Source organism: Anguilla anguilla, chromosome 17 (assembly GCF_013347855.1).
Source record: "Anguilla anguilla isolate fAngAng1 chromosome 17, fAngAng1.pri, whole genome shotgun sequence".
Classification (NCBI taxonomy): Eukaryota; Metazoa; Chordata; class Actinopteri; order Anguilliformes; family Anguillidae; genus Anguilla; species Anguilla anguilla.
This window is the reverse complement of record NC_049217.1, coordinates 11,112,226-11,219,547: the sequence shown is the minus strand read 5'-3', so window position 1 is coordinate 11,219,547 and position 107,322 is coordinate 11,112,226. Positions and strand designations below refer to the sequence as shown.

At 44.9% G+C, this 107,322-nt stretch overlaps 4 protein-coding genes and 1 long non-coding RNA gene across 7 annotated transcripts in view; 1 reads left to right on the top strand and 4 right to left on the bottom strand.

Annotated features, from left to right (window-relative positions):
- Positions 1 to 2,670: 2,670 nt before the first annotated feature.
- LOC118216123 lies at positions 2,671 to 13,440 on the bottom strand. Its single transcript, XR_004762967.1, has 3 exons — positions 12,927 to 13,440; positions 12,391 to 12,516; positions 2,671 to 2,893 (listed from the first exon to the last, which is right to left on the bottom strand). It is a non-coding gene; the product is annotated as an uncharacterized LOC118216123 (long non-coding RNA).
- On the top strand, positions 8,674 to 11,127 carry socs1a (suppressor of cytokine signaling 1a). The gene is made up of 2 exons (XM_035397148.1): positions 8,674 to 9,131; positions 10,096 to 11,127. Exon 2 carries the CDS (start codon positions 10,170 to 10,172, stop codon positions 10,800 to 10,802), a length of 633 nt encoding a protein of 210 aa, XP_035253039.1. The 5' UTR covers positions 8,674 to 9,131; positions 10,096 to 10,169; the 3' UTR covers positions 10,803 to 11,127.
- A 4,618-nt stretch (positions 13,441 to 18,058) lies between the features above and the next one.
- Positions 18,059 to 75,797, bottom strand: clec16a (C-type lectin domain containing 16A). Its single transcript, XM_035397281.1, is given in 25 exon segments — positions 18,059 to 20,735; positions 20,737 to 20,755; positions 27,289 to 27,438; positions 33,346 to 33,513; positions 35,095 to 35,299; positions 35,560 to 35,711; positions 40,351 to 40,471; positions 43,230 to 43,358; positions 44,508 to 44,558; positions 45,929 to 45,973; positions 47,276 to 47,385; positions 47,858 to 47,980; positions 49,899 to 49,999; positions 53,427 to 53,553; positions 57,436 to 57,664; positions 65,287 to 65,400; positions 65,685 to 65,735; positions 66,083 to 66,257; positions 66,817 to 66,940; positions 68,728 to 68,733; positions 69,917 to 70,022; positions 72,535 to 72,683; positions 72,981 to 73,114; positions 74,370 to 74,498; positions 75,550 to 75,797. Coding segments are annotated over 25 exon segments (3,138 nt in total). The 5' UTR covers positions 75,624 to 75,797; the 3' UTR covers positions 18,059 to 20,389.
- Positions 75,798 to 77,676: 1,879 nt separating this feature from the next.
- Positions 77,677 to 103,126, bottom strand: ciita (class II, major histocompatibility complex, transactivator). 3 transcript variants are annotated; one of them, XM_035399227.1, is made up of 21 exons: positions 100,814 to 103,126; positions 96,901 to 96,975; positions 94,457 to 94,534; positions 93,541 to 93,591; positions 92,690 to 92,779; positions 92,522 to 92,578; positions 92,344 to 92,409; positions 91,541 to 91,654; positions 90,977 to 91,084; positions 89,114 to 89,164; positions 87,890 to 88,003; positions 87,367 to 87,432; positions 85,429 to 87,175; positions 84,771 to 84,950; positions 83,958 to 84,041; positions 83,443 to 83,523; positions 82,004 to 82,087; positions 81,649 to 81,732; positions 81,389 to 81,472; positions 80,976 to 81,059; positions 77,677 to 80,325 (listed from the first exon to the last, which is right to left on the bottom strand). In XM_035399227.1, the coding sequence occupies exons 1-21, from the start codon at positions 101,073 to 101,075 to the stop codon at positions 80,250 to 80,252; spliced, it is 3,636 nt and encodes a 1,211-aa protein (XP_035255118.1). In that variant the 5' UTR covers positions 101,076 to 103,126; the 3' UTR covers positions 77,677 to 80,249. The 3 variants fall into 3 exon arrangements, with proteins under 3 accessions (XP_035255118.1, XP_035255119.1, XP_035255121.1); XM_035399228.1 differs by having other exon boundaries at positions 92,344 to 92,406; XM_035399230.1 differs by lacking the exon at positions 100,814 to 103,126 and adding an exon at positions 98,310 to 98,777.
- Positions 103,127 to 106,069: 2,943 nt separating this feature from the next.
- nubp1 (nucleotide binding protein 1 (MinD homolog, E. coli)) overlaps positions 106,070 to 107,322 on the bottom strand; it is a 30,412-nt gene continuing 29,159 nt past the window's right edge. The window contains exon 11 of the mRNA XM_035399231.1: positions 106,070 to 107,029. Within this exon, the coding sequence (XP_035255122.1) occupies positions 106,977 to 107,029 (53 nt within the window). The 3' untranslated portion in view covers positions 106,070 to 106,976. The remainder of the gene's footprint in view (positions 107,030 to 107,322) is intronic.

Here is a 107,322-nt window from a genome sequence, read left to right as displayed (position 1 = left end):
AGGTTGGCCATATCTATGTGCGACATACTACTGCAATAAATACCTAAATAAATAAACACTAATTTTAATAGCTTGATGTTCAAAGTATAGGTTAAATAGATTCTGGGCAGAGAACAAGTGGACCATCATGCCCTTTGCTGTAACGGTGTCTTTACAAAATGACCTTACTGTTCGTCGCATGTATCGAACCATTCAAATAGTATAAAATACTGCCCCCTTCTGGCTACAGCAGAATATTTAATGTCAGGAAATTTAAATAACTAAAAAATTCCTCATAGGAACATTATGGTAAAAAAGTACTTACCCAGACACTTCACGGGGACTGGCCCAAAATGAGGAACACTCGGTGTGTTGTTAAATCACCTTGGATTTCTACATTAAATTAAATGGGCAGCAAGCAGAGGCTGTTTCCCGTTACTTCCCAGGTGTCACCGCCTGGCCCCTCCTAAACGCTCCAGGTCCTATGTACACTCATAGGTGACATAGGTGTGTTCTCCAGGAATAACCCATCTGAGCATGCTCACCGTGCTCTCCAGGCATAACCCATCTGAGCATGCTCAGTGTGTTCTCAATGGTAAGGATTTTGAGTTAAGAAAAGCACCAATGACGACATAAAAAACAAACACCTTATAAAATTCTGTATAAGTTCATAGGTCACTGTGTTCCATAATGCCTCGGTCATTTTAGTGTTGTCCAAGTGTTATGCAATATTAGATATTTTGTATGCTATTGAAAAGCTTGTGCTTTAAAAAAGTTTATGCCATATTCAAATTTTAGTGATTTTATGACACCACAACACAAAAATCAAGCCATTGCTAACTTGAATATTGCTGAATGTTGCAGCCTGATAATACATTCACTCTCAGATGAATACATTATGATGAATTTATTAATCATTCTCTGTGCATTCCCTGAATAACATCATCTTGATACAGTATTTGTTTTTAATGATATCTTTGGGATCATTCCTTCAAAATTATTTGTGGTTTTGGGGACATTGTGTTTTCTCTGCATATATCATCTTTATTTTAGCCTGCATAATTCACACTAGAAAGTAAATGGACACTATAAACTGATAATAATTATAAAAACAACAATGGGAATAAAATATAATTTTATATATATATATATATATATATATAATGAAACACTACTGACAGCAGTAATCACCAGCATCATCCTCATTCTCCTCCTCCACCTAATCTTATCAAACAGCTTTGATTGCTTTCGTAATTTCCAGCTGTACAGCAGGCATAGTCCTGCTCAAACAAAAGGAGCTTATTTAAAGGCAGAATGAGCTGTAGAAGCAGAGCTTTGAGATCTCCATTCAGTGGAATCCCCAGAATTCCTGCAGATAGCAGAGGAGGTCTGCTCAAAAAGGGAAGTGGGTGGTGGTTGTGTGTCCAAGAGAGAGAGGAGGTGATGGCTTGTTTGACCTTAAAAGACTGCATGAATATTCTCTCTCTCTCTTTCTTTCTCCCTCTCTCTTTCTCTCTCTCTTTACCCCTCCCTCTTTCTCTCAATTTCCCCCTCCCTCCCTAAAAAAAACAGGCACCGAGAAAATGCTTCCCTGTTGTTGCTATGGAGACAGCCTTATGAAAAAGTAAGAGCAAAATTCATCCATAATTTTCTCATCCGTCCTGTTCCGAGTACAGTAGCGGGCAATGGAGTGCATGTGTGCATACACACGTGACATAAGCCCTCACATATATACACATTTATAAATACATAAATACACATATGCACATGTTAACAAGGAAAAATATTTGCATACCCCACTGCACAAAGCAAATGGATTCTTTACCTCCAGATGCACGTTATTCGCTGTAAAATCTAATCGGTACCAACAGGTTCAAATACATTTTTTTTTGACAGTTATAGAATGAGACACTTTAAGACCAGTCAGGGTGTGTGAAGAGTATCACGGATGTAGCTGTATGAACACCAATGAAAATGACAAAACAGCATAAATAACAGATAAGACTCTGCAGTACGGTACTGTTACTGCACAAGAGTGCAAATCCCTCAAAAGAAGAGTGCGCTATGTGCGTAAAGTGACCGCCATTGACCTCCTGACTGTAGAGGAGGTATATAGTTCAAGAGTATTTTCTCAAGCTCTTGTCATTATGATGGATCCTCTAGGTCATGGATACTCAAGTCTGGATCTCAAATCCAAATGCGGCCCTGGTTTTCTTTTCCTCCAGGTAATTAACTGAACAATTAGTGCTACTGATTGGCCAGACTGTATTCACACCTGAGTCCCAGGTAAAGGGAGGGTGGAAAACCAGCAGTTCTTGGACCTCAAGGGCCATGATTTGAGTAACCGGGCTCCAGGTCATCCTGCCTCCAAACATTTCACCCTGCTGTCATCAGACAGATGCTATTGTTCCATCAAATGCTCTACTCTCCACTTTCAAAGAAGATATTTTACATCTGATACAGTGCAGATTTTCTCAATTTTTAGTAAAGGGTATTTGAATAAATTTTAGTTTCACCATGTAGAAATTACAGGACTTTTTACACATAGCTTTAACCAGACATTAATCGTTTGATCACAAATACACAATTGTGGACAACAGAGCCAAATGAAAAATGTCTTCATTCCAAATGTTATGGAGCTCACTCTATGCACACATACATATGTATTTATTGAATGTATGTAGGCCTATATGATGTGTAAATATGTAGTTTGTTAACTGGTCAGTGGTTATCTAGCCTATTCTTTGAGCTGTTCTGAAGTAAAGAAGGTATGACAATCAATATATCTTCATAATAAATGTCCCCTAACTGCCTGTTTCTCAGTCGTATACTACAGCAGGTAGACAATGTCACTCACCTTCTCATACATACCAACATCTTTCTGCCGTTCACTTCGCTGTAATTCCGAGATCTACTTTAAAAAAATGAAATGTAAATTCAGTCAAAACAATGGGAATACTCAGTACAGAAACTTCATCAGAAACATTCCTTACCCACATGTAGCCACTAGGGGGAACTAAAGCTACAGTCATTTTAACAGCAGGGGTAATAGAAAACAGTTCAATGCTGCTCCACAATCTGAGTTCTCGAGATATGATTAATGGCCTTTCTTGTGTTGTGGGAGTAATACTACAGCTTCTATTATGGATTAATCAGATGTTCCACTCCTACGTTCCCTCATCCTCCCTTTCTCATAAGAACAGGATTCTAGCAACAGGAGTATCACAAGGACAAAACAAAAGGAATTCTGACAATGTTTGACATATCAGTGCAATAGCCAACCTTTTTCCAAGGTTTGAATTGAGTTTGAATACTGGATTTTTCTCTATTTAAGTTTGCAGAGCTGGGTTGTAACACTTATGTGAAACACTTCTGTAGACCCCTGAGAATTGACAAACAAAATATGTTACTAGCCAAAACATACAATTAAATCAAATAATAGATAATAATTTGGCCCTGGTGTGATATGTTGTGACTGAGAAGTTTTTAAAAAAATGCTGGTCCTTCAACCGTTTTTCTCTGTCTCCTACTGCATTTCCACTGTCATCATTACACAACGCTTGTTGCATGAAAGCAATGCAATATTGCCAAACCAAATTCACTAGTGGTCAACCAGGTCATTAAATTCAATAGCACTGACTCATAATCACAGATCAGATATCAAAGATCTATTAAATTCACTTCCAGCAAAACACTGTTATTTGAACTGCTGCACACAGTAATGCTTTCATGGTCAGATTGCTATATACACCAGCATCTTCATTCTAGGGTGTAAAACATTCACTGACTCTCCTGTAGTACAGTGTGTGGCTAACTTTTTCCAAGGCTAGCTTTCGTTTAAGGTAAATGGTAAAAGATGTGCGTGTTCTGAATGTTTACAAAACAAAAGAGAAGTAGTTGTAGAGACAATGTCATTGCGCGACGTCTTTGACGGTTATGTGGAATGAACACATGATGTGAAAATCAATAGAATTGAAAGTGAAAGCACTCCGTCTTGATTATGCGGTTCCTAGGATACTCACACATGCACAAAACAAGCACTCGCCATTTCTGACATTATTAGGGGTCCTAGCAGCGAAGCTGCTGATATCCTATTGTTTTGTTCTGTTTTTTATTGTTATTTTTGAATTATTATTTTTGGTCCCTAAAACAGAATGGGGAGCAAAAACCCTAAACCATAGAGCTACAAAACATGGCAGTTTTGTAGCTCTATGATTTCCATATAGAATGGTAAATGGACTGCATTTATATAGTGCTTTTATCCAAAGCACTTTACAATTGATGCCTCTCATTCACCAGGGCAGTTAGGGGTTAGGTGTCTTGCTCAGGGACATTTCGACACGCCCAGGGCAGGGATCGAACTGGCAACCCTCCAACTGCCAGACAACCACTCTTACCTCCGGAGCTATGTCGCAGCTATGCAGAAATCATAGAGCTATGAAGTGCCACTTGTGAAGTGCCATAATATTGGCTGTGTTTGCTTGCACTCTGTGTATCGCTGGTTGCAGCTATGTTCATTGTTATTATTATTATTATTATTATTTATTCGTTTTTTTAATAATTTGCTAAATTATTTATACAACATTATGCTTCATACTTAAAATTATATTTTGGTTTAGATTGCTTTGGGTGAAATCAAATGTTTCATAAAACAAAAAAGGTTGTGTCATAGAACAAAAACCTGTGATGATGAAAACAGGCATTCAGCCTATCTGGTTCCCTTATCTTTATGTATGGCATAGGGTAGTAGTAAGGAAGGGGGCAAAAATAAAGACTCGATAAAGTTACTGCACGAAAGACCCACCCCTGGTCTACAGAGTATCTGTACACTGTGTCCAGCCTGGGCTGAAACAGTCTCTGCCTCCAAGAGCTTGCCAGGCTGTATTGTGGTTTAAACAGTACTGACACATGAACATAAACACAACAAAGAAAGGAACAATAACAAAGCTAACATAACTTCACAAGAATAAGTTTAAAACATTGCTTGTGTGTAAATACTAGCATGTGTGCATGTGTGTGTGTGTTATATGTGCCTTGTTTAATGTGATCACCACAAAGCATTCTCCATTTTAAACCCGCCCCGAAGGGAACAGCTATATAATATCAGTTTTACTTTCACTTTCCCATAAATGCAGGCCTCTACTAGAACTGATAAGGATACTGTCACACTGTGGCACAACTCCCTTAAGTTCCTTTCTAGCTCAGATTTTATCTTTATGAATCTTCTATCTTTATGAATCTAAAAAACAAAAAACAAAACAAAAAAACTTTTGTTCAATTATGGATCTGATCCATTAGCTACATTAACACTAGCCAAATCCTCACACTTTTCAAAGCCATGGAAAAAAACTCAGTTGAACCCACAGAGAAAGAATTTGCTTCACCTTATCTGATGATAGTAGACTATGGTAGATCTCACTAATAAGTTGCTAGAATCAGCAGAACCCCTCATCAAGCCAACAAATCTGCTCTCCACTTTCCTGGAAAACTGACATAAATAAGAAAGCAACATGCCGTGCACTGTTTATTCTAACTCGTGCTAAGACAGGAAAGCCAACTAAAAAATTTTCAGTTTCAGAATGACAAGAATATCCACTTGACCATGTTACAGAAAACCATAGGATGCTATTGGCCTCTTGTACATTCATAAATGCTTTGACAAACTATTACATTCCAGAAAACACAACTAAATAAAATGAAACCTTATGAAAACTGGAGTGTCAACAAACAAAAATGCACCATCATGAAATGATACAAAACATACAAATGAAAACATACAGATGACAAAAAAAAGGTTGGGTATATCGCAATCCCACTGGCCTTAAAGTGCACTGTGGTTGCTGGGGTTTATTGAGATCGTCAGCTGGCTTGGCACCTGGGTGGCAGTCACCATTTACGCAGAAATGAAACCTGGGAGCCGGAGCCGCACAGAAACACGACTTCTGCGCCATGCCATTTCATCTTTACCCCGAGCTGGACCCACTCACCTACAGACACCCGCATCCTGGGCGTGCAGCCCTGCAGAACTAACTATTTAATACAGTCTATATAGTATAATATAGTAGAATACTATACAGTTTATATAGTATAAAAATATAGTATAGAGAGACCACACCATTCAGATAAGGTGACCTCACTAGGAGTAACACTGCAGTCTAACACTGACTTTACCACAAGAGCTGGAATTTTGGCCTTCTGTTAATATCACTGTGCTGCAGAATGGCAAACCAGGGTTCAAGACACATGTACAGCCTGGGGGTGGGGGGGGAGACTACCGGAACAGATCACGGACCGGGGGGTGGGGGTGGGATGCAAATTCATTACAAATGAAAGGAAAATGTTTTTTGTTTTGTTTTTTTAACCAATTACTCAGACCACACATTATATTGTCCAGTCAAAACCACACACCGGAGTTGTAGAAATTATTTGAACGCTGGACATTTCAGGGCATCTATCAACCCTTGGGCTGCACTGGAAATATACTGTAAATATATTGTAAACACTGTAAAACACTGTCCAGTGTGACTAACAACTCACATGAGATTGCATGGAACGTGATAACAATTTATGCAACAGCTCATGATAGAGTACCTTCCACAGGTTAAATACATCTTATTAATACCTCAACGACAGCATATTAAATTATCCAGTGCAAAGTGATTGCTGTCAAAACTATATGGATAACAGCATCTGCTAAATGCCCAAATGTGTGGAACAGTTATGCATGTCATTCAAGTCCAGATTTGACACATTGCTGGCTAGGTACCATCTAGACTGCACTGTAAATGATTAGCTTAGATGGGCTGAATTGCCTGTCCTTGTCATTGTTATGTTGTATACAATATATTTAATAGATAATTATCTTTAGTAAACAGGCAGCTGCACTGACCGGAGTGTAATAAAACTGTGGAAAACAGTGTCAGGTACAAGGCAAACCAGCAGTATAAAGTCATTGCCCCTCGCACTGCACGTTGGATACCTGATCTGTCTCAGTTCTGTAGAAATGAAACTCAAGGGACTAATTTGAGCCTGTAGAATGTATGGCAGGGAGGTCAGACTCAGTTCTGCAGGGTCACTCTATCTGGTGGTTTTTGTGTTTCAGTACTTAACATTGTTCATTCAAATGACTTATTGGGTAGAACACACCTTGTTTGTGATAGGTAATTTGGTAGCAAATTTAAAGGCACCGCCTAAAAGCAAAAGTAATGTGCCGCCTCAGCTTCCTGAATTTAAACACACCGTGTCCGTAAGGACACAACAGGAACAACCTGAGAAACAGGGAAAAAAGACCACTGGGGAGCAGGTCCTTAAACCACAAGCGTGTTGGTTAGAATCGGGCGGGGCATCGTTGAGAATTTCTGCAGGAAGATTCCTGAATATGACATTTTTACTGGAGAATGTAGATTGCACAACGTAAATTGTGCAATGTAACTTGAGCCCTGGACAAACAGAGGAACAAATGAATAACGTTAATCTAGCGGTGCTATAACCTGGCCGCACCTGACCAGTTCCGTGAAACAAAACCAGTCGACAGAATTTGGTACGGTGACGTACTGGGGTAGGCTGCACAATCTGACTGCAAGTCTCGAGTTTTCGTATCTCAGATTCGTCCGTTCTCGTTTACAGATTAGCCTAATTTTTTCCTGGCTGCAGGGTGCAGGGGACGATTTGCGAACTGCAGCTAACATGAAAATATACCAGTCAGGTTATTGGATAGGCCCGTGCTCAAGTAGTCTATAGCATACACTGGTTTCACTAAATTTCATTCGGCCGCTTGTAAAAGATTTTTTTTTCTTTTCTTTACCGCATCGCAGTTAAAACGCAGATTGCCCATTGTCTTTCTACGTAGTCTGCGCCGTTGTCGTATGGTATACGACAACCCGATTGCAACTCGATGTTGCAAAAAATGAATGAATTAATAAATAAAACAAACTCGTTGTGTCCCAGGGGGTAAAATGAAGACATTAGTGTGAATACTCGCAAGTAGCCTAAACTGGCCGCCAGTTAACATATCTCTTGTGCTCAAATCTCATAGTAACGATAGGCCCTATTCCAATACCAAAAGTTGTCTTAAAAGCTTTTTAGTGATGTTATTTTACATGCACATACCACAGGAGAGCAGCACATGCGCCCAGAAAATAAGCTAGTGTGTTATTTTCGCACATCGATGTCTAATTAGGCTATACGGTTCCTTCTGTAGGCTATACTTTCATCTGCTGAGGGACAGGCATCATATTTTGTTCATAGTTTACAGTTTGGAGTATGCTGTAATTATTCTTCACCTCAAGTAGTAACACGGTAAATCATCATTAAGACACATAGTGTATATTGCTCTTCTTGTTGTAGGCTACTGTGGCTGGAACAGGCGATCCAACTTCTTTGAGGATCTCGTCGAATGTGTTTTTTCCAGATGCATTCACAGAAATTTCTGGCATAATTCATTCGAGTGGTTCATGTTAATTTCTACGCAAAAATAAAGATAAGATTATTTTTAAAAAATCGATAAATAGGCTAGCCTATGTATCACGTAGGGCTGCGTGATTAAGAATTCGACCAAAAGGGTGCACTTCATAGAAATAGTAAGGTTACAGTACCCCAAGAATTACCCCTGTAGTCATTCCCAAATAAAAAAACTGGTCACTACATAGGAAATGTTCGCCTATGTGTCATAGCTTTCAAGTCGCTAGGTACGTAGAATATTGTGTAGGCCCTACGTAGAATGGCTAATATTTTAGATTCCTTAGAAGTGAAACTTGGGGAACACCAGGATGAAAGAATTCGAAATTTAGCACGCCCCTGGTTTAGCAACCTATTCAGTTCTGTGAATTCAGTTTGTAAAACCGAAAGAGACATGTTTCCTGTAAACCACCTTGTCGTAGGAGGAGCCACTGAATACATTTAAGCCTGCGCGGAAAACGACACCAAATTCTTGCGAACCACCACAGAGGCAAGAAACCCCTGTCTTCATTCAACCTGAAACGAACAGCTGTGGATTTACAGTGTAGATGAAAACAATATCGACCACGGGTTTGTGGAAGTACCGCTCGAAGCGAATCAGGACCGCGCGCTCAAGGTCCACCTTCGGATTCGGCTCCAATCTGGAAAACAGAGTCATTTGCCAAGGCATTTCTAAACATTTCGGACGTTTAAAGGTGATTGTTATACATACATATTTATTTATTATTATTTTTTAAGTGTAATTGTTTTGGTGAATTTCTGCTTGCAGCTGTGCGTCGGTTTAATCGTTCAGTTTTAACATGGAGCGCAGGCTGATGCATTCTTATTTCCAAGGTTGTGTATGGCGGACGGGGGAACAGTTGGATTTTGTTGGCTTTTTTATCGCGTTATGACGCATGATCCGTCCTTAATTTCTTAGACTTTAGATAAATATGTGGGAAATGGCGGACAGATGGTGCGCGGTGCAGTAGATGCTGTACAATAGTCATACATTCAATACAAAATATTCGCGGACGAAATTAAAAGCAAGCCTCCGGGGTGATTGCACATGAGGAATTGAACTGGGGAAAGGGTTGTGCAACAGGCAAAATCGCATTGTTGTCAGTAATTGTTTATTATTAATTAAAACATATTTATGTTATTTTATTTGTATTTTTTATTTGTTTTGGGGGGGGAGGGGGGGATCAATCGGTGGAGGAAAGCTACTGAGTGGATGAGACGGATTCGTCCCCCGTTATGAGGATCAAACAGAAATACAAAGGATCTCTCAGCGTAGTCTGTGTATGATTCTTGTTACGTTAGGTTTGCTTGTTGAATATCTTGGAATTTACAAAGATTTCAGCCAATCACAATCTAGTCGTTTTTCTGGACTTTCCCAGCCGTGCTATCTGTCCTTACATTTTTTTGGGTTTTTCTGAAAAATGCTGGATTCGTTTACTTCTGAACACCTGAGCTGGAATGAATATTTCCTAGTTTGTCCGGTCTTTCCTTTGTGTTTAAGGAATGCTCTCCCTTACGACTGGCATTGTACAGGAGGAATCTTTCATGTCTAGGAAGGACCAATAACCCAATATGTGAAGAGAACAGTTGCAATGCCATTGCCCCAAGCTGTCACCCTAATCGGCTCTGCTAACTTTGCCTTTTTCTTCCTGCTCTCAGGTCAGACATTGTAACCTGGCCGGGCTGGATGAGGGACGCTATGGGAGGCCGCATGGGCTGGCCCTCATTGTAGGATGGTAGCGCAGGGTGATGTGGAAGGCAATGCATCAGCTGCTCACACAGCACGACGCGACCGTCAGCCGGCTGACCCCTTGCCCAGCCGACAGGTCCGCCCCCACCCCCGGGCCCTGCCCCCGCCCTTGCCGCGCCCCCAGAACCCCGAGTGTCCCACGCACTTCCGCCCCTTCCGCAACGAGAAGGACTTCCGCCTCATCACCGCCACCAGCACCATGCTGGAGACCAGCGGATTCTACTGGGGGCCCATGGCGGTGGAGGAGGCCCATGCCCGTCTCAAGGGGGAGCCGCTGGGCACCTTTCTGGTGCGGGACAGCCGGCAAAAGGACGTCTTCTTTACCCTGAGCTACCGGAGCTCCTCGGGGCCCGTCAGCATCCGGATTATCTTCCAGGGCTCCCGTTTCAGCCTGACTGGCAGCAAGGAAACCTTTGACTCTTTGTTCAAACTTCTGGAGCACTATTCCTCTCCGCGGAAGAGCCTGACCAGGCCGTACCGGAAGGTGAGGCTACGGTCTCTGCAGGAGCTCTGCCGCCAAAGAATAGTGGAGACGTGGGGCGGGGAGAGGATCCACAGCATCCCGGTCAACCCCATCCTCAAAGACTTCCTACTCTCATTTCCATTCCGTTTGTGAACAGTGCCGTCGGGTTTACAAAACAAAAGCATTAAACCTCGACCGGCACACACCACACAGGAGATACTTGACAGTTTTTGATGTTATATGCGGTTTTCTGCAATGTTATTTATTGTAAACCGCAACATTTCTTTGTAGCAGACTATGCATTTTCTGAGGAAAATACAGACCTTCTTATTGAGAGTTTACATGACGGTGAATGTATACACTATGCAGGAAATTACCATATCTTGCCCATCATGTGTCTGCTATGCAGGCGGAAATATTTTTCAGATACTGAAAAATAATTAAAACAGAAAATAAATACTGTTCCTTTTATAAACTTGTTAGCCTTTGTCTTTGCTTACACTAGTTCATTGGGTCCAGCACGAGGTGCTACCAAGAGGACTCTCACTACACAGCCTTTGCAAGAAAATTATTTTTTACATTTAAGAGGTTAATGGAGGAAGACCTCTTGCACCCAGTTTCTAAGGGGTGTCAGAACAAACTATCTAAGAATCAAGCATTTATCAAGTGTTTTCATTAGAAATACCTTGATTCTACTGTACATGGCTAAGCCACAACAAAGAACAAGTTTGGTTTTGAAATTCTTAACGATTGGCTTTTTGCCTGTGCTTTTATTCTCCATCTAGGTCACATCAGATATATTTGCAACAGCACAGTTGGTTTATATTTGAGGTTTTCTCAGCTTTGGATCAGAAACCTTAAGAGGCGGCTGGTGACGTTTGTGAGCGCTGTGAGTGTTTCACAAGCAGGCCGTGACTGTGGCGATCGGTAGATGGAGAGGAATTGACATGCATCTGAAAGTGGAGCTCATGTCAGCCAGTAATCGCTTATGGTTTCTGGAGCCATTTACGATAAATGCAGCCAAAAGCAAACAGGATCTCATGTGAGGGAGGGGTAGGGGGTGGGGCTTGCTTCAGTGTCAGAAAGTGGAGATACCGTAAGTGTGTAGAGTTGATAGTTGCGATAGCAGAGGCAATAAGCACACCATATAACTTATACTTAAAGATTGATATCGATTGATATGAACCACAGTCCTCTGTGGCCCTCAGATTCAGTTAACAGTCATTTTTCTTTAACATGAGCAGTTGTGTTACTAGTATGATGATGACTGTGGGTTGTCAAAATTGAACTTGTTTGAGGAACTGCAACCATGCACAAATGTATTAATTGATGACTGAGTACAAGCTAAAATTACATTACTTTTCTGGGAAGTGGGAAATGCGTTAAACAAAAATCTAATTCACATGAATATCAATACTAGACAATACATATAAAATAATCAATCAAGAGTAAAAAATATTCTGTAGAAAGCAAAATGAAAGACAATATTATCACTGTAGATATAGCTAGTTAAAAATATTTTCTTTTGAGTACCAATCACCTCAGTCATATGTTTTAGATAAAGCACATGGGTTTTATTAGAAGCTATTCCAAATGTGAAGTGTTGAACAAGGTGATGACCAAATCAATCCCCCCGTTATTTTAATATAAACACCTAAATCTTCACAGCTCAATTACTGAAACCTCTTGCGTTAGTTTTTACTTAAGCCTCGTGGGCACAAGAAAGCACTGTATGACTAACCTCTTCACTCAGGGAAATTCTGAAGGGTTTTCAAAGGAAACTCGTCTGAGTGCGGTAAGTGTGAGACTCCACCAACACTTCCCATTTCCCTCCCGCATGCTCACTTGCAGGAATTGTGCTCCTTGGCTACAAAAAAAAGAGAATTGGATATAAAAATGAAACATTCCTGGTCATGCCCACTCTAATATAAATAGAATTTACATTTAAGATTTTATTCAGTTAATTCTGTGCTTTTTTCATATAGCGAATAGCCTGCTGGATTATGATCAGTTATACCTAGTGCTATACATTTCACTCTCATACATGTTCTCATATCCATGCGCACAGGCACATATATATACACTCTCTCTCTCTTTCTGAACACACACACACACACACACACACAAATGCAAAAATCCTGTCAATCGGCACCATTGGCAATTATCACCACCTTTATAGATTTGGGCCTGTGATAATGCTTGAGAAAAATTCCCTGTATTGCCTGTTCCAAGAAAAGGCAACTGTACTTTGGGGGGGGGGGGGGGGGGGGGACTTACAGCTCTCAGATTCTGGTTCTTGATTTCGCCAGCTGGAGAGGGGAATCTGCAAACTCTGCCAACAGGAGTGATCGGGATCAGACTGGGCAAGCAAAGCATTTGGATCAATGCCTTTTCAAACAGATCAGATAGAGACACACACACACACACACACAAAATAAAAATACAAGACACATAATGACCAGAGGAGACCTGTATGACTCAAAAATATATTATCCAAAAGCTAACAGTCTAAGAAATGAGTTGTAAGCAAGCAGGATGTATCTGGAAAACTAAACGTATAGTTGTGTATGTCCTTTGTTTCTTTGCTTTAAACTGGAGGGTGTATGGAATCCACATGGTCAAATATGTCCAGGCATTTTTTTCCTTCTTTTTATCACTGAGCGTTTCTGTCAAGCAGATATTGCGCCGCGGGTCCTGTCTGAACTGAAGCAAACCCACACTGGCCTCGGTCGTTCGCTCGCTCTGCGCCTCCGTAGGAGAGAATCGGATCCATGGGGCAGACTTCATAAGAACCGCAAGCCCTGAACTTTTTTATCTAAAGGACGCACGTGGGAGGCATTGAAAGTTTCTGATAGTCTGTATGGAGCTACCAGCATCTTTACTGTGGCCCATTTTAAAAACACTTGAAAGGATGATGTGCGCTCAAGAGATGCCAAGGACGCGAGGCGATAAAAACACAACGCCAAAACCGAAGCCCCACGTGGTTTCCTGTCTCTACATCGCATCACACGGTAAAACGGATCAGGCTGGGACGCAAGAGTTTATTTTGCTACCATTACCAAATATACATAAAAAACTTTAGTTCACTCAAAAGCATTTCTAACGATTCTACCACCACGCACACAGTGCTAGATCGGTGAATTAGTCAGCCACCCGCATTTGGTTTGGTTAACGGTGTCTGCTTGTGACCAAGAAAATGAAATAGAAGCAGTGTGACCGCGTCATCAGGAAATAGGGTATCAAAAAAAAGTTAGTTTGAAAGGAAATGACACTGAAGTTTGAAGGTGAGCAACATGCTGGTAAAATAGCTGTGTATAAGGGCCATACGGCATGACTCAGACAGAGATACGTCACCAGCATCACAAGGCAGATTAAGGGAAATTGTAGCTACAGATGCACGATAATTTATGAAAATCACTAAGAGGACTATTTAAACAATTTCAGTTCATCTTATCAAGTTTTATAGAAAAAAATATATAAAATGGGTAAGAAGCCTTGCCTATTGGAATACTGTAAGATAGTCTTAAAACATAAAAGTACAGCAATTCTATGAAAACCACACTCAGAAGTTTTTTTTGGTAGACATAATTAACGTTTATTTAGCATGTAGGTTAGGTCCACTTACCCGGTGCATGTTTGGTATGTTTAACTAAATTATTGTTAACAAGTATAAAAAGTCAATTTTTATTTTGCACTGAACATTTCACTCATACAAAAGTACACTTAATCCCTCTTGTACTCATTAGATCTGCTCATCATTAACTAAGAGAAAAATGTACCACATCAATACCAGTGGAGCCACAGGCCCCAGGGTAGAGGAGCTACCTGGCGGACTGAAGAATAATGAGCTGTGGAACTCCGTGTTCTTTTGGGTGCCATGAGCAAAACAAACCTGCTGTTACCAGCGCTGTAGCAATAAACCGTAAGCTCCAATTACTCTTGTGTTAACTTGAGCCTCCTTTCGACACACTGCAATGCAGAGAATAGAACAATGAGAATATTTTTTCCCGGAATTTCGCAGAAAGTGGACACATAAACAGCAACGCTCCACAGTAATTGTGACAGTTCCTTCTTATGTTAAGTGGGAGCACGCACACGCACGCACACACAATGCTGCATTTCAGAAGGCAGAGGAACATTTCATAAAATGCAGCCGGATATTCTCTGAGGAAAAACTGCAAGCACTTGGAAATTAACCGTTTAGGGTGAATCTCTGATTACTTAAAAACCTTCCCAGTGTCAATAGCTCGATGTTTATAGAGTAACATTTCCTTTCTCACTTTCCCAATGAAAATGTATTTCTCCTGGGAAACCCCTAAAAGCCACACGATAAATTACACTATTAGAGTAAATATTTATACAGTATGAACTTAACTGCCAGAATGAATGAAGGGCAGGAATTTAAAGTGGCCTAACTTCTGGGACATTTATGGATTTGGGAATGGTGAATGGATGGGGGGGGAGGGGGGGGGGGGGGGGCTGTTGGAAGTTGAGGGGACGATTTGGGACAGGCAGCTGCTGTGTGGCCCGTACCTTATACGTCTTCATAGCGGTGGATTGTGCAGCCACCTCTTACCCTAGAGACCTGGATTTCATTCTTGGTCGTTACGTAGGTTTTACAGTGCAGTTTTCTTTTTCACAGTTTGCAACTACAGCGCTATACTGTGTTTGTATTTACAGTAAAGTAATGGATATCCTGTCTCACATTACAGTAAATAAATCTACAGTAAGTTGCTATAATTTTTTTACTGGAAAGTTTTAACAGTGTCTGAATAGATCTATGTCTTCTTTTTATTATAAGACCGCATTACAGGCTAGTGTTGTCAGAAAGACAAAAAAAAAAAAAAAAAAAACTGAAGCTATTTGTTTGTTCATTACAAAGTTAAGCATTAATAAGCAGCATTTATAAAAATATGTTTCGTCTCCATCCCGGAAGCAGTACACCCATCCTTCTCTCCTGTGCAGATTGCTCAGTCTGTGAATCCGTGCTTGTATAAATTTGTTTTTTTGCCATTATGGCTTTACTGCACAATGCAAAATTCTTCAATGCACAAGGCAAAATGATTGTTGGGATGTCTAAAATCTCTCTGATATACACTACCTTTCCAAAAGTATGTGGACACCCCTTCTAGTTAGTGGTTTCACCTATTTCAGGCACACCCATTGCTAACAGGTGCATAAAATAAAGCATGCAGTCACGCAATCTCCATTGACAAACACTGGCAGTATAATGGGTCGTACTGAAGAGCTGTGACATTCTATGTGGCACTGTCATAGGATGCCACCTTTCCAACAAGTCAGTTTGTCAATTTCTGCCCTGGCTATAGCTTATTTTTATATTTTTTAAATGTAATCAGGTTGACTTTGGAGTGTTCCCAACTTTTGAAGTAGTGACATACTATTTACAAAATCCAAACCCTCTTCTCAGTGCCCTTGTTATCGCCGCCAAAATTGAACAAAGTTTTAATGTCAAAATTCTCTGATTTCGTAATCGCTTGCCGTTATGAAGTATGATAAAATACTTGGGGATTTCAATATCCAAATTGATAATCCTTCCAATCCCCTTGCTGCTGAATTTTTAAATCTTATAGAAAATTAAAACTTTATCCAACATGTCTCTGGGCCTACTCACAAGCTTGGGCACACATTAGGCTTGGTTTTGACCAACAGCCAGGCACTGAACTCACAAGTGATAAAAGATCTGCCGATCTCAGACCATCTAAGCATCACCTTTGATTTTGGCACCGAGGTGCCTGCACCTAATAACGATAAATTCACCTTTTGTTCTCCTCTACAAAAAAAAAGCGCATATTTGACGACCGTGATGCCTGTGCATTAGTGCAATGTATAAGGAAAAACAGAAGAGCAACTCTTCTTCAGGCAACTGAGAGTCACTGCAGGACGTGACTAGACTGTGTCAGCAAGAACAGTCCGTCGAAAACTACATAGAGATAGTATAGTACGGTTACAGTGCATAAACCCCTCATTACAAATATGAATGCACATTTGAGAGTTCAGTGGTGCAAAAACTAGGCACTGGTCTACAGAGATGTGGAAAAAAGTGATACGGTCAGATGAGTCATCCTTCACCATAATCTCGACAGGTGGGCGAGTGCATTTGTGGTGTACATTAAGAGAACATTGCAGGCCTGAATGCTCGACCCCAACAGTGAGGGGGTAATTTTCCAGGTTTGGTTTGGGTCTACTTAGAGGGAAGGGTCACTACAAGTGAATACAAATTTATTCTGAGTGATCACCTTCATCCTGTGATGAAACAATTTTATCCCAATGAAAGTGGTCTCTTTCATTTGATTAATCACACTCTGAAATGCATCTGGGATTCCTCTTTAGAGAACTGTGAGAATTTTTTGTCCTTTGTCTGAAAGATTGAAAATATTGGAGCCAACATCATTCAGTCTTCTTTTTCTGTCTTTGGCGTCCCCCACCAAAATGGTGACGTGCTGCACTCTTTTTAGCCCATTACAATTGATGATCTCAAGAGCACTGCAACTCAAATGAACCCTTCATCTAGTTTCCTAAACGTCATCGCTGCAAAACTCTTAAAAGATGTGTCGACAACAACTGGTCCCAACTTAGTCTCCATGATAAACAGTTCTCTCATGATGGTGTAAGTCCCAACTTATTTTAAATGTACAATCGTCCAGCCACTACAAAAGAAAGCAAGTCTAGACACTTCAGTACTTAATTAATATAGACCCATTTCAAAATTACCATTTGACTCCAAAATCTTGGAAAAATGACATCAATCTTATCATTTGAGGTTACTGACAGTCATATACGCTTTTTATCACCATGTTCGGATTGCTGTAATTCCTTTTATACCTGTTTAAGCCATAAAGCTATAGCCAGGCTCCAAATGGTACAAAATTCTGTAGCAAGGCTGTTAACGAGGACAAACCAAAGGTCACATATTACCACAATTTTAGCTTCCTTGCACTGGTTACCGATTGCATTCAGGATTGATTTAAAAATCTCACTACTTCTAAAGCTTTGCATGGTTTGGCACCTCTCGACACATCTGAGCTTTTACCTCCATTATGAAACCAAACACGCTGTGAGGTCATCCGACAAATCACGACCAAATGAACCCTTCATCCAGACTCCAGGCTGAAGACAATGAACAATTGTGCTTTCTGTCACGGCCCCTAGGCTCTGGAACTCCCTCCGGATATCAGAACAGCTGAGTCAGTGTGGTCTGATTCAGCGTGATCAGACTGAAGAGACATCTTTACAGGTTAGCTTTCAACGTCTTTTAATTTAATTTATTCCCTGTAGACACGTTACAGATTAGCTTTAATTTGTCTTCTAATTTATTCCCTTTTTCTGTAGATATTTTTTCCACTATCTGCCATTTTAAGGGTGCGACGAAGCTACGCAGATCAATAGAGTGAGAGTACAATAATTTATTGCAGTTTTGTAACAATGTTCATTTATCATTTATGAATAACTGATTAAAACCAGATGCAATTTACAGAACATAAAAACACACAGAACCACAAACTACCATTTCATTATTAGTATTATTATCACCACATTTTTTTTTAAGAAGGACATTATTTACAGAGTGGAAAATACTGCCACACCCAGAGTAGAGGTGGCTGAGTGTTGAGTATTGCTATCGTTTTTGCTCGTTAAACGCCAGTGTATGCAGAACTGTGCGACTGAGGGCTGTTCATGGGCTGAGCATTCCCTTCTCCTCAACAACACTCGGGGGCTTGTTAGATGCACATCCTTCAGCAAAAACCGATCCTAAGGAGCAACCCTTCACCATCAGTCTGGCAGCTGGTAGGTGCGGCTAGAACAGGGGTTGTTGTAATGGGTGGAGCAAAAACTCTTTTGAATCCTTTGAACCAATTAAAAGCGCGTTGTTCTCCACAGCAAAACTCATGATTGGCATAAATTAGCCATATAATGCAGCCCTGCCCATGAGTGGTTTCATGAATCCTCATACTCCCATAAATATTATTTAACCTTTGAGCGCTGCAGGGTTCCTGACTTTTGCTTTCATCTTAAATTCAGTGAAAGTCAGACCCAGTAATCCAGGTGAGGCGAGTGAGTGGTGTAATCAGCTGCATTAATGCATCAGATAAGTACTCAGTAACAACACAAACCAGCAGGCCCTGTGGCTCTCAAAGGGAAACAGTGAGTGAGTACGTTCAACATCAGCAAATCTGGACACACAGTGACTACCTTCAAACGGAGAGCTGTGTTTTGTTTTTGCACCGTGAGTAGAATGCGAAAAGTCAGTGTCCAAGTGTTTGCCAATGTGTGCTTTCAGTAGGCTGTAGCTTTTCTTGGGAAAATAAAATGCAGTCACATTGAAAGCATTATCATCTAAACAAACACGAAAGGCCTTTTGGTCAACGGTGAGCAGATTCAAATTAAAAAAACATTCCACTGACGGAGGCAGATGAAACTGAAACCAGAACCTGGGAGCACGCAAGTCTAGAGATAAGCGGGTTTTGGAGGAAAAACCACAGAGTGTTTATGGAAGTATGGGGAAAAATGCCTTTGATCTTCAGTCACGTCAGGGAGGCGAAAAAGCTTGTCGCTCTCTGAGGTGCACAGCGGAGAGCGACAGCTAAAAAGAGAGAGAGAAAAAAAAGATCTCCGCTTCCTGTTCTTCATTCCCCAGACTCAAGAGTTCCACATAACTCATATTTCTGTGGAAAGAGTCCCGCAGCAGACTCATTAGCTATCGGGGGAAAGGCGGATATCCGCTCCTGACAAAAAAAAACAAAAACAAAAAAAAAAACACATGGGTTTACTGCATACACATTTCTCGTTAGTTCAGATGAACGACTCACAAATCTCCAGTCAAGATACGGGTCACTATTCACAAAGGCCCCCTGGGATAGTTCTCTGAAAAAAGTTATCAAAACCAACCCAGGGCCTGGATTTCATTGGAAGTGTCCCAAAAAAAAAAAGTCAGTTTATAGCCAGAAATGTATACTGTGAAAGCGTCACTTCGGATGATCTGAACCACAAATACACATAGTGAAAAAGCCATGTTACCTGTGAATCCAAATGAACACCATCCCTGGGTTTTCCCCTCTTAAGAGAGCAACCCCTTGGGGCTGTTGTGACCTTTGACTTGCGCTAAAGTCGTACAAATCGCTTTAAGACCTGCATAAAGAGACTTCGGTACATTCATAGAGTGCGACTGGTAAAACCCAGCACAGCCCAGCCTCCATCGGCCATGTTTATTGTACAGAAACGCTCACGCTCACAGCTGTAGAAAAAAAGCACCGTGCTGGAAAGAAGAGACAGTGGCGCGAACCAATGCTGTGCTTTCACCTCTCGTTCACAGAAGATCAGAAAGGTTCATCTGATGCACATCCCAGAAAGAAAAACAACAAAAAAGGGAGGGGAACATGGGTGGTGACTCATGTCTAAAAGTTTAACACATCAAGTGACCCTTTCCCCCAGTTTATGTAAAAAAAAAAAAAAAAAAAGCATAAATTCAGTCCGGTAAATGAATAGACAGAAAATAAAGAAGGAAACAAGAGAAAGAAAGGACAAACTGAATTAAGCACAGACAGTGTGTGAGCCCAGCTTCAGTCACTCCTGTTTTTAGTATTTACACAACAGAAGTCTTTAGCCATGAGAGCTAAGGAAAGTGAGTGTGATGGGGGGGAACTCAGGGCCACACCCATAACTCACAGCATTGGGGGGGGGGGGGGAGGGGGGACTGAGTCCTCTTACGATGGACCTCCATTTTATTCCTCCGACTGCTGCTCCTGGCTGTCTGCTTCTGTAGGGGGAGGGGTGTGTGTGGCTGTGGGGGGCGTGTCCTCAGCGGGCCCCGCCCGGGGAAGCTCCTCCTCCCGGGAGGACTGTGTGCTGAAGCTGCGGAGGCGGGTGGGGTCGGCGGGGGGCAGCAGGGTCAGCGACTCCACGCTGAGGGTGTCGGCATTATCGTCCGAAAGGAGGGAGATGGTGGGCTGGGGGGTGGGGGTGAGGCTGGGGGCCAGGGCCAGGGGCGGGGTCACGGGAAGGGCAGTCTCAGCAGCGGGGGCGGAGTCCGCGGTGTCCCCCCCCTTGTTCCGCCTCGTTGGGGGTCCGGTCCAGGAATGCTGCATCGTCTGTTCCCATGGAAACAGCAGAGCGAAGGGGGAGAGGGAGGGAACAAACAACACAACAGGGGACGTCAAGTCACTTACTGACAAGGTGGACCACAAAACAATCTGCTTCTGCTAACTGAGCTACAGCTGGGCCAAGAATGTGGTTGGAGGCCCATTCCTGTCCCTGTGTCTCTAAACTACACAATGCCCTGAACAATGCATGCTTGTTCTGAGGATGCAGAACAGGTGCCTGAGGTATGTAATCTGATATCGTTTTGGAGAAGTACTTTAAGCACTGCGGTGCCTGAGTGGCACTCCTGAACAAAGCCGTGACTGTGACAGCCTCCCCGCCAGAGGAACCGAACAAGGAAGCCACTTTGTGAATTCTGGGGGAAAATGGGTCACGGAGGCAGCGGGAAAAGACAATATGGCTGACGAAACAATTCACTTTACAGGCGGTAACAGACCCAGGAGTAAGGCGGGGGGGTGTGAACACACATGAGAGCGATGGGAGCCAAAAACCTCTGGGGGGGGGGAGAAAAAAATACCAAAATTAAAAATAAGAAAATCATCAGCAGCAGCAAAAGCATCCACCGTATTATTAAATTAATTTTATGAAACAACATAAATGAACAAACAAATCACAATAGGATGAAAAGAAAATTAGGTCACAAAAAGAAAGAACATCCGAGGAACAAGGGATAAAAGTAATGGCAAGCAGATGAGGACGAAAGAAGAAAAAAAAAGATAAAATGGGAAAGACGGAGCGCAGGAGAGGAGACTTGGAAGGCAGGAAAACTATGTTTATTATTCTTTGGAAGGGAAAAATCACTGCAGAACGTTCTGGAAGGGATTTGGCCCCAAGTGGCAGATCTGTTTGCAATATCTTTGTTTAACTTTGACCAGCCTGATCATAGCACTAAATGAGCCAGTAAAATCTCTTTTCACAAAACCTGTTTAACAAAATCTCCATAAGAGGGAAAAAGAAACTTGGTATTTCTGATTGCTGTATCTTAGCAGTACCTTCATACAAGCTCAGCTGCGACTGATACAGGATACAGTGGCACTATTATGTGCATACTTAAATTACATTCATTTATACATTTTTTAATTAAAACATTTTTATTTGTAAATTTAAGTATGGCATATCTGTATCCATATATTAAATATTCAAATAAATAGAATGGCGATAATATTAAAATAAAAATAATTTGTACATTTTATTATATTTTGCAAAAGTCTATACTACGCAAGAATAGCCCCGCCTTCCATTCTGTTCGCTGGCTTCTTCAGGACGGGGGGGGGGGAGTTTGCAATGAGAGGGCGGTGCTGGGGTGGGAGGTGGAGTCAGGTTTGGGAGACAGCAGGAGTCAGAGCGGAGTGGTATGGTCGAGTTTGGGGGTGTGGGGCCTGGGTCAGCGATGAAGCGGGCGTGTTTTCGGAGGGGCTGGGGTTGGATTTGGGAGGGGGCGGGGCCCTGGTGCGGTGGGGACAGAGTGGACCTGCCTGGTCGGCCTGGGTCGCGGCTGCTCGGCGGTCTAAACCCAGCGTCCGCCGCGACTGTCGGCCTCGGACAGACTAAACCCCCTCCGTCTTCCTTTCCTGCCAGACCTGACTAGAGGAGAACAGAGGGACAGACCACAGGGCAAGGCTGAACAATGGAACACAGAGAGGAGGTGGGGGCACAGAGGGTGAAGAACAGCGCTCCATATTCATAGACCATCTCAGGGCAGGTTTCCCCTATTTCTGAGATGCTTTACAAATACAGGCCTGGGGTTACTGAGACAAGAAGGAAACGGACCGTGGCTGTATGCTCACCTTTCAGAGCCAAGCTGAAGCTAAGCAACCATTCACACAGCTGGATAAGAAAGCAAGAGATTCTTCAGACCTGGGGGAGTCATTTCACCAAGCAAGATAAAAGGATATCTGGGATAGGGTGAAACTTTAGTCAGCCAACCCTGTTCCTGGAGAGCCAGAGAGCTTTTCAGTTTTACAATTATTCCAATTGCGTAAGGGTTTTTCCTTTGTCCAAAACATCGAAACATTTGGCACTCCACAGACCAGGGTTATGCTCAGGGGGAGGGGGGGTCAATTCAAGAAATTAATAAAATTGAACTGATTAATTGAAAAATATTCAATGAGGGTTTTTGAATACATGAATTTCAATCATTTTTGTGAATCGACTAAATTAAAATGGAACTGACCCATACTGTGGAACTTTCCCCAGCTCTGGTTGAGACCGCAAGGTGAACTTTTTCAAACATACATTTCTATGCCCTCATGTTCCAATTCAAGTTTTGCTGCAATTTGTGGTCCAAGTGGACCTTGCTTTAATAACCCTGCAGGCGGTGTTTTATCCGGAATCGAACTTGGAGTGGGCTCTGCTGGGAAATATTTTAATTGAATTATTATTATTATTATTATTATTATTTTTAATAAGGCATCCGATTGCTCAAATGTGTTCTCAACACCACACCCGAAATCCAGTGCTAAGTCATGGGCGGCCTTGTCTGAGTCATGCAACATCAGTCTTTCCATACTGTCCAAACGAGCAGAGGAGGAGCTGGTGCCTGATGAGCTTCAGAGCGCAGTCAGCATTGGCCTGGCCAGTATTCCTTAACACACCATGGGGGGGGGGGGGGGGACCAACCCTGGAACAGTGACTTAACAGGATGAGCCACCCAGTATCCCCCTCACAAACTCAAATCTTTAAGCCCCACACAACCACACCTTCCAGAAAAGCCCTCGATGGAACAAACATAGAAAAGTTTTTTTTTTTTTTTCTTTCTAAGTTTTTTTCTTTCTTTCCATTCAAAGTGAAAAAAAGGGGGAAGAACAGACAGATGAGGTTAATCAGGATTCGCACAGTCATGTACAGAACCATCTGAACCCCCGCAACACTTCTTCATGTGAGGGGGGGGGGGAAGCACCAGAGAGCAGCGGTTCAGGAGCTTCCGTGTGTGTGCGTTCCTTTAAATCACACCTGACTGAATCCACTCCAAACCAAAAGGGCCCTTAACCTCCTTGGAGATCTGTCCCAGTCTGAGAAGGTATTTATATCCACCATATTAAGGGCAATTTCTCATTGGTTCCTTTTTTAAATCCGTCCAGACGCCGGATATGTGGAATAACCAGTAGCGACAGGAGCCGGTCGAGGCCAGAACGTTATCCGTTTGTTCAATAGGCTTTTGAAAAGCCCCCAGGGGGCAGGCTTGGTGAACTGGCCTTTCGCTACAAATACCACACACAGTGCTCCATCACCACATGAAACAAATAACCAAACACCGAAAATGTCCATATCTATCTCTATATCTCCTGGCATAAATCCTCTCTATATCGGCCTCTATCATTTATGCTAATTTGGCTAGGTCTCATGCAAAACAGATTCTATATCGCAATGGGACTGTCTGGTTAAATAAAGTGTAAAATAAATGAGTGTCTCAGGTGTGGGTAGGGAGCGACAGACTCATCTACCCATAATGCCATCCCAACGAATAATGGTATGCTACAGACTTTTTAAAAGTCTCAACCAACGCAGTGCGGGGAAGATCGAGCGTTCGTTTGCTTGCCAGATCTCAAACCGCCCATTTCTATTATTTCTGCATTTACCTACCATTTGAATAAATTGACGGACAGGTACAGAGCACTTTAGCAATTGCAGAGATGAATTCTGCACTGACAGAGATCAGAGAGTGCAGTCATGAGTACGTTGAGGGAATTTAAATTTATTTATTTATTTATTTATTTATTTATTTAAACTGCACTACCAGAAGAACAGAATTTACACCGATAAGCAGCAACATTCAGCCACATTCCCAGGGATCTGCAGGAGCGATTTTAGATTTTAATGACGTGAAATATTTTAAATATTTAGCTGACCCAGGTCATATATATATATATATATCAATCACAGAATGTGACAGAAATGGCAGATCTGTCAGCAGTAGCTTGGCTTTTGTAGCAGGGGCTGGTATATGGGCCTAAAGGGGGTTCTTGGTGTTTCCCCAAAGCAAGGCTAGCCATGCTCTGATTCTCAGTAGAGCAGGGGACGGATGTGGGAGTGTGTGACCTCACCCGAGGGGGTGGGGACCGGGGGGGCCGGGTCAGGTGTTGACTGTAATTACTCATCACGCCCAGCTGTTACTATACACAGAATCCGGAGGGCGCTTCGCGAGAAAGTGATCACTCAGAGTAACATGGAAGTCACAATGCACCGCTCACGCAGACAGGGCCTGCTGCAACAGACATTTACAGACTCCCTGAACACTTCACCACATTCACCCTTTTACTGCCCCTGCATCCAAGAGACATGCCAGAGCACACCGCACACTTCGGCAATCAAGCTTTTATATTATACAAGGAAAAATGACTTTAAATTATCCCCATTTATATTGTTCCATTTTGCTAATCTCAGGCACATGTTTATCCTAATATTATCATTGGCATTTGTTATTTGTCTTAAAGGTCTATCTTGTGTTCCAAATTAGTACTGCAAACACTGAAACAGTGCACCAGGCACTTGTCTAAACATGTCACTGTAAATTGTACATATAATGTTAACAACATAAACTGTAATGTCCCCATAAAACAAATGCACAAAAGAAAACTGGATGCAGCAGGAACCTGAATCTTTACGGAATTACTTTCCCACGCTAAACGCTGCAGTAGAACTGGAAGAGCAGTTGGCTTCTTGGACACAAATGCATCGCATTCTTTCATAAAACGCACAAGACTACACACATGACAGCAGGACCGGCGGTAGTCGTGAGGCGTGGCAGGTACTGCATACCGCAGCAACGTGGCCTGAAGTGCAGGGCAACTGACATACACTACGCACCGAACACACGGACGCACAAACATACACACAGGTGCACATACACACACACAACACACGCACAAACATACACACAGGTGCACATACACACACACAAAGCACATGCATGCACAAACATACACACAGGTGCACATACACACACACAACACACGCACAAACATACACACAGGTGCACATACACACACACGCACCAAACACACGCACGCACAAACATACACACAGGTGCACATACACACACACGCACCAAACACATGCACGCACGCACACACACACGCACGCACAAACATACACACAGGTGCACATACACACACACAACACAAAGCACACGCACGCACAAACATACACACAGGTGCACATACACACACACACACACACACACACACACACACACACACACAAAGCACATGCATGCACAAACATACACACAAGTGCACATACACACACACACACACAAAGCACACACGCGCACAAACATACACACAAGTGCACATACACACACACACACACAAAGCACACACACGCACAAACATACACACAGGTGCACATACACACACACACCAAACACACGCACGCACAAACATACACACAGGTGCACATACACACACACACCAAACACACGCACGCACAAACATACACACAAGTGCACATACACACAAACATACACACAGGTGCACATACACACACACACACACAAAGCACACACACGCACAAACATACACACAGGTGCACATACACACACACACACACACAAAGCACACACACGCACAAACATACACACAGGTGCACATACACACACACACCAAACACACGCACGCACAAACATACACACAGGTGCACATACGCACACACGCACCAAACACACGCACACACAAACATACACACAACTGCACATACACACAGACACGCGTGTGAACACACACGTCCCCACAAACATACACAGACAAACATAAACAGGCAGACATGCACAGACACAAACATGGCATGCACATACACATGCACTCATCACGTGCACAGGAACACAAACACACGTGCACACACATATACCAAACGCCCAGACACTTGCTCGCAAAGACACAATAGGGATAGTCATCATACAAGGAACACAGCAGTAAGCATGAAAGGCTGAGGATTGAGTCTTCTGACAGAAAACTGTTTCAGTCCAAAACAATTAAAAAATAATAAAATAAAAATATAGCTGTGGTGTGGGGCGGTGTGTTTGAGATGGTAGCTGAGGGGCAGAGTGTTTGGGATGGTAGCTGAGGGGCGGGGTGTTTGGGATGGTAGCTGAGGGGCGGGGTGTTTGGGATGGTAGCTGAGGGGCAGGGTGTTTGGGATGGTAGCTGAGGGGTGCTGGGCGGGGTGTTTGGGATGGTAGCTGAGGGGCAGGGTGTTTGGGATGGTAGCTGAGAGGCACGGTGTTTGGGATGGTAGCTGAGGGGCGAGGTGTTTGGGATGGTAGCTGAGAGGCACGGTGTTTGGGATGGTGTACCTGAGGGGTGCTGGGCGGGGTGTTTGGGATGGTAGCTGAGGGGCGGGGTGTTTGGGATGGTAGCTGAGGGGCAGGGTGCTTGGGATGGTAGCTGAGAGGCACGGTGTTTGGGATGGTAGCTGAGGGGCAGGGTGCTTGGGATGGTAGCTGAGAGGCACGGTGTTTGGGATGGTAGCTGAGGGGCGGGGTGTTTGGGATGGTAGCTGAGGGGCGGGGTGTTTTGGATGGTACCTGAGGGGCTCTGGGCGGAGGCGGTGCTGGGAGTGACCGAGTCGCAGCGGCCCGTGCTCCCGCTCCCACTGGCGCTGCCGCTGGAGGGCGGGGATGGCGAGGACAGGGGGGAGGGGCTGTGCTGGCTCACACACTGCGCCACCGCGAACCCTGGAAAGCACAGGCAGAACCACACCGCGTGTTCACAACCTCCCAGCAACCGTCCAGCAACCGCCCAGATACCATCCAACCACTCAGACACCTCCCTGCAATCACTCAGTACCCATCCTGCAACTACCCAGCAACCCCCCAGCAACCACACAGCAACCACCCAGATACCTCCCTGCAATCACTCAGTACCCATCCTGCAACTACCCAGCAACCCCCCAGCAACCACACAGCAACCACCCAGACACCTCCCTGCAATCACTCAGTACCCATCCTGCAACTACCCAGCAACCCCCCAGCAACCACACAGCAACCACCCAGACACCTCCCTGCAATCACTCAATACCCATCCTGCAACTACCCAGCAACCCCCCAGCAACCACACAGCAACCACCCAGATACCTCCCAGCAACCACACAGCAACCATGCAGCAGTTGAGTTGGAGAGTTGAGTATTTCTAAGCCATGTAAACTGGGTGATGATTATATGGTCAGGGAAAGAATGGCTATGCATATCAAAGGCCAAGCATGCCTCAACACTGAGGCTGCCATTGTACCAGCAGCAGCCAAAACACACCCCGTGCACGCCCCCCTGTTTCAGTCACAGTGAAACATGACGACAAGAACCACGAGTTTCCCCTTAATGGTTTGGCAGGTGTCCAAGGCATTTCTTAGAACCAGAATGGCGTCGTCTGAAAACTTGCTGCTGTAGAAAATTCCAGAAAAACAACCTGAAAGTTTCCAATTAGTCAGCTAGTTCCCCTTTCAGAAATACTCTCTGATATAGCAAAACCAGGTCCAAAAACCGCAGGTCACCACCAAAATGGGCGTAGAACCTGACCGCTCTGACAGAACAGCTGGTGCCACAGGTACTGAAAAGACGAGCACAACCACTAGCTGGTTTGCCCAGGCGATCCTCTTGGGCTGCCATAGCTCCCAAACTGGACCCACAGACTGTATGTTCATTAGGGATTTGTTGAGGGATTAGTGTTAGTTGGGTGCGGCACCTCTGGGTTTGCCTCTTAGGGCAGTTGGAAATGACAGATAGAAGCAGCTGTTTATTTCCAATGCTCAGTAACATACTTAAACCTAAGGGGGGGTGGGGGGTTAAGTCGTTATAAGGCCATCTGTTTCTGATCAGCCATGTACCTTCTTTTTTCTCTTAATTTTCCCAGGCCAAGAAGCAAAGTTTAGATGTTTCTGGGACATGTTATTCAAGCACTACTCCTGGAATCAAGGTTCCTAGACCCTGGAGAGCTGCAGGGAGTGCTGGTTTTTGTTGTCACACCACACGTAATAAATCAAACCAGTCAATTCCTTATCCCACATTATCCCAATGACAACCTTCTCCACAGCCCAACAGAACTGCAGCATTAAAAAAAACAAACAATCAATCATCAAATGACCTAGAGCAGGGGTGGCCAACCCCGGTCCTGGGGAGCCGCAGGGTCTGCTGGTTTTTGTTTTCACCATAAATACAACAACCACTTAGACAAAGGAAACAGGTGTGGTGAGTTAACTGTGTAATCAACTGCTTTAACTGATCAATTAAGTGCTGAGTAAAAACAAAAACCAGCAGACCCTGCAGCTCTCCAGGACCTGGGTTGGCCACCCCTGACCTAGAGTATTTTGGGACCAATTTGCAAAAAACCTCAACAGACATTTTTATTTTTCTTTATTTCTATTTTGCTCACAAGGTTGAGATATTTCTATCTTAAATCTGCACGTTGCCATTTAAGACCACTTCTCGTGTCTGAAGAAATTAGCTTGTCCTGTCCTGACCTGCCCCCTCATTCCCCCTCTGAGGCATATTCCAGAGAACCAATTGTTAACACATCCTACCAGTGTGTACACAGCTAAAGTCAAACAAAGGCCTACACCCTCCATTAAATTAAACATCTATTAAGAGAAAATATGTGCAGTTTCTTCTGGCGAAAAACGATCTTGTGTTTGACTGATGCGGTTAATGGCTTTAAAAAAGAAAAGAAAAAAAGGATTGTAACAATTGCTGCCTCTGCAAGGTTCTCAAACTGGGTTTCAACTTGAGGCTGAGGTTAGTGCCTAGAAGCACGCCCCCCCACCATTTCTGTCCCAATGCCAGAAGTCCATAACCCTGATCTCGGAGAGCTGCAGCATGTGCTTGTTTTTGTTATTGGTACACTTACTTTGTGCAATCAACTGTTTTAGTGGATCAGTAACAGACACTCAGCTCTGAACTGGCTGCTACTTTTAAGCTGAAGAGAAAAACCAGCAGACTGTGGCTCTCCAGGACCAGGACTACAGATCCCTGCTCTTAGGATTAAACTGTAAATAAGCAAACTGAATATAGAATAACTTCATTTTTTTTTTTCTCAGGGGGAACTTCAAGAATGTCAATGTAGATGAGCGATAACAATTAATGACAGCAGAATATTCATTGTTCAGTTGTAATTTCATAACTTCAGTTTTATGAAACTTGAAAAAGAAGCAGGATGAAAGAAGATAATCTGATCAAAACAAATTTTGCTAGCTAGAGTGACATCTGGTCTAGATCATTGCCCATTGTAATCTTGAAAAAAAAAAATTGACCACAGAATAACGTTTATGGAACACAGTACATTTTTCCTCAACCTTTGTTTCCCTTTTAGTGTACATGAACATAATTTTGGTACACTGAAAGCAATTTATTTTACAAAAAATTACGTATCTCAATGGACGTCAGACACGTTGAATGTAGGTTTAATTTGGTGAGTCACAGAAAATTATTCACTCATTGATCACTCAAAGGTTAATTTGTCAAATGCTACGTACTAATGACAGTCAAGGAAGGCAATTTGCTTAAATGTCGTTAAGCTTCATCTTACAAAAAAAAGTTTCAGAATTCTTTTTTGATTTTCTGCCATGAGCCAAGTACTCATTAACAGCATACCAGAAGACAGTTTCTGATTACTTGTGGCGATACTATAGACTGAGATGTAAAAAACTGGTATCAGCCAGCTATCACACCGTATGTAAAATCATGAAATGTTTTAGCCTCCTCTTAGCGAATCATGTTGAGTGCAGATCTTTTATCAATGAAGTGACTAGCAACCCAAAATGAGAGAACTGCCAGTGTCCTTCTGGAACCACATCAGATCTGAAAAGTAACTTTCCACAGGTGACAAGCATTGTCTCGATTGTTTAAAAATGCTTACATAGGTTTAATGACACAAAGATGAGAAAAGCAGAGATCTTCCGAACAGAAATAGCTTTTGAATATCAATACATTGTATATTTAAATATTTTGTGCCCCTTTCATTTAATTCACAGTTTTCTTCATAACAATGAATACGGGTCATCTTTAGGATTACCTAACCAATTCTGCACACTATGATCCCTCAGACCCTAGTGGCCCCTAACAACCACCTATCGACACCTTAGCAACTAACAAAAACTCGAGCAACCACTTGTAATCACCTAGTAACCCTAGCAACAACAGAGTAATCACTAAAGTGACCACCAAGTAAAATTCTAGCAACTGCCTGTAATTACGTAGCCACATTGTTATATTCACCTACTGGCACCCTAACAGCCATCTTGTGATACCTAAGCAACAAACTCATATACCCTAGCAAACAATTAGCGACACCCTAGGAACCAGTTAGTAATGCCCTAGTAACCACCTGGTGACACCCTAGCAAGCACTTGTAATCACTATAGTAACGACCTGGTAACATCCTAGCAATCACACCCATCTGTAATTACCTAGCAGCACCCTAGCAATCTTCTAGCGACACCCTAGCAACCATCTAGTGTAGATTAAGCAGCCACCCAGTAGTCGCCATTAATCACATATTAACCACCTGGTAACATCCTAGATACCGGAAATCCTCAACTAAAATCTTTCCTCCATGGTTTCCAGGCATTAACCTTGCTTGCATGTTATCCATTCTGGAAGTGGAATGAATGAGATGGGTGCAATGTAAGATAGAACCTGATCGGTGTGATGACAGCATATGGTAACAGTGTGTGCACTTCTAAGCAGAGCGCAAAGGGATAAAATACCCAAATACAGACAAAACAAGGCACTTCAGAGCTCACAGTTTGTAAATACTATCGGTTCATCTGGAGGTTGTATGATTTGGAAGCCGTGAAAGGGACACCAAGTGTGAATGTGTTTCTGAATTTAGGTTATGAGTGAATTCATATTGTTGTATATTCCCCAAATATGGTAAGAGAGAAAGACTGTGTGTGTGTTTGTGTACATGTGCAGGGATTGTATTCGTTTTTATTGTAATTGTTATTATTCTAAGGATCTCCACTGAAATGCATTGAAATCTCACACACTTAACAGATTGTGTGAGTGTGTGTGTGTGCGCACACATTAGGGTCGTCACAGTAAGAAAAAGTAATAATATAAACACACACACACACACACACAATAAGACAGAAATATTGGTGGGGGAAATTGCATTAAAGGAACAATGAGCTAAAGGAATAATGAGTGCACATTAGCAGTGATTAGTAATTGTAGATTATGAGCGTGTTTGTGCACGTGCGATTGCGGGCATGCGTGCAAGCCTAGGTATTGTGTGTGTTCTTGGGGGGGGCGGGGTGGGGGGGGGGGCGTGGTGTGGTTGTGTTTTACAAGGACTTGGCCATTGAGAGTTCTTTTTAAAAATTTTGCTTTTGTTTGCAAGAACCACAGGCAGCTTCGTCAACAGTTCCAAAAGTGCTTCAAAGAGAACTCCCAGCTGTCATTTGGATATATGGTCAGGCAGTGAGGAGGGTGGCAACGTGCCACATTGGCATACATCCAAAGTCAAGGCCTTCAGGTACTGTATTAGTGGCATCAAGAAATATGCAGCTGTACAAATCTATAGATGTGTTTCTTGTGCGCGTGTCTGTGTGTATGCGTCTGTGTGCAATTACTTTCATTGTACTATATTTCATATATGATGACTGACAAGGACGACACTGCTACAACAAACTTCTGAGCAGACGCAATAAGAGTGCATTTCTCAGAACATCAGAACAGGAGAATGAAGATGACCATCCTACCAAGGTTGCCAACTGATGTGTTTATTTTAAAGCTAGTATAAAGAAGTCAAACGGATCCCGCTTTTCACAATTGCAGGGATACTGAATAAAATACAAATAAGCTATACAAGAGTAAAGAGAAGCCATTATGGCCATATATATATGTATGTGTCTGCCAGAAAAAGTGAAAATGAATCTATGTTTCTTGGAATCTCTCTCAATGAAAGCCCCAAACACTGGAGCCAGCAGGCAATCTGAAGCACAATCTGCAGACGCGCGTCAGGCAGACGCACAAGCGAAAGAAAGGTGGCGTGTGTGACACGCCTCACCGCCTGAGTAAAATGCGCGCGCCTCGCATTCCCCCTCCCGTACGCCCGTACGCCGTCCCGCCCGTCTGCCCCGGCATTCCCCCGACCTCCCCCCCCGAAGCGGCAGCCGGACGTCCCGCTCCGACGGCTCTGGGATTTCCCTCTCGCCCTGCACTGCTGGCCTCGTCCTGGCCCACGCCTCTGCGGCTCACGCCTTGGGCACTATCCGATAATTTGGCCTTCCTGATTTAAAGGTACGCTGGCAGTGCCCGACAGGGAACGGACACAGTTGTGAACCTGCCGACACCTCCGCGGCCCAGCGGCGGCAGGCGTCACCTGCCCACGGGATTCACCTGGCACTCCGCCCCTGCGGTGCTACCAGAGCCTCTCTGCCCCGGTTCACCTGTGTGATGCTGTTACCAAAGTAAGGATGTTACCTGTGATGCTGTTACCCGTGCGAACGCGTTACCTGTGCAAAGGCGTTATCTGCACAAAGACGTTACCTGTGCAAAGGCATCACCTCTGTGAGGCCAGTACTTGTGCGAAGGCATTACCTGTGCGAAGGCATTACCTGTGCGAAGGCATTACCTGTGCGAAGGCATTACCTGGCACTTTGTCGACGGAGGCGAAGACGGAGCGCTGGACGCTGGGGTCGGTGAGCCCGCGGCGGGCCTGGTCGTAGAAGCGGAAGGGCAGCTGCTGGGAGCAGGAGGCTGCACCCCCCCCGAAACCCAGAACGTCCGAGGAGGGCTGGACGGGCAGGTCCAGGAGCGCTGGGGAGGGGGGGGGAAAGGGAGGGAGAGAGAGGAGAGGGAGTAAAAATCATTTTCCCTGCCGTGCTCACATCTGAGTCGCACCCGCAATCCAGGCTCCAGCGGCGTCCGCTTCTCTTCTGCTCTGGCAGAGAACTCTATTCCTGAAAGGCCACGTCGGTTTCTGAATTTCATAGCACCTTTGGATCTTAATTATACCCATAAATCAATTAAGCAACATTATTTTCACTGCATTTACTGATGAGCTCATTGATGATTGCCGATAACTGGAAAAATGGTTTAATGTGGTCTACTCTGCGAGCTGAATCAGCGCTGGCAAACACAGCCAATTCCGTAATCAGGCCAGGGTGATTGGCAGAACCAGAACGCACACCTGTCTTCCCACGCCCTGCCGAAAAGACACATTGGGATTGTCGGAGACTGCCAAATTTGCATGTCACAAATGGAACAAATTTACCCAGGGGTCTAAAAATAGTTAAACTGTTCTACGCAGAACAAATACAGGAGCTCTTAAGTCCACAAGCACACGGACGCACACGCACACATGCATACACAAGCACACACACGCATACACAAGCACACAGAGGCACACATGCATACACAAGCACACACACACACACATACACAAGCACATGGAGGCACATGCACACATGCATACACAAGCACACACACGCATACACAAGCACACACACCCACATACGCAAGCACACGGATGCACGCGCACACACACATACACAAGCACACAGGCATACACATGCACATGGACGCACGCGCGCACACATACACAAGCGCGCGCGCACACACACACACACACACACACACTAAGGCCATCGCCCTTTCACAGCTATACTACATTTCCCTGCCAGAGCCATGGAGGTTTTGCGCATGTTTTGGGGGTTAAAATGTGTCAAAGGTCATAACAGCGCATCCAGATTTAGCCATTATCATTTTTAAATGACCATAAATATGTTACACTGTATGCAGCAAAGGGAAAGCTTCACAAAAAAGGGGCATGGCAGGTCTTTGACATGCAAAACAAGCTCATTTTGGCTTGGCCACAAACTTATAATAACCAGAGAAGTGGCCATAAACACCCAGAATGCCAAAAGCATTCCCAAAATGCAGCCAAGGCATTGCAGGAAATAACGGTCAGGGCATTAACTCCCAGTTTTTGGAGGGAGTCCCTTTTCTGTGTTGCATTTCGGTGCCAGTCAGGCAGTACATTCTGGAGTGTGTCAACGCCGATTTGTTTATTTATTTTTTGAAAATTGCAATGCCGTGGGGATTTGCCCAAAAAAAATGAAAAAAAATCATGATCGTAAAACATGAATCAGTCGACAGGGGTGAGTCACACATTTAAAAAAAACATCCCCCTCAAAATCCTGCTCTTTGCAATAGTAGCTTCAGGATTCTCTGTAACTGGCCGGACGGCAAGCAGCAAGTCACATGAGTAACACAGAAGCATCGTGCTGAGATGAAGATGAACTCTGGCTCAGAGGGGAAAGCAGCCAGGGAACGTTCTACTGCATCTCCGTGGCTACAGCATGCGGTGACAGGGCAGAAGGGGGCGGGGCTTCTCACCTGCGATCCTCTGCATCTTCATGCGGCGCGCCTGGATGCGGCCCTTGGCCAGCCGCTGCTTGGCGATGATGCAGCGGATGTGGTCGGCGAAGATGAAGGTGGCCTGCAGGATGGGGAAGGGCTTGGCGTGCGGGTTGGAGGTGGGCTTGTGGATTATGATGCTCAGAGCCCTGCTGTCGTCCTCCACACCGGACACCTGCATGTCCTGGGAAAAACACACACACGCACAAGCGTACACACACACACACGCACACGCACACAGACAGACACAGACACAGAGAGAAACACACACAGAGGCGCAGACACTTTTTACTTTGTAGTACGTCAGTGTATTTCAGAACACTGTTGTCTGAGATGCTCTCTTTGCTTTTAACCCTTGAACTGCATTCATCACACACTGCCGCCTGTCACTGGGACACAGGCGAAGACCACAGCTGGAGCCCTCCGCAAAATCGCCACGGTTACCTGCAGGAGGCCAGCGAACTTGACCACGCCCCAGCCCAGGCGCTTGGTCTCCGGCTCCACCAAGCTCATCTGGTAGATGTCCACCGCCAGGAAGCGCTGGGCCTGGCTGCCATCTTTCGACACCACCATACAGGCGATCAGGTCGCTGTTATCTGCCAATCACAAGTGCGCAAGGTTAACCGCCAATTAATTAGCACACACTGTCCGCCAATCAAAAGCACGCCCCCGAACACCATTAGCTGCCAATCAGACGTGCGCCCGGGAAATACACACTGTTACTCGCCAAAGAGAAATATACCTCAGAAATGCAGACTTTATTAAAAGTGCATAAAAAGCTGCACACAGATGTTCACAGTATCCCAGAACCTCAAACCATTTCAGGGAAGATGCACAGAGGGATCCATCAGACTGGGAAGGCTGCCGACCCTGTGGTTTGTTTTTTCACCTTCTTTAACTTCCTGCACGCACATCAAGACCAGCTGATATCTATCACACCTGGGTTCTGCCTTATGAACAGTCACCCTCCCTCCCTCCCAACCCCACAGATCAATCCGTGGTTTCACAAAAATCAGACAGACAACTGAACAAAAACGTTTAAACGAAGTGAACAAAAAGCAAAGTGTTGGCTCTGTAACGGAGATGCTGGGATGCTACCAGTTTGATTCCCTGTGACCCTGAGCTGGCTACAGAGTTGATCTGCGCAAAAAAAAAAAAACATACAAAAGAAAATCATCAGCCCCAATTTTCCCACATTCCAAAGTTTTCCCACATTTAACCTCGGCGACCCGTGAGACGTTCAGTGGAACGCTGAGCACCAATCCCGCCAAAAATGGCATTTTTATTTGCGTGCAGGGGCACGTCAGGTCCATCCGGGCTGCCTGCAGGCCCACACAGATACTGGCGCAGTATTTCTTTTATTATTTTATTTAAATTTTTATTTTTATAGAAAGGATCAGAAAGGCGCACCCCCCCCCCCCCCCCCCCCCCCCCCCCCCCGGCGCCGACGGATTTTACTTGCTGCGAAATTCCCTGGAAACGCCATCTCCGCTTCCTCTCTGGGGAAGCGGCTCTCTTTAGAAAGCCTCACCACATTAAAGGGAAACCACGCCCGGATTCCACGTTACTGCGTCTGACTGAGCCGCCACAATGGGAAGCAGCTGACAGCGCACCTTTGCTGAGGTCGGGTATGATGCAATAAGCTCTTTAAATGTTCTATATTATCATGCAACAAATTTGCTTACCATCCTTTTTTTTTACAGCAAGGAACCGCCATCTAAGCAAGGATCTCCTGAACCAGCTTAACGCAGCGGGTGTGAGGCTGAACACGCCCGTCCAGACGTTCCCCAGGCCAACCACTCTGCACCAGCCAGGCCAACGAGAAGCAGATCTGGGGTTTTTACCCAGATGCCAGTGGCCCGATTGGAAAGGGAGGGACAGGACCGCAGTTATGCCGTCCTCACGGAGGAGAGAGGAGCACAACCACGGCTGACCGTGAGGAATTTGTGGACAGGCCTTCCGCATAAAACAAGAAATCAACCAACGTCCTGCTCCTGGAAATTTCATCCTGGGGACATTTCTCCAGGCCTGCTCGGCCTGACATCAAACTGAACCCAAACTGGGCTCCGACCGAACTGAACGTCTAGGCGAACAAGACTGGCTATGCCCTGAAAACAGAGCAGCTGCTCAGAGAGCAGCGCCCCCTGGGCTAAATCTGAGGCACTGCAGAGTGGAAGTGGTCAGGGACAGAATCGACCAGACGACGCGAGTGACTCAGCGTTCGTGTTTGGACCACACGCACGGAGCCCCATAATAAACTGTAACTTTTTATTTCCCGTTAACTTCACTTCCTATTGAAACACACTTGACCATGGTCTGCAATGTCTCAGACAGTGGTACCAGTGGTTCTCTCTTTTTGTACGTTTCTGTCACGTCTGCTTAGCTTATACTCTGTGTGTGTGTATGCGTGTGTGTTTGTGTGCCTGTGTGTGTGTTCGTGTGCATGTGCTTCAGAGAACTGTGGTGACTCAGAACTGGGGTAAACTTTTTGTAAATTCATTTTGTGGCAAAATGATATTGTTTCTTGGCATAGTTTGAAGGGCATTTACCAGCACCAGATGTTAAAAATGTTCAAGATAAGCCTTGGTGTCAGTGGGTGTCATTTCCTATTTCCTGAAGGAGTGAAAGAACTGTGTGGTGGAGTGTGTGTGTGGGGTGAGTGACTGTATAGGGCTCCTGGCTCTAGCCTCCGTTGCTGCACGCCACAACAGACGACCCCACACTGCACCACAACAGGTTCTTGGTGAAGGGGGGGGGGGGGGGGGGGTGGTCCCCAAACTCGAACGTGGGGGTCCCCTGTGTGTGCAGTAACTGAAACACTTTACACTTTAAACACAAGTTACTTTTGTAATATTACATTTGTCATTTGCATTAAGGGCCGTTTAGCAGATGCTATCATCCAGACTGACTTACAGATTGCATACGAAAAGGTTCAGGCAAAGAGCTGAGTCTGCGTCACAATCGCCCGACGCCACCTGCAGTAGCAGGTGCACTGTGGGTATAGCGCTTTAACTGTCAAATACAGCGCTATACGCAGCGCGGGCAGGGCTAGTACACCCATAACAAACGGGGTCGGGCGTTAGCCGAGCCAAGGCGCAGTGCAAGCAGGCGGGTCTGCAGTCGCCGGCGGAAGGGGAGCAGGGACTGGGCTGACCCGACTGCGGCGCGGCGCGCGTGCCAACACGACAGCGGGCGAGAGAGGTGAACGCCGTGAACGCCGCGTCCGCCGACCGACGGCAGAGCAGGGCGTCCGTCTCCCAGGCCGAGCGGCGCTTTCTCCAACGCGCCGCACGGCGCGCACGCCGCCGAGAGCGCGGCCGGGATTCGGGTCACGTTCGCCGCGCGGTGCGGCTACAGTTCACACGATCGGCTACGGCTAATGACCTGGGGGCGTGGGGGTGGGGGGTGGGGGGTGGGGGGGGGTGGGCGGGGGGCGGTATGGGGGGGCCGGGGGAATAAACTCTTTATCATTGGGAGATACAGAAAGAAGAAGTTAGCTTTTCGTTGCCTGGTCAACGTCATGGATTTCAGCAGCCGCTCTTTTTTGAAGGCCGGGTGTCTCTGAACGTGCAGCCGCCGGGTGGAAACACGTAGATAAGAGGGCGCGAGCGCACCTCTCAGTTAAAAAAAAATTCCCATCATTGACGGACTCACTATCTTGTGCCTATCTTGAGTCCGTGCAGGGCAAACATCGGATGCAGTCGACACGGTCATTTATCACAGTGTTTCAAATGCCCTTGTCTTTCCTTATCTTATCTTATCAGCCTCCCAGGCCTGCTGTGGCTCCAGACCAAAAAAAATTATACACAAGAATAATTTAATCAGGAAAGTTTTGGCCAGGGGCCAGAAATGCACTGGAGCAGGGAGGCAGTTAAGAAGGAAAGACAATGGCGACTCATAAATTACCACACCGATCATAACCGTGTCAGAACAGGCCAGAGAGGAGCCGTGGAGGCCTGGTACGAGAACAAGGGAAATTAGGCAGGAAGTGAGGTAGAGCCGATCCCGCCCCCGACCCTCCCGTCCGCCTACCCACCTAGAGAGGGCCGGCCCACCGTTTGCTCTGAACCCGTGGGTCGTGCCAGGAACAGCATCACCGCCCACGGCAACAGCGGGAACCAATCCCGCGAGGAGGAGAATATGACTCACCCCCGAGACAATACAACAAACTCGCCACAGCTCAAAGAGCACGGCCACGGCCACTGACACAAAGCCAGAATACTACGCAGGTTTCTTCAGTCGAGTCACACAAAACCCGATTCCTCGTAACCACACCGATTCTGTCACATTTTCATTATTACTTCACATAAAAATACAGGCCACATGCTCTGTACAGTACACTTCACGTACAGGTAGCGTCAGAAAACAGAAAGCCTGGGAAACTGAAAGACAACTAGCGTATGCAAAGCAGAGGCTAAGCAAATGACACGGACACGAGCGTTGCAAAACGGCTGTTTGGAACTAAGCCGAGCATTTGTGCAAGACTCATTGACTGTGAAAGAGGCGTTAATGACCGGGGGGGGGGGGGGGGTGGGGGGGTGTTGGGCAGGAGCTTCAGTGTCAAAGACAAGTCAACCTGTTTATGTTTCCTAAGCGACTGTAGCCAAGGCGATGACATGGTAAAAGCGAGAGTTGAGCAGAAAAGGTCGGCGGTGGGCGGGCAGGCGCGCGCGCTCCGGGGCGGTGATGCCTGTGCAAACGTGTGGATGAGGTCAAAGCACGGGGAGAAGCGGGGGAGCAGCCTGGGGCTGCCGCGGCCAGAGTCATCAACAATGGCGGTGACCCGAATGACTTTGACGCTCCAATTCTCCCCCCCCCCCGCCACCAACCTGTGATCTATACTGTAGAACTTCTTTTACAGCTGTAACAATTCCCTCACACCTAACTGTGCCTGATATCAAAAAGGCAGAGATTCTCTGCAGTGGTTTCAGTTCATGATAACGAAGGCGGTCATTATTATTGTCATTATTATTCTTGTGTGTGTATATCGTCATGTCGGTCAGTCAGTGCGAGAACATCCAGTCCAGGCCCATCAGTCAGGCTCGAGGAGGGTGTTGGGGGGGGGGGGGGGGGGGGGGCAGGGGCATTTCAAGAGGGGGTGAGGTGTTTCTGGGAGGGAGTAAGAAGGGTGTGGTGTATAGGTGGTGTGACAGAGGGCGTGCAGGGGGTTGATGGGGTGCAGTGAGTGTTATTTAGCGGTGTGGTCAGAGGGGGCGCTGCTGCTCCAGGACTCACTCAGGTCCAGCACGTCGTCGGTCTTGATCAGGTCCTCGGGGCGGGTGAGGGGCAGCTGGGTCTCCGGCTCCTCCTGCAGGTGCAGCGACAGCGAGCGCAGCATGAAGAACACCCGGATCGCCTGCAGGGAGACAGCCATTTCAGTTATACACCAACTTTACAGACATTTCAGGTATTCACCAACTTTACAGCCATTTCAGTTATACACCAACTTTACAGCCATTTCAGTTATACACCAACTTTACAGCCATTTCAGTTATTCACCAACTTTACAGCCATTTCAGTTATACACCAACTTTACAGACATTTCAGGTATTCACCAACTTTACAGCCATTTCAGTTATACACCAACTTTACAGCCATTTCAGTTATACACCAATATTACAGTCATTTCAGTTATACACCAACTTTACAGCCATTTCAGTTATACACCAACTTTACAGCCATTTCAGTTATTCACCTGCTACACCAACTTTACAGCCATTTCAGTTATTTACCTACTACACCAACTTTACACCCATTTCAGTTATACACCAACGTTACAACCAGTTCAGTTATTCACCTGCTAGACCAACTTTACAGCCATTTCAGTTATACAACAGTGAAATTTTTATTTAATCACTGTTGGTTAATGTGGTGTGGGGATGGCTGGTTTAAGCAGCCACACCTGCCCTGGGTCAAGCTAATTGGACCTGGCCAATTGGATAATTGGTTGAGAATTAGATAATTGGCCAGGTCTAATTGGACCCGGGAACAGGAGTGGCTGCACCTGTGCGTAGTGAGGTAATCACTGCGCACAGGTTAAATCTGCCATCCCCACCCACACCAGGGAGCTTCGGTCATGACTGCGTTAACATCTGCTCACTTTGGCTATACCATCTTGCCAAACCCTCGTGGAATAAATGTGGACTGTTTGAACATCTTCTCCCTGTGTCTCTGTGCTGGAGGGCCCCAAAGAAAGCCACTTCGGTGGCCGGTGGCAGGCGTGTTTGCCACAGTGGCGCCCAACGTGGGGCTCCTCCGGCACAGCAAAGAGGCACAGGAGGGCCAGCCAGGAAGCACACTGGACGAGGGGCGGCTGAGGTGTTCCCGACAGGGCTTCGGGCGGATCCTCCGGGCCAAGAATGGGGAGCGGAAGATGACCAGGGAGGGGAAGGAGGCAATCCTCAGCTGGGACGCTGAGGAGCTGCACCTGGCCGAGGAGGCAGGTCAGCGACGGGCGGTGCACGAGAGGTGGTCGCGCCGTGAGCTGGACTTGGTCGGGAAGGCGGGTCAGCCACGGGCGGCGCACGAGCGGTGGCCGCGCCGTTTTGCTTCCTTTCTCGTCCGTTTGGTTGTTTTTCGTTCTTTGTTTTGGCCTGGTTGGTTTGCCCGGAGCCCATGAGGGGATAAGCCTGCAGCCGCCCGCCAGCAGAGCCGACTGGCGGCCACCACAGCCACGAGGGTTCCTGGTCCCCAGCACCACAAGGCCAGTCCACCAGCCCACCAGCCCAGCCACCCCACCACAGCCCCTGGAACAGCCCAAGCCGGTGACGCCCCCACCAGCCAGCAGAGCAGCCCAGGACTTCCCATGCTCCAGGAGGGAGGAGGAAGAAGGGCTGCCTTGTCGTCCGAAGGAGGGTCACCGCATGTACTGGACTGTTCCGGGGCCACCCACCCTGACTTTAAATTTTTTTTGCGTGTTTGGAGTGTTTTTGTTTGTTGTCGTCGGCTTTGTTGGGAGTGTGGGAGGGTGTGGGGGGGGGGGGGGGGGGGGGGGGGGTAGGCTTCGGCCAGTGAGTTTCCCTGGCCTCAGTTTGGCGTTGGGGGTATGTGGTGTGGGGATGGCTGGTTTAAGCAGCCACACCTGCCCTGGGTCAAGCTAATTGGACCTGGCCAATTGGATAATTGGTTGAGAATTAGATAATTGGCCAGGTCTAATTGGACCCGGGAACAGGAGTGGCTGCACCTGTGCGTAGTGAGGTAATCACTGCGCACAGGTTAAATCTGCCATCCCCACCCACACCAGGGAGCTTCGGTCATGACTGCATTAACATCTGCTCACTTTGGCTATACCATCTTGCCAAACCCTCGTGGAATAAATGTGGACTGTTTGAACATCTTCTCCCTGTGTCTCTGTGCTGGAGGGCCCCAAAGAAAGCCACTTCGGTGGCCTGTGGCAGGCGTGTTTGCCACAGTTAACATTACACATAATGATTATTAATGTGTCTTCTGTGCCTTCCTGGAGATATTGCATTTCCTGAGAACAGCACAGACGTTCTCCACTTCTGTGAGTCTGCTAGGTCAGTGTAATGCACTCAGTCCATATGCAGCCCAAACAGAACCTCTACAAAATCCTTAACAAAAAGGCTTGTGTGTATTAACCCCAATATAGCAATGTTATTTCCGACAGGCACCCAAATATATTACACACATTATTACGAACATATCATCAATTACAAAAAACGCACACCAAACGTAGTGCGTGGCCAGGGATATATGCATCATAATCGCTTCTCTCGGCTGGGGAGATGCAGAATCCCTACAGTCTGATAAAACACTCAAATTTGATGAAAAGGGTTAACCATGCGGTCTTGCAAAATAGGTTCCTCATAGAAATTCAGTAGAAATTCATGGTTAAATAGATGGTAAATAAAGTCTCAATGCTCTGGGAAGCTCCCATCAGACTGAAGCCACAAATAGCCTGAGCCCGTCTGTAGCCGGAAAAACAAAACACTGCTGTCAGGACAGCGGCACTTGAAACTGTCCATGCTGAATCCTGGGGACTGTGAGGCATGATGGACTTGTTCTCATCCAGAACCTTCCTCCCTGCAAGCTGTAACCCTGCAACAGAGGTGCGTATGTGTGTGTGTGTGTGTGTCTGTGTGTGTGCGCCTCACCCTGCGTGTTCTCTCCACGTCTCCACAGGGCAGCCTCTTGACGAAGTCGATGCCGGTCAGCGGGGTGCCAGTAGGGGGCAGTAGGATGGAGGCATCCATCATCAGGTACTCCACGTTTAGAGGCTTACTCTGAGCACACAAGGACATGCACACCCATACAGACACAGACACACAGCCAAGCAAAGTGTGGTCACCATGGTGATCTCACAATCTTGCACCGATATTCCAATTTGACTCCTAAAACTTGTAATTTATCAGCATACACCAGCCCTCTTAGCCTCTCCCATACCAGCAATCATTTACAATGGTTAAAGGGTTCCCTTAAGAGTTCTGTTGAGCACACAGCTTGGGAAAGGTTGAGTTCACATGCACACAGGTGCACAGGCACACACACGTGCACACACTGGCGTACACACACGTGCACACACACAGGCGCACACACGCGTGCACACACTGGCGTACACACACGCACACACAGGCGCTCACACAGAAGGCGCGCACAGTGTGCTTTATACTTAAGTGCTCTTGTATATGAAATGCAGGAAATGAGGCTTTTGCTTGTTTAAATTTGACAAGTCCTTCACTCAACAAGTATGACCTCAAGCCAACATTACATAAACTAGAAAGTATGTACAAGTATGACTTCCGCCAACCAGTAGCCAGTGCTCTGTTGACCTTTGACCGTTTGGATACAAAATGTCATCATTTTATTATTTTATCCTATTAGACATTAGTGTGAAACTTTGTCATAATTAGCGTATGAATTCTTGAGTTATGGACAAAAGCGTGTTTTGTGAGGTCACAGTGACCTTAATCAGTTCATCCTGAGTACAAGTGGACGTTTGGGACAAATTTGAAGAAATTCCCTCAAGGCGTTACTGAGATATCGCGTTCACGACAGAATGGGATGGACGTGAGGTCACAGTGACCTTGACCTTTGACCACCAATATCTAATCAGTTCATCCTTGAGTCCATCTAGGCGTTCCTGAGATATTGCATTCATGAGAGTCGGGACGGAAAGACGGACGGATTGGACGGACGGACAACCCGAAAACATAATGCCTCTGGAGGCATAAGAAACAAAACCAATAGGGAAAACAGTTTAGTCTCGTGAGCGAATTCCTGTGTGTGTCTAGATGTATGTGACTACTCCTGTGCGCATGTTAGCCAGCGTGCATGCGCCTGCGTGTGCGCATGTTAGCCAGTGTGCATGCGCCTGCGTGTACGCATGCCTGCGCGAGCATGCGCCTGCATGCGCCTGCGTGGCTCAAATTTACCGTCATGCTCCTGTACTCGTCTTCAAACATGTCAAGGAAAATCTCTTCTCCCTGCGTGAAGATAGAGACTCATGATCAGAAAGAGAGGAGAAGAGAGGGGGAGAAATAGAGGGGGAAAGAAAGAAAAAAGAGGGGAGAAGGAGAGAGAGCAGAAGGCCTAGAGCAAAGCTGCCCAATCCTGTTCCTAGAAATCTACCGTCCTGTAGGTTTTCACTCCAACCCAAACACAGCACACCTCATTCAACAACTAGAGATCTTGTTGAGCTACAAATTAGTAGAATCAGATGACCCATATTATGGTTGAAGTGAAAACCTACAGGACAGTAGATTTCCAGGAACATGGTTGGGCAGCCCTGGCCTAGAGGCTTCACTTTGCATGTGTGCCAACCCCTCGCTGACTCCAGGAACATGGAAACAGGCCAAATTCGGCTCTGCCAGCACAAACTATTAAGCCTACACAGCTGGGCATCTCTCAGGGAAGAGAAGAGGGGGGAGTCTCTGTGTGCTTTAGCTGAATAAGACTGAAAACACAGGTGCAAGCGTTGCTCATGGACCATTAGCTGCTGAGAATTTTAAGCAACACATACGCTAACTTATACAGTTAAAAGCATGTCTGAAGAGCGCTTACACTTAAATTATCCTTAAGTTTCAAACTTAAAATTTTTTAAAACTCAATCTTAAAAACCGGGATTTGCTACACTTGAGGACTTTCAAGGTTTCTCAGGGAGCGTGGGAACCTGGACAAGGAGCAGCCAAACTGTGAACAAACCAGCCAAACCGAGTCCAAATGCACCAAAACCAAACCACAGCCTGGGACAGCCTGTGCTCTCTCTCACTCTCTTTCAACAAATAACTGCAGAAGAGCAAAGGACTGATCCAACTCCTTCAGTTCAGGAAAGTACTATCTAAACATTTGTTTGGGGAGAGAAAAAAATCCAAATTAAAAATAACAAAGACTAAACTGTTCAATTCAAATTTCAATTCAATTTTATTTGTATAGCGCTTTTTATAGAGAACTGTCACAAAGACACTTTACTGAGTAGCAAGGCAAGGGCAAAAAGAGCAAACGCCAGGCCTGAACCCCCAAAACTGTGGCTTTTCAGAATCAGGATTAGGTGCCACAGGTGGGTCTCATGCAGACTCAGTTTAAAAGTAGATAACAGGCACTTCAGCTGAGGAATAAAGACTGAAAAAATGTGTCATGGCCTTACCAGAAGAGCCACGGCAGCTTTTGGCATTCAAACAGAAACACCACCAAAAAACCCCCCACAACCCAATCATGCCATGACCTGCCAAAACGCGAGCTGGAATTACCAAGCGTTGGCGCGACCGCAATCGTGTTCTGGAGATGCCAGGCGGGCCAGACTCCGCCAAAGGGAGGCGCAGGCAAACTAGAACTACGGTTGAGCGGGTTCACTTGCCTTGTAAAAGCGGCGCAGGAGGTGCAGGCTCTCTTCTCTGGCACCCTAACGCGGAGGAGAAACGGGTGCAGGTAACGCCACCGGGAGAAAAATTGAAAAATTAAAAAAAAGAACTGGTTTTTTTTTCCCCCCTGCTAGCTTTGAGGTTATCCACACCACCCTTACAGCGATGCGAATGAAAAAGTATGCCTGCTTTTCGAATGTTGGCTTTTTTTTTCGTTGAATAGATAATGACCGGTAAACTCTGTTGTGTTATCGGTCACATGAGGTCATATTCATTTACTATTGGCACTTGGAGTGGACTAGATGAAGGTCAGTTATGTCCAAATATATGAAACCACAGAATTGAAAGAGGGTGTGCTTCATTTTTACATCAACGTATTTGTGCGTAAATTTACAGCTGGTTAATTACCATTTAAGTGGACACTGTTCGTAATTCTAATTCAAACCGCTAAATAAAGCCTCCCCCATTGAAAGTTAATTTCATTAGTCAGATATCAGTCCCTTGGTTCCTTCACATAGCCTTTGGTTAATTCTTGTTTCTAAGTTTTGAACCAAAAAAAAATGTCAGGAGAATTTCCTTTCTAAAAAAGGCAACTTGTTCTCTTCCTCAAACGTTCCAGTTCTCCAAAGAAGTGCTGTTCCTCGGAAGTCACAAGAATGATTGCTAATTTGACCCTAGACAATAATGTTAAAAAAGTGATGATAAAAGGAAATCAAATTAAAGATGAATTTCAAATATATATATACACAGAACTAAAGACTGGGCCATTTTTGAAAAGAAACCAAGCATTTCAAAATGATGCCTTTAAAAGGTTATAAAATATAAAACATGAAACAGAGGAATGTTTCCATAATAGTTTCCATAATAAATATTGGGCTGGCTACATTTGCCTTGTATCCAGCCTGGTCTATGGCTGTGTGCCTAACAGAGATAAATGTGCAGACTGAAAGACAGGACAGCCTGTCCCACTTTAACCAATACGTCACAGACGTATTACATTCCAAACCATAGGCTTTAACAAGAAATATCTATCAGATATATATTTCAGCCCTCATTAAATCACCCATCATAGTCTACTTGATGGTTATTCCAGTTAAAAGTCATTCAAAGTAACTTTAAAACTGTTATTTACAGTTACACTAAAATTATCTTGACGTTGGCAAAAAGTCATTTATTTTACAGTTTTTTAATGTCTTTTAAAATGGTTTAAAACTATCGTGGTTATAGGCACCAAAACTTCATTTGGTCATTTAAAATTATTTGAAATGGTTAAATGTTATTTAAAAAGTTATTACTAGTTTTAACCTAAAATGTGAAGGCATTATTTAAAGAGGAAAGGCTACCTCCAGGCAGGCCAGGTGGACATCTTTGATGATGCAGCCGCTGGGGGAGAGGACCGACTGCTTCAGGAGGAGGCAGCTGAGCTCTAAAGTAGCCAAGCGCACCTTCCCATCTGTACAAAACAAACAAAGAGAGAACTACTGATCCCAGAACAGCGCTCAGCAAGCAGACCACACTGTAAAATAAAACTACGAATCCCAGAACAGTGCTGAGCACAGAGACCACACTGTGAAATAGAACTACTGATCCCAGAACAGTGCTGAGCAGAGAGCACAGCGCAATATAAAACTACTGATCCTAGAACAGTGCTGAGCAGAGAGACCACAGCGCAATATAAAACTACTGATCCCAGAACAGTGCTGAGCAGAGAGACCACAGTGTAAAATACACACGTGCATGCTTAAAGCATCCTTTTCAAAAAGAAAATGAGGAGGGTGCTACGGCAGTGTTGGGGGATTGGGGGGTGGAGGTGTTGGGGGTTAGGGTAATGAGGAATGAGGAAAGGGTGGGTGTTGGGTGTTGGGTGAACACATAAGCACAGGGTTAATGGTGTAGAGAGTTATGGGAATCTCTCTGGGGCATACCGGGCTGAGCAGCCTGGCTCATCACACGGATCAGCCTCTCCACCAGCACCTGGCTGTAGCTGCTCCTCTGCTGATCCCCTTGCACTGGCAACTGCAGCTTCTCCAGGAGCAGAGGGTTTATTCCTGTACACAACCAAAAAAACAACTGTTACGCAAGTATTAGACATCAAACACATAGAACACACACACCCACACCTCAACCAGTAAACAATCATTACAAAGGGATTAGACAACAAATGCATTATGCACACGCACACACACACACACACACACCACAATCAATAATACCCTTAAACAAACAGTAGACGCCTAATAAAGACCATCACACGCCCATGAAACACACCCTTCTCACATACACACAGACAAGCTGTGACAACCCATCTGGCAGACCTTTCACTTGCTTATCAGCGTTGTGAGATTGAGGTACACAAGGCTGCTTGCTTTCACTTTCAGGATGAGGCTGAGGTAAAAGAGGCCCAGGCAGTAAGACGGGGCTGGCCACAGACACAGCGAGGCGCCACTCCGAAGGAACGGGTTGAGACACCTCAGGTCACACCCCCTCTGAACGCACCGCGCTGAGGGAGGTGCGCGTATACTGACAACAACACCACAGCAAAGCAGCTTTCCATCCGCTCATTTTCAATAAAGTTTGGCTCTTTCGCCTAATGAGCGATAAGGGAGAGAAAGATGATTTGCCTAACATGCATGACACACGACCCTTGCGCTTCAATTACCAAGATAGAAACTCATAAAACAGAAAGCAAAGCGCAGTTCTCCGAACTAATGCAGATCCCTGACTCACTCCCAAATGACATCTGCGATAAATTACTTGCGGAATGACATCTAGGGCTGCCTGCAAGTGATCTCTATCAGTCTACAGATGTTAGCTGGACAGCTGGGCCGAAAGATATCTCGTTTTTAACAAGGAAAAGTTTCTCTCTCAGTTCGCCCAGTCCCTGGCAGGACGAAGCCGAGAAGACGGCGGCGTGGCTCCGGTCCACGGCCCGAGCTGGCGACTAAGCGGGGTGGGGGGGGAGGGGGTGAGCCTCGCCCTGCACCAGGGCTGAGCAGGGTTAGGGTGGCCCTGCGGGTACTGCGGCCCTCCAGGAACAGGGCTGAACAGCCCCTGCCAGAGCACCATATGACCTGGGCATGTCATCCCTAGGCCAGGCCTGCTCCCACGCTTCGCTGCTCCCATCCCCATGGATCACGGCCACAGCACAGCTGGGAGTTGCGTAATCCGGTAAATCTCGCTGCGGTTGGGAAATCTGGTAAAAAACACTGCTGTTGTGTACTTTGAGAAAGATCACAGTAGTAATGCTTCAATAATCTGATAAAGATAACTATGATCGTAGCTGTGTAAAGAGCACAGCTTTGGTAAAGATCACTATGATCATAGCTGTGTAAAGAGCACAGCCTTGGTATAGGTCGCTATGATTGTAGCTGTGTAAAGAGCACAGCCTTGGTATAGGTCGCTATGATTGTAGCTGTGTAAAGAGCACAGCTTTGGTATAGGTCGCTATGATTGTAGCTGTGTAAAGAGCACAGCTTTGGTATAGGTCGCTATGATTGTAGCTGTGTAAAGAGCACAGCTTTGGTATAGGTCGCTATGATTGTAGCTGTGTAAAGAGCACAGCTTTGGTATAGGTCGCTATGATTGTAGCTGTGTAAAGAGCACAGCTTTGGTATAGGTCGCTATGATTGTAGCTGTGTAAAGAACGCAGCTTTGGTATAGGTCGCTATGATTGTAGCTGTGTAAAGAGCACAGCCTTGGTATAGGTCGCTATGATTGTAGCTGTGTAAAGAGCACAGCTTTGGTATAGATCGCTATGATCGTAGCTGTGTAAAGAGAACAGCTTTGGTATAGGTCGCTATGATTGTAGCTGTGTAAAGAACGCAGCTTTGGTATAGGTCGCTATGATTGTAGCTGTGTAAAGAGCACAGCCTTGGTATAGGTCGCTATGATTGTAGCTGTGTAAAGAACGCAGCTTTGGTAAAGAACGCAACGGTCGCGGTCGTCTAACCTGGTCGAGCAGCTCACCTTCGCTGTGAGACATGGCGTACAGGAGGCAGAGGACGAAGAGGGCGTAGTAGTCATCGTTCGTGCAGTCCAGGGCGTTGTAAACCATGTCCAGGAAAGGCCTGAGAATTCACACACACACAGGCAAAATCAATCTTACCATCCTAAAGTAAGGGGAAAAAATCATAACTGTGTTATGAGACAAATCAGACAGTCAGATCAAAGAAATATTTAAAGCGCGTAACAACGCACGTGTTACAGGAAAACCTGTGCAAGAGAAGGCATTCCAATTACCCAGCTGTTTCTTCTGGCCCAACGCACCATGCACAGCTTTCACTTTACGCTGTGAAGACCTGGTCACTTCGGGTCACCCTCATTTTGTACTGTGAATACCCCTGGGCATTTTTGGTCACAACACCACACTGTTGGGATTCCGGGTGTTGTTTTAAGGCACACCAATGTTGTACCCTGGTCTTCATGTTTTTTTTTTTTTTTTAATGGTGACACCACAGGTATTGATGCAAGCAAGGTGAAAAATATTTATTGTTTCACACGCAAATGCAATTTACCATCATCATTCCGCAACTGAAAACCGCTTGGGAGCCAATAGCGCGAGCGTTCGACAACAGAAAGGAAAAGTGGATTCACGCTCGAGACAGTGCCCGACTGTTTGGCGATGGTGAGAAAATGGACACGTTTCAGCACGCTGGAATGGGGGAGAAGTTCGAAGAAGGCAGACGTGTTCCACCCTGTCGGGAAACTCCCGGAGAATTAAACCTCAGACCTCACGAACAAGGGGCGAATAAAAGCACTGCAGAGCACCGTATCCTATGACTATGACCGTCAAAATAAACGGCTTTTGTTTGCGACAGGATGGCTCCTGCAGTCCAAGGCACTGCAGTTCATACGCCAAAGGTTTCCAAGAACCTACATACCCTTCAATTTATAGCTATTGGCTCCTCCACCGTAACCTCCTGTATTATTCATTATTATTATTGCTAGACAGTTTTCTGCACTGAAGAGCCAAACCTCAGGAAGGCCATCTAAAAATCCCTAGATATCCAGTGCTTCCTTGGTTTACTTTATATGAAATTTGGTTTGCGGAGGCCGGGATAGGGGAATATGAGCCAGTACAAACAGAGCGCTTGGACTGCTTTTCTGTTTTTCTTTCATTAAAAAAACAGTTCAGTGCAGACAAAGAACATTCTTGGCGGGTGTTCTGCATCACACTCAGCTCTTCCAGATCAGAACGAACCGGGTCGCACTGATTGCGGTGATATGCTTGGCTTCAGCATTGGCTTTAGCCTCAGGGTCAGCTGTTGGGATGTAACCTCGCGCAGATTGGGGCTTATGCCAGACAAAGGGCAAAGCAACGCATCGGTGGTGCCAACGGACGTGCACCCGCAGACTCGCACCGCTCTCTCGCTCTCTCCACTCTCTCACTCTTCCCGCTCTCTCACCCTTGCCGCACTCCCTCATTCTCTCTGCAAGAATCTCGCTTTCTTTGTGCCTTCTCCGCCTGTCCTCCCTTACCCTGTCAGAAAGAAAACGGCCCCCCTCTCCCATGCCTCCTCAGGGGAGGCGAACCTGTCCCGGTGAGGTCATACCAAGCGGCCAAAACCAGACTTCGTTTTTGAAGCTCATTTCCTGGTCTTGTTGTTCCTGGTTGCTCACTAGCGCCACTACGGTTGGCTCCAGTATAGGTGTTTTCATATCCGGTTTCCATGTAAGTCTACAGTACAAATGCGGTCAAAATACAAAGTCAATAATTTTCTCATGAGTACAAATAGTCACAATATGTGTATTTTATTCGTCTTATGACTGTCCATGGGTCGATTTCATGATTTATTGTGTCATTTGGGCACTGTTATAATATTCGTTGTGGACCAATGAGGTACAGTTTGCGTCATGATTACTGCGGAGGACTAAACTATAGTAGGGGCTACAGTCTATGGTCACTGGGTGGGAGGTGGCGCCTCTTGGCCTTGACATTGCGGCTCCGACCACGGTCCACCTGTGCGAAGTCAGAAAATGCAGGCATCCCATTTGGTAGTGATTTCATTATGGCGTGTGCTATTTACAGCTGCAGTAGACGACCATAAAATAATCATCCTCTGACGTTTTTCAGTAGGCGAGTCATTTTTACTATTTCCTTTAGCCTACTTAACCAAATAATTAGTTGGCAGAAAGCGTAATCAGCTTGCTATATTTGGTAGTCCAGCCTTGGTAGCCTATGCTAAAACTTCGGCTACCAAGCTATTTGACTAGCTAGCTAACCCTAACCGGCAAATATTCAATCTGTCAAACGTGTTTGACGGCTTGTCAGTTGTGTACATTCCGTAATTGTCTACCTGGGCCATGCTTCACGCATGTGACAAAGCTACTATAATCCCGATTTTGGGATAAACATTGCAAAATTTTCAGTTTCACAAAGCGAATTAAGAGTCTTAAGGTTTATTTGCTGAATAACATACAACACACGATGAAATCACACACACAAAATTTAACGAAATTAACCATCTTTGTAAGACTGGTATTTAGAAAGGAACATGTTTTTAACATTTAAGAGACTGACAAGAGCATTTAAGACAGTGGTTCTCAGAATCGGTCCTGGGGGCTCCTTGCGTATATTGGCTTTTCTCCATTGGTTTTGATGATTTACAAGAAAAAAAAATAGCCTAATAATAATAGAAATTCAATTATTTTTGTCTTCATGCACCAGGTGGAAAACTTGCTGTACAAAGTGCGTTGTCATATTTACACGCCTGCAGATCAGTTATTAAAATACTTGGTAGATTTGTTAATCACCGCTGACAGTGTTAATTTTTATTCGGTAGAAAGTGATTTGCGAATGATCGGTCAGCTAGCGTCACCCAGCAAGTGAACACCACAAACGGCGATGGAGTAGCTAGTAGTAGCAGGCTCATTAACTGACTGGCGAAAACCTACGACGATAACTTGCTCGGTTAACAGCAGATCTACCAGACAGTTATACGAAAATTAGCCTAGTCAAATCACCAGTAGCCTACACATCCCCGATTGATTGACCATCAGTGTAGTCAATGTTCTTCCCCTGTGGTTCATATTGCTAATGCGTGAGCTAACCACGGATAGCCTACCTAGCTCACTGGCAAGCTGATATGCTAGCTAAGCATATTCGTTTTGCTGAAACATAATTGGAGGTAACTGAACATAATTGTATTATTAATGTCATACATATAACGTGATTACATGACACAGTACAGTCACGGATGGAAATTAAACTCCGTAAACATTTGATCATATATTTTAAAACATAACGGCAGACAGTCAGCTAGCCTCAAGTTCGTTCTGCAATCGTTCGTTCAGGTTGATGGGCTTTTCCGCACCGGACTGTCAATCACATTGTAAAAATCACAAGACCGCTTAACCCTATGGTTTTGGCTCCAAATCGACAACATGGCCAATCGACAACATTGAGCTTCAAAACGTGTTTTAGAGACCCACGGAGAGTCAATGGGTGACGTCACAGTGGCTTTGTCCATATTTTTTACGGTCTCTGGGTCATACCTGCTCCTCAGGCCCTGGGCACCAGCGGCAGCGGCCGCGGCGGTCTTCTCCTCGTCTGTGATGTTCTGCTCCGTCAGGGTGGAGGGCTCCGACACCTTCGACTTCTCCATCACCACCATCTCGATCTCTGCGAACGAGCACTAGCACATCACCTACACCTGCAGAGCACCTCTAGCTCTCTGTGAATGAGCACTAACACATCACCTACACCTGCAGAGCACCTCTAGTTCTCTGTGAACGAGCACTAACACATCACCTACACCTGCAGAGCACCTTTAGCTAGCTCCACATGCGCCTGTAAATGACTGCAGCATCTCACCTATAATTGCGCCACACTAACATGGTGAAGTGCTAAGTGCCACCTGTACCCACAAACCAGTGCTCAAACGTCCCCTACCCCTGCAAACTAGTGCCAACACTTCACCTGCACTTAACAATGAGCACTAAAACATCACCTACGCCTGCGAACCAACACTAACACATCATCTGCACTTACAAATGATTGCTGCCATTATGGATAAACATTATTTCATTATTACCTCTGAAAAATATCCAACCCACAAACCTAACACAGTTCCCAGAACCAATCCATTACATGTTCTGCATGAACTAGGAATATTGTTTATGAGAACAGACCCAGGAGATCTTCAGGAACAGATAAGAGTGGCTGCAGGTTTTTGTTTTAGTCTGGCACTACATCTAATTCTACTAATAAACTAATGATGGCCTTCAACCAAGACCTTGGTAAGCAGAATCAGAGCCGCCTCACTGCTGGGCAGGCACACGCATCATCCCTTTTCAGACAAGACAAAGGGATGAACACAGTAATGCCGAGCTGTTCTCCAGTCCTTGTGAACTGTATTGGAGGGCGCAGTCCTGTTCACTGCATTCTGTTACATCCCCACAAGGGGCAGGCCGCATGTGGCACAAGAGCTCGGATGCATCTGGAAACGCTTTGCAGCAGCTGTGGGCAGGGCGCAAGGGGAGGGAGCCTCCCCAGCCCAAACCCTCCTCCGCCTCTTAATAAAATCGGAATGAGAAACCGCATCCAAAGAAGAAAGGAGCAGGCAAACAACAGGACTGGAGGAGGGGCTCTCCTCCCAATCCATTTCTATACAAAGGGAGAAAGCGAGTGCGGTCGAGAGACACAGACAGCCGCGGAAAGAGCGGTTTGCCCACGTAGGCGCAGCGGATCACAGGGAGGCTCAAGAGACCTTGTAGAGCACTCCTTCCACCTATCAAAGTGGCATTCACAGTTTATGCTTTTAACACTGCTGGTCAATTTTGCCCTATAAAACCATAGTAGGCTTGTCTGTACTCTCTACCGCTTCATTTAGTAGCCTTTCATCAGTTTTTTTTTTTAATCTCCAGGATTTGAAGGCCACTTATACCCATGAAATGCTGTAGTATAGGGCCTTGTGCCTGTTCATCAAGCCGTACATTTGCTCTCATTATAGAGATTCCACTAGTGCCTACTAGTGGTCAGACTGTGGTAAGGCTTTCCTGCGCACGCAAAGCTGCTCCAACCTCACAGCAATGGAATGCATTTCACAGTGGAAAACAAGAGGGGGAAAAAAAGCAGCAAATGGATGTTATGGAAAAAAAAAAACTGCTTGGCAGTGTTAAAGCTTTCTTTTTTTCCTTGCCTTCCACTTAGACACTTTGTAATAATGATGCTGATGGGCTTTTTCCCCAAAACGTCAGCTCATATTTGGAGTGTGCGTTTATCTCGGTCATGACTGCAAGGTCATCACTTTAGAGGCTGGCTTTCCATCTGTTTAACTTCCCTTTGGCATCTATCGTAGTTCTCGCTGCTTCTCTGTAGAGGACACTCTGAAAGACAGAGTGACGGAGGCCTCTGAGAGGCCCTGTGCTAAAAGCACCAGAACAAACGTCCTGTGTGAAAACCACACCGAAAAGCGGGGGTCCGAAGGGGAGCGGCCGGTTTTCCTGTACGTTTTAGTTTCAGCTCCCATGTGCATAACTTCATTCACTGATTGGATAATGAGTGCACTCATTTACAAGGCCTAAACTAGCAGCTACTGTAAATGAAAGAAGAAAAAAAAAAATGACACTATCCCTCTCGGGGTTGGGACTGACACCCCCGCAGTGGATGGTTCATGCTACTAAACAATCATCTGTTAATCAAGTACCAGGATTAGTCCTTCTTACTGGTGTCAGACTTACTGTAAAGAAACCCAAAAAAACCCCAAAAAAAACAAAAAACCACAATGACAGATTAATGCACAGGCAGCAGGGTGGGACACCACACAAAGACATCAATGGGCGGGGCATGCGTAACCAGGGTGACAGACGTTAAGGTGGAGAGCACAGAATGAATGTGAACCACGGTGTCAGGGGACAGGAAGTGGACGGACGCGGGGGCCCCCGGTCACAAAACTGGCGCGATGCAGGTAGCCGACTGGCGGGGTCCTGGGAGCACTCGGCGCACGTCCACAGGACAGCCAGCGACCATTTTAAACCTTAAAGGCCACACAAAGACCAGGGACTGGCTTTCACCCTGGAGCCCATCTGTGGCACACTGTTCAGAGGGAATAAAGCAGTGCCAACCTGCAGGCACCCGAGCTGACTAAAAAACCCCAAAACCCTGTAAATGACCCCCCCCCCCCCCCCGTGGACATTCCTTTCTTTCTTCTCTTTCTTTCCTCAGAATTCCTTCTAAGGTAAAGTTACAGCTCCAGCTGTGTGAGATCATCTGTACAGGCTCATCTGCGTAACGGCACAAACATACGGGCGGTTTGACCGTCCGCTGGCACACCTCACGCCCCGCCCTGTCACGCCGGGGCTGCAGAGCACACGCTCGCGGCGAGCGCCTTTGCTCTGGAGGCCGCTTTACCGCAAACCACAGCAAGCGCCGTTCCCCAGTGCGTCCGACGCCCCACGGGATCAACCAATCAGGCGGCTCTGTGAGAAAATGAGTTCGTACACGCACGAGGCCCGGCTAAAAGCAGCCCGACTGAGCGCCTGTTTATCGCATTCAGCCGAAACGCTTTCTCCTTGCATTTATTTTCAGAGACGGGTCTCTGAGCCGCGGGCTCTGATGGAGATCAGATAAATAAAACGCACGGCGGGATTATCGGTAAGCCCTTCTGTTTCTGAGAAGAGCTCCGGGGCGACCGTGTTAAGAGGGCAGTGACGTAATGAAGTCACACACCGCCTCCCCCCCCTCCATCTTACTTCACCACAACAACAACACACTCAGCTCCTTCCCTCTGTCTCACTCCCTCTCTCCCCCTCACTTCGTCTCTCCATCCTGCCCACCCTCATTCTTCCTCTCCCCGCTCTCTGAACCTCTCTTCCTCTTCCTTGCCCTCTTTCACAATCACTAGACCCCCCCCCCCTCTCTCTATCAATCTCTGCAAACAAAATAGCTTTCTCAGAAGCGACTAAAATATCTATTAACCAACTTAACATTTCAGCTTGAAATTCACTGGAAGTTTTTTTTTTAGAAGTAAAGCGACCGCTGCGAAGTTGCAGTCATAAAATAAAATGCTGCTTGTCAGTCGATTCAAGTAATTAGACCTTTTTCCAGAAAATTGCAGCCCACATTCCAAACAGCTTCTATCTGGGAACAGAGCCAAACAAGTCAGAGTAGTATTAGGGATGAGATTTGTATAGTTTTTCCCTTCGATTAATCACGGAATACAGATTTTTTCCAGACCCTTACTTTCTTAATCAGAGGCAGAAGGTAACTTCAGAAGAAGGTTTATCATTAGCACGCACACACACACGCCCGCACACGTGCACACACACACACACACAAAGTCTTGCACTCTGACAACAGAAGAGAATAATGAGGGGTTTGAAAAAATGAGTAGTTCCTGATTTATCTGGGGGAAAAAAAACACATCAGAGTAATTTGGGGGGGGGGGGGGGGATTTGCCATCAGTTTGGACCTTAGCGCCAGTTTTGTGGGCGGGGTCCGCGGTGGTGAGGAGGGGGTGGAGCCTGGATGGCTGACATGGTGACATTCATCTGGTGCACTCACCTTCCGTGTCCCCGCAGGTTCGGCTGCTCTTTGAGCTAGCCTCTGTACCTTTGGCCTTCTCGGGATCCTCCTGGCCTTCCTCGGGAGCCTTTTCCTCCTCCTCTTCCTCCCCCACGTTCTTGTAGTTGGGCCTTTTCTGAGCTCTCTTGCGCCCCCGCTGGCGGCTGATCTCCAGCGAACGCTCCAGGCTCTCCACAGGCTTGGTAAACCGCCGAACGCTGGTGTTGACCTGGAAAGACATTATAGTTATTTACCATTTACCATTTGTCTACAACAGGGAACTTGTCCACAAGGCAACACCACTTCCCGGGGGCAAGTAAAACTGATCAGCCGCTCGGCTGATGATTCAGGGCTAATTCACAATTCCGTCAGTTCAAATCTTCCTTCGACGCCGCTAAGCTAGCGCAGAAGGAGAGCTGCGTGCGAGGAAACAAACAGGGTCACAAGGCAGGTGTCATGTTGGTCATGGAGGCCAGTACACTTTTGACCAACGGCACAAATATGCGTATAGACCACCCAGATAGTCAACTCCCTTGTACCGTCCATGTTCTGTCTTTCTTCATGGCAAGTGGCTGGGAACAGATTAGTAAGAGGAGTCTCTCGTGCTAATGACAAGATGTAGAATGTTGAACATTTTAGCATTATTCACAATTACAAAACTTAAATATCTGTTTTTTGTGCTGGTACTCCCTTACTTCAATTATTAAGCAGTGCCGCATTTTCTTGAACAAAGTTGTCTCGTCATAGAAAATAGTTCTATTAAACAGAATTCTAAAAAGAAATCATTGGGTAGTACACACGCATTGTTTTGTTTTGACTGTCTGTTTTGTATTTATGGGAAGTGTGTCGTCTTGCTTTAGACGAAGAACCCCCAAATGCCACTAAACCCATTGCAGATGCAGACGATAATGTTCACTTTTTTTTTTTTTGTTTCACTTCTTTTTCATCAACAGTCGTCACCGTCTTTTTACTGGCTGACTCCACAAAGAGCTAATGTTAGCATTATTAGGCTGCTTGGCTAAAAACGATAACACTGTTAATCTTGCAAGCTAGCTAGTTGGTACATCAGCTACTTGTTCAATTAACTGGCCCGAGGACATGCATCAGCTCAAAAGCCAACTTCAGCACATTTCACGAATGTGAAAAGAGAGACGTGGATTAATGTACACTGTCCCTGTTAACAGATTTCATGAATTACTATACGGAAATAAACCAAAACCAAACACAACTTGGTGGTTATGGTGGTAGTAAGAGCGAAGCAAGCAGCCATGTTGACATTTGTGGTTTGTGTGTCTTCATCAACCAGTGACACCAGCGCTTACTATTGGTGTAAACAGTTATTTGTCTGTACCAGACTCAATTCCAAATGCTAAAAGGTTATTGCAGAGGCTCTGTGCTTTTTCAAACATCATGTCACAGGCGCCAGATCCAGGCAAGTATACATTTAGTTTGGGCAAGCAGATTTCCTACCAACTTGCCTGAAGGAGTAAGTAAAATATAAAAATAAATTCAATAAAAAAAAAAAAACGTTAATGTTTAAGTTCCAAGATAAGAGATATAACCTGGTCACCCACTTTACAAAAAAATGCAAAAGGAAATGAGCAGTTCCAAAAATAACAGCATTTTAAAATAATTTCGTCTTTAACTATGCAGGTCCGTCCCGGCAAGAGGTCAAAGCACACGGCACAAATTACAGCACAACAAAATGCAAACAAGACAATGGAAGGCCAGTCGGCGTCAGATGAGTAAATGCACGCAATGCACATGGGAACTAACGTCTTCTGCGCATTCGGTGTAAAAATACGGAGCGGGTGAACAACCAGAAAATGAACTTATGCTGATCATACACTCAGGGGTGATGACCGTATGGTCAAGAGGGGGGCATGACAGCATCAGTGAAACATGTGCGGGAAGCACGCCTACAGGAAGTCACAGACGGCCGAACGCCAGAAAGGGTTGATGCACTTCCTTTAACACATTGTCGGCTTGCAGAGAAATGTCATCTTATCGCAAAGTTGCCCTGAATAAGAGCGCCTGGCTAAATGCCAGCAGTATAAATGTCCCGGTTCTCTGAAAGCAGTGGCTTTCCCTCAGCAGAACCACCACTTTCTTTCACAGAACCCCACCCCCCAAACCCACGATATGAACATACAAAATATCTGAGTTACAAGGGCAGGGAGCACCAGGGTATAACAGAACAACGGAGAAAATGGCCAAATTAACACAATTGCTAAGAGCGCTAGCCAATCACCACTCGGCGATGCTCGTGTTCCAGGAAGCTGGCGCCCACTGCGCTGCCAGGATTACACCGGGTCACACGGAGGCGTCCGCCTCGCTGCCCGTTTCGCTGAGTCTTCTGTAGCAGTCAAAATAAAGTCCCGTCCAAGAAACACAGGCAGCAGTCCCATCCACTTCCTAGGAACTAACACTCCGCCCCGTGCTTCGCTGTAAACACCAACGAGGGCCGAAGCGTTCCCAAATTCAGAGACAAGCGGCAAGGCGGCGAAGCGAACCATTTTCCTTTGCAGGAGAAAGTGTGCAATATTTCTTCCCTGCCTACTGCAGAGCTGTTGTTGATCCTTACAGTGGGACGAATGAGTGCACATAAACAGAAGCGACTACAGCTCCCACTGTGGCCCATTGTCTGCACGGAGTGCATCAATTACAGCTTTGTCTCAGAGAACAATGGTCTCTGGCTGCATTGCAAAGCAGAAAAAAACCAGTTCCGTTTTTTCCCCTCTCGTTCATTAGGCACCCCATAATACTACTACCTGTAGTAGCTGAGGCCCTCTCCAGCACGCGACCGTTACTCGCTTCTATTTCGCATCAGGCGACAGAGAGGACAGCCCACCGGAGCGGCCCCCGGAGGGCCGAGCGGACCCATAACGCCCGCAGCGACGGACGCGTGTCAGCAGCCCTCCCCCACCCCACCCCGCCCGCCCGCCCAGGGGCTCCCGGCAGCATCGCACACCGCTCCGCTTCTCGCACACCTCTGCACTTCTCACACGGGCAGACGTGTCTGTAGGAGGCGCAGTCATTTCACACGACACCTGCAAGCCGCCGGTAATGAAACGCGCCGCGTTCCGGCAGCGAGCGGCGCCGCGTGCGTAAGCGCTCACGCACAGGCCCCACAGGCCAGCGGAGCTGACGCACTGCACTCCAGCCGAAAGGAGGAATCATCACACGAGCCTTCAATGTAAAACATTAAGGGCTGCTGTGGCTGCAAGAGGGTGGCTGACTATGCAGAGCTTCTCAAGTAGCAAACGGGCTTGAGAGTATAAAGGTAGCATAGCATAGCCAGGGCTAGTAAACCACAATATGCAATTTACAATAACGAAACCCATGATAAATGCATAGGGCTTTATTAAAAATTTATTATTACAATGCAGGCATTTAGCAGACGCTAATCCAGGGCAACTTACACAACTTTTTATTTATGTATTATTATTATTATTATTTTTTTTTTTACATAGCATTTACATTGCATCCATTAATACAGCTGGATATACGCTGAAGCAATGCAGGTTAAGTACCTTGCTCAAGGGTACAACGGCAGCGTCCACCCTGGGGCTGAAACCTGTGACCTTTAGGCTACAGGACCAGTTCCTTAACCCACTGTGCTGCACTGCCGTCTACACAACAAAGAGGACTTCCATACCCGCCACCCGCCCAGCCTGCCCGACCCCCCCCCCCCCACCCCCCCCCCCCCCCGGCCCATCGCCCCCGCCCCTCCCCCCCCCCCCCCCAAGGAGCTGGGCAGCAGGTGTTAAATTCTTGGAGTGCAAGTGTGAGAAAAACCAATAAACACACGACACACGCACACCAAGGTTTTGATGTTTTTTTTTACCCTGTGCAGCGGGGGTTTGAAAGGCGCCAGTGTGGGCGCAGGTTTCCGTTCCAGCCCAGCACAGCGACAGCGGACTCAACCAATCAACCACCCGGGTGTCTGAGCGCTGGGCTAGAACACAACGCCGGTCCCTTTGCGGATAAGATCGGGCTCCCCTGCTCCGCAGCGCAAGCCGGACTTGGCTTGGGTGCAGGTTAAAAAAAAATGTATTAAACACAAACACACACACACACACACACACACACATATACACACAAAGTTGCAGAGGCTGTTGCCATGACAACGTCCTCCAGTCGGCCTCTTAACCTCAGGCGAGCGTCCCGTCCCGCCCCCCCCCCCCCACCCCCACCCCCACCCCCCTCACAAAGACCCTGGCTCTCCCGTCTGAGGAGAACTGAAGGGCCTTTTCTGGTCCTCGGGCCCTGGATGGGTGCAGCTTGCTGGTAAAGCGGCGGAGAGGAGACAGGCAGGCAGGCTCCCCCGAGCCCTTTTACGAGAAACGGTGCCGACGCTCGCAGGAGATGTGAAACTGCGATCAGGTAAGCTAACCGCAGCAGCGCTCGGCAGGAAGTGGGCCGCGACCCCGCTGCCAGGCTGGAAGGAAGTGGAGACCTGATTTCGAAAAACTGCGCCGAAGTCACGCGGCAGCGCCTTCTCTGAACCGCCGCCGCGAGCGGTACCGAGAAAACCCGCCGGCCTCCGAGCAGAGCGCCCGGAGGAAGGGCTTCAAAGGCACAGCCCAGCGCACCAAACGGCGGTTAGGGAACTGGACTTGTTACTCAGAGGTTGCGAGTTCAACTCTCAGGCAGGGCAGGGCAGGGCAGGGCATTGCCATTGTACCGCTAAGCTAAAGCAAGGCACCAAACCAGAATTGCTTCAGTAAACGCCCAAGAGCACATACATACACCTGCATCTGATACACGCACAAACCAGCGCTCTGATGCAGACTGAAGGAGGTTCTCTGATTTACCTACTGCTTCCTTGGTTTTTAAAACTGGTGCACGCAGGGCCAGTCTTTTTCCACATGCTATTTAAAAACCAGCATGTGGGCAACGTGCATTGCTCACGTGTTACTAAAAAAAAACAGTGCGCATTCTTAACTGACACAGGTATGACTCACTATTCCATCACTAATGGGAGGCCTGCCGCTGCTGCACATGCAGACATTGAACACAAATTTTGAGGCAGCTATTTGGAGGAAAAAAGCCAGACCCATCTGGGGGGGGGGGGGGGGGGGGGGTGCATTTGGCTCCCGGGGCAGCCAGTCCAACGGCCCTGCGGGCCTGGACATTATTTTTGGGTTTCCAAGAATATTCCAAGAAAGTATTCCCTTGAGAACATAATTTTAATCTCCTCTTCAAAAACTGGACGAGTTGCCATTAAAACAATCATTTTCAGCAAACAAACTATGTACTGGTAAATATCTAAGCAGACGTTTCATCGCGCTGACAAAGTACAGACACACACATGTGAACGGACACAAACTCACGCATCACACACACCCGCCAACGCGCATGCACACAACCCCCACACACAGCTGATTCTCAAGAGCAGAGAGAGGAAAAAAAAAAAGAGTGAGAGTAAAACTAACCAGAAGACCTAATATCACACAGAACCTCCCCGACTACAAATTCCCACAGCACGTTTATAATCGGACTGACTGTAAACACACGAGCCATATCACAGGCGTGCTCATTTCAAACCGCCGCGCGGGCATCGGGGAAACTGCAGAGGCCACGGGGCTGGAAGCGGAGAGCAGTGAAAGGGAAGAGGCCTCAGACCTATTAGCCTGCCTGCCTGTCTGTCTGTCTGTCTGTCTGTCCGTGGTCTGCGGTCGGCTCATGGATCAGTCACTGCTTCTCAGAAACGCGGCTCACAGTACAGTAACCCGGCCGAGAAGCACGCACCGCGCGTACTGTAAATGCTCACACTCACACTCACACACCAATGCACACACACACACACACACACCAATGCTCACACTCACACTCACACACCAATGCTCACACTCACACTCACACACCAATGCTCACACTCACACTCACACACCAATGCTCACACACACACACACACACACTCACCAATGCACACACACACACACACACACACACACACTCACACACCAATGCACACACACACACACGCACACACACACACTCACACACTCACCAATGCACACACACACACGCACACACACTCACTCACACTCACTCACCAATGCACACACACACACGCACACACACTCACTCACACTCACTCACCAATGCACACACACACACGCACACACACTCACTCACACTCACTCACCAATGCACACACACACACGCACACACACTCACTCACACACTCACCAATGCACACACACACACGCACACACACTCACTCACACACTCACCAATGCACACACACACACGCACACACACTCACTCACACACTCACCAATGCACACACACACACGCACACACACTCACTCACACACTCACCAATGCACACACACACACACGCACACACACTCACTCACACACTCACCAATGCACACACACACACGCACACACACACACTCACACACACACACCAATGCACACACACACACGCACACACACTCACACTCGCACTCGCGCACACACACACACTCACACTCACACCAATGCACACACACACACACACACACACTCACCAATGCACACACACACACGCACACACACACACTCACACACACACACCAATGCACACACACACACGCACACACACTCACACTCGCACTCGCGCACACACACACACTCACACTCACACCAATGCACACACACACACACACACACACTCACACTCACACTCACCAATGCACACACACACACACACACACCAATGCACACAGACACACACACACACACACACACACACACACACACACACGCACACACACACACGCACACACACACACACTCACACACTCACCAATGCACACACACACACGCACACACACTCACACTCGCACTCGCACACACGCACACACACACTCACACCAATGCACACACACACACACACACACTCAAACTCACCAATGCACACACACACACACTCACACCAATGCACACACACACACACGCAAAGGAACACATACAAGAGCGCACACACACACACACACACACACCAATGCACGCACACACACACACACGCGCGCGCGCACACACACGCTCAGGAACACATACAAGAGCACACACACAGACAAGAACACAAACACACAAGAGCACACACACACACAGACAAGAACACAAACACACAAGAGCACACACACACACAGACAAGAACACAAACACACAAGAGCACACACACACACACAACCACAGGAATACACACTCACACCCACAGGAACACACACACAAGAGCGCACACACATACACAGTTAAGAACACAAACACACAAGAGCACACACACACACATACGCAATCACAGGAAAACACACTCACACCCACAGGAACACATACACACACACGAGCGCGCACACACACAACCACAGGAACACACACACAAGAGCACACTCACACATACGCAATCACAGGAAAACACACTCACACCCACAGGAACACACACAAACAGGAACACACACACAAGAGCGCACACACATACACAGATAAGAACACAAACACACAAGAGCACACACACACACACTCGCGTGCACACACACACACACCAGCCTCTCAGATTCCTGCAGCGCACCCTCTGGACGCACTGGTCCTCAGACACATGTGACAGCATGCAGTCAGGGCCGCACCCGCTGTGCCACCTGCGCGACTCTGCAGGAACCGCAGCAGCCCGGGCTGCAGGTCGCCATGGTTACCACAGGAGCCAGCGGCCCCCCCTGACGGCGCGGTGAGCGCGCGGAAGCGGAGCCCCGGGGACGCCTGGCACACAGGCCAGCGACTCGCGGCTCGCTCGGGCCCCGCGTGCGAGAGCTCGGCGGGGGGGGTGGGGGGGGGGGGGGGGGGGTGGGGGGGGGCGCTCACCGAACTCTTGTGCGTGTCCTGCTCCGTTTGCAAAGAGAACACCGACAGGTCCCCGTTCAGGATGACGTCCGCCAGGGAGGTCACCAGCGGCTGGTGGTGGATTATGAGGAAGACCTGATGGGGGGGAGGGCAGAGCGTTACCACGGGGATGGGGAGACATTTCTTACCAGCACGACATCACAGCGTCATGGAAACGTTCCCTCCGAGCTGTTCTGCCGTCTTACTGCTCACCAGCGTGTTACCACAGCATTACGGAAAGATTCTTTCATCTTGAACTCATTACCACAATGTTAAAGAAATGTTACCTCGAAGCCCACACAGGAACACAGTGCGAACAAACAAGACTGCCCACACACAACAGAGCATAGATGTGGGGGGGTGGGGAGGGGTACTCATACCTGTGACAGCAGGTACAGCGACACCTGAGCGCTTATCTTGCGATCTTCATCCTGAAGGGCAAAAATAATGGCAAAAAAAAAATGAAAGGCAAACATAAATGCACTCAGAGTGCTTAAAAATCCCTCCCGTATTCAAAACATTCTGCAAAATGAATGTGTTCATTGGGTAATATGGCTAACTTCTGATACCTTTATCCAGCTCCCATGACAGGTTGTTATCCCCCCTCATGGACCCCAGTTTGAGAACTTTATGCGTAAGTACCGGGGAAAGGGTGACAGCGATTTGCGGCCATCTCCCAAAGTCAGTGAAAGACCAAGTCGCCAGAACGCATCTCATCTGACAGATGGCACCTCCTGCGGTACAGTTTCCCTGTGTAGCTGGGCTTAGCGTTGCTCACCTGCTCGTGGCTGACCAGCGAGTAGACGTAGAGGGGCAGGAACAGCCGGTTGAGCAGGTGGTCGGTCAGCACGTCGTTCAGGAACTCGCAGTTGATGATCAGGATGTCGTTGAGATAGTGCAGGTGGTCCAGGTGCTCGGCGACCAGGTCGCTAAGCTTCCCCCTGTTCCTGTGTCTGTGGAGAGAGAACTCCGACATCACCCACCGGCCCTCCAACAGTCCAGCAGCCTACTGCATACAGCCAAGTCTCCAAACCCCCGTACTGAAGGGCCACAGTGTCTGCAAGGCTACTCAACTTACACGCTGCAAGGCTACAAGACCATCAAGGCTACTCCTGATGATCTTAAATTTAAAGAAACGGCGCCCTCTGGAGTTCAGTTTTAGAACTATTACATAAATTAATCTATCTCGAAGTAGTCCCTTTTAAGTCACAAATTCATGGTTTTGAAAGACTGATTTTTGAATACTCCATTCCAAAATAAATGTAAACATTGTATTAAACATTGGCTAGTGTGTTTTAAGATTTCTACAGAATTAGTTACATACACCAATGCAAATGTAAACTTGAAAGGTTGATTTTTTCACTTAGACAAAGGAGAAGACTTCAGGAGACACTACTCTGGTGCTACACTGACCCCTAATGGACAGCATGAGAACTGCAGCACACACACACCAGGCCTCCAGCCCGTGAGACGCATGTCACAGACGCGCTGTGTGGTAAGGGGCTCGCTTACTCTTCGTCCGTCTGCACGCACTTGTCCAGCTCGATGACGTGGCTCCCTATGAACCACACCAGGTTGGAGAAGTAGGGCACGGCCGTTTTATCCCGGATGTAGTGGAGCATGTGCTGGTTATCCACTGCAAAGGGGGGGGGGAGGGTTACCAAGGTTACACAACCGCAGGGAAAGAAAACGGGGGGGTACGAGCGCAGTCGCCCACCGGTGTCTAAGGGGGGGCGTCCGCGATTCGGTCCTGCCGCCTCGCGGTTCGCCCTCAGCCAGCGAGCGGCTGACCTCAAAGGAGCCGCGGCTCTGTCGACCCCAGCGCTCTTCCTGGAGCGAGTCTCGCCCGTAATAACGAAAGAGAGGCGGGCTGAAAGAGCCCGTCACTCCCGGCTGAGGACCAACCGCCAAACGGGACGACGGAATCGAGGCCCGTGCCATGGAAACGGGGCGCGGGGGGGGGGGGGGGGGCGGGGGGCAGGCACCCTAGGGGCCTGAAGCGGGCGCTTCACGGGTTAGCAGGGGGACACGGGACAGCCTGACGGGTTAGGGGGGTTACGCACTTCTGACAGAGGGAGAGGGAAAGGGACCTGCCGCAATGCACCGTGGTTAAAACGGCGAGAAAACGACGCGTTTGAGCGCGTTTCTTCCCCCCCGACTAGACTCCTTCCCTGAGCTTGGTTTCCTCCTATGAACACCCTTTTGATGCTCGTGTTCATTCAGTTGGGGAGGTGATTATTTATACATCTGAATAACAGCAAGATAAATAACGGAAGGTTATTCCAAACAGCCCATGAAAGGTGCCTTCTTAATGTCCTGAACGTCAAAACCGACAGGACGATTTTTCAATGCTGCGGTCTTCATACACAGTTTGTCCAGGTCAGGCTTTAGGGGTGTGTTCAGCCCTATGAGCTGCTGCTGCCTTTGATTCATGGCCCAGCTCAGAGTTATCTGGACTGGTCTTCATAAAGAACATACTTTCTACACACAGACATGAAAACTACAAACTCTACATCTTTAAAATTAAATGAAAATAAGAACTCCGAGATTGCAGACAGCCAGCAAACAGACAAAACGTGCTTAGATTTGGACAGTGAGGGAAGAAAACTTGGCTCGACTGGGAATTACTTGGCTAAGCATCCAGAGGAAAGGAACTTCCTGGCTTGCAGAACTGACCTTTACTTGGAATGTGCGGGGCACTAACCATCCCCAGATAAACACTTCTCACAGTTCCAGAAACCATGAGATTACATTCTCAAAACATGGCACAGGTTTCAAAAACCAGCTCCCTGGGCCTAACTAAGCCAGAGCAACAAGGACAGAAAAATTCACACGGCTAACTGAAGCTTCGCCGTCAGTCGCCAGCCTGTCAGTTAGGGTGAGTACGTATTTATGGATGAAGTATTCGGGTCACAAGTCCTCAATGACGATGTGACCGTAAAGCATGACCCAAACGCACTATGATGGAAGACAGCAGCACGATGGCAAGCATTTGATGCCAATTGTCTTTATTATTAAGGGGCAGGAGCATGGAGAGGAAGGGGAGGAGTTTTGGGGACTCTGTGGATCCAGTACAGGGCCACGTAGTTGGCAGTGAACATCATCTTAATCAAGTGCCCCTTGTGCCCGTACCCAGAGGCCAGGGCACACCCAGGGCCATCAGTTTGTAACCATGGCAATAAATCACACCTAACAAGGAAAGCAACCAAAGAGGTTTACCATTTTGAAACCTGCAGTTTTTTTTTTTTTTTTTTTGCTTGTTTTTATTTTGTCCTGGCATCTTGCTGGGTTAATTCAAATGTGGCAAATCTACATTGCCATTGTCCCTGACTTCATTACCCAGAGGCATGCGTTATCATTCACAAAACAACAAAAAAAAAAAAAACAAGAAATATCAAAAGTTCCAAAACTGGACCAACTTACGTGACACTGGATTAAGGGACACAGGAGTCACCATTGAGGGAGAAGGAAGAACAGATACAGTTAATTGGGTTAAGGTGTGGGGGGGAGGGGTGTGGGGGATGGTCTACGACAGCATCATCCTACTGGGGAGCTGCTATGTCCAAAAAGAACACAGGCACACACATGTTAATGAACCCCAAGCAGCTACCACAAAATATCTGCAAACATTTCAATCCCAGTGATCATGTGACCACAGGAGACAGCCCACCACTGGTCCTGACAGTGCTATCGAAGCATGCAGTACGTCTTAGTGTCCAAACACCCACAATGCATTACAGTACAGGCTTTGGCTACATATCCCAACATATTCTATGCTATCATACCTTCAACAGTGCCTGAACATGGCAGTTAGAGCCTTGCATGCAGTTTTTCGTTGTTTTTGGTTTTGTATTTCTTTTTTAATAGCAACGTAGAGAAATACTATATTCAAAGGCATGAGAAAGAAGAAGATAGAGGCAGCAAGAAAGCAACCAAAAACCCAAAGAGGAAACCTCACTGAGCAAGACAGTGGAAAGCACACTGCCAGATAATTTGCATTGCTTCCACGCTCCTCCAGTCATATGATGAAATGCTTGGGCCACTGAGAATATGATTACTAATGGAAAGAATAAAAACCTAATTCTTTCCATGAGTACATTTAATTGAAGGGGAAAAAACACTTCTGTTGAAGCTGGATTCCAACAAAACTGTCTGACTATTTTTGTGGTGTTCTATCACCTACATGTGAGTGTGAGTGCGTGCGTGTGTATGTGTGAGTGAGTGTGTGTATGTGTGTGAGTGTGCGTATGAGTGAGTGAGTGTGTGTGTGTGCGTGTGAGTGTTGACAGCAGATATGAGTGAGGCTCCGCCTGGATGTGTGAAAAGAAACTATAAATGGGACACAGACCAGAGGCAGGCCCAACTATCTGTGCAATCTATGCAAGATAAACATCAGTGCCGTGCGCCATTTTATCAGCTTCGACCCTCAGGCCTGCAAGCATGGCCATGCATATCATCCTGGCAGCCTGTGAGAACAGGAGTGGAAGGGAGGGGAGAAGATGGGGAGAGAGAGCGAGAGAGAGAGCGAGAGCGAGAGCGAGCGAGGGAGAGAGAGAGAGAGAGCAAAGTGCAGGCTTGGAGTGGGGGGCATTCCGTGGGCCCGGTTACTCACCTTTGTACACATTGAGAGTAATAGTCCTGACTGCGATTCTGACCATGCTCTCTGGGTGGTTGAAAAACTTAATGGCCTCCGTGTACAGGGCAAAGTCATTAGTGTGCTGGAAGCATGGGAGACAGAGAGCCAGGACTTAAACAGGGCACCGCGCCGGACACAGGGGCCACTCAGAGAGACGCGGGCCGCAGAGCGCAGCCCACACCCAGGACTACAGGCCTGCGACCTGTAAAGGTCACACCCAGCACTAAAGGTCACCTTTCACCTCTGACAATCACCAACCACTTCATTTTATTATTTTGATTTCTGACTAATTTACCAAAATGTTCAATATCACCAAAAAATTAAAATAAGCATGCAACATGTTATTCAACTATTTAACCATTATTTATATGTTGAGAGAGTACTATACAATAAAACAAGAACGCTCTTTAGGCACTAAAGTGCTAAAATATATCAGACACAATAGGCATGTGTCTACAGCACGGCTTCCTCAAAGACTGGAACCTTGTTGCTATCACCTGACAAACTGTGTCACAAACTACCCCGGAAACACTCCCACAATTCACTTTGGCCTTACAACATATCTTCAAATCAATGCAATACATAGGTAGCAAAAAATATATATATACACGTTAACCAAAATCATTCATTTCATATACACTTATATGCATTGGAATACGGCTTATGCCTAGACCACTTTTGAGTTGCACTTTGGGTAACCCTGAAATGAGCAGTACTGTGGCCATGCACAGGGGACATGCAGACGCCGCGGAGCTGAAGCCCATGCTCGCGCTGCCGCCTCAGTCTGCTCACACAGAGCAGGGGGTCAGGCGGGCTGGCTCCCCGCCGGACGGTGTCTCTCTGTGAGCGAACCCTGCCCTCCAGCCCCTCCTCCTTACTCCTGACACCACCGAGCCAACCGGTGGTTCCCCGGAGCAAAGGCAGTCGCATCCGATACCCTTTACCACCGTTTGCAGTACACCAATAACTTCCCCCTATACACAGGAGCCGGAGAAAGCTACGGGACACTCTCCTCGCCGAGCGTCTGGGCAGGTAAAGCGTTATAAAGGTGCTGTATTGGAGACAGACACTTAACATGGTACTTTGTGAGAGATTCTACAGTGAAGGGTCAGCAGCAATGAGTCAAGGCAGCATACGCACCTGTAGCATTCCAGAATCTAGACGACAGTTTTTTTTTTTTAAGAGGTTACAGATTCTGTTGTACAACCTATAATTTAAGGCATGCATGTACATGCTAAAACAAATTAACATATTTTTAAAATAAGTTTTCATAGGGTTAGTAAGGCAATTTTGCATTGTCACCACTGTTAAAAATGAGGTGGCACTAGTCCAACCATAGCGTAGCAACCGTTACTAGGCAGTGGACCTCTGTCAAGCTTTCTTAGTTGTAGGCTAATGGTTAGCAATAGCTTGCGATCGTGGCCAAACAGTGCGTTTTGGGAACTTTCAAAAGCGATAGCTTGTTAACAAAACAGTTAAGGGGAAGATGTTATTTTTTCTCCGTTTCCAAAACCATAATCAAATGAGGAAAAGCGTAGGCTGTGAATAAAACATAAAATTAAACCTCATTCACAAAAGAACCCCAAGAAGATTACCTATGTTTGCTCCAAGATAGCGTAGCTGTGCCTAATCCCACATTTAAAAAAAAAAAAACTTGTATCTTTAAAAACACGATTACCATATTTACGCTAGTTTGTTGTTTGTACTTTTAAATCGACTCGATAGACTGCCTGTTCCGCTGCCGTATTGATTCCGTCTGTGCTCCCGATCTTAGCATTGAATGAGCCCAAATTTACCATGTAATCAATTAAACAAAAAGGTGCCAGAAAATAAAGTTGGCTAATCCTCTAGAATTTTGTAGAATCCCATAATCCAGTGACACTGAAGCAGATTTATTTAGTACATCTATAAAGATTCCGATGGCTAATATATAATATGATATACACTATATTTGTACACTATAAGTATCTTATCCATGACCTAGCCTGCTGTACAAAAATAACACTGTTGCTTTATATCCATGTCTTCTGCTTAAATCACTAAGCGATGAGGTGACTGACTTTTGAACTGTGATTGGTGGGCTTTACTAATTATTTACAGTTTCGCTGCATGTAGCCGTAAAAGGTATAGTGCAGACCTTTCTGTCTACTTCTCTCTGAAATCGAATATCCATTTTTCCAAAAATGACTAAATATTTCCTTTGTCATTTTACACATCTTCATGGTTGATAATGCCATGCTTGCTTAGACTGACACAAAAAGCTTGACGGACATCGCAACAGTAGCCAAGGAGAGCAGGGCGTAGCAAAGGGGGAACTCCAATTCAGTTCACTCAATTAAAGAAAATCTATTGAAATGCAGTTCAGTAAATGAAAAATGCTCAGATAACATTATGGGTATTAATTATTGATGAGCTGAATTTACAATTAATTTCCTGAACTGGGTGAATTGAAATGGAATTGACCTTCAACCCTGCTGGGTGGTAGGCCTCGCCCAACATCGCCACCTGCAGGAGCAATGATGTAAGCATACGTCACTGTCATATGGGAGAACCATGCTTTAGTTTTACTGGGCATGGCCATTGGGGACCATTACCTCGTTGTAGAAGAAATGGACAGTGTGGTTGTTAAGCTTAAGGGATAGGGTCTTCAGAAAAGAGATATAGTACGCCATGATCTCCTCGTCGGAGAAGTCAAACTTATGGACGATGATGGAATTGACATGGTTGTTGGAGAGCAAGTAATCTGGGAAGAGAAGAGCGGGAAAAATCTGGGTGAGCTTTTAAAATTAAAAATGGAAACGCAACAGCGATATAACACACAAGTTAAATCTTTATCTGTGTGAGTGATTTTGTGAACACAGCATTTTGTGTTGCATTGAAGCAATAAAAAACAATTCATTTTATTGTCAAAAAGTATGAAAAAGTGTTAGCTGCAAGATGCTTTATCATAATTATTAACACACAGTATATTACTTTATGATGATAATGTTGGAGTAGGCTACTTGCAGAAATGAGTTGTGCTCTGGACTACCAGACTTACATAGAGACGTTTCATGGCTTATGTTTTCAAAAAGAATGTTGAGGGTCTGCAGGAGCTGAACACAGACATAGCGTCCAGACTTCTGCCGGAGAATGTTCAGGAAGAACGCAAACATGTTCTTCTCCAAAAAGAAGCTGCATGGGAACAGAAACACAGGAATTACACAAATATAGATATCATACATATAGCCGTGACACCCACATACATAGATATTATGCATATATTACGCACATATAGCGTTGATATAGTCACAAATCCACAGGAGTACATTTTACGGCACTTAAACGAGTGAATGCACTTGAAATGCGTTATTTGCCCCAGGGCTTGGGGCACATCAGCTTTGCATTGCATATCTGACCTTACTACCACCACACCCTGCTGCATTCCCAATCAGTTCATCTGCAATTTCGTCACTTTTATTTGGTGGTTACAAACCTTCTGAGGCTAAATTAAACGATATTCATACAGACCAGCTTTAAGAAGTTGAGCCACGCAACTTTGTAAAACAGAAAATTTTCCGTTTCATGTTACTGGATTCAGCAACATTTCACAGCCCGTCTCTGTCCGTCATTCTGAAAGTTCCAAGTTCAAAATGGTGCAGCTATTTTGAGCTACCGTGCACTCAATGCCATTTGTGTGGCCTTATGCTACTTTGAAAGCAAAGCTGCATGGTGTGCACAGCTTCTCTCTCCTCCAGATGAGCCTTGTACCTCAGAGGGGTGATGAAATAGGGAACTGACAGACGTTTCATAGAACAGAAACCAGAGAAGAGCTCAATCAACCATGAAGCACACTGGTAAATCTAATAGAACAACACCAACGGGAACTGGTGGATAACTCCTGGCTATAGTGCTTAGATATCTAAAGGGATCCCAGAAGATTAGGCAGAAAGTATCCAGCAATCACCATTGGCATTGTTCCGTTTATAATGAGCAATACAATAATTGGTTGAGCTCCTCTCTGGTCTCTCTGAACATGACAACAGACCTGTCATATCCCTATTTTATTATACCTAACACCTCAGACAGATGTAGAATACAGAAACAAGCACATAGTGCAATGGTTTATGATGTGATATGACAATTTATAATAAAATAGTCATGGCATTCCATAATAATCAGGAAGCTTCATAATATTACACAGCAACCATGGCCTGACCTAGCAATCTGGTTGCCAGATTGGGAGATCTACCAGGCTCCATAATTCTACGGCTGATGGCATATAGCCTAACTTCAACTTTCAAAATACAGGAAACATGAAAACACTATTTGTTAGCAGTTTAGTCTGTCTAGAATTTGCTCCGCACTTATCTCCAGATCGTGAGATATCTTATGCAATCGCGCTAGCTCTTTATGACGTAAAGGACTTAAAGCCAAAGACGCAACTTACTCGAACACCGAGCTGTCGTTTTGATCCCCCCATATCAGGATCTCGGTAATCGAGCGAATGGTTTCCACAAGCAGATTCCGGTTGTGATCAGTCACTGTTGTATTTTTTGTTAAGACATGGTACATGTACCTTGAAGGAAGACAAAAACAAACGTAACGACATGCAATGAATTACACAACTTATAGCTACTTTGTGGACCAGTAAATACCTTACAGTAAGGGCAAAAGATTGTTGCGTAACGCTAGCATACGACATGCTACATGTGCCATGTTAGCACCTGTTGCAACAACACAATAAAGTTTCCTTCATTTAAACTGTCAAATCATGTGCACATGCAGGCGTGTACTAATTGTTACCACTCAGTGTTTATGTTATTATTATCGAAATACGTGTAATCACAAAAGTTAGGATTGGCAAACAAGCCAAACGAATATAGCAAATTACACTTAATCAGTTCGTTAGCGAGATATCTGTTATGGTAATGGTAATCCAACGTTAGCTAAAACGTTTACCGTAGGATGCTAAATTAGGTGTTTCTGTAACGGTAGCTATGCAAAATTAGCAGGGAAGAGACAGTCGACAAATTAGCCAACTAGCTGTCGTAGATCACGTTCGTTAGCAAGATGACGATGGTAAAATAAAATGACGTTATCTTTGAAGATAGCTAAATAGCAACACAGCTTTCTGGGGTCTTGTTTCCTGTGGACACTTTAAACTGTCAACTTTGACAAACACAGCTAGCTATCTAGCTAGCTAGTTAGCTAAAAACACAGGCAGATGTTTGATGTTGTTCATGGTGTTCTAAATTGTAAACGATTTCTATTGTAACGATTCTATTGCCCTCTAAACGGTAACTTGATCCGCAATGTCCTACAGATTAGCAACTGCCTAAATAGGTTTCTAATTATCTAGCTAGCTTCTAATCTTCATAAACTGTTGACTGGGCTTGTTGTCTCCTCCAGAATAGCGGAAGCGCCGACAGTTTGGCTCAACAGCAGCAAGATGCAGATACGGGCCTGTAAATGCTGTCTACTACTCACTACATATCATATTAGCTACGCTTTCGGAGAAGCGGACATTATCAAATAAACAGACCTGTCAACCAATTCCGAAATAGTTAAGATAAATAGTTAGCCAGCTAACTGAACAAATAAACAAAATGCACACTGGTCATGCTTACTTTAAATGGTCCAGAGAGTGGATGCTTTTGGATTTTCCTTGTCCTCCCACCCAGCTTCTCGATCGACCGAACATGTTTGCACTCGTAAAGATTTTATTTTTAACGTGCACTTATTAAATTAGTCCATAACCAACCACTATGAAAACAAATACACCAAAAAAATGCAGAACGGTGCGCTGACATTCGGAAGTAAGACCTTTCTCTCCGCAGTTCTCCACACTAGCTCACACCAACTACACCAGTTAATATCCGGGTTGAACCCCTTGGAATTGTGGGGAATGTAGTGTAATTCTTGTAGTTTGCCCGAGTCATCAAGACGTTTCACAAAAGTTTTGCAACTACTACTCCCAAATGCCCTTATAGCTCATATTACTTCAGAGCGTAGCCAGGTGTTAAAAGTAAAATCAGAACAACAGTGATAAAATCTATTTTGTTCGACGCTGACTCAACGCACCAGATTGTAATACGTCAATATGGCAAAACAGTGTTCTTTAACTAATCGGTGTCAAACGTGATGCAAGGTGATATCATTTCTGACAAAAGAATGGTTGGGGTACTATTTTGCTATATGATATTGTGCAGCAAGCAGTCCACCATAAAACATCAGCCAGGAAGCCCGACAGAAACCAGGATCGTGTGGCAGCTTGGTTGGTGACGCAAAATAGCAATTAACCAAGTGAAGCAGGCTCGTGTCCATTATTGAGTTGTAGCTTCTTGCGCATGTACCCACGTTATTTAATTGAATTATTTTGCGCCCCCGGTGGACTGTGTCTACACTCGAGCAGTCATCCCACATTGTACCTTCTTTCTGATGGTTTGAAGCTAAGCATGGCAGTGTTATGGTTAGTACAGTACTAGAATGGAATACCTGGGAAAGCAAACTTGCTTCTGGAAGTGGTAATTTGTGGCCAGCAGAGGTCAGCCTTGCCTCTTGACGAAGCAGACAACATTCCCTCAGTGCAGTGGCATGTTTTCTAAGAAAATTCCTTCCCTCTTGACGAAGCAGAAAACAACATTCCCTCAGTACAGTGGCATGTTATCTAAGAAAATTCCTTCTTTCAAATGTGGGGCTAGGCTAAGGGATAGTCCAGCGTAATATTTCCCCTAAACAACTCAACCATCATAGACCCTCAATATAAAATAGTTTACTTTAGTTATGTACTGAGTGTTCCATTATGAAATGTTTTATTGTAAATGCAAAATAATGTAATTCTGTTGGCTAATTAACATACATGTTTGAAACTATATTTGTGGGTGATGACACACAGGCTTATAAAATACTGCTGTTATATTCAGACAGTCCTTGTTGTAATTTATGCACCTATGCAAATTGAAAACAAGCTTGTTTCATATGAAACGGGAAGTTTAAAGGGATAGTTCACCTTTTTTATACCGAGGTCCGGTGAGTTTCTCCTTGGGGACATGTTTGGCTCAAAACATGCTCACTCTTTGTTAGCCGTTAGCTTTGTTAGTCAAATAACTTTGATTTGATGGGGGGTGAGAATCACCACCTGATAGCTATTTCACAAAGACACTATCAATAAACCAAACTTACAAACTTACAAAATCAATTAGTCATATGTTTATTTGCTTGCATAAATACATATCTTGTAATCGAATAGTGCCAATATAGCCCTAAAAAAAGTATTTTTGTTGGGTTTGTACCACCTGACTTATCCCTTTAAATGTATTTTGCACAAAGCCTATGAAAAGGTTCTTCATTAGTTCTTCAAACAATAACAAGGTGCTAATTACACAAAGCCACCACTAGATGGTTCTAAATTAGCCAAGAAAAAACGAGCTGAGGAAATATAATCTTTTCTATCAATTTCTATCAAATAATACAAGACTCTAATCCCCACTTAACAGTGCACATGCAGAGCCAGCACTACCTCTGTGGTAACATGAGTAATGCTGGAACATTCCTTTCTTCAGGGTCTACAGATAAAGGTGGCATTCAACTTCAGTGCACAGCACCATGGAGTCATTGAATGATGTTGTTGTGGATCTACAGGGTGGCAGGGGGTGGGGCTTGCCACTCCACCTACCCATTTCCTGAAAATATAATGTAGCACTGTGTGACTGTATTGCCTAAAGTCTTAAAATAGGCAAGAAAATGAGAACTGACACAGGGTAACCATGTTTTATTTAGTAATGCAATTTGAGCATGCTTTATTTCTAACAATGTTCTGTAAAATCAAAGGCAAAAAAGAATGCTCTTTCTTTCCGTGATGGACGAAAGTCACCTTGCAGAAGTCACCGAAACTGAACTTTTCTTTGAGTGCCGGAACCCCACCCCCCTCCCCCCGGCAAAACTGTCTGCCACATTTTCGCCACCACATGTAAAAATTTCTAGATACACCTCTTCTCCTCACTAGGACAAATACGAATAACAGGGTATGCTTTCATTTCAGGACAGCCTGTGGCTGTGACTACAGGCATAGAGAAAATGTTTAATTACATTGTCATGTACGAGGTCCATACATTTGGAAGACATTTTGTATTAAACAGGTGCTTGTTTTTGAACATTTTTTAGCTTGCTGTGTGTAGGTTTATGCATGAGACTGAAAGTAAAATGTACTGTTTGTTTATGGTCTCAGGCTCTGACTTGCCGGAAAACCACCACTTGATAATTAGGTACCAATCTGGCACCTGATCTGGTTTCTGTTTTAAGTGCTCGCATTTTCACTTGCATAGATTTGACGAAATTCTGCAAGAGTACAATATGGATATAGATATAAACACAAGACGGACCCCCCCCCCCCATTTTTCCAATTATGCTGGCAACAGATGGTTACTTGTATTTCACAGAAATAGATGGTTACTTGTATTTCACAGAAACAAAGTGAGCTGTGGAGATACAAACCTGAAATGAGGCAAATGTTTCACAATGCACAAATGCGCACACATGTACACACAAGAAAGAAAAAACCCTGAATGCTGACAGTGACAGAAGCAATCAGGTGCAAATTTGGTAATGGAGAGAAAGTACATTTCAGTACTTTCCAAACACACATCTACTCCCACCCACACATTCACACACAGGCATAATACGTTTTTTTTCTTCTTCTTGTGAATGACATCAATATTTACAAAGACATGTGACAACAAGTATGTGTATGGAACAACAGAAAGATCTCTACAGCAGCACTCCACCCAGCACTGCCTCATGAAATGTGAGCTTACATCCCTGAGCAACTGCAAGTTACTGTTTTCAGTAATTAGCTAAAGTTAAATATGTTTCGCTTGTACTGTGAAATAACTGTTAAGTTTCAAGCTGCTGGTTTTGTTTTGTTTGTTACCATTGTGAAGAGCAACTGTAGTTAGCTTACAAGTCAAAGCCGTAGGGCAGTTAAAACTGTAATTGTTTTGTATTAGCAAGTAAAATTACAGACTAAAATCCAATAGTGTTAATATGTTTCAAAGCTGAGATTGTACAGTAGCAATCATGATTGTATTGAATATTCATAAAGTAGAGGCAAAACATTGTGAGTTAATGTCCCTGAAAAGTCAGCATAAATTTTGGTAACAACTTTAAGATAGTGCTACTGTTTAATTTACCAAAACATAAATATAAAGGACACTGTGATGGGCATCAGCCTCTACACAAACACAAAGGATCTAATTTCAGTGCGTTAATATGTGTAAACACCTAGTATGAGTTACCTTCACCTGGAAGCAAGTATAAGATGCAGACATATCAACATACAGTACACATTCCTATACAGTAAACAGCACATATTTACAACAATCAAATCAGAGCAGCATCCAGTAAAATGAATTGCATTTTGGAACTGGAGAAAAAATTGAAGTTGTGTTGCCTATGAGAGAACATTTTTTCAAAACTAGAGTTAAAAAGATATGTTTAGCTCTTTTGAGAAGAAGCCATTTCATTAAATCTAATCAGATGGTACTTTGCAGTCCAGTTTGAAATGCAACGAAAGGGTTTTACAAACGATTGTCATAGTGTCATTCGAGAGACATTCCATTTGGAAGTGAAATAGCGCCACAAAAGAAATAAGTCAAAATCAAGAATATTAACAACTTAGCCACATGGGCGTTGAACCTGTAAGAGTAGCAGTGAGAGGACACGCACGGTCGCCAGATTTAGAATGTGTCAAAATCAGACACCACCTAAATGCACACACGTGCACATACACACTGTTGGAACCAATCATGGCCCAGGGGCAAGCTTTCGGAATCAATCGCAGACCAGTGGGGGGACAGTGCAAATGGAACAAATTCATTACAAAATAGCTGTTAATTTTCAATCAGTTGCTCAGATTGTTCAGATTTATATCATCTGGTCGGGACCACGGACCAGACCTGTACAAATTATTTGAAAACTGAAAATTCTGGTCCAAAACCGGGCATCTGGAAACCCTAAGTACAGGATTCTGTACAGTGGCTGTGCAATTCAGTAGCTGTGCTCAGGAAGAGGTTTGAAAACCTGTTAGGAAGCAATAGGACTAGTTTAAAAGCTGATTCTTTTACAAGGCAAGTACGTGTCAGCCACATGCCGAACTGAGACCAATTCTCACCAGAGATGGCCATTTTTTTACCTGCTTTTCTAGACTCCAAGCACACTGAAAAAGGGTCATGCCAAAGAGCCAGACAGATCGACAGGTAGTCCTTGCAAGAACTGGTCATCTGCCAAATTTGTGAAGTCACTCCCATTCACGAGGGTAGTCCTTGGTATTCTAGAGTGTTCTTATCCTAGAGTCCTGTTGTTTCAGACGCTCAAGAACACCGTGGGGAATGAAATGGTTCCACATTCTGAAAAAGCAGGAGGCAAACCAACAGTGTCAAAGGCACATGTGAAATATCTTAACTGAACTGTAACCGGCAGCTATCCTGACAGCGATTTAGATGATAACACACACTGGGAGGCCATGCTGTTGGAGGTAATGGCTGAATATGCTGGATTATAGTCTTGAGTCTCACAACATGCTGTAGTTTTGGCTGCCAGATGACTGTGGAATTCCAGCTATAAACATTTTCCATTATTGTATCCATTTCCACGCATTTTATATATCGTCCAAATATATAGGATGCATTACAAAATATATTTTGGATATTGCTGACTTCATATATTCATAGATGCATGTACAATATATTACATAGAGCTGAAATGGTCGAACATTATATTTAAGCATGTAAGAACATACAAATACATAATGACTGGACAAGGCTGTTAAGCCCACATAACTTTGTTATTTACCTACAGAATAGAGCATCCAGCACTGTGTCAGGCCTGGACTTGAACAACCTGTGGGTCTCTGCCTCTACTACATGACCAGGTATATGGACAGTAACACTACTGCTGGGGGTAGTTCAGAGGTGCAGTGTCCAGGTGCTTGGTGATTGTAAGAGAGTACTTATGTGTGGTGGTGTGCAGACAGCGGTGGTAAGGGGGTAGTTTTTACCCTATGGTCTTCATCCACGGGCAGCTCCTCATACTCTCACTCAGCATCATGGCTCCTGAGTCGCTGAACTTGTTATATTTAACACTGTGGGGGAGGGGGCACAGACACAGGAGGGGTCACATTTCAAAAAGCCCCACTTTGAAAACAGTTTCAGTTTCACATTACACATGCCATCGTTGTAAAGTTGCCACTGCTTTTCATTGATGTGCAATGTTGAAAGTTCTGGAACAGCTTCTCTTGAGAAGCACCAACCGTTAAGCGGTGTACACCAAGGGCCGACCCGCATATTCGGCGCTCGTACGGGACGCTGCAGAGGGGAAGGGCCACCGGCAGAACACCAGTGCAACCACCTCTTTGGACTGGAGGATTCGGTGTGACTGGCATGGCGCAACGGTGTCGCATGAGGCACTCACTCTAGATCTGTCAGTGACTTCATCTGGGGCAGGACCGTAGCCAGGTTTTCAGCTCCACCATCGCCAATCAGGTTGCTGTACAAGCTGCATGCAGCAAATACGGAGACAGGGAGATTTAGTTACGGTGCACATAACGTTACCTCATGTACCTCCTTTATCTTTTATAATATTATTCATCTTTAAATTTGTTCTTTTGTCTTTTATTGTTACTTTCATAGAGATGTATGTTGTCTATAAAATAAGGCTGAGTGGGTCACCACCTGAGGCAAACCAGAGCAGGGAGGGAGGAGAGTGCCTGAGCCAGCTTGGCCACGCCCCCATCTCCGATGCAGTTTTGTGATAGGCTGGAAACAAACAAAAAAGAAATTCAACAACAGGCATAAAGGTGTGCCACCACAGGACCCTGCAAACCCTCCTGATCTTAACCTCTACACAATCCAGGGACCCCACCCTGGGGGTGTGTGAGAGAGTCAGACGGGGGCCTATCAAAAATACACCGTGTAAATTCCACTGATCACTTCGTTGAGGAGGAATCCTTAGCCAGAAATGGTCATTTTTGGAAACTCTGTGAGATCTTTGGGGGCTATCGCACCATACAGTATGGCGGGGGCTTACTTCAGCATTTCCAGAGATAGCAGCGCAGGCAGCACCTCAGCCAACATCTCCGCCCCGGCGTCTCCAATCTTGTTGTCCTCCAGGCTGAAAGACAAGGAAACTATCAACGCAAAACGGAAAACATGCCACGACAAAGCACAAAAAGTAAGAACACTAATATTCAAATGAACGAAGCTAACCTAAATATGAGAGGGCAGAAGCTACACGACAGGCTACTATTACAGTTTAAACACAGTAGAGCTGGGCTGGCCAACCCTGGTCCAGGTGGCCGTGTTCAATCTGGTTAGCCATGGTTGAGGGGTCAATTCCATTACCAAATCAGCCAATTCATGGAATTCAATTCAATAATTCAACACTCTCCACCCCACCCCACCCCACCCCAGGAGAACCTTATAGCAAGTACTGAACTCCAGTGAGAACTGAGGATGCTATAGCCTCCTCCTCATGGACCAGTTTAGCCCTGTGAAACTGCCAGACTGTGTGGGGTAGGTCTATATGTCACTGAAAGTAGACCTGTGTGAATTGGCCTGCGGGGAATAGCTCCTGCTTTCACATCAGGTTGCTTTTCCCTGAGCTTTCAAAATAGGCTGCCTCTAGGGAAAACTCCGTTCTGAGTTTTATTTTGCCATGCCTATACTTGTGACCTTGCACAGTGTGCCAACCAATCCAAAGCAGTTTCACTTGGAACAAAGGTGAGAATTTTTCTAGGGGGAAAACAGCGGTCCGATATAAACACTTTCTTCTTAAAAAAAGGAACCAAAAGGAAATAAATAAACAGTATTCAAGTCACTTGTGCGTGTGTCACTGTGTTTAAGGAACTGAACTAAACAATGTCGTTGTGATTACACAGAAATAATCACCGGAGATGGTCCAAATGGAAGCACAGAAAATTATTAGTTCAGGAGCTAACTCTATAAATCCCAACACCCTGTCAGCCAAAGCAATCTCTGTGTGGCTAAAATGCTACAGCAGGAGTGAGATAATACCAAGGTTGAGATTTTAATAGCCTGTAGGACTCAGCAAAAAATAATTCAGTTTGAAGAGGCACCATTTCCTTCACAGTTCAAAACTTCCCCAAAATTCTAAACTTTTATTTAAACACAAAATCAGAATACTGCAGGCCTCCCCTAAACAACTTTGAGCTTGTGCAGTACGCACAAAAAAGTCTTACTGCATTGTGAGAGATTAGTATTAGAGGGTCTGCAGGTCATTTAGTTTAGAGACACCAAGCATTTATAATTTTCCAGTTCCATATCAGAGTATTGTCTTGTATTGCATCCTCATTAGTAATAACAGATTAAAATGAAGTCATTTCAGATTATTTCGTACTGGGAAAAAAACAACAAATAGCATTCCTATGTGAACATGTTTCTTGTGAGATGGAAACCTATAGCTTTGAGTTCACAATTTATCTGAAGGCCCTGAAGTGCGGTACATACTCAAGGTGCTGCAGCCACTGCAGGTCCGGAAGGATCTTAACCAGCTTCGAGAATCCCGCGGGACCATTTTGTGCACCCAGCCTGAATGGGGCAAGATGAGAGAATAACCATCCGTTTAATCTAGACGGTAACCGTGGAAAGAGTTAAATGATAACAGTACACCATTACGGAAATGCACTTTAAAATGCTGAAATAAAACATGATTTGGCAGTATTTCACAATACGTGGGCAAGTGAGCGCTTTCTCATTCTCTCACTCACTCTCTCATTTGCCCCTTACCTCCAGTGATTAATTAGTGCTGGACACTGCTGGAAAAGGATCCAGGAAATCTCACTTTTGGCCTTGTTTTTTTTTTTAGATGCCTCTCTCACATGGGCATTTTGTTTCCAGCTCTTCCTGATTTACAAATGAAGCCCTGTCTGCCTTATTTACTCACTCTCTCATCTCTTCTTTTACTCCCTTCCACCCTCACTCCCTCGACATTCCTTTACCCTCCCATTCATTCCTACACTCACTCGAAGTCCAGCCTTCGAAGGTTCCTCACAGCTGGGATGCTGAAGGAATCGTTGTCCAACGTGGGCTCTGATTGGTTGGAGTCACTGAAACAACACATTATATGGCTATATTAGGGCTGCTCTATTTTACATTACATTACATTACATTACAGGCATTTTTACATTACAGGCATTTTTAAAAATATATTATATTTTATATTTTATATAAATATATCATATTTTAAAGCAGGAAGCTATCTTGCATAAAGGCTAAATAAACACCACAGTATTCCTTAGGGTCCTTTGCACTCAGAACTGTTGACTTGAAATCTAGAGTCATTTGCTCAATGTTATGTCCTGCCAGTCTAGCTGGATTCAGATGAGCCACTGGATTTTGGTCCATCACTAATATTTGTTAAGCTGGTTAATGGGTAACAGTGACCGCTGATAAAATTTCACTTGAAAATAGAACAAGGGGAAAGCGTTCTCAAAATATTAAATTATTTGTTTCTAATTTTATAACTTATGTCTATCGTGCACACAGGGGTTTTGGGATTTGCCTTCATCAGCGTGTAGGACATTCTCAGAAAAAATGACCAGCCAAGTTTTTAGTTTCCTGAATTGAGCTACTATTCAGTTTTTGTCATGATTTCACATTAAAAAGACCAACCAATTTTTGTCTTAAATAAGCTGTCAATCAAAGCATCAGTGATGCACAACACACATTGTGTATTTTGACATATATTCAAGAGTGCTTTGTATTGGGTATAATTGAATAATACTTTAGTTAATGATAATGATGTCTAATGGTAACAGGGCAAGTTGTTAATTTACCAGAAGGGAAGTTTTTTCTCTCTGTAGATCTGGATGAGGAGAGTGAGGTCATCAATGTGAGACAGGCGTGTAGCTTTGAAGGGGTTGATAGTGAACTTTGAAATTGTGTTTCTCAGAAGACCCTCTGCATTCGTCTTCTGCAGATCTTCCCACAGGCTAATCACATCCCCTATGGAAGCTCTGTAACGAGACATTCATTTAAGTCATTACTAAAAAAAATTAAATCTACAGTAGACTCCCAGTAATTGCATAGGTTTCAAGCCATTTGTAACTTCATACACTTAACTGGAATGCACACACGACAGTTGGAAACACTGCATTGGCTGTTAATAAGTCACCTCATTGTGAACAACTCTGTCTCAGGCTGATTTAGACTGATTTCAGAATTTAAATATTCGAACATGTTGGTCGCTATGGAATGTCAGTTGGGTTCCTCTTAAGGTTTCTCCCTATTTGCTCCCCCTAGGGAGTATTTGCCTTGCCTCTGTCACCCCAGGCCTGCTTCTGTGGCCATTTTAAGCCGGTACTGCTGTAGAACATTGAGACAAATCTATGATGAGATAAGCTATATAGATAAATTTGAACTGATACCAGATAATGCAGCTCTCAGATATGCGGTTATCAGGAGAAGTAACAGACAGAATCCGGCACCTCTCACCTGAAGGAGGAGACGCACTTGAGCCCCAGGAGCTCCCTAAGGCCGGAGACGTTGATGCCGGTCTCCTCCAGGTTTAGGGAGAAGCTCCTATTGGCACTGAGGACGAGGAGCTGGTGCAGGACGAAGACGTCAGGCGGGTCCAGCTGGGCGCCGCTGAAGGAGAGCTGGCAGGGCAGGCTCTTGCTCAGGCACTTGGCAAGTTTGACGTCGCCCGTCTCGAAAATGCAGTGGCACAGTTCCAGGAGCCTGGAGGGGCTTGGCTCGCACACGCTCAGGCGCTTCAGGTGAGCCGTCACCGCGGCCCGCTTAGCCGCCACGTCTCTGCCCCGGGCCCCGCCCTTGGCTTCCGCGAAGCAATCCCGAAAGAGCGCCCTCTTCTGGAAGAGCAGGGCCATGGCGAGCCTATGCGTGATGTCCAGCCAGTCAGCCGGAAGCTTCCTCTTCCGCGGCTGGACCCCCATCTGCGCCACCAAGGCCCTGCTGCTCACGTCCCGGGACAGGGCTAGGTACAGGGCGGCCAAAAAGCTCTGGGTGAGCATGTGGCCGAACCCGTAGCCATGCCCTGCGGGCTCCTCCTTGCCGTGCCACTGAGCGTAGCGGGTGAGAATCCCGCCGGCTGCCTCCAGCTCACACTGCTCCGCGGGGCTCAGCTCACTGTCCAGCGGCAGCTGGGAATTGTGGGATTTCATTCCCTCCCAAGCCGCATGGCAGAGCTTCAAAACTGTTGCCCGCCGTGACTCCACCCCCTCTTGCTCTCGGCCAATCGCAAACAACTGGTGGTGAGTCACTGCCTCGCACAGCCCCGTGAGCGTGGACGGCAGCGCTTTCTTGCCGCCCTGCCTGTCCAGGAGGTAGCAGACGGACTGGCAGAGTAAGGGGTTCGCACACAGCCTGAGAGCATAGCCACCTTCCCGCAGTCTTTTCAGGGCCTGGTCACGGCAAGGGGACCCCGCCAAGTAGCGGGAAGCATAGAACTCCACCTCTGTGGGGGAGAAGCCCGGAAGCTCCAAGATCCGGTCCACCTTCCCCAGGCACTGGTTCAGGACCTCCTTGGGCCGGGCTGCCACCAGCAGCGTGCACCCGGCCAGGATCTTCTTCTGGAACAGTCCGGAGAAGAGCTGCTTGGCGCTGTAGTCGTCCCTGGAGGCGCTTGTGGCTGGGGATTGCAGGAGCCCATCACAGTCCCTGAAGTCGTCGAAGCCATCGAACATGATGAGGACCCTCTGGGGGCGGGCCAGGACGTGCCTGAAGACAACGTCCACGTCGATGCCCGTGTCAGAGTCTCGGCTAAGCTTGGGGTTGGCCGAAATGTCAAAAAGGAGGTTCCTCAGGCTGAACCCACTCTGCGGGACGTTCAGGGCCCGTCCCTCCAGTAGGAACAGGAAGTCGAACCGCGGGAGGTCACCCTCGGCCCAGTCCAGGCACAGCCTGCGGATGAAGGTCGTCTTCCCCGCCCCGCTCTTCCCCAGCAGGGCAATCGAGGCCCCGGTGCGCCTCTGCCCCGCTTCCTCCTCGAAGACCCGCCCCCTCTCCAGCGTGGCCCGTCTCCGATCGCCATCACCAAGGACGACCAGCTCCTTCTCCAGGCACCTTTTGGCATTCCGCCCCACGTTGGCCTGCACCTGCCGCTTGACCGGGCCCACATCCACGTAGAGGGACTTGAAAGGCACACCGGGGTCAGCAGTCGCATTTTCGCACGTGTCCCTCATGAGCGATTTGGCCCTTTCCATGTATTCCGCAACACATTCTGAAGAATGGAGAAACAAGCAGACACAGGCTATAACGGTGTGTAGGGTTTCCACCAGGGCTGCAACCCATAATTATATCATTACTTATTTATTGTTTAAGCCCTACATACACACAATATACAATTCCATTATTATTATGATTATTATTATTATTATATTATATATATGATTCTTCAGTTTAAAACTTTACTGGGTGTGTCGGGCTCTGGTGGCACATGGGTGGTTGGGGACTTTAAGCCTTTGCATGATGGTTCCTCTGAAATGCAACAGGAAAATCCAATCAATATGTGTGCGCACTTTTACAACCAACTCCATTTCAGATTAATAAACACAGCTATTTTTGAGAACTGTTAACCCCATGGTGGCGTAAACTCAAACTAAAGACTTTGCTTGAGCTTAATTTTCATTTTTAAAAAATATTTTTATTCAATACAAAATATGTTTTCATAGTATTACAACACATCACAAAATATGGGCAAATCAATTATTGTTCCTTTCATATGTTGCGATTTATGAAACTGCCGTGAAAAATATTCATCATTACTTTACTTTAAAGACCACATTCATTTTCATGTGTAATTAGTTGCAATTATTTTAATTATTATTAGTCAATTATTTGTAGTTCTTCACAGTAAGTTACTATGTGGTCCCTTTAATGCACAATGATGCAGCGGGTGAGCAGCACTGACACACAGGAGGAGCAGCGAACGTACCTGTCACAGGAGACAGGGAGGAGACAGAGGCCACAGACCAGGCTTTGTTTGCACGGTCTGAAGAGGAACTCAGAGGCGTGGAGACGAGATCAGGGGGAACCACCGCCCCGGCCACTGAAAAACAACACGCACAGCTGGTGTGGAAGGGGCGTGTAATTAACAACTGCTCTTTCACAACGACTCTCGGGACGTCTATGTCAGTCTTTCCTCATAAATTCAGCGCCCAGCTGAAGCTGGATAAAGTTCATGCTTATTTCTCATTCACCGATGCATGAGGAAACAGTGCACAGCAGAACAAAATGTTGTTCCTCTAGAGCAGTGGTTCTTAACCTTGTTGGAGGCACCGAACCCCACCAGTTTCATATGCTCATTCACCGAACCCTTCTTTAGTAAAAAATAGTGTGTGTGCCCACTAACTGCAGACTAGACTGAGGGGTGGACCTCTGCGGCGGAGGCTCCACCGAACCCCTGAGACCGACTCACCGAACCCCTAGGGTTCGACCGAACCCAGGTTAAGAACCACTGCTCTAGAGCCAGGGTGCGAGAGAAACACACTACAGATACACAACACAAAACAAACAATGTAAACAATTAGATGACGTTCAAGGGCACTTGTGTACATTTACATAAAAGAATGCTTGATAAATAAATAAAACACAGACAAGCTTGTAAAACGGGTTGTAAAAAATTGAGTAAAGGACGGTCGAGTGATAAAAAGAAGTGCTGATGCAGTAAATGATTAACAAAATAAACAGATAATGTGCATTTTAAAAAGTGTGAAAATTAAAGGCAGGGACGGATAAATGCCCTGAATAGTGCACAACTAAAGAAGATCAGAAACACAAGTCTAATACAGTACACAGAATGTCCTCTGCAGAGCTGAGGTGAATTCTATGTAAATCTAGTCAATACAGGAAATTAACTGAAAGGCGAAATGTCCATGGTCTTTGATGTTTTTATTAATTTACTGAGTTTCAATTCATTTATGGAATTGACTACATTTAAATGGAGTTGACGCCAAATCTAGTGCTATGTGTTCAATGAACTGTGTTGTGGAAAATGCAAGTTCCTTCATGGGTTAGAGTTTTCCAGATTAATCAAGGAACATTGATTTCCGACCCTAAATGTCTTCGAGGGCCACTCATCATTGGCCGACTTTATTGCTGAACATTCTCACTTGCTGAAATAATTATTTGGTCTCCATGGGTTACTGCGGCTTCTTACCGGGAGATTGGGGCATGACCTGGGGGCTGGGTGTGACTGTCGGCGATGGCACTGCACAGGAAATAGCATCAGTCAGACACAAGACCCTGATCCATTCACATTGGGCAGAAAACAATACCCTGATACATTCACAGTGGTCTGAAAGCAGGACCCCCTTCCAATGACATCATTCTGAAAACTGGTCCTTAATCACACTGATCAGAAAACAGAACAGACAATTTTCTAACACTATGTGATAGACAATAAAGTTTTTTTGAATTGAATTAAATTGAATTGAACACTGATCAATCACATCGATAAGGCCCAGATCTAATCACATCAATCATAAAACAGGACACTGATACAGAGGAGACCGAACTTAGACATTTTAAAATACAGTTCAGCCAGGGTTGGGGGCTCAACTCCATTTCAGTTACCTTAACTGTAATTGAGCGATTATGTTTAAATGAAGTGATTTTGGGAAATTGACTGAAATTCAAATCATGAACTTAAAAATGCTCATAATGTTATATGACGGCATTTCAGTTATTTACTGAATTACAATTTATCTCCTAACCTGAATTAATTTAAATGCAATTGACCCCAACCCTGCATATAACAAGTGTACCATTTTTTCAGTGAATGATCTATGACTGTACATTATTTGTGTGCCTTTGTGACCATGTAGACCAACTTTGAAAAATTAGCAAAATAAATTCCTTCAAAGAGTGATAAAGGATCTGTGCATCTATTGACAGGCCATTGGCAGTCAAATGGGCATTAGAACTCTAAATTTCTTAACTGGGGCTAGTCCAAAAGCAGAGGGAATCTGACAATATAAACACAGGAGTGCACAGCCCCAATAGGGCCAGTGACATTGCTGTTCAAACAGTTATTCCCGCTCAATATTTAAACAGCAGTATTACACCACTACTGATTCACTACTACACAGATTCACGGTAAGATGTCTTCACCGCTCAATCTGCAGCTATAGCTTGTGACTTAATCAAAAATGTCAAGTGGAATAAATTATTTGGATATTTATGAAATCCAGAAATGGATCAGCCCTCATAGTCCACCACCGCAGAGCGGTAGGTTTACAGACACATTCAGAGCAGGAAGTCCACATTGCTCAGCAAGGGGAAGTGAGACTTGAGATTCAACAAAAGGACACTGGGCCTTTAAATATCTTTCACAGCAAAAGCATAACTGTTCCGTGAATGAATAAAAACAAAACTCTTAATTCCTTACAAATGACCTTCAGCTTACAAACATTCAATTCTGTTTAAGGGTTCTACAAGAAATAACCTCCACAGAATGGACTTTGTTAGGAATACAAAACACTTATCAAATTAGTGGCTGTTAAATGTCTGATTTATGAAAGCATGAATCCTGAGAAGTGCATTCAAATGGTTTCTCATGTTTCTCTGTACCAGTACACATTTTATCCATCAGGGCTGGCCCTAGGATTTTGGTGGCCCTAAACAAGTCTGTCGAGCGGGGGGGGGGGTGGGGGGGATTTACTTCATAAAATCCTTCCTACATTACATTGTTATGAACTGTTCGGTTGCCATTCCATTTTCAATTTATACTGCCTCTTCCGCAATAGTCCCAGTGAATAACGTGAATACGAAAATCACGTTATTTACCTTAGATTAACATTGGATCGTGTGGCCCCTCTAGCGGTTGTGGCCCTAAACAACCGCATAGAGCGTTTATGCCAGTTATCCATATTACTTACACAACATTTTCACTTTTCATTCCAAAATAACAACAAGCTCAGGCTGGTTTGTGAGTCATGGTTTGTTACCCATGAACTGACACCGAGAGAGAAGGAGGAAGTGGGTGTGTGGTAGACCTTTCACGCAGCGGTGCTTCCCTCACCCAGCACATAGGTGGGACCTCCAAGGCCCATGGTGCTGGCCACAGGGATCTTGACCATCTGCTGAGGGATAGGTGCAAAGGTCTGAATCACCTGGAAAGATGGACCACCTGAATGGGGACAAAAATACACATAATTATCCTTCCTGCGGCATTCTGTAATGCCTGGGACTTCATGTCGATTTTGACAATGATGAAGTTGATGATAATGATGAGGATGGTGGTGATGATGACACTGAAAAAAATTTCTTGTACAGTCCGTTTATTGAAGTGGATATCCACTGGAAGTGATTCACATTAAGTGCCTTGCTCAAGGGTACAGCAGCAGCACTCCAGGTAGGAGTCAAACCAATAACCTTTGAGCTGCAAACCCAGCTCCCTAACTACTTTACCACAGTGAAGTTACCGTACGTCTTCAGCTGTGGACTCGGGTACTGGGCAGGTATGGGATGTTTTGGGGCATGATGCTGCCCAAAGCCAAGAACCATGGAGATGTTTGGAATAGCTGTCAGGCCACTCCTCGTTAAGACTAGGGAAACCCGACTTGGGGATGGAGATTGTGCTCACCAGGAGCTGGCACAAAGACTGGGACCTGCAGAAATTGTGGGACAGTGCAGGGCCCGAATCGGACTATCCCTGGGGGAGCTGCGGTCACAACCCCCTTCTCTGGTGAAACATTATCTGTGGCAAGAAAGGAAACAATTAAATACATTTATTTTTTAGAATGTCCACATTTGGTCACATTTGCACGAATGTAACACATCATATGTATTTTCTTTGGTAAGATTAAGATCCGTCGGTGCCAACTGTTCAATGCTGTACTTCTGTACTGTTCTTCTGCTCCACATTCAAAGTGCCATCCAATATTCAATGACTGCCTGGCACACTAATGTGTCAGTCTATTTTAGGTCAAGAATTCTGAGCCTCCTAAAGATCATCAAAGGCAACTGGCATACGCGTAGAACAGGGCATACAGGAAAGATAAATGAAGACTATGCAGAGGCTGGCCCTGCATACAATCACTGCAAGCCGCACCCATGTTTGCCACCCAGAGATGGATGGCTGCCATCAAACAGAGGCTTTACATGCCTCTATTAAGGTATTCATTTATTGACTGTCATGCACATTAAACTAAAATCATAATCACGCACACATATCCTGGATATCACTTCATGTACACCACGCTTGAAGAGAGCTCTTAGGTACATGACATCAAGTGATATCCAGGGCCCATATTATGGCCTACAAAATGATGTTTTTCAGAAGAGTGGGAGATTGTGCCCTCCGATGAACTCAGGCGCAGAGAGTGGTGATATGCACACGCTGTGGGCTTCCTGTGGTTGTGTATACTGAAGCGCGAGCGCACTCACTTTCGCAGTCGCCGTTCTTTTGGGGCCTGCGCGTCTTGTCTCTGCCCTTTGATGACCTATTTTCTGCTTGAGAGAATAAGTAAAATTTTAAGTCTCATTACAAGACTAAAACTTTTTTGCAGTGTAAATATAAATCATAATCCCCAAAATATGTCCTCAATCTAAACAGGTGGATCACCTCTCCTTCTGCGCTTTGCTTTCTTTGGATCTCCAGATGCCATGTAGGCAGGCAGGCCTAAAATATGAATATAAAAAAACCAATAAGTCATTGAAAAGGTCAATCGTTAGGCATTTCTCATTGGGAGGTGTGTTGGTGCAACGCCACATGCAGCAGTTGAGATTATACCTCTCTTTCCATTACTGGAATTTTCATTGTTTGTTTCCTGTTGAACTGGCTCCGACTTGGCTGGTGAAGTTGGTACAGTAGCCGCATCACCTGTTTTGTTTGTTTGTTTGTTTGTTTTTTCAAAAGAAGTGAAAAGAAGAAGTGAAAGGCCCGCCAGACTAAAGCAAGAATTGCATTTCCACAAATAAGAATCTACAGACTAGCAACTCACAACAAGCGTATGCTTTTACAAAACTGGAGGAGGTTCTCTCAAAATGGAAAAAAAAACCCCATTCCTTTGAAAGAATGTTTTATTAAAGACTAAATGAGCCTTGGTATTGATGAAGACACAATAACATCAAAATATTGTCTGCTATGTGCCACCCTGTTGGATAAAGGCTTCAAATGTTTATTATTTAATACACAGGGCATCGTCATGTTCATATTTTATGGGTCAGTCAAATTAAACAATTATAGAGGTTTCTGATGACTGACTCGATTTACAATGACTGGTAAAGGGGCATTCTGGGGTTTGCGGTCTAAGGCAAGAAAATATACTTCAAGAAACTCCAAAGCAGCACGGACAGCAACAATTAAAAAAATAAAAAATTAATTAAGAGAAACACTAAAACAAATATATTATAAACTCCTGAAAGTGAACTATCCCTTTACCTGACAATAAACTGTATCTATATATTTTATTTAATCTTTATATTATAATATACAATAGAAATTCACCTTTTTCAATCTTTTTCAACTTTACATTTCCATACTCATATCTTTAATGTTTTTCTTAGAAAAATTTAATGAAGACTTTAACTGTAACCCATGATTAAATGATACTTAGTTTGGATTTTGAGAATGGTACTTACTGGAATATCCTTCTTGACCTTCAAACAGAGTCTGTAATATGTTTGATATGTCTGTAAATAAATAAATAAATAAATACTGTGTTACAAAACAATTTGTGAAGGTGAGCCAAATTTGTCTGTTTGTCTAAGAGCGGGTGTACATTACACGATTTTCTCACAGGTTAAGACATTGTGAGATCGGATGACCTCTCACACTTAACTTAACACTTAACAGGTTCAGATTGTGACAACCGGTCGAATGATAGCATAGATTATACGAGCTCATGACCAGATCAGATGGTGTTACAGTCGGCAAAGCACAGTTGGCAAAATGTCACACATGAAGCCACCTCCTGATTGGCCAACAGGAAGTGAAACACAGAATCGGCTTGCATGACCTCTCACACCTGACAAATTCAAGCCGACTGTATGAAAAACACGTCAAAAAACAATCGAGAACCTGTAAGCCAGTTGGATTGGTTCAAAATAGTACCTCATACCTTGCAAGTTGCGATGTTATGACCTAACGTTTTTTTTTTTACAGTTTGGTCCCGATCAGAAAAAAAAAACTAACAATCTGGATCCTGCAACTCGTATAATGTACGCCCGCCCTAAGAGGTCAGAATTCAATGAAGAGTGACCAAAGAACTCCAAAAATGGATCCAAAAGGCAACAACTAAAACCAAAAACATGTGGACTTCAGGCTTTGAATATTCCAAGACCTCGTCACAAGAAATTCACTCCATGGTTTCACAGGATCATTTTTCAACAATTATTTTTGGGTTCTAAACATACATTGACACACAACACACATATACAGCCACAGAGCAGACATAACTTGCTTTGTTATTTGTAAGGAAATCAACTTTTGAGAGAACAGTCGTTCCAAGTATTAGCCAAAGACTATAGGTGATGAGCTGCACAATCAAGGACCTACCGATGTCCAAAGAATCATCGTGGGGAAAGGGGGAGAAGCATCCACCAGGGATATCCAGAAGATCTCGAGGAAAATAACCTAAAAAAAATGTGAAGAGACTAGTTATTCATTTACCTATTATTTATTATCCACCCAATTTGGAAAGGCCATATCATTAAAAGGCTGTTCAAGGAGGGAGCAATCAAGCATGTACTGTTCTCTGTAGTGTTAATGGTTAATTTACTTTGCAGTTGAGCTGTGCAGTCATTGCATTCCTGCGCAGCAGACAGAGAAAGATTGTAGGCAGCCGACTAAGGAGAGTCCCTCTTGTAGAATGAAACTGATGACTAAGGCAATGCCTGGCATGTGATGGCGCTGGTCAGGATTGAAGTGTATTTTCTGGCATGGTAAGGATTCCATACCAGACTGTGGTGAAGTGATGGTGTACCATTGTACCAGAACTCAAGATGAACCTCCCAGCAGAACCCAACTGACTCTTACTAATCTCAGGATTTACAAACATTACAGATCATAGGTAGGCAGACATCAGTTAAGCTAACCAAAAAGGTGATAAACCAGAGAGAGAGAGAGAGAGAGAGACAGAGAAATAGAAAGAGAGAGAGACAGAGAAAGAGAAAGAGAGAGAGAGAGAGAGAGAGAGGGAGAATTATGTGAGATACCACAGGGTGCATGCTGGTGATGGACTGGTTTGACTGGGAAACTAAATGGTGCTGTTTACATTTAAAACAGCAAGCAGACAGATTAATTGCCTCTTGGATAAAAAAGTATATATGTATTTTTTGGCATTGCCTTCACAGCAGGGCAGGGGACATGTGCACAAAAAGAAATGCAAACAGACTTGACACTGAGCCTTAGCGGAGGACATGTGACTTAATGAAAACCAGCTGGCAAACGTTTTGGCACAGCTGCCTATATAGCTGCATATTCTCAGTCAACAACTCTCTAAACTAGTGACTCACACTCCAGTCCTAGAGCTCCTGCTGGTTTCTATATTTGACTTTCAATCAACAGCCAGTTAAGGCCTTGGAAACTAAGCTAACATGGGGCCTGTATCACAAAAGAAGCTCAGCTTAGTTAGGCTACAGTTAGTCAGCTCAACAAATCCTAACCATGGCTATCACGGATAATTGCTATCACAGTGCTGGTTATAAACTTGACCTGTCGATCCAGGATTTCCCACTGACCTAAAAGGGTCGGTGTTTGTAACAAGCCAATCACACAGAATCAGGAAGAAAATAAGAGCTACGTATTTTATTCCGAAGGAGCAAGTCATTCTCACGTCAAAATATGAGGGCACATAAAAGTGTCATCAATCGAAAAAGCGATACAGTTGCTGCTGCCTAGGCCCAATAGGCCTGCTGGAAGAAAACTGCTGAGAGTGTCAATGCATAAGGATGGGGTTAATCCCGGCCCGTTCCCTCTCCATTGATGGTAAAGAACAGTGCTTTGTCATAAATCTCATTGAGACTTTGAACCTGTAGCCTAAAGGTGATAAATTCAAAGATACTGCACAGTGCACGAGTCTCGTCTTTTAATGCACGATCAAGTGACAATTGAGATAACTAGCTCTGGTCCTACACCAATTTGCAGTTCAAGGAAATACTGTGGTGCTTTTGGAGCTGCCAGCACAAATGCCATCAAATCTACAGACAGAGGTACCTGATGAAGCAGGGAGTTATGTACTCTGGAATCACCAGTGTTTCTGGCCGTACAATGAGTTTACTTTATCTAGTACACTCAAATCTGGCTAATGATGACTGTCACAGTGTACTGTGCAAAAGGCTTGGGAGACTGTATGTTTGTTGATGTTGTCCGCACGCATCACCAACAACGTACATGTATCAGGCAGAGGCAAAGTAGCCAGAGCGAGACATACAGTCTGCAACATTATCAGGGTGCAGCTTCGTCTTAATTAGCATTTGCACCTTTGTGGTACTTGGAAAGAAATTATAAAATTGTCAACTCATTGTATAACATTGACTTCATACTGCCAAGTTTCATTTGATGCAATGATTACAGTCAACAAATAATAATAATAATAATAATAATAATAATAATAGGAAGAAGAATTCCAGTACAAAATGACTGGGGAAAACTAGGAGTAGAGAACACGAAACACCATGAAATTCCAGGTTAAAAAAGATAATCAACAAATAAAAATGGTGAGTATGCAGAGTACAATTGTTGTAGGAGATATTAAACTTTGGATGTGGTTATTGATTTATTGAAGATAAACATGGTAAGAATCAAAGGTGATATGAAACATATGGAATGTTCAAAAGTAATAAGTTGGGGTCAATAATGTTTGGAACAGCATTCTAAAAAAAAGTATTTAAATGGCCAGGAAGTATGTGAATTATGTATTTGACCCAGGTTTAATGTCCAATGCATTATCTGCAGATCACCAATGTGCAGGACATTTGTGGGGGAAAAAAGATATTCACCAATCAGGTCCTCGTCATGTAAAGTCTCGCCCAGATGTTCCTGAAGGTCCAAAGCCATTTCTTGCATTTCTGACCCTAGAAGAACACACACCAGCACATTGTGACAATCAGGGAAATACAAAAATAATAATAATAATACATTTTTAAAAAATAACAATAAATTTAAGAATGACATAAAATATCTATTTTTGATTTTACCTATGGTTAACTTTTGGGGGTTGAACCAGCGTTATTAGTTGCTCAGCTGAGAAACTGACAGTACATGGACCCGGAATAGACCATTCAATGAGTGTAAATAAATAATACAATTTAAAAAACCACCAATAGCAATTTGTGCACATGGCCGACAGAATAAAGGGGGGAATCAATAAAAAGAAAATTAACCATGTAGTGATTCTCAACGAGCTGTCACTGTATATATAACTGAACATCCATTGTGTTCAAATTCCTTTTTTATTTTTACATTACACCCCCCCCCCCCCCCCAAAAAAAAATACAAAAAAATACAGCAGAGTAGCTATAACAATCGTGAGTTTCTGAAACAATGATGAATGTGTGGCTACCAAAATGATCCCTCTTTAGCTGCGCTTAACAGTGAACCCCCTGATTCTCATTCTGATGTAACAATCACTAGCCTATTGGTAATTGACAGTACCCTATCTTAGAATTTTGAAAAGAAAAAAAATCCAAAAAAACCTACTCATACACTTCAAGGTCGCAATTGAGGCATACTGGCCTCGCTGTTAGATAAATTAAAGTTTATGGTTTCCTCATTATGGTACAAGGTGATTATACTCCAGGCTCTGCTAACGATTGGGACTTTCCATCCACAGCGATCAGCAAGGCCTTTCACAATTCCAAAGTTCATTTTCTACTTTAATCTATATTTTGGCTAGCTAAGCCTTTGAAAACAAAATAATAATAATAATAATAATAATTCAAAGCCTTATATGGATGTATTTTTAGAAAAGAAAAACTCTTATGTCCAGTAAAATTGCCCGAATACAATATGCTCAAATTGCATCGCACAATTACACTGTGCAGTTAATCGTGTTTGCATCATTTACAAACTTTTATACATCGCCTAAATGAAGTGTTGCTCAAAAGGAAAACGCAGTGAAAGAACTAATCGTTTAGATATTCCCCTAGAAAATCACCGTACGTCGAACACGCCTTCGTACCCGTAAATTTTTCATTAGGCTACTCAGTGACATCTCTGCTCTGTATATGCAAAATTTAGCAAAAAATTCAAGAAACAAAATGAAATTGGTCCGAACGAGTATTATTTACACAGTTTAAATTAAGAATATAAAGCGTCATTAATTTAAAGCTCAGTTATAACATTTTTATCGCAGCATCGTTATAATCATTTACTTTCTTTAATAAACCCAATAAAATAAGACAGTTACCTTCTTCATATAATTTAAAAATTCGTCATCTGGATTATCCAAAATCTGTAGTCCGTTGGAGTTGTCATGAGCAACAACTTGTTTTGAGAGTGTCGAATTTGTAGCTCTCCAACTTAATGCGCTATCGGAGCTCGCGCCTGCACCGCTTTGTCGCCAAACACTTTTGGTTTCGCTTTGGTGCGTATGGTAAAGTGGCATGTTAACAGGAGAACCAGCTTGGTGTGACTGTTCTGAGATGCGGCCTTTCAAAGTTGCCATACTGCCATACTGCGCGTGTTCAGGGGCGACATAGCTCCGGAGGTAAGAGCGGTTGTCTGGCAGTCAGAGGATTGCTGGTTCGATCCACCGCCCTGGGGTGTCGAAGTGTCCCTGAGCAAGACACCAAACCCCTAATTGAGCTGATTGGTACGTGCATGGCAGCCTTTCACCGTTGGTGTGCGAGTGTGTGCGTGAATGGGTGAATGAGAGGCATCAATTGTAAAATGCTGTGCGTGAATGGGTGAATGAGAGGCATCAATTGTAAAGTGCTTTGGATAAAAGCGCTATATAAATGCAGTCCATTTCACCATATGGACAGGGGGTAGGCAAAACATCTGGAAGGTCAATTGGTCTAAATGGAGACCTATTCCTCACAGGGACTGCCCTAAGAAGTCGTTAAGTAAAGAGAGAAGCATTTATAGAACGCGAAGTTTTAGTGCGTGAAGGTGCAGTGCGTAAGTTTGGAGAAACAAGCAAGAGAGGTTCAGCACCTCCCTCCAAACACATGCACGCTTTGCATAACAACTGAGTACTGGAGAGAGGGGACGTAGCCTATGTGATCCATTTTATCATAATCGGATGTTGCCATTGCCAATTTCAAATCGATGTTTATGTCAAAAATATCAGTTTAATTTTATGGTTTTAGCAGGACAATATTTGGCTTTCATAATCTCTATGCCATAATGTAAACACATCATTTTGAAGCCTTAAAATGTAATATGACAGCACCGGAGTTTCGCGTCGTTTGGAACCTAATTTCAGCCAGTTTATTGACACCAGTGACACAATCACCTCAGCTGCTTTCGCGGGTAGCCTACGAGCTGATGGGTTTCACGTGGTTTTACTTGAAAATGTCTTGGCGTTCATTATTTGTATGTCTTAAAGCCACATTCTGAGTAAAATCATAATTTTAAAGGTTAAAATGTAAGATGCCAAGGTAGTCATCACGTCGCTTCGAGGTTTGGCTTTAGAACTATCTCGGCAGTAACGTTACCCCTTCTCACTTACGTTCATATCCAACCAAACATTCATTGCATTGTATGTATCTATGTTATGTAACCAACACACGCTTCATGATTTGAAGAAGAAAAAATACATTCCAATAATCGCAACCGCACACACCCAACCTGAACACCAGGTTGTGCCTCAGTGACAACGTGCCACGAGTGACCGAGGAAAGACGTGTGTCAATCGTTAACACTAAATGTAGAAAGTTATAGTGCGTATCGAAATGAACGGATCCTAGATGAAGTCAAATGAAAAGCAGGACAGTTGCACTTAACTTTATCTGCTATTTTTACTACAGTCCCCGACACCTGTGCATATAAGGCACACAGGATGAGAACACCTGACATCAACAGACCTTCCTCAGATTTGGGAAGCATAAATTGTTTGGTCTTTAAATCAAGACACAGAACTCTTAAACTGCAACCTGCAACCTAATGTAGTTACCAGGCTGACGATGAAATGTTGTGTGACATGTAGTTTATAAACAACAATATAAAAAACAGAGATTGATGGATTGAACATAAAGTAGGATGGTGGAGTAAACCAAAACGAGGAAGATTATGGTCAGTGAGGGCAGTAAAACTGCACTAGTGTATATTTATTTTGCAGACAACTTAAAATATAGAATATAGTGCATGCAACAAGGTTCAGTGAATTGCAGTATAGATACTGGAAACAGACCAAAAAATCCAGACTATCCACCATTGTACAAACATATGCGGGATACTGAAGGGAAAATATGACAATAAGTCCACAACTTTTGAATTGCACTTTAGAAGGTTAAAAGTGGTTCGAGAGATGTAAGGGGAAGATTTGAGAGGTGGTTTGCAGAGGTGGGAAAAGTAGAGTATAAATGTAATTTGGAGAGGTGGGATAAGTAGAGTATTAATGTAGTTTGGAGAGGTGGACTAAGTAGACTATAAATGTAGTTTGGAGAGGTGGGATAAGTAGAGTATAAATGTAATTTGGTGAGGTGGGATAAGTAGAGTATTAATGTAGTTTGGACAGGTGGGATAAGTAAAGTATTAATGTAGTTTGGAGAGGTGGGATAAGTAGAGTATAAATGTAGTTTGAGAGGTGGGATAAGTAGAGTATAAATGTAGTTTGGAAAGGTGAGATTAAGTAGAGTATTAATGTAGTTTGGAGAGGTGGGATTAAGTAGAGTATAAATGTAGTTTGGAGGGGTGGGATAGGAGCTGAATGGAACAGCGTGTGAAGTATAGTAGGTGATTACTCACCGTTGGCACATGGACTGCATGGTGGCAGCCTGTGGAGCAGCAGCTGGATGGGACCATGGCACATGTCCCAGTTCTGCCAAATGGGCAGAGATATCCTACGCGCCAGGTCCTCAGAATCACCCTCCTGGGCTAGCGACAGGTAGTAATCCCTGGACAGGACCTGCACTTCCATCAGCTCCTTCAGGAGGTTCTGCACCTCTTCTGGGGATGACTCCTCCACGCACCTCCTCACCTGGTATAGGATGTCCTGGAAGGGAACCATGTCTGTGCCCGGAGACACCACAGCTGATGTAAAATCCTACCGTCCCCTCCCTCCTCACTGGTCAGGGGGTCTGGAAATCAGGGGAGACAATCACATCCCATACCACTGCAGGCCCATCCTCACGCAATGCTGGACACTCCGTCTCAGGAGGCAAGAGCACTCATCCAAATGAAAAACCCAGCCAGTGTCCAGGAACTAGACTGACTATGGCCTGTAGCAGAGATGAAAATAGGTCTCAGGGACAGGATGAATCAGAGCAGACTGACAGTCAGAAGAAGCAAATGGCCGGCCCTTCTCATTAGCTTCTCTTACCATGGATCAGCCAGTCGGCCGGTGATGCAACTTTCACATGTACTTTTTTGTCTTTTGTTATTTTGGAGAGGATCTTATCTGCTGAATAGGGATAAATTGAACCGAACATGGCCAGAGCAAATTGATTTCACTTCATTTTTCATTTTTCCCTTCCTTGTCAATTAAAGATGTTCCTCAAAAATGAACAACGTTGACAGATCTTCATTTATGTACAGGAGAAAAAGAACCCTGTTACAATGTTGCATTAAACATGAAAAAGGTGAAAAGAGGCAAAACACAAAGTGAAGTAAATTTCCTGGTACAGTTAGAATTTACTACACACAACAAATGTCAGTCAATGCCCAGCCAATCAATTCATATGTAATTTTTTATGTGCTGCATTCAAACACTTTTTCTTGACACCACCAAGTGAAACCACCATCTGTAAAAGACAAGTGAAGGGTACATCAAATGATTGGCCAAAGATGACTATTTTAATTACATAGCCACTTAAAATACAAAATGCACAAAAGAATCAGAGAAAATGAATTTCTTGCATTGCTTGGTGTGTGTACTGTTTATCATACACAATGCAGGTAGCAGGAAAATGCTTTACAGTCTTGAAGCCATGGCAAATATTTGGTGGGTCGATACATTTACAGTGAACTCCACTGCATATGCATCCTCTCCCTGGCAAATTTGGACTGGTTGCAGACTTCTGAATCTTTTTGATTATTGCCCTGACAGTGCTCATTGCTTGTTGGTATTTTCAACTGTTCATGTCTTTTTAAAAAATATATCCGTTACCTGATGTGTTGAATTAAAAAAATTGAATTTTATCACAGATTCCACTTGTTTGGTTTAAAATATTCTTTAGGGGTACCAATCATTTTTGACCACTACATGTTTGAGAAAAATACTAATTTCTCAAAAGCTAGTTTTTGATAAGAATATTTTTTATGCGAGTGAAAATATTCGCCAAATGTTTGAGAAGAAAAATCTAATAATTATGCCTCTGTTCATGCGCCAGTAATTCCTGTAGTTGACTGTGTAAATGCTCACAGGGACAGCACTGACAAGTAATGGCATGGTAAAGAGATTAGCATCTAGAGAATGCAGTTAACCAAATCTATAAGCATGCAGGAACTTTATTTCCTTATTTTTTATATTACTTTATACCTTACAACCTACATAGTTATGTTATATAACCTACAAAGGTATCAAAGATTTGAAGGAAAAATTCATACCCTACATTCCAATAGCTGCAACCACAAACACACAACCTGAAGTCCAGCCAGAGCCACAATGGAAGAACACTGAATTTAAAAAAGGCTGAATAAAATAAAAAATTAAGTTATGAAGAACTGCATCATAATTAAGCATACAAAATTGATAAATAAATCCAGCATTATCAAAATAAAGGAAAAAAGGCTGAGTGTGCGTAGCTTGAATTTGCCCTTAGTTGTATGAAACACCAGCTGGTTTGCAAGGTCCCAAAAGAGGCTGCAAACAGACTGCAGGTTCCCATAAATTCAAACAAATACTGGAACTCATTTGTGCACGAGGCTGTCTTTGCAATTCTCAATTTCGTGCCAATGTTTTTATTTTTTTTTTTTACTTTTGAAAAGGCTGGAACCAGAAAAACGTGTGTTTCCTCATTTTATGGCACACCTTCAGTTTCCATACCACCACACACTCTGCTCCTCCCGACTGGCTGAAGCTAAGCAGGTGTGGGCTTGGTTCGGTGTCCTGGCTAAAAATCCCAGATCTGGCTCTCACAAAAACTTGCCACCTAATCATCCCCTGATTTAATGGGCTAAAAAATGTTCTCTCCCTCCAGTGGAGCTGCTCAGTGGCCAACAATAGAAGATTGTGGTTGTACTGGGCAGCTCCCAGGTGTATGAGTGTGAAGCAGGGCGTTCATGCAAATGAGCATCTGTGCTCAGTGAACCTACCCTGGGTAAATAAAAGTAAAATAAATAAAATAAAATAAAATAAATAAAAGTTTCACCAGACCATTTCCAGACATTCACCAAGACTGAAGCCAAATTTTGTTTAGGCATTGTGTCTCTAGAAACCATTTTAATTTAATATTCTAAAATGTTGTATGACAAAAGCTAGATATGGACTTTCTGAGTGGATGTAGGTATATTTGTTTTCCCTTCATGGACAACTTATTAAAAAATAGTTGTAGATGACAACTATATACACCAGATCCCTTGGCCCTGTAATCTCTGCCCATGGCTTGTCCTATCACTCCTATGCCGACGACACGCAACTCTTTCTCTCCTTCTCCCCATCGGACACACAGGTCCCTGCCCGCATCTCCGCTTGCCTGAGGGACATCCAGAGCTGGATGGACAATCACCACCTGAAGCTCAACCCGGGAAAGACGGAGCTAATCTTTATTCCTGCTCTATCCTCTCCCCTCCTCGACTTTTCCATTTCCCTAGGGGACACCTTAGTGACATCATCACCCTGCGCCAAGAATCTCGGAGTGGTGATGGACAAGAGGCTGTCCCTCTCCAAGAACATCGCAGCAGTAAGCCGGGCATGCAGATTTTTCCTGTATAACATCCGGAGAATCCGCCCCTTTCTCACCACCTACAAAACCCAGCTCCTGGTCCAAGCAATGGTTCTATCCCGCCTGGACTACTGCAACTCTCTTCTGGCTGGACTACCGGCATCTGCCACCAGACCCCTGCAACTCATTCAGAATGCTGCAGCTCGTCTGGTCTTCAACCTCCCCAGACACTCCCATGTCACTCCCCTGCTCACTACCCTCCACTGGCTGCCTGTTATAGCTTGCATCAAATTTAAAACATTGGTCCTAGCATACCAGGCAGTCAAGGGATCAGCCCCAGCGTACCTCCACAGGATATTCAAACCCTACATGGCAGCCAGATCCCTCTGTTCTGCTACCTCAGGACGCCTGGCACCTCCCCCTCTTCGCACCTGCACTTCCAGAACACGTCTCCTGTCTGTTATGGCCCCACGATGGTGGAATGACCTCCCCGTGGAGGTCAGAACAGCTGAGACACTGACCCATTTCAAGCGACAACTGAAGACTCACCTCTCCCCATCCCTCCCTACCCCCCTGTAAATGACTGTAAGCTTAGGGTTGTAACTAGGCAGCTGTTTCGTAGGTGACTTAGGTGCATTAACTGTCTTAACTACTGCTTGTATTTTTTCCATAGACTGCGTTGTTGCCGTTCTCGTTGTGTTAGTGTTAATCAGTTTAACCTTCAGGGTCCAAGTTGAACTATGCGGTTGTTCCCTGCACTTGGACCAGTACTTCTCTCTAGGGTTTTCGTCATACTTGTTCCTGGTTATGGTTGTACACTTTGTTGTACGTCGCTCTGGATAAGAGTGTCTGCCAAATGCCTGTAATGTATATTCCTGTAACAAATATTGATTTCATCAAGCCCACAAATAATCAATTATGACCAAGTAAAATCAATGTCACATTGTTACAACCTCTCATAAGTTTTGTGTTTACATTTAATGGGAGCATTTAACAGGTGCCCCTGGTTCCATTTTAGAGTCAGTCAAGGACCTCTGAGATAAAGGTCAAATAAAATAAGCTATTGGAATGCACCCACGTTGAAAATGCATGATTCCAGATGTCAATGACTCATATTTTGCACATATATTTTATTTGCATATATTGACCCGTTTGCCCTTCCATACGAGGAAAGGAGGCGAGGAGGTAAAAAAACAAGCGGCTGGGACAGACCTCGGCTCTTAGAATTTGTGCTCGGCGTTTTGTGGACAGTGACTTCTTTGTTTGACTCCACACGCTTGATTCCGATTCCCGTATAGCCCTTATGTTTGGTTTGCTGATTAGATCTCGTGTTTGACCACTGGCTCGTTCCCATAGACTCTGATTCTTGCCTTAGACCTTCTAGTTTGTTTTCTGAGTTCAGTCGTTGTGTTGGATAGGCAGATAGGGACCCAAGTCTGCAGTACCATTTTCCTTACCCACTCTCCACTCATTTCCCTCATCCTACGTCCAGTTACAGTTTGACCCTAGACCAGGTCGCGAAAGAATTATTGACCTTTTCATAAGTAATTTTCCCTTCGGTGGAACATTAAGCGCATGTTTACATAGCTGAGACTCAAGTCCATGTTCAAAGTTCAAAGCAGTATCGGTGCACAGACAAAAGTGGGCCAGAGGGGACCCACAACACGGAAGCCGAAAGGGTACTGAAGACACCAGGGGGGCTCACGGAGGAGCCGTTCTGAAACGGAGCCAAACGCGTGCTGGTCACAAGTCCCTCGTGGGTGAGTTTAGGCGTCTCGTTAGGAATCAGGTGCGTTTCAGACACAAACTGTGCCAAGCGTGCCCAGCATGACCTCACCGGCACCGCTGCGGTTTGCAGTAAGGAGCCGAGCCAACAGGAACACAGATTCCAGGACGGGAATTCCCCCAGCTGCCAGCCAGTCATAATAAACAGGTTAACAATTTTTACCTACGAACCATGCATCATGGGAAGATGGTCCAAATTCCAGTTTTTTCCCCAAGGTTTAAGATGCCTGTTCCCCGGGAAAATAATTGTGATTTGGAAATTTAAAAACAAACATTTACTCATGTTGTGGTGAAATAAAAAGAAGCTGAATTTAAATACTCAAGCCAGTTTTGAATAACATATGTTAAAATCAATTCAAATATAACAAGCAATAAAAAAAACACAACTCCTGTGTAATTTTCATTATTTACTTGGTATTGCTTTACTACATATCAAAAGAAGGATGGAAACATATCAGTATCTACACACACTGCAAAGAAGCAAGTTAACAGGACTATCTAGAGCAAAGACCAAAACAACAGTTGACCCAAAAAGTCAGGTGCATTCCCAATTTATAGGCAATCAAGAAGAGCTCTGAGGGAAAAAAAATAAAACCAGTTTGAAATCATTTTATGCTCAGAAAGAAACTGCAAATATCTTGGTTTGGTCGTCTGACCATTTTTACAAAACATTTTTTACAAAAATGCCTAGTGCACATGCATCCCATTACAAAATAATTTCATCAAGTTCACTGACTGGCTCCAAATTCACCTTTCTGCACACAACTCAGCTTGGCAGATATTTGACAGAAATGTTGATTGTCTGTAACTAAGATATTATTTCCCCAAGTATTTCAGATGCTTGGCTGTAGATATGCTCTGGATATAGTCATTTATGAATACCGACAGGAAAGGTCTGGTTTTAAAGTCTAATCCCAGCTTTTACTCAACCTAACCACAATTCTGTTTGCCTTAGACAGAGTAACTAGACATTCAACATCCTATTTTCTGTCATAAAATTTCACAAAATCACAAACTTCATCAGTGGGTCATTGAAAATCATGGAAAAAGTCTGTGCAAGCATTGTGGGGAAAAGTGTACTTATTTATTTGTTAGTTTGTTTTTTTCCTCCCAAACTTCTGGCCTACAGTTTAAGGCAAAGCGCAAGGAGGCTAGGTGACAGCAGAAGCCTTGTCTCCTGTACGTAATGAACCAACCAGGCTTCTCCTTGGTGCATTCATGTCACGCTGTGGACCTTTTTGCTCAGCTTTAGGCATGTTCACCACGTTAGGCCACCTCTTCCACTGCGTTGCGGGCCCCTTCTAGTCAGCGTTTCCGTGCGTTCGGGAACGATGCGAGCAGTAGTCCTTGATGCCTGTTGGGGTGAAATTAAAGAAGAGGGTCAGCATTCCCTTCCTCAGAATTGCAAACTACAGGTGTCCGGTTCATACAGTGCCCCCTGTTGAGGCACTGCCATTGTACCTTTAGGCATTGCCCAGTCCTCACTGATGGACATACACACACACACACACACACAGACAGACAGACAGACAGACACACACACACACACACACACACACGCACACGCACACGCACATACGCACACACCAACAAACACAGACACAGACAGAAAAAAGAATGACTAATAAGCACAGACAGACACGCACG

Coding starts and splice junctions, on each gene's coding strand:
- socs1a (XM_035397148.1), top strand. CDS start 10,170: ATGGTAGCGCAGGGTGATGTGGAAGGCAATGCATCAGCTGCTCACACA.
- ciita (XM_035399227.1), bottom strand. CDS start 101,075: ATGGTTCCCTTCCAGGACATCCTATACCAGGTGAGGAGGTGCGTGGAG. Junction 96,976..100,813: donor ATGCAGTCCATGTGCCAACG/GTGAGTAATCAC, acceptor GTGTTCTTCTAG/GGTCAGAAATGCAAGAAATG. Junction 93,592..94,456: donor CGATGATTCTTTGGACATCG/GTAGGTCCTTGA, acceptor ATTTATTTACAG/ACATATCAAACATATTACAG.